The sequence below is a fragment of the Procambarus clarkii genome, chromosome 2 (assembly GCF_040958095.1).
Source record: "Procambarus clarkii isolate CNS0578487 chromosome 2, FALCON_Pclarkii_2.0, whole genome shotgun sequence".
Taxonomy (NCBI): domain Eukaryota; kingdom Metazoa; phylum Arthropoda; class Malacostraca; order Decapoda; family Cambaridae; genus Procambarus; species Procambarus clarkii.
This window is the reverse complement of record NC_091151.1, coordinates 40,519,187-40,663,365: the sequence shown is the minus strand read 5'-3', so window position 1 is coordinate 40,663,365 and position 144,179 is coordinate 40,519,187. Positions and strand designations below refer to the sequence as shown.

The 144,179-nt window shown below is 38.0% G+C and overlaps 7 protein-coding genes across 12 annotated transcripts; 1 reads left to right on the top strand and 6 right to left on the bottom strand.

The window, feature by feature from the left end:
- Positions 1-19,724: 19,724 nt before the first annotated feature.
- On the bottom strand, positions 19,725-42,022 carry GCS2alpha (glucosidase 2 subunit alpha). The gene is made up of 17 exons (XM_045748657.2): positions 41,911-42,022; positions 39,490-39,576; positions 38,238-38,474; positions 36,765-36,938; positions 33,448-33,663; positions 32,982-33,144; positions 32,482-32,673; positions 29,570-29,709; positions 28,611-28,798; positions 28,369-28,463; positions 27,342-27,488; positions 25,786-26,043; positions 24,935-25,103; positions 23,702-23,928; positions 23,034-23,204; positions 21,191-21,347; positions 19,725-20,812 (listed from the first exon to the last, which is right to left on the bottom strand). Exons 1-17 carry the CDS (start codon positions 42,003-42,005, stop codon positions 20,691-20,693), a joined length of 2,838 nt encoding a protein of 945 aa, XP_045604613.2. The 5' UTR covers positions 42,006-42,022; the 3' UTR covers positions 19,725-20,690.
- Positions 42,023-45,146: 3,124 nt separating this feature from the next.
- On the bottom strand, positions 45,147-56,892 carry PCID2 (PCI domain-containing protein 2). Its single transcript, XM_045748656.2, has 9 exons — positions 56,725-56,892; positions 55,743-55,784; positions 54,113-54,234; positions 51,979-52,125; positions 51,537-51,656; positions 50,206-50,423; positions 48,664-48,764; positions 48,078-48,277; positions 45,147-47,042 (listed from the first exon to the last, which is right to left on the bottom strand). The coding sequence occupies exons 1-9, from the start codon at positions 56,758-56,760 to the stop codon at positions 46,832-46,834; spliced, it is 1,197 nt and encodes a 398-aa protein (XP_045604612.1). The 5' UTR covers positions 56,761-56,892; the 3' UTR covers positions 45,147-46,831.
- Positions 56,893-57,140: 248 nt separating this feature from the next.
- mRpL30 (mitochondrial ribosomal protein L30) lies at positions 57,141-64,894 on the top strand. The gene is made up of 5 exons (XM_045748655.2): positions 57,141-57,289; positions 60,421-60,692; positions 62,078-62,204; positions 63,979-64,119; positions 64,489-64,894. Exons 2-5 carry the CDS (start codon positions 60,421-60,423, stop codon positions 64,642-64,644), a joined length of 696 nt encoding a protein of 231 aa, XP_045604611.1. The 5' UTR covers positions 57,141-57,289; the 3' UTR covers positions 64,645-64,894.
- Positions 64,895-68,581: 3,687 nt separating this feature from the next.
- Positions 68,582-117,128, bottom strand: LOC123762255 (carbohydrate sulfotransferase 11). Of its 6 annotated transcripts, none has more exons than XM_069324720.1 (7): positions 117,073-117,128; positions 114,759-115,163; positions 79,553-79,770; positions 77,309-77,408; positions 76,275-76,400; positions 73,576-73,655; positions 68,582-73,232 (listed from the first exon to the last, which is right to left on the bottom strand). In XM_069324720.1, the coding sequence occupies exons 2-7, from the start codon at positions 114,882-114,884 to the stop codon at positions 72,575-72,577; spliced, it is 1,308 nt and encodes a 435-aa protein (XP_069180821.1). In that variant the 5' UTR covers positions 114,885-115,163; positions 117,073-117,128; the 3' UTR covers positions 68,582-72,574. The 6 variants fall into 6 exon arrangements, with proteins under 6 accessions (XP_069180821.1, XP_045604608.1, XP_045604610.1 ...); XM_045748652.2 differs by having other exon boundaries at positions 117,060-117,102; XM_045748654.2 differs by having other exon boundaries at positions 114,759-115,022; positions 117,020-117,098.
- A 1,124-nt stretch (positions 117,129-118,252) lies between these two features.
- Positions 118,253-129,410, bottom strand: LOC123762254 (uncharacterized). Its single transcript, XM_045748651.2, has 2 exons — positions 129,342-129,410; positions 118,253-120,233 (listed from the first exon to the last, which is right to left on the bottom strand). The coding sequence occupies exon 2, from the start codon at positions 120,190-120,192 to the stop codon at positions 119,041-119,043; it is 1,152 nt and encodes a 383-aa protein (XP_045604607.1). The 5' UTR covers positions 120,193-120,233; positions 129,342-129,410; the 3' UTR covers positions 118,253-119,040.
- On the bottom strand, positions 121,137-128,030 carry LOC138349480 (uncharacterized). Its single transcript, XM_069324693.1, has 2 exons — positions 127,646-128,030; positions 121,137-124,502 (listed from the first exon to the last, which is right to left on the bottom strand). The coding sequence occupies exon 2, from the start codon at positions 124,446-124,448 to the stop codon at positions 123,288-123,290; it is 1,161 nt and encodes a 386-aa protein (XP_069180794.1). The 5' UTR covers positions 124,449-124,502; positions 127,646-128,030; the 3' UTR covers positions 121,137-123,287.
- LOC123762253 (uncharacterized) lies at positions 124,446-129,335 on the bottom strand. Its single transcript, XM_045748649.2, has 2 exons — positions 129,198-129,335; positions 124,446-126,398 (listed from the first exon to the last, which is right to left on the bottom strand). The coding sequence occupies exon 2, from the start codon at positions 126,355-126,357 to the stop codon at positions 125,191-125,193; it is 1,167 nt and encodes a 388-aa protein (XP_045604605.2). The 5' UTR covers positions 126,358-126,398; positions 129,198-129,335; the 3' UTR covers positions 124,446-125,190.
- Positions 129,411-144,179: the final 14,769 nt, after the last annotated feature.

Genomic DNA, 144,179 nt, shown 5'->3' with positions numbered 1-144,179 from the left:
TATACAAAATACTTTGAGAAATTGGTTAAGCTGGAGAAGGACGACCTTTTCAAGCTGAAGGAAAATAGAATAAGAGAATAGATTCAAGTTGGAAACGTAATTGCGCCAAGAGCAAATGTGACAAATATATAGAAATATATAAACAAAAAAGAATATAAAGGAATTCTATTCACCTGGGCTAGAGGAGACTCGAACCGTAGACCCCACGCGTGTGAGCACGAAGCTCTATCGACCGAGCTATTGAGTAGCCTTAAGAAGAAAAGTTTCCAAAAGCAGCAGCCTGCTGCCAAACTGAAATTTACAACTTTCCCCTGACTGCTACCCAGAGGCATTACTGACCCACGCCCGCGTCATATACTTTGGCATCCACACTTTTGTGGAAATAAACATTTCCATTCACCTGGGATATATATATATATATATATATATATATATATATATATATATATATATATATATATATATATATATATATATATATATATATATATATATATATATATATATATATATATATATATATATATATATGCAATGTTTCTGTTAAAATCACACCACGTATATGTCTATAGGGATTGGCATGAGATTTTCTTTGCCAGGCGGGAATTTGAAAGGAGAGATCCATTTTCTTTGACAGGTGAAACAATCGTTTATCACCATGATATGACCGTTACCAGACCTTCCTCCCCCCCCCCAGCCCCCTGCCTGTCTACACCCCTGGGCTCTGGTAGAAAACAAGGATTGGTAGAGACGAAGAACTAAGAGGAGGGAGGAAAGGATGCTGAAGAGGAACGGAAGAATGGGAGAAGGCAAAAATAGAAGCCAAAAAATTAAAGACTTCATCTTTATTTTAATACATTAATGTGATGAATATGTAGTGTAGGCTTCAGTCTCGGTCCACTTGCCTAAAGGAAAAAACAAAACCGTAGAGGAAAAGCTGTGAGCCGCCAGGACAAGACAGCGTTACTGAAGATAAAATTGACCCGTGTTTCTCAAACGTTAGCCTAACATTAGGCCAACTTTTTGGCCTAATGTTAATGCCATTGACAGAAGAGGGACTTCAGAAGTTACGCAGATGCCTTCTGTGTCATCGAACACATTATTACACTTACCTAATTTTCATTTTATTAAACCTACTACTACATGTAATTTCCCAAGCTGAGTTTTGGGTCGATACAGCCACCAGGGAGCTAGCGTGCCGCTTTTAATAATACCCAAAGAACCGAATTATGTGCAATACAAGCCCGCACATTAAGGGACTCACTGTTACAGAAGTAAGTAATTAATTATCAAAAGGCAACAAGCCTTAATGTCCACATTAATGGAGGAAACCACCTTCAGGGGAGAGGGAAGGTGGGCGGTGGAGAATCCAGCACTCAATTAGTCGGAGGCGGTCGACTCTGGTTAGGGCAGTGAGCCCTTGGAGCCCTCTGTGATGTAGGTGTGGATAGCTCTTAAGTGTCAGCACCAATTTTTCTTGTTTAGGGCAAGCTGAAGGAGTGGCAGACTCGCCAATGGCTGGGCAACCGACTCAGGCTCTTATCATCCTTTAATTGCTCCACATCGTGTGTTCCAAGCCAGTTATTCCTTTGATGTTGCCGCTTTTCTTTAATTATCGTCAACTTCTCTTCTTGGCTCTTATTTACTTCGCAAGTGGGAGGGGAAGGTGAAAGTGACAGAGGGACTTATACTAGCTGTGATAACTGACGTCTGATGTCCTTGGGCCTTTTGTTATCCAAGTGTACAGTGTTATTGGATAAAGTTCTATCTCTGGGTTGTTGGCTAGTTACTCTCTCACTCTGATTTCTTCCGCTTCCTCTGACACAAGCTATGCCCACGGGTTAAATAAAGCACATTATAATAACAACACTAACCAATGTAGTTTCTTGTAAATATTTAAATAAATTATTATTTAATTAACAAATTAATTAGAGTAAATTCTTGCGTCAGAGTTCTTAAATGATGTTCTTAAATGTTCTTATCTTCTTGAGGTTATCTTGAGATGATTTCGGGGTTTTTTAGTGTCCCCGCGGCCCGGTCCTCGACCAGACCTCCATCCCCAGGAAGCAGCCCGTGACAGCTGACTAACACCCAGGTACCTATTTTACTGCTAGGTAACAGGGGCATAGGGTGAAAGAAACTCTGCCCATTGTTTCTCACCGGCGCCTGGGATCGAACCCGGGACCACAGGATCACAAGTCGAGCGTGCTGTCTGCTTGGCCGACCGGCTCCTTTGCAAGATTATGTAATATAGTAATGTATATTTTGTTGCGGATGCTGACCATATTAGCTTACTTCACAAACTAAATAAAGAAGCCTATGTACTATTTATAATTATTGTTAGACAGGCCCAAAAAAAGACAAATTAAGGTGGTGTTTGAGGTGTGGCAAGACGGAGGACTCAGTGTTCAACAGCAGGGCGTCTGGCCAGCCTAGTCAACACACCGAACAGTTTCCATGCTACATTCCTGCCTTATATAGCCTAATCCTGTCCGCTACTCTCACAAGTGCTGGGCAGTCATGCTGGCTCTCTCCACAACTTCTCCCTCTCCAATACTGCAAAAACACATTATTGCCGACAGAACCAACACACTTAGACCTAACGTTAGGCAAAATTATAATATATAATAATATTCACTTATTGTTATAGAAGATACCGTTATTCATTTTATAGTACATTAACATTGGTGAATGTGTTTCTGGGGCCGGCCGCCGCGTGAACACGTATAACCAGAGGATGGGGTGCACACACACACACACACACACACACACACACACACACACACACACACACACACACACACACACACACACACACACACACACACACATCATCGCCCCAAGAGAAGGATCATAAGAGCCATCAGCCCTGCCCAACCAGCCATACACTCTTCCCTGCCTCTATCACTTCTCCTTTACTACCTTCTCCAACTCCTCTTCTCTCCACCGGAAGTCTCTCTAAATTCCTGCTATCTGGCAGCCTCCTCAGTCTCTAGCTCTACCATGCAAGAAGATGAACTGCTCATAGGGACAATTCCTATGGCTTTCCGTGTTTGCTAGTATGCCAAGTTTCTTAAATTAACTTGTATGGGATGCACAATAAACTACCGCTCAGAGGATGGGTATGGGGTGCACAATAAACAAGTGACCCCCGCCGGCACAAGTCATATGAAACAAGAAAGGAAAGTGCGTCAACACAGAGCACATTAGCTAGTGAATAATGAAACACGACAAACAACCAAACTACGCCCTCTCATCGCCAACATCGTTGTCTCATCATCTGCGTCAACAAACAAGAACATATTTCCTTAAATCTTCTTACTCGGCGATTTGAATAAAGTTAGTCAGCGATTATAAAGAATTCAATACTTGGTATAAGAGGAGATGTAAACAAAGATGAGGGGAGGGAGAGAATGGTGGTAGGAAGGAGAGCTTGGGACTCCCCGGCAGCCATAAACACTAGGCTAAAACCAGCCGAGGTCCCCCGCAATAGCCGGGAATATGAGCTGAGCGGAGGTGAGCCCAGAGATATGGCCACCACCCGATTTTCTCTTCCACGTTTTAGGGCCTTTTTTTATACGGGATTTCTGCTCGCTGAAGGTGTGAATAACGGACAGTGGGTGGCTGGTCTCGGGCGGTGGCCCCCGATGGCTTGGTGCAGTGGGTATGATGCCCATCATGCCCTCACCCAGGTTAAACACCGTTGGGTCTGCTCGGTAATTGGTTGTCTGATCATATCAAAATATCGTTAATTTTGTTTTCTCTTGATATAAACAAATAGTGTTAATGAATTCTTTGTAGTGAGATGTCAGTGAAGGCCGAACTATATTTGTCGAATCAAAATCTATTAGACCCGGACTATTCTATTCCCGGACAGGATGAGACGTTTGGGCATGTTTACCTACACCTGATGCCTCTGTTCACCTAGTAGTAAATATGTACCCAAGAGTTAGGCAACTGTTGTGTGTTGCATCCCGGGTAAAGTCAGACTTTTCTGACGTCTGACTTTTCCATCTGACTTTTCCCGTGATGCTCCTCGGCTCATTGAGGCGAGCCTCGCTGAGTCAACCACACTTACTGACCCCGACACTGGGAGCTCCATACCGGAAGAACATAGTGTGTACTCAAGTTGTTTGTTTATACAGACACCGTTAACCGTGTCATCTGCTCTCGGAGAGAATGAAGACCATCTTAATGTGGCAAAAAATAAGAATTTCAAAAAGTTGTTTCAGTGTTAATTTACAAAGTTGAATGAGTTGAATGACTGTAAAATGACTCATCGTGACAGGGATGGAGAAGGCAGGAGGAGAGAGAGAGATGATGTTGTTGTTATAAATTCAGCTACTGGGAACAAAAAGTTCCAAGTAGCATGGGCTATGGTGAGCCCATAGTGGACTTACCTGGCACAGGACCGGAGCTGTAACTTGAGAGAGAAGAGAGACAGAGGGGGTTATATAAGCTTTGCTAATTCGGCGGTCAATTGAGTGTGTACCCATTACTACCCAGCCTGTAGTGTCAGTATAATTATCGCAGCCCATCCTCTACAAGGCAACAGTAAACAAAAAAATGTTCTATGATAATACGTCAGTCATTATTTGACCAGAATATCTAGCAACCCCCTTATTGAATTATGTTTCACACAGTGATTCAACAATCGACATGTTGTAACCCGTCCTCGACTCAAGTCCATTACATCCAGCGGTTGCTAGTTCTAGCTGGACTAGAACCGCTGGATTACCAACCCGTCCTCTTAAAAATAACGTCGTTTTTCGCTCGTTGGCGCGCTATGGCCAAAAGTTAACGTAATATACATCCAGCAGTTCCTCCGCCCTCGGCAACCAGAGCGCAACTCCATAGTCTCCCAGGACTGCAGGACGCCGACTGCTACGTGCCGAAAACAATCTTTCATCGTTTCTGAACGATGACAGAAACTAAATATGAGCCGTTCGTGAGGGAAGAGGGAGTGAATCTATAATATTAAAATCGGATTTAATTTATCAGATTTAATTTTTGTGCGCTGCCTTACCTTAAAGACATTAAGTTGGATTCATTGATGGCAAAAAAAAGTTCGCTAATGGCTGTTGAATCTTTTAACCCTTCATATCTCAGTGTAATGGGAAATCATAATCTTTAAAAAAAAAAAAAAAAAAAATATATATATATATATATATATATATATATATATATATATATATATATATACATATATATATATATATATATATATATATATTAGTCAAATATGTTTCCTTGCAGAATGTACCAATTTATACAGTAATAGGAAAATTAATTTCAAAATTCCTTTAAATGAAATGTCACTAGTTAAAATCCTCAAAGTCATATATGTCTTACTAAAGTTCAGCATTATATACGAAATTCGTCCTTTTAAAGTATCCAAACAGGGAACAACTATTCGTATTTTTCAGAATTTTTAATTGACATTAAGATACTATCCTCAAAATTCCCAGTTGAGGATCAAGTTTAGTATCCAGGAATATTCCCAAATATTGACCTCAAAGGACGTGAAGACTGCAATCTTCTCAACTCACGCTGGCAATAACAAAACATTGACAATATGATTTATTATTACTTCCTATAAAATGTCGCCTCTCGCAACCCGAATACAAAATATTGGGAACATAAATGCAAAAATATAATTAGACCATTAGTATAAATATTAAACGTGATGCAAATATACAGCCGAAGATAATAAATACTGTCACAGTTCCCACGTCATGTCTGGATTATTTGCATTACTGATGTTATGAAAAACTAGCATTAGTTTTATAGAAGAGCTCACATTAAACTTTCCATCACAAAGGCCATCTGGCTACTTCCAACTACCATAGTAAGAAACTTATTATTTTGTATTTGAATGTACTCACCTAACTGTATTAAACTTTAGCTATTTGCTTCGTTTTTTATACTCATTAGATTGTACTCTAAAAAGAGTTCTGTAGCACAGTAGTCTACCTAATCATCACAATCGAGAAAGCCGGGTTCAGTCCCCGGGCAGGACAGAAATGGTTAGACACGTTTCCATTCACTTGATGCTCCAGTTCACCTAGCAGTAAAATAGATACCTGGAGGTAAAGGTACTTTTGTCATGAAACTTCTGGGTTGTATTCTGGGAAAGGATAATCCCTAGAGGGATTTCAGTAAGCCAAAGTACTGGTTTCCTGTTCCAGCCAACGAGAATTATGAGATAAAGCTCATACTTTTGCCTTAAAACAAAATAATTGTCTATATGGGTTCTGGAATGCACTAATATGCATTCTAGATACATCCAATTGCATGAAAAACAGATATAAACCACATCATCATCATCTCCGCATAAATCCAAATCTAAAAAATATGGCTTCCACACTCAAGCCTCACTGCTGAAACAAACAACAATAATAACAGAATTGCCAAAGACCACTTCAATAACACTCCAACTCAAAGAGATAAACACAAGAAGCAATTTTCCCGAGCGAGGCTGCTCTTTCATTGGCTGAGCATGGCACATGAGGCCTGTGATTGGTCAGACAGGACATTACGTCACAGGACGGTTACAATACCAATACAATCGTCGCTCTTCTTCCCTCTATCTCTCCCTCCTAGCTCCTTTCCTCCATCTCTCCCTCCACTCTCACACCAACAATAACTTAGATTAAAAGAAAACGAAGAAGTCCCGGGCAACGACAAGATTCTCACAATGCCTTTTATACGACTAGTGGGTAATTGTGAGAAATTGTGAGAAATGCCTCCTCGCCTCCGTCGGCTGATTATGTGAGCTTCGCTTGGTCAGGAGGTGAGGGTGGGGGTGTGAGAAGAAGGGTGGGAGAAAATGAGGAGTGAGATGGAAAAAGTGAGGAGCACGATAGACAGCTTGTGAAGTAAAAGACATTTAGGAAAATAAGAATAAAGGGGGTAATTAGGAACAAGAAGGGGGAAAAGTAGATTTATTATTATTATTATTATTATTATTATTATTATTATTATTTTCTACCACAGACGTGGCCACACATTTACAATGCTAACCAGCATACATACATTTTCTTCTGTCCTCTATGGACAGGGTTAGAGATGTGTTAAACATATAGTTCAAGGGTTTATTGAACACTCAACCACAGAAGGTGAGTCGGTGCTTTTAAAACGCTAAGCTAACCTACATACGTAAATACATAGATACAGGATACATCACTAGATGATGAAACACACACACACTTAGGCTGTGTCCAATCCTTAGCCCAGAATGGTTCACAAACTAAACACCTAGCGTTGATTCCGGGGATCAAGGTACCTGAGGCCCGGTCTCTGACCAGGGGAGTAGAAACAGTCAACAAGACTTTAACAAAAATGTGATGTTTAAAATTAGAAAGGAATTCATTACTAAGCGATAACCAATCTGAATAATAAAAAAAACATTTTTCAGTACCAGCACAACAACCATTCTTCAGTACCAGCACAACAACCATTGATCGGTACCAGACAACAACCATTCTTCAGTACCAGACAACAACCATTCTTCAGTACCAGACAACCACCATTCTTCAGTACCAGACGACCACCATTCTTTAGTACCAGCACAACCACCATTGATCGGTACCAGACGACCACCATTCTTTAGTACCAGCACAACCACCATTGATCGGTACCAGACAACAACCATTCTTCAGTACCAGACAACAACCATTCTTCAGACACGACAACCACCATTCTTAAGAGCTTCTCTTGAGAAGAATTTCATAGACACTTGGTATTTGTTATGTATTTATTAGCAAATAAAGCTGCAATCCCACAACAGTTGACTAAATGCAGGTACTAAACAACAACCTGGGATTCGTTTTACAACACTGTACTAGGCAAAATCCTAGTCCTAATCTACAGGAATGATAGGGCAAATATCTTCACTTAATAATTATACCGGTAACTCCAATAACTTCTTTGTCTAAGAATTACAGGCGGCAACACTTAATTCCTACTAACATCAACTAAACATAAGACACTATCAATAATATCTTGATAGCACTTCTTAAATTTCCTGACTGTGCAACAAAACACTAATGTAAAATTCAAAGGAATACTGAAGCGTACAAGTGAAGTTGATAGCCACTGCAAGGTGCAGCCCAGTCCCCTTGATGTTGCTAAATTTAATTAACAGTCAAGTGCAACGAATTAACAATTAAACATAACATACAATTAAGCATAATCACTATCCAGTACAATTCACCCATAAAAGGAATATATATTTCTATCACAACACTTCACATAATACATAATAGTTAATTAAAAACTCAGATTACACATCTGCCCCTTTAAATGTAGTATGCAACTCAGTAGCGCCCCCCCCTTCTCCATTCTGCCTGGGAGAGTACTCACTAACCGGCTACTGTTAGTTACTCATAGGTCTCGTAGCTTCCTTCTCAACTTACGATCAGGGATCCCAGGTTTGATTTCCAGGCAAGGCAGAAATGGTTGGCCACATTTCCTTTCACTTAATGTCTGTGTTCACCTAGCAGTAAATAGATGCCTAAAGTTAGTCAATTGTTGTGGGGTTGCATCCTTCTGAAGGTCAATTATTATATCAAACAATGGCATAACCCTGACCTTTCTTAAATTATATTAATTACACTTACATGTTGATAATCAATTTATACTTCACACTTGATATGCAGATTAAACATAAGCCTAGCTATATTTTACATTTCATTTTCTGTCAAAATCTTATTCTCTCCAAAATAAGCGATCGTAATCCTGTCTTAATTTACATATTATATCATATATTACTTATTAAACAATATTATCCTATGCAAATTATGAGAACAACTAAACATACTGCTAAATATTCAAACTAAAACATTAGCCTAATCTCTGATTATACTTACATATGACACCTATCATTATTTATTTCTCTAGTTCCCATTTGCATATACAACAATGCTAAATTTGCATACAGGATGTCACCTCAGTAACGTCTTTAATCAATCACTGACTTGTATACAAATTATGTATTTAAATTACGTAATGACAATTTCTTAGGCTATTCACACTAGTGCTATGGCTGAACAATAGCATAGTCAATAACAGTATCTAAACAAAGACATCACAGTATACACTGATATCTAAACAAAGACATCACAGTGTTCACTTGATATCTAAACAAAGACATCACAGTGTACACTTGGTATCTAAACAAAGATATCAGTGTACACTGATATCTAAACAAAGACATCACAATGTATACTTGGTATCTAAACAAAGACATCACAGTGTTCACTGATATCTAAACAAAGACATCACAGTGTACACTGATATCTAAACAAAGACATCACAGTGTACACTTGGTACCTAAACAAAGACATCACAGTGTACACTGATATCTAAACAAAGACATCACAGTGTACACTTGGTACCTAAACAAAGACATCACAGTGTACACTGATATCTAAACAAAGACATCACAATAAAACAAAACAGCATAGTACCAATAAAGCGAGCAACTGTCGAATCATTTTCTCGTTCCCTTTCTCCTAATCCCAATTTTCCCCAATCGTTGACGGGTGCATATTGATTATTTCACGCGGACTTCATATCATCCACGACAACACCGATCTTTGTTTTATGTGAACATACTCCAAATACGAGTTTAATTTGCATTTTCCGTACTACATTTTTCCAGGAAACAAATTTAGGTCAATTATGCAATTAGAAGCAATTGAGTCATTAGAAGCTCCCTTTATATGGAAGTATTTTTAAAATCCAGAGTAATTTTATAATCATAGAACCCAGTTATTTGATAATGTTGCCTGAAGCTCACCAGAGAAGTTCCCTTCGTCATTGTGGAATATGAATTCACCTCGAGACATTATTTAAACGTTATTAAAGTACGTTAAAATTATGTTGTGTCCGATACAAATATTTTGTTGTGACATATTATTACGCAATAATATAGAAATTAAGAGTTCAATAGAAGTTATGGGGGATTGGCCATTTTCGGCAGTACACTGTACTGTGAGCAGTGTACTGTGCGACTAGGTGTGACAACTGTGATATAAAGGCATGAAGGAGAGAGAGAGAGAGAGAGAGAGAGAGAGAGAGAGAGAGAGAGAGAGAGAGAGAGAGAGAGAGAGAGAGAGAGAGAGAGAGAGAGAGAGAGAGAGAGAGAGAGAGAGAGAGAGAGAGAGAGAGAGAGAGAGACAGAGAGAGAGAGAGAGAGAGAGAGAGAGAGAGAGAGAGAGAGAGAGAGAGAGAGAGAGAGAGAGAGAGAGAGAGAGAGAGAGACAGAGAGAGAGAGAGAGAGAGAGAGAGAGAGAGAGAGAGAGAGAGAGAGAGAGAGAGAGAGAGAGAGAGAGAGAGAGAGAGAGAGGGGGAGAGAGAGAGAGAGAGAGAGAGAGAGAGAGAGAGAGAGAGAGAGAGAGAGAGAGAGAGAGAGAGAGAGAGAGAGAGAGAGAGAGAGAGAGAGAGAGAGAGAGAGAGAGAGAGAGAGAGAGAGAGAGAGAGAACACACTAAAAGAGCTAAGCGCTCGACCCTGCAGACACAAATATTAAATACACACCCAGACACTAACACTCATAAAGCTCTCATTCCCTCTCACTAAACTCTCACTCCCTCCTACTAAACTCTCACTCCCTCTCACTAAACTCTCATTTCCTTTCACTAAACTCTCATTTAACTCTTACTGTCTTACCAAACTGAGAAAAGTTTATTTTAGTGACGTGTGAAGTGTGGGGGGGGAGAGTGGGGGAGACAGAGAGGGAGAGTGAGGAGAGAGCAGGGCAAAATGGAAAGAGAGAATGGTAATAGGGAGAGTTGAGTGAAAGAGTGGATTGTGGAGGGCGAGAGGGGAAAGTGAGGAGAGTGGAAGGGGAGACTGAAGAGTGCAGGTAGAGAGAGAGAGAGAGAGAGAGAGAGAGAGAGAGAGAGAGAGAGAGAGAGAGAGAGAGAGAGAGAGAGAGAGAGAGAGAGAGAGAGAGAGAGAGAGAGAGAGAGACAGACAGACAGACAGACAGACAGACAGACAGACAGACGAGACAGACAGACAGACAGACAGACAGACAGACGAGACAGACAGACAGACAGACAGACAGACAGACAGACAGACAGACAGACAGACAGACAGACAGACAGACAGACAGACAGACAGACAGACAGACAGACAGACAGGGGGAAGGAGCTCGGGCACCACTCTAAAAATCTACTCACGTCCGTAGGGCCGTCAAGACCTCTGAAATCTCTCTAATAAGACGAATTTATTGTGTTTGACCCCGCAAGCTCCCGGAATAGAAATTGCTGATATTTGAAACGAGCCAACGACGAACGAACGAATGAACGAGAGAGAGAGAGAGAGAGAGAGAGAGAGAGAGAGAGAGAGAGAGAGAGAGAGAGAGAGAGAGAGAGAGAGAGAGAGAGAGAGAGAGAGAGAGAGAGAGAGAGAGAGAGAGAGAGAGAGAGAGAGAGAGAGAGAGAGAGAGAGAGAGAGAGAGAGAGAGAGTGTGTGTGTGTGTGTGTGTGTGTGTGTGTGTGTGTGTGTGTGTGTGTGTGTGTGTGTGTGTGTGTGTGTGTGTGTTGTGGCAGTGGGTGTGTAGTTTATAGGGGTGATGATTATATCATCAGTGGTGATAATAGTGCGTGTGTGTGTGTGTAGTGGCTCTGGTGGAACAGGTAGCGTGGAACAGGAAGTGTGGAGCAGGTAGCGTGGAACATTAAGTATGGAGCAAGTAGCGTGGAGCACGCAGCGTGTACTTGAGGTGCACGGACCGTTGTTTTAGCACTCTGGCGGCCATTGTTATAATACTCCATGTAACACTCACTCCATAAATCGTCTGCTACAGTGGCCGCGTTGATTAAACCTGCCCCGCATACACAGGAGCTCATATATTCATTAATATACAAACGTATACTTCGGGATATAATCCAACACGTTAACAAAAGACCTCGATAAACTTAATTTCATCCGGTGAAAACCACTCCGGCATTTGAACTACAGATCAATACAGTTTACCTAATCAAGAAAGTGACTGCGTCATTTTTCTTCTTTTTCTTCGTCTCGAGGACGATCAAAGACAACTAGGGAATGTGAGGGGCGACTGGGGCTGTCTTCTGTTAATTAAGAATCTGAGGAATTTATTTCATCACCTCCTCGATCAATGGTCCTCCCTGACTAGGCAATTTGGATCACTTAACAGTGCTTGCACCACAGAAGTAGTTTTTTTCAAATTTAATCAGTTGTTCACTCACGATAACGGTGTTTTTGATTTACATAAACGGACTACACGAGAGAATATAGCTCTATGTCAACGTTTGCGCGAATAATAGGAAATGATATTGCAGACGAAGCTGCAAAACTTGCAACTAAGAGAAGAAATGTAGACATTTACATACCACAGATTAAGAAAGTAATTAGAAACAGAGCAATGCAAAAGATGTACAGTGACCATAACACAGCAGGTGCAACATCAGGATCCTTCGGATTGGTGCAAGAATTCAACCAACTACGAACTTCTTAGTTTGATGAAAGGGAGCAGTAGAACAACAGAAGTACAGTTACATCGCATCAGGCTTGGATACACATGTGCATGGGAAATAGGCTTACAGGTTCCGGAAGATGAGAGGAAATGTCAGCACTGTGGAGAAATGCCTAACAGACCACTGGAACATTATCTAACACAGTGCACAGTTACAAACCCATTAAGATTTCAACTTAGATTCAACAGAGCAGAAGAAGTTGTTAAAAACATGGAGCAAAATCTTACTGAAGCGACCATACGAGTCATAAATACTCGTACTCCGCCCAAGTAAAACAGAAACAAGAAAAAACTTAGTGGGCCAGCCAGAGGCTTAGGGCCGGCGCAGGAATATCCCTGCAAAAAAAAAAAATAAAAAAAAAAAAAAAAGTTTTCACATAAGGTAAATTTGGTGAGAAGAATAATGAGCTGTGGTTGCAAAATACTGCGAGGCATTAACAAACTCATTTGTAGCTTCTGGAGTTGACCGTCAACAAATGGGTAAGAATGAGTAAGGAAATATGGGTACTGTAGGGGACGGGTTGTGCGCGGACCATCCATCTTTCTATATTTATTTCTATCCTATCTATCCATCTTTCCATCCATCTATCTATCAGTCTATCCATCTCTGTCTCTGTATCTATTTGTCTCTTTCTTGTAAAAAATATGATTTTCTATCATTTCTATGTGGTGGTCGTCGGTGGGGTGGGGGTGGGGGGAAGCTTAGCAGTGTGAAATATTAACAAACAGAATAGTTCCCCATTTACGCTGCGAAAGTGGTGTGGGCTTAAAAAATCACTTGAAGTTGTGGGAGGATCGTCTGTTATATACGGGTACAGTCAATTTATGGACAGCAGGAAATTTATGTTAATAGCTTTATAAATAATTGTAGCTTTAGATAATTATGTAGCTTTAGAAGTAATTATACTTACACTATAGACAGTATTTACTGTTCATAAAAACTCAAATTTCTGATTTAGGATAATAATTAATAATTAATGTGTGAGAGTTATGCTACATTATGTTAATTTGAGAGATTATGAACCACAGTATCGGACCCTAGCTTTGGTTCAGTCGTACTCTTGAAATATCAAAATTATATTTGATTATCATGTTCTCCCATGAGTTCTGTTGCAGCCCTCTGACTTTTATAGGTATAAAATCTATCGACATAAGTACCTTTTGCAAAACCCAGAGCTAAGCGAATATTTGAGTTGAATTCCATTCTGAACACCAATATGTGCTTCTTTGGGGATTAAAAGTAAACAAAACTAATAAAATAAGACTGGCTGGCTGGCCTAAACCAGTTATTTGTTTACTGGAATCAAAAGGCGGGTTGTTGTGCTAAATAGTTTTCCCGCTCTTACATTTCATTGGTAGAAACTCTGTTTATATCCAAATAACCAGCCAAGCCCATGAAGGCTACAGTAGAAATGAAAGCATTACTACCTCAATGACTTGACTCTTAATCAGCAATTGGATAGTTGTCTTGAATGTAAACATTAGATCGATCAGCCAGTTGCATGAAAAAAAAATGTTAGTTATAAAAGCTCCGCCCATTAATGACGTCATGTTGGGTGTGTTCTTTTTATGACTTGCTGTTTGAACTCATTATCAAATGACCGAAAAAACTAAAGGGTAGAAATAACGAACTTCTTGTTGATGTTGGGCGTTAAACAACTCTTACAATAAAAGCCTAATCACATCCCCAAGATGAGAGTAGGCTTTAAAGTAAGTATATTATGACCGAAGCTGCAGGCAAATGGGGAAAATTAACACGAAGCTGCTAATAAATATGTAGGCTATAGCCTACATTATTCAATAAAAACTAAGGTATACTGGGTAGTTAAGAAAATATAATAATTGACACCAAAATACAGGAAAACGTTCTTCCATTATAATGCATTATGGGATAAAATTCCTACAAGGAAAATAATATATTTCCTGCATTCCAAGAAATTTTTTTTATCCTGTTGTAAGGGCACGAGATTGAAAGCCGTACCCTACAGTACGAACTTACGAAACCGAAACCAGGAATGTGAAACCAATATGCATTTATAAACACTTCAAACACCAGAGAGACAAGGTGGAGCCGGTACCATATTTTTGCAATGGCGGGACTCAGGAAACAACCAAGAGGAAACTTAGGGAACTCAGGAAACAATGCATGGATTACATTTATTTAAACACAAGTGATAATACACTAACAATGAAAAAATCTCACTCACCAGATTAACGATTACAGTTGCAGACACTGAGATATAAAAGGAGGTCAATAACCTGACACAACGAGGCGAGTAGCTGACGAGCCCACACCACACCACCTGTGTGTGAAGAGTCTCAGCCGTCTCTCCCTCCCTCCTGCAGGGCGGGCACCCGCCTCTCACGAAAACCCGCGGGAAAACTTTTACACACAGAATTATACTCATTTACTAATACATACTCTCAAACACAAGGGAAATGGAACTATCAGCAAAAAGCGCAAAAACCATTACGACTTACAGCACTGGGAAGGGATCAGGGTAAGGATTTGGGATGAGACGGAGGGAAAGGAATGGTGCCCAACCACTTAGACGGTAGGGGATTGAACGCCGGCCTGCATGAAGCGAGACCGTTGCTCTACCGTCCAGCTCAAGTGGTTGGGTCTCTCAAACACAAATGAAACAGGATATGTTACTGGGTATGGAGCACCGACCTTCAGTAGACACGAATAGGGGTTGAAGGACGCATACCGCAATTATATTTTCTCTCAAACACAAATAAAATAAACTGGTATATTAACTAGGAGAAACATTTATATTACCAACCATAAAAGGTAAACTTTATATACTAGTCATTACACTGTACTTTAAAGGCACAACGGCGTTTTTGTTTCATAATTCTGTATCTATGCATTAATATATTATAATTATTTAATGGGAATTAATTATGTTTGAGTCTGTTAATCCTTAAAAAGCCAGGCATTTGGCTGCATCTGTCACTGACATAATGCCACTTAGAAAAGTATTCCTTAACTGCTGGAACTTATTACAATCGAGTAAATAGTGAGAGGGAATGTAAATTCACAATAACTAAACTTTCTTCTTCTGTCATGTTAATCCCTATCATCCCCGCATATGCTTAAGTCTTTAGCCGCAGTTTTGTGTCATGCAATCTTCAGCCCCTGGTGGTGTCTGTACCTGGCTGGCTGGTGCTCTGTACCCGGTAACATTTCTATACCAGGTAGCTGATGGTGTCTGTACTGAAGGCTGGTGCTCTGTACCAGGTAGCTGGTGGTGTCTGTACTGCTCTGTACCAGGTAGCACAATGACCATCTTCTTGTCATCTTAACTGGAGACTTCATCCAGCAGCACACATTGTTAAGGCTGTACAATTAAATGTTATACTAAATATATCACCAAGAGGATTTTAAAATAGCATGTGTATAAAATTCTTTATTTTTCTACATATTGTGCACTCATATACATCTGGAATGTGTGAAAAGTGGCAGACACTCACACAACAAAAATTTATTAACTGCAAGATATTTCTTAAACATAGCTTCAAATATTATATCTGAAGTTTATCCAAATAAAAAAATTATTCAAGTCTTGGTTGTCATCTGTATTGATATATACTGTACCTAGTACTTCTTCTTTATTAAATATTATTTAGATTAACTATTTAGTATAGAATAACCTGAAATCCTATACAGTATTATAAATTCTTAACCATTTGATATTCACAATATCAAGTAAAAAATATAATTGTTAATTAATAGCAGCTTATGTCATTTATTTTTCTCCTGATAACAAAAGACATGGGTGAGAACTATACATACATACATGAAAATATATTACATACATGACTGCATTTTAGAACAAATCACTTCAATTCTACCTAGCCTGTATTTTAAGATGAAACAATTTGCATACCCAACAATTTTGAAATACATTTCTTCGATATGAGAAAAATGAGCTAGTATACAGAGAATTTAGACTATGGTTTATAAATACCTTTATGGTTACAAATTTTCACTTTTCATAGAGGTTATGAAAATAACTGCACGGACAATCAATATATTCTGACAATATTTTACTCGTAAGTAATCTATACTTTATAGAAATACTAACCAAGTAATAACAAATGTCATTGTATATAATTTCTATTTAGTCTTTGCATTTCTACCCAGTTTTAGTGATTTGTAGACAATTGGTATTTATCTATTTTTGTATTTGTTAAGCTGTGCTATATACCTTTCACAGCTCATTGGATATTGATGGGTAACAAAAATTAAGCTACTTCAGCTATTGCCTTGCCTACATTGAGTTCCTTTTGTATTATTGTACAGTACTTTGAAACTTTACATTAGAAACCACTCTCCTGAAAACCCTAAGTTGATGACTAAATGAAATATTAACTGTGGAACTCCAAGAAACAAAAAAAAACTACTTTTCAAAAAAAATTAACTTCCTATAAAATTTTAATTTATATTTTCTTTCAAAATCTGGGTAATAAATATTTTCCTATCTAGTTAAACATATTTAAATACCCTACAAACCAACATTCTTTTAAATTCTTTGAAAAACTTTGAATAATCACATTTTAAGTACAAATTCATTTGTATATATATATATCTATATAAATGTAAGATAATAAGCAACATAAACCAACTACACTTCAGTAAGCACTCTAAACGTTACAATTGTTACATAGATAAATATAACTTACCCTAACACATACAGTACACCTATGAGACGTAAACAAATCCCGTACCCTTTGAACAAAAATGAATAGTGTATAATTTTTCTAAACTAAATTAAGATGGTTTTATGATTAAAGAACAAAAGTTGTCCAACAGAGCATGTAAAAAACGTTACTAGATGAACGCTATTTTATCAAAGAATCTAGTTTAATTCCTACCTCAATACTCTCTTACACATTACTGAAGTATGTTGGTAGGGAATGTAATAAACATTCATGAAAAACTTGTATAGGAGAGAGAACTTATGCAAAAAGAGGTGGAAAATAATTCTACAGAGCTGCTACTTTAATTCCTAATAATATTAACAATGAAAGCCAGAATTTTGGCTCAACACAGGCTGTTGCAGCCAAGTAACAAGCATTGTCCCCAGTAATGCTGGCGTAAATACCTGGGGGCCCTCACTTCTCAACATGTCTCTTTACAGTCCCTGCTGAATTAAGTGTGAAACTGCAACATAAATTAAGTTCAAGGATATGTTATTACATGCAATTGCAATAAGTATGCCTTTCTCATTATGCAAGTCCCAATACTTTACTGGATGACAATTTTTACAAAATATTCCAAGCTGCAGGGGGTGCATCATCATTTTCAAAGTTCATGACAGACAACTCAGTTAAGTGGCATACCTATCAGTGTCAATAAGTACAATACAGAATTACAGATATCTGGCCTTGCACTTCACCTCTTGGATATTTATTCCTCCCAAAGTGTTAATCTAGTACTCCATTATACTTCATGTTAAAACTTATGTTCCCAGTGAAAATCATTGTTTACAACCAGAACTTTATACAAATACTACTTTATAATTCAAATAAGAGGAGAAAGAGTCAGTGGAAATGGAAACGTGTTGGATGAGCATAGGGAGGCAAAAGAAAAGTATGGACTGATGGTCAAAATGTCTAAAGGTGGAAAGAAGCCTTCACTTCTGGATTTGACGTAGTGGTGTGCATGATTATGATGTTACCCAAAACTTTTTCCAAAGACAACAGTGTACAGGCAAGGGGCTCTATACATGCCGCAAGGACTGCACTGGGCAGTGCCACTTCTATGAGGGAAAATGAGGTATCAGAAAAGAATAGGTAGCAACAGATTAAGTTTTACAACTATGCATGTGGACATAGTCAGGAAGCAGATACCACAGAAGAGTACGGGGTGGGGGCTTTACTGAAGATCCAGGAATGTCAACATTAGGTCACAAAGAGAACATCCTCCAAACATATTTATTAAATTTCTTTAGTCATGAAAGCACTAGTATGAAAATTGTAAAGGAGTAAAGGAGCTAGCAATTATATGAATTGCCCACTATGACCTCTGGGTTTACCTACACTGCACTCTACTAGTGGTCTGCTCTTTATTTTGTTTACCTCTACTTGTGCCTTTCCATCTTTTTTTGCATATCGCCTTAAGCATCTTTCACTTGTGTTTAAAGTGCTCATTCTTTACACACATTCTCAATTTCCAGTGTAAGCAAGTAGCAACTACTTCTCTTTGAAAATAATAAAAATCATGTTAAATTCTTTCACTATATTTCAGGTGTTTCTCAGAAGTCTTTTTAACAAATGAAGGTCTTCAAAATACCAAGAGAGGATTATATGTAACTATCGCCTTAAAGAATAGACAGCTTCCAGATGGAACAAGGTGCTTAAAATATAGCACGGATCGATCACTTTTACGTTTCAATGCTTCAATTTTAATTGAAGACTGTTTATAACTTTATTGGTGCTTTATGCCATTAAGCACCAATAACTCGAGATCTCGATTTACCATTTGACAATTTATACTGAAAAATAATTTAATATACAAACTTATCCAAAAACAATTAGGAAAAAACAATTGTAGCTTTTGTTACAGCACCAAAAATGTAAACATTTGTAAAATGACAAAAATTTGCATAGGACATTATATGAAACCTATTGTTTAAGTCTATTGTTTAATAACCAATGAGAAACTATATTTTATGCAAATGGATATCTAAATATACAGTATTATGCCACACCAAGACTTGACCCATTTGGGTATTCACTAGATCACATTACCAAAATAGTACTTCCAAGTAGAATACTAATGAAGTGCATTTTTAATTAATATATCAATTATATGATTTCTGCTAGATAGTCTTTCATTAAATTGTCTCCAAATCTACTTTACTAGAATAAATTAGTAAAATTTCATCTTGAAGAAATATAATTAAAGGAATAGAAACAAACTGATTATGTATCCACCAAGCATAGTTGAAATTCTAACTCCACAGAAGAATAAAAAAAAATCCCAAATGATGTAACCAAAAAGCCATTCATAACCTAAACAACTGACTGTAGGAAACCTGGAGGCCCATAAAAGCTATGTTGAGCATGATAAATTTTCTCGTCTTTTCAAGTGAAACTGCTCACTCTAAATCAATAAAAGAATTCAATATTAACACCTTGAAAATAAAGCAGCCACCATGTATAATCTCCATTTTTGAGAAAGGTTTAAACACAAAAGACAGCACTTCAAATTACATTTTTATGAAGGCCCACATCACATAGCTAAAGAAAATTAATAAAAATGTAGTTTAAAAACATTATCTTAGTGTTCAGTGCACATGAACCTACAACAGGTAAGATAAATGTGTAACCTATTCAGAAAATTTCACAACAGAGCACAGACCCAATTGAGTTTCAGTCCCTTATTACAGGCAATTCTCACCCCGGGTGAGTTCTCACAAGACTAAATGATGTACATGATTAAACATAATCATGGGAAAATGAGAAATTATTGGAGGAATATCTTCAAACAAATTAGGACCACATTCTTCAAAATAAATGTGACTATTTAAATATTAATATATAATAACAGTTGCCATACAGGTGTTTCAGTTTTGCAGTTACTAAAATTTTAAATAAAATTAGAATATCTATTCTTCATCTTCCAGGTTTTGTTATATATTGCAATTTTGTGAAACAAATGCATATATACATTAATCTAATTAATACGTCTTGTTTGTGTACGCAAACTTTCTTCCCTTTCAAAGCTTATACAGTATAATTAATAATTATGCAGATACAACCCATATATGAATATATAACATATACCATTAACCTTCATGTGCAGATTTATTCAGCTATATTATAGAAGCTACATTTATACACCTCACAATTGTTACAAAAAATGTATTTTTTAACGAGTAAAAATGGTCTCCCACACATCCAACATGCACACAGTGAAGGGGAGGGAACTGTTCAACGATACATTTCACATGTACCACCACATCACTAAACACCTCACTGCAAATACAATTATGATAATAAATAATAAATATTATTTATTATCCATTTGATAATAAATACAATTATTTACTCTTTGCACCCTTGCATTAGATCCTTAACTACTTTACAAAGCAAATTTCAAGATGAGTGTCTTAACCCCTCCACAATCAACAACACAAGTAGCACTATATTGTCTAATAAAATCTCTCTCAATGGATGGTGACAGTGAATGCCTCATTCATGCTAACTCCTGGCTTACGTATGGTGAAATGACTAGCATGGGTGCCTGTACCACTTTCAAAGAAGCTCTCCAAATCACGCGTACCTAGAGCTGTGGAATAAACAAGGCAAAATTATTATTTGGGTAGGAGCATTAAATACTGTATTAAGTATTATATTCATGACACTATAACAATTGAATATAAGACATTTTAAACTTATCAATGTTTATATTATAAAAACAATGTTAAGGTTGTATACAACCAAATCACCAAGTTTCTTATCTACATACTCTACATACCATTACAGATATTGCAGTTACAAATTTTCTTTCCTTAAATTAATTCATATAAAAAAAATGCTGAGCTTTTTTCTATAGTATTATTTTTCTAACAGAAGTACCTATTAATTTTATCAGAGGTAATGCAATACACAAAATTTGTTATTAATGAATTACGACTCAGGTATGTACTATAAAGACCAGACTTACAGGCACTCTGTATAGTAACTTTGGATGGGCGTTTCTTAAGTCCAATTACAACAACTCGCTCCAGCCAAGATCCAGTCTCGTAAGTTCCAAAAGGATCTATCTTCTTTGAGGTCAATACTCCATTTTCATATGACAGAGCCAAATACAGGAACTTTCCCTAAGGAAAATTAAATTTAATGTTAAATAGGATAAACCATAAAATATATGTAGTCATCATTACATAGGTCTTTTGCTTTTCACAGAGTGGCACTAACTTGGAAATATTCATAGATGCCCATTCTTTTACAATGTCCTTCTTGGAAAACTATTTCAACCACATGCTAATAAAGTATCTAAACATGGCACCACTGCTGCTTCATAAACTATGTATCAAGTACTGTTCTGTACTGCATATAAATGTTTTCAACATTATGTTAGTCATTCATTCCCTTCCTATTCCACTTGGCTCAAGTCACTGTCATAACTTGTGCAATATTGATATACATATTACTTTTTCTTACTGTCACAATCTGCTCACCTTTACATTCTTCCAACTTCCAAATTTATTAAAAAAAAATTCTTAATCTTCACAATATCATATTGTTCATTCCTCAGCCATAAAGGTCACAGACTTTAGAACATAACAACATTCTTTTTCTTTACATAATAATTAAATCAATCAATCAATACATGCTTCACAGATTACCAATAATATACTGACTAAATTTTTCATGGCCATGATACATCAATATTTCACTTCCATATTTTAAGACAGACTATAAATTCAATACACATCTTCTAATTATGTCCCCCTTCTTATCACAATATTCCTATCTTGGACTTTAATTGAACCAGCCATTTGTATTCCTTGACATATTGTACCCCCTAACTTAGGTTCAAATTTCTCTGACACACTTCTCTATTTGCCCCTAATTTAAACATGGTAACCAGTACCATATTCACTACACCACCATTAATTTACTTAAATTCAGCTAACTTCTGGCAGTCATCTTGCATTTAAATCAACAACACTTTTAACTTACCAGTATATATCTCTACCATTTACTGCTAGAAGAACGACAAGCATACACCAATTCTGATATTATGGATTACATTTATTTAAATCTCTCCCACTAAACCATCAAACCAATGATGTTCACATTAGCACCTCACCTAACACCATCAAACCAGTCATGTTCACATCAGCGCCTCTTTTACTACTTCCACCCATTTGACTTTTGATGTATGCTCTACTTGTTTCTAATCATCTCTTTTTGTAGAGCTCAAGTAATGGACAAGTGAAATATTATAAACTTAAAGTTTTCCCAGGACAGTGGAAATCGGTGTCACAATCTGCTCACCTTTACATTCTCAAGTAATGGAGAAGTGGCATTTTATGGCAAACAGACAGTGGCATTTTTCTCAGGTCACATGTGATGCCTAGGATAATGATGGAGGGAGGGAGGGGAAGGGGGAGTTAATGATTAATGTCTCAAGATAGTGCTGACAAGCCTCAACCTGTTAACTGAAGATTGAATTAAGATCAGAGATTCACTGAAGGCTGCAAGCTGTATATAATTGAAGTGAGTGCAAACTAATGTTATCAGCTTAAGAATAAATTGCATTAGATGCCTGAGAAGATCACTGATGAAAAATTAGAAAAATTATGTGATATACACAGTGTGAAACATCATAGTTAATGGAGGAGGAGGAGGAGGTAGCTAATATTATAGAAGATGAAAAAGAGAAATCATTAAAAGCCAACTTCAACTTTTAAATACCATAAGGTGATTATCAGTAAAAAAAAAAGTAATTTTGTCAATTCCATGACTATGGTGTTGTTTATTACCACACTTTTCCTTACCTGTCTATAGTCATATGTATGCTCATCATCCATGTAAAGAGTTCCCTGAGCTTTTCCATTTGAGTCCAAAGCTACTGATAAAGTATAGGGGTCATCACGCATTAGTGAAGATGCACGTCGGACTCGATCTTTGCGGGGTATTATACTTCCACCTCTCTGATAAACTGGAATCTGTTTAAGTCAAAAGAAGAAACAAAGGTTATTTTTCTAAATAATCAACCATTTTTTGTTATATATTATTTTCCCAAATATCCCATTGAGATTTTAAGTAATCAATAATATGAGTTTGATGATGAACGGCATCACAGAATAGGGAATCAGGGTAAAAGACAAATCATACCTGCAATAGTACAAATACATTAACAAAACATCAGGGTCAAGTGTACAGTAGTTTTCAACTAGCTTCTAACAACTAATCCTTTAGTAGTCATTACAACTCAACTTGGGGACCAACACTACTGGTGCAACCAGACCCCTATTTATCTATTAAATTAGATAAATTTATTTATTTAGCAAATTTATCTATTTGCTCAAACCTTTTATACAAAAAATTCATGCCAAGCACTCCAGTGCTTGAAATTTTGAATATCTAAAAAAAAAAAAAAAAAAAAAAAAAAAAAAGCAAGATGGGAAAGGTTAAGAAATTAAAAAGGATATTAGCAACATACCTTGTCTCTGGGTGCAGACACGGTGGTGCTGCTGGGGCCGCTGAAAGCAGTTAAATCTAGTACATCATACCAAATTCCTGGTGGGAAATACACAAATGCTGTGGTTGCTCCTTCATCCACAACAGGTCTAACAAGAAGTGCTGAGCCAATCATGTGTTCATAATCAATTGCAAATGAAGCTTCATCTTCTGGGAAATCTACCCAAATAGGCCTCATTGGTGGAGCACCTGAAAAAAGTTCAGTCAATTTTAGTACAAAGCAGATGCTTACATTATAACAAACATTAGCCCTTTAGAGGCACAGAACTGCTCACCTTGGTGGTAATAATAATAATAATAATAATAATAATAAATAATAATAAAAAAAAAAAAATGACCCATTCATTCATCAAGTTTCTCTCATTCACTAGTATCAGGGGAATCGATCACCAATACATTCCAGCAAATTATCTATAAGCACCACTACCTCACTTCATAAAGACTAAGAGCCACATTAACCATACATTATGGTAAGACCACCAGGTGACAAGATTTGTTCTTGTATATATATTTTTTTATTATTTAACTTTACAAATATTTCACTACACTACTCTACTGGTAAAGCAAGTAAGTAATTATCAAAAGAAGGCACCAAGGTAAGGCAAGTAACAAAACCCTGTACTATATATGCAGTGCAGTAAATATGGGCCCTCTCAACATTATTTTCTATTTTTTTACCTGGGGTGTTGAAAGAGATCTAACAGGTCAAATAAAATTCCTTATGCAGCAAATCGGCTTTGCCTCACACTGTTCAATGAAGAAAATTAACACTGTATTCCCAACTTTAATTGAAATTTTATTTACTTATCTGAGCATTTCATATACACTTTTCTCCCTTCTTCTTACTTTGAATCCACATAACCCACTCCTCATTTCATCATTCTCTTGCCACTTCATTCTACCACAAGCTTACTCATTCTAATATCTGCATCATCACACGTGTGTTTGTTGCTCTAAACCAACTTTTATTTGCATCCATCCTCATCTCTAAGCTTCAACTCTTAACAGTGTTTTATTTCAAGATCACTACAAACTCTTGTTCTGTACTCAACTCCTGTACTCCAAACCTATAGGCTTTTCTTTGACTTCCTGAATCTTTTAGAGAACAGCATCATCCAACGTTATCTTACAAAGCACTATCACGCAGTCACTTATGTAAAACTGTATATGGAAACATCACAACTAGCTAATTTACCTGTAAGCTCATTTTCATAGAAGAGGGTATACCATAGGGGAAGATACTGATAACGCTGACGAAGAACATTTCTAATAATGCGAAGAGTTTCAGCATCAAACAACCAGGGCTCACGGCGCTTGGTGTCTTGATGAGCATGAGCTCTGAAGAAGGGTTGGAATGCTGCAGCCTGTAGGCAAAACCAGGAATTTGTTTTTAATAGTGAAATAAAAACTCATCACAACTTCATGCACAGGTCCAGTAATTATACTGTATAAAAGATTATTTTCCTGATATAAATATTACAAAATAATAAAAATATACAGTAACAACATTTCTTGCATGCAACATGCACTCAACAATGCACTCACTCATGCACTCATTCACTGCACACAAACTCCCTCACATAAAACCTAAACAGGCAACAAAAATTACAGATTTACTTCAAATACAATCACTAAATTTCAACCAAACTCTCATATGTAAAATGTTGTTTGTAATAAATACTCGTTAGCTGCTTCTACCCAAAGTCTAATTCCTCACTGTTTTACTTTGTACCACCAGCCATAAATGTTCTCCAGTTTCCACGAAATTCCTTCAATAACTTGCCTGTCCTTCACTGTATTACCTTTAACTTACTTCATTCACAAGTGTACATACAAGTTCTCACAAATATCAATATTCATGCTCGTTCATATTTTTTTCCCTATTGATGCTAAACTTAAAGAACTTGCTTGGCTATCAATATATTTTTGTTAATTTTGATAACCTCACACGCACCATTTGTTTTTATTAACTATGTACAACTATTTAATAGAAATTATTATTATCTATATATTAATGAAGCCATTAAAATAAAAAATTGAACATACTTGGTACCATCGAGATAAAAGATGAGAATCTGGATTTCCAAAAAATCCGCCAACATCAGCACCCACTTGCGTGATACCAGTTACAGAGAGAGAGAGCAGCATGGGCTCCGATATACGCAGGTGACCCCAGTCTGCAGTGTTGTCCCCAGTCCACACAGATGAAGTACGTTGGGTGCCAGCATAGTGAGCACGGGTCAAGATGAAAGGCCTTAACCGACCATCTGATCGACGCAATAGTCCTTCAAAAGTACCTTGATGCTGTGGAAACCATTTAAAATTTAAAAAAATTTAAATAATGAAGAAAACCTTACACATAATTAATATTTATAACTAACAAATTTATTACCTTTGGCTCAAAACATGAACAAACATGCATCTCATTTTTTCTGTGGGGGTTTTACATTCATAATAATAATGTGTAAATTATGCTCTTGGCTGCATTCTCCGACATCACAGTGACTTCCAGAAATCAACCAGCTAATTTCAATGCAAAAAAACGCAGCTGTTACAATACATCAAATACACAAATGTAGAGAACAAATATAGATTATGCAGGTCAAAAGGAATGTACCCGAAAACCAACTGTATTATCTTTTCAGAAGGAACCATTACTGCAGCCAGTATGCACATTTATTAATAACATTTCCCTGAGGATTTTCATTGCTATACATACTGCATTATAACCAGAACTGTTATTAACTACTGTACATAAATGAAAATATGAAAATATAAAAATAATGAAAATATGAAAATAATGAAAATATGAAAATAAATGTATGACAAAGGGACGAGCTTGTAAATGATGTTAATCCATTAATATATTTTAAAATATTTCAGCCAAATGAAAGCCCCAAACTCTGAAGAGACAGTCAGACACAACATGGCAATAATGCGTCAAACTATTTGATTCTCCCCTCAGCCTTGTGCCACACTAATCTATAACATTGACATATTTGTAAAGATAAAATTTGGACCCTCCTTGACATCTAGATTATTGTTGTGTTATTAGTTTTTAGCTTACCGAGTCAGGAGGATCAGTGGCTAAAATGACTAATTTATTCAGCAATTAAATTTTTTACACAATGTCTTTTTCTCTAATTCAAGTTTACAAACATTTATCAAAATTATCCTTTAACAGTTTAAATTCAAATGTCCAGATAATTTTCTTAAAGGTTACATGATTAGAAATGAGTTAGAGTACCTTTAGTGTACATTACTTGAGAATTAATACCTTAACCGAGTACGTACTTATTATTTAAACTTTGGTACAGTATTCTACATATTACCTTTGTGCAGTATTAAACTTACCAATGTAATGTGATTATTTCTTAAATTAATGCCTTAGTGTCTGGATAAAAATTTAGACTAATATATGTATGTTACCCAAAATGCTTACAGTTACTGCAATTAATTGGATTCTTCCTTTTAAACAGATACAGTATACAGAAAGAATATGTTACCCCACAAATTCTTTAGTTAGAACTTAGCTAGTTAATGAAGAAATGTGAACTTCAGCAATATACCAAAAATCACAAAAATACACCAAATCAACTTACAAAGAGCATGCCATAGACATTATGAATCTCCCGATGCTCAACACCTAGACCAGGATGAATGTTATCCTTCTGCATTGTGACTTCGGGACCATTAAACACTGATGGCTCATTCATGTCATTCCAGATGAAGGTATCTAAGGTTGAGCCCTGAAATAAATTAACAATGAAACTAGTCAATGGTTAATGCCTGGACTGTGACATTACTTTACACATCACCTCATGGTAATACAAAAAAATTGTTAGTGAAAGTCATACAGCAAAAAATGGAAAAAAACAATTACAAAACTTATCCTTCACATAGTGTTTGGTAAGTTAAAACATTGTGCTTGGAAACAAATTTTAATGCCACTGCCTGCATGTATACTGCAGCCTTAAAGATGCAAGTGAGAAACTAAGAAAATTCCCATACGATTCCATACAGGTAGTGATAAACATGGCTTACAATTTTCACACATACAAAATTCAGCAGAAAACCTTGAACCTTCAGGCCAAAGGATTAAAGTACTGACAGTAGAAACTGTACAGTAAACTTTACTAATATTACAAAGATAGACCAATACAAACACACTTTAAATATCTGTACTTTCACCCCCTCTGCAAAAAAAAAAAAAAATACTCCCACACAATTTTATTCAAACAAATTTGTTAATCTAATCAATGTGTCATATCATGGTGGTAAAAACATCTGGGCATGACTGCACCCCACCTGTCAACAACTGAATACAGTACACTGTAGTTACCATGGCAGCTGGCCAAGCAGGAATCCAGTATATAAACCTAGGTTTTAAGGCAATATTGTATATTATTCCTAATTTATTAAAAAAGATTTCCTCCATTGTTAAATTAGTAACAGTTTATAAAATAACATATTACAGAAGTATTTCTAAAATGATCAACTGCTCCCCTTACCTTCACCATTCTTGTCCCCACCGTACCATCCCACATCCTTATCCTAAACCCTTCCAAGCGCTATATAGTCGTAATGGCTTGCTGCTTTCCCTGATACTTCCCTTCCCCTTCCCCTTACCTTGTAACGGTCCAACATGTACGTGTCACTGTAGTGGTTACGGGTCTCCGGGTTAGTTAAGTCAAGGTATGACGACGAGCCAGGCCAGCACCAACCTTATATATAAATATTTAATCATGTCATTTCTGAACCATCTACTCAGTATTGTAAAAAAAAAAATTATAAATATTGAGAAATGATTTTATATCATAAAAGAAAGTCTTAAATATTGGTAGATACTGTCAAGCTAAATATTTTCTTACCATCATATTCGTTTCCCTCTTTTGTATGGACAAAGAGGTCACGGTCATGGTTTTCCTTGTAAAAGAAATAATTACTATCACGCTTGATGTGAACATCAACAATAGTGACCAGCTTACGGCCCCGAGCAGTCAGGTTGGCTGTCATCTCCAGAGGGTGTGGAAACTTGTTTTGATCCCAGGTGAAGTACCTAACAAATATTCAAATGTACATGTAAATATTTTCTCATAACTGGAACAGACAGTTCTTTTTACATTTCAGATATTCAAATCATCCATAGTTGATGTATATGAAATTCTATATTGAAAATGTTTACCATTAAGCAATTTCTACTATGGTTCATCTACAAACTACCAAACACATGATTTTCCTGTGTTATTTAATAAAGGTTACCAACATTTTAAAAGGACAACTGCAATGGAAGAAAAACTGACGATTCCTTAATTATTACCTTTTTGTTATGCCCCATTCATTCAAAATCACTTTTTTTGCAAGTCCTACTTGCAATTACTGTACATGGTAGACTTGGGTGTCTAGAAACAATTCAAAAGAGTATTTTACATTTATTCTATTGGTCTAATTTTATACCTATTCAATTGATTCTCTGAAATACTGCTGTGACTGTGTTGCTAAATTGCCCTAGTAATAACTTACCACGATGCCACCAAGTGTGGGAGACCCAACAACATTGTTTAACTATCACTAAATATCATTAACACTCTTAGTTCTATTTACCAGCCTTTACTGTAAAATATCTCTAACACTCACCCTTTCTCACCTCCCACATAATGAAAGAAAGAAAATGTAATTATGGAATACACACATGTATAAAGGAAAACTACATAAACAACTCAATGGAGAGAAACTAGAAAAGTCCCTCATTTTTTTTTTCTATATGTTAGTAACAGGAGTAAAATCCTTCTCAAAATCCTACATGCAATAATTACCTTAACTAACATACCTTTTCCCATCAGTGTGTTCAATATCAAGCCAAAGCACATCCATTGGCAAGTCATGGTTGTCAAAGTTTTCATTAACTTGTTGAACATCTTCTTCGTCATTATAGTTCCAGCGACATTGATGATATCCAAGGCTGAACATCTGAAGGTAAAGATTTCAATCTTAATTCTCGTTAAACTTATTCATATAATCAATGTCTGCATTACATTTTCTATAAAAGCCTCCTCTTGATATTTTATTATAGGCCACTGCAAATGCAATGATGGCTATTTAACAATGCATAACATTGGAAATTGATTAATATTAGTTAGTCCTGAATAAAGTTCCACAGACAGTTCTTGAATAATTGAAGCTCAATGATACATGGATGGTAGCCCATTCCACAAAACAGCTGTGCAATTTAACAAATATTGTTCACATTTTGAAATACCTCCCCCTACTCCTGCTCTAAATCTGATTTACTGTATCTGCCTAACACATTTTAAATTCACAAGTGATAATTTTCTTTTAAATGAATGAATGTGAATCCATTCATATTATTCCCCTTTTTCCCAACCAGTGAAGACCAGAGGTGCCATAGGCACACTCAGAGAACACTGTATAAACATCAGAGGTCCACGGTTGTTCAACACCCTACCAGCGAGCATAAGAAATATTGCAGGAACAATGGTGGACATCTTCAGGAGGAAACTAGATTGTTTCCTCCAAGGAGTGCCGGATCAACCGGGCTGTGGTGGGTATGTGGGCTTGTGGGCCGCTCCAAGCAACAGCCTAGTGGACCAAATTCTCACAGGTCAAGCCTGCTAGGCCGGGCTTGGAGAGTATAAGAACTCCCAGAACCCCATCAGCCAGGTATCAACCAGGTTCCCCAGGGTGATACCTACCCACCACAAGAAAGTAGGAAGGAGGTGATGGTAATGTATATATAAATAAAATCCAATACTGTATAGAATACACTATAGGATATTTAGCTCTATTACAAACATCCTAAGGTATTGTTAACAACTGATGCTATTAAGATTATCTCCTAGCTTTAAGTCAGGTACAAATGTTTTTCTGGAGTAGTCGAACAGTTGCTCTCTATAGATATCTGCACTGACATAGCTCCTCAGTTAACATCAGCCCTTGGAGGCCTTAATTGTGTATTGGACAAAAGAGGCAATTACCTGTCCCCTCAAAGAGTTTTGTGCAGGGAACAGGTGATTTTTAAGAGCAGCCTTACTCAAGAAACACACTGAAAGGAAGCAAACAAAACAGACAAATGCAAGGTTTACAAAGAAAAAGAAATGAAACATCAAAAGACTACACAAATGATCCACCCAATAATTAAGAGCAAACCCAGACCTAGTTAAAGATGACCACTGCCAGGTGGCAGAACCATTGGGAGCTGCAAAATCCTTCAACAATCCTCAGTTCTTCACCTTATATCCAATAGTTTGAATGGCTGCTTGAGTCGCCAGCCTTTAGGGTTGCCAACTATTTTCTCAGTAAGCGTTGCCCATCTTTTGTCTATTCTAGCAGCCTTCTTCTAAGCAAGATGCTTATCAGGTAACTGCCGCTTTATGGGTTTGCTTCTCCCGCATTTTTTGTTGTTTGTGACTTCGAGCTTGCATGGATATCCTGCAGTTGGCCCCTATGGTGTATAGGGATTAGGAGCTGAAGTATCTGGTGAACTCTACCTGTTCAAAGTTAGCCCCTCCTCCTTCCCTAGTTCCCTCTGCTGTGATACACCAGGTCCTTTGTCACACTCTACCCCTTTTACACCAGGCTTCGAAACATCTGAAGGTTTCAGAGTCTGGGCAGGGTTTAGCTGTGGGTGTAGCATGACTGCCTCCAGGGTTTTCCACTTCTATATCGACAGCTGAGCTGTCCTATTCTGCTGTGGCTTCGAAGCCTCCTATTTCACAAACAGTGTATTTAACTACAATCCTTTAGTTTTGGATGACGTCTCCCTGTCTGATCAAGTGCTGAACATACCTCTACTCCCAAGTCTTCATTTCTGACTTCCAAGGTTGGTGGAGGAGTCCGAGTTGGGTCCCTGGGTGCTCTTCAACCTTTCTTTTTCTTTTGTTCTATATATGGTAGGTTGGACTGCGGGCAGAGGATTTTACCCATCTTCTGTCCTCGTTTGAGCATGATTTCAAGTTGGCTCCTCCTCAGGTTCACTTCCCAGTACTTTTCAAATCCACAGATGCATTGTATTTGCAGAGGTTTTCATCATCCAACCTTTTGCCACATAAACTTGGAAACCAGCATGAATGTGCTTGGACTAGCACAAGTGAGGTATTGTTGATGAATACACAAACAGTGTTCTTTCATGCAGCTCCAGTTGGGTTTGATGATGTTAAAGTTGATTAGTATGCTGTACCAATGACAACAAGTTTCTGATGGTACACTGAGAAAACTGTTGTACATCAAATTAAGTTTAATCACTAGCAAATATTCACAATGTTGATTAAAAATATGATTTCAATTCCTCAATACTTGTTTCAACAATAACCTATAAATAATTACTTCAATTACTCTCACTGACTGGACAACAGCAAAATAGAAAGTTCATTCTCTACATCTTATTTCACCTCAGTCATGGTTTTCAATATGGTAATAATAAAAGAACTTGAATACTCAATTAATAAATATTTAAAGTAAATTAGTAGTGTTTACTCCCACTTGACCAATACAAGAAACCACTAGCTCCATTTCTTGTATCCATATATGGACTCAAATACACAAGAATGTACCCAGATCACGTTTCTTCAAGATAGTGTAGAAGATCTTCTCCACACTTTATGGAGACACTGATAAAATAGAAATCTGAATAATCGTGACTCATGTAATAATTCCCACTAAAAATATCCTGGATCATTCAGATTAAATTTGTAAACATGAAACAAATACAGGTATAATAATTACCGGGGGAAGATTGGTGTATCCAGTAAGAGCTCCATACTGCCTGAACACATCCATGGGACGAGGACCCAGCATGATAAACAGGTCTATAATACCAGACTCTGAGAACCAATGTGTAGAGACTTGAGGAGGGTCAGAGTCACCACCAGAGAAGAAACCAGCAATAGAAGAAACAACATTGCTGTCTGGTAATTTCTGTCAAGAAATGGGAGGAAACCTCAGAATACTGGACATGCACCTTAAGGATATGTACATAATGCTCCCACAAAATGAAATGAAATGCATTAATTCAGCATTCTGGATATAAAGTTGTGTGTATCAGACACTCAACTGTACAATTACAGTAACAAAATATTTGCATATTTTATTACACATCTTTATTAACAATACTCAATTCTGTGGCAAAAATCTGGCTACAAAATTCCTCAATTTATATGAAATACTCCCTTACCAATTTCTCAAATTATTATCCCTAACAATAAAAAAAAATACTTTCCCAGTACCTTAATGTCAACCCAGGTCTCTGCAACATTGTGCCAAAACACTGCAGCACTCTGTCTAGGAGTATGCGATATCATCACAGGGACCGAGCCATACAGAGCCATTGGATTATCCAATTCATATTCAAAAACATCCAGGTTATAGAGGCGGTATGGCTCCGTTGATCTGAAACAATATGTGTCTTTGTTAATAATTGTGTAGATGCCTCAGGATCGTAATCAACTAACCAAACTATCTATCATAAACAAGCTGTTATCAGTCAAAATTGTTAATGCAAAGCATATTAAGAGCCAAAAATTACACCAGCTACTGCACTGTACTTACTGTATTGTACACAAACTACTTGTACTGCCCTAGATATTTAGTATTTGAAATGCTTTTTTTAAGTTCTTATTTTATATATAAAATATATTTAAACATTGTTAGTTAAATTGGTATGGTATTTCAAGTGAATCCTTTATTACTCACGTAGTTTCTTTTAAGGAGAAAGAATCGGCATGTTCCGGGATCCCATATACATGCTTTGAGTTGATGAAGGAAATATCCATGCCCACAGAGGAAGGCCCATGAGGCTTGGAGTCTGTGTGGCCCTTAAAACTCTCCTCCCAAAGACCATTAGTGTCCTCTTCCTCACCAAGTGGTAAGGCATTTCCATGCTCTTCTCCTTCAGCAGGTTGGACATCGCTTGAAATATTTAATTATCTCTAATTAAAAGATCTTCCAATTGGAAACTTCAGATATACAAGAACTGTACAGTGGACCCTAAGCAAATGCATACTAATTGGTCCCTGCAATGTTCCAAATTTGTAAATACTTCACTTCGTTAATATTTTTTTGTGAAATAGTTTTTATTCTATATTATTGAACAATAAAGTATAGGATAAGAACATAAGAATGAAGGTAAATGCAGAAGGCCTATTGGTCCATACGAGGCAGCTCCTATTTATATCCACCCAATCTCATTCATAACCTACACTTGAAACAATCATGGGATCCTACTTCTATTATGTTAAGCAGTAATTGGTTCCACAAATCAACAGCCCTGTTACCAAACCAGAATTTACCTAGGTCTTTCCTAAATATAAACTTACGCAATTTATACCCATTGTTTTGTGTTATATTTTGTGTCGATACTTTTAATACTCTATTAATATCCCCTTTGTTATGCCCATTCATCCACTTGTACATCTCTATCATGTCACTCCTAATTCTTCGCCTTTCTAGAATTGTAAATTATGTTTCGTCAATCTCTCTTCACATGACAGGTTTCTAATTTGAGGGGTTAACTTTGTCATCCTACGCAGGATGCGTTCTAATGCATTTACATCCATTCTAAAGAATGGTAACCAAAATTGAACAGCATAATCTAAATGAGGCCTAACAAGAGCAAGCTATAGCTGAAGAACACCACCAAGTGTTTTATTACTAATGCTTCGAGAAATAAATCCCAGTGTCCTATTTGCCTTAGCACAAACATTTATGCATTGATATTTTGGTATTAAATTCTTACTAATCATAACTCCCACATCCCTTTTACAATCTGACTTTGCAATCTCAACAACATCTAGCTTGCATCTTGTAACTATCATCACAGTTTTACCTAGCCTCAAAACCTTACATTTGTCAGCATTAAACTGCATCTGCTAATCTTTTGACAAATTTCAAAACCCAATTTAGACTGTCTCGAAGTGATAGCGAGTCTTCTACCGTGTTTATTTCCCTCCCGATTTTCGTATCTTCGGCAAATTTGCAAATATTGCTACTCAAACCCTGAATCTAAATCATTTAAATATATATTATGAATAACAAGCCTTGGGGCACTCGACTCACAACATTTTCCGACTCCGGCTTAACTCCATTTATACTAACTCGGTTTCCTTTGGTGTAGTCATGCCCTAATCCAAACTTAATATAGCACCCCCATACCATGAGCATCTATCTTTTGAATCAATCTTTCATGTGGCACTGTATTAAAAGCTTTGCTAAAGTCAAGGTACACAATGCCACAAACCTTACCACTATCAAGTGCCTCAACTATGCTGGAATAAAAGATAGCAAATTTTTTATAGCAAACATGAACGGCCATTAGTAAAACCAAGTTGTTAATCATTTATTAATCTTCGTCAGGCCTAAAAGATAGCAAATTTTTTTATAGCAAACATGAACGGCCATTAGTAAAACCAAGTTGTTAATCATTTATTAATCTTTGTCAGGCCCTGGGGATTTGTTTGGCTAGAGTTTCACCATTTGTTTAATAACATCCTCCCTGGTAACTGGTCAACCTGTCCTCTTCCCCACCAATATAGACTTGTTGGCTGAAGACATGTTACGTTGCTCTTCAGTAAATGCAAAGATAAAATATGTATTTAAAACATTACTCATCTCTTCGGCATTATCATTTATGTTATCTAACCTGTCTTAGTTTTTAATGGACCTATCCTTTCCCTAATCTTTGTTCAATATAACTGAAAAACCTTTGGGATTTGTCTTTGCTTGCCCTGCTATACGAACTTCGTAAGTTTCTTTTTGCCCTCCTTATCTCTCCTTTTGTTAAAAGATTTCTAACCAGTTGGACGATTTCTAGTTCTAAACTGACTTCCCCATTCTTAATCTTTTTTGTATCAAGCTCTCTTTCTACCTATAAGGTTCATCAAATCCTTAGTTATCCATTTTGGGTCATTATTATTCGATCTATTCAATTTGTATGGTATTCTATGTTCCTATGCTTTGCTTAGAATAGTTTCAAATAAGTTTTATTTTGAATCTACATCAAAATCCTTTCTTATGTTACCCATCGCTAGGTTCACGTCTCGCTCTAAGACCGGCCCACCCCATGCCCAGGACTTTCCAATCTATTAAACCAAAAAGACTCTTAAGAGATATCTATACTGTATTACAGAACTACAGTAATTTGAGAAAGATATTTTAAACATTTAACATTCATCTACAGCATAATCTAGAACTACAGCATAATTTATAATCTAGAGCAAGATCTCCATTAATTAGAGCACATCACCTCCTGAAGCAATGAAGAAGAAAACCCTGAATCAGGTTAACAACAGGTAGTCTGACCAGACCAAAGAACGAGCCCAGAAGGGCATGAGACTACAAAACGGTAAGGGACTACTTGCAGGAAATCCCAAGAGAAAACGAGTAAGAGGTTAACGTAGCTTGGCCTACATTACCTGCAAAGGTGAAGGGTGGAGGTAGACATGATTGAAGTCTTCAAGTGGATGAACGGTATCAACAGGGAAGATACGAGTAATGTCTTGAAACTATCAAACCAGGTCAGAATCCATAACATTAAGCTGGAGAAGTTCAGATTCAGAAAGGATATGGGGAAGTACTGGTTGAGCAACAGAGTGTTCAAGAGTGAAACAGACAGATAACCAACATCATAAAGGCAGATGATATAACTAGCTTTAAAAATATGCTGATAGATACATGCTGAAAGGGGTTGATCTAAATAGACACTGTCTGGCCGACAGACCAGTTGCAATGATTCCTACTTCTTATGTTCTATACATGTACAATAGTCAAGTCTTTAGTTTCCAGAACTGTATCTGGTAAATCCTTATTGTGATGTATTTTTGGACAAAATTTTTTTTTGAGGGAGGGATGGTTCACGCTTAAAAAACAAATGGGCTTTTTTAACTGCATTTGGGCCCAAGTTTATCGAAAAGCAGAACTAAGAGTGCATATATATATAAAGTAAAAAGTAGTTGCATACTAAAGAAAAATAATAGTGTACATCAAACTATCATAGAAATCGCTTGAATTCTTACCTCTCTGGTTTGTTGCGGTACTGTTCAAATTTAAGAAGACCACGAGCATTAGTGCTTACAACAAGCTCATTTCCATTATAAACATCAATCTTTAATGGCTTAGCCTTCACAATAGCTCGATTTGTTCCAAATTTCACTATAAATCCATCCGAGGATCGGTCAATTACTTCAAATCTGTTCAATAAATACAAAAAAATTTATCTGATTAGCATAAGACATACAACTGATGAAATAAGTGTAATTAGCACCTTTTTGTTTATCATATATCGGTCACTAAAAAGTGAAGAATGGTTCTTCTATAATGCAATTCAGAAAAACTATACTGTAAATGTAAAAGTAATGTAGATATAAATAATTTATGATTTATGTGGAAACCCAGAAAATATTAATTCATTATATTTTAATCTTTAATTGAATTTAACCAGATCAGAAATTACCCAACAAAATTTTTATATTTACGGTTTAACAAATTATGCTCTTCATATGTTGCTCAGATAATTTTTGTCTCCTCAAGATGAAAATCCTAATCAAAGCAACCTGCTTTAAGGATTTCCTTTTCTATTCTATAACTTGTGACTTTTCATATTCAAAGCCCTCAATTGTCACATAACTGTACACACGGGTCAGCATTACCACTCCTTCAGGCAGCCATTTGGCCTCATCTATTCTAATCTTTTTCCTAACAAAGAATTTCATTACACCAGGCTCTTTTTCTTTTGATTCACCCTAATTTTAATTTCAACTGCCCAAATTCTTCTCATCAATCACACATTCCAGATATTTTAAATGATTGACCACCATTAGAACATCACCATTAACATTTGTTTCACAGAATTTTATTCACTTTTCACTACCATAGCATTACTTTGTTCACATTTACTTTAAAGCTTCCCTCACCCCCAACTTCTTACATTTGTATATCTTAATTTTCATTTTTTTGAGTCACAGCACTATCTTAATCCTCTGGCACCATACCATTGCCAAAGGATTACCATTTATTCACTTTTCACTACCATAACATTACTTTGTTCACATTTACTTTAAAGCTTCCCTCACCCCCAACTTCTTACACTTGTATATCTTAATTTTCATTTTTTTGAGTCACAGCACTATCTTAATCCTCTGGCACCATACCATTATTTGAAGCAAAATTTTCACTCACTCAATTCTTTTTGCCTTACTACATTTAATAATTCCTACATACACCTCAGCTTCACCTGCAGCTTTCTCACCTACTGCTAAACATATACAGTAGATAAAATGTTATAATTATTAATGTTTGCACAAGTTGAAAAACATGTACAGTATATGACAGCATAATTTTTCATTTATTTCCACTGTCTTCCAACAACTATTATTATTCCTTCCATCTTTAAGGGATCACCCCTTAATGACAAATCAATGACACCCATATCATTCATCATAAGGGCTGACATTTCGAAAGAAAACAAAGGCCATTATACCAGTACTTACGTTTCAGATTGACCATCACCAGTCAAAGCATAAGGATCTTCAAAACGCTGTTTAATTGGATTCTTCTCATTAATCTTGATACGAAGAGTATTATCTTTAAGAGGGTATATTTCAAGGGTGAAAAATACTCTGTTTTTCTCGTTCAATACATCTCCAAATATTCCCTCATCTGTTACACTCAATGTATTAGTAAGAAGAATGTATGGACTTTCTCCAGGCTTTATAGCACGGTGACGTCTGAAGAATAAACACAGACCATTAGAATACCATCATTTTAAATATAATTTATAAACATTCTGCATGATGTAAAATCAAGTAAACTACTGTGTATGCACAATACTGTATATTCAATTTATCTTATTACAACACACTGGAAAATGGAGTATTGCTTTAGGTTCTATTTATGTTTTTTAAACGAATCTTAAACTGAACATAATTTTTGGATGAATCTTCATAAGGGTAAAGGAATGAGGCATGCCACTGAAATCAAAATCACCAGCAAGTGGTAACGTGGAATATGAACAGGTTTTCTCTGTGTATGTGTGGTGCTTACCTCGTACAGGGTACAAGAATACTTTTTTTTACAAATGTTTTCTTATATTTATGTGTCAATGCCTGTCACACGAATTACAGATTTCATTATATGCTAAATTTGTGGATAGAAAATGGAAGGAAAATAAAATATTGAAATAATGTTTTATCCGAGTGAAAAGTAGAAAAAAGTGGACTTTTGTTAAGTCTCTGGAACCTAACTCTACTTTCCAATACAGTATTGTATACCATTAAGTTTGATTTGTGCATTTTGCAAGAGTAGGACAGCACAAATAAAGTGCTGCCTATATTCACAAAAGCATAAACAATATCTAATATACTCAAATCATCTTTATCCAGATTATTTATTCTAAAACATTAAGTCACCTTTGCCACCAGATGATCTTAATTAACACTTTCGCTCGTTAACGACGCAGTATGGTGTCAAAAATGAACAAATTTGGCCTGCTTTCGCACTTGGCTGCGGTAGGAAGGCGCGCTGCGGTTTTGGACATTACAGTATATGCATATACTCCCATAGGGAATTTCATTGTGAATACATTGATACCAAAATGAAAGACCTAGGATGAGATTTGAGGTAACAAAGTTGAAAAGAGTATACACATTTTATTGCTCTTGATGAGCGCTCACATAGGATTATCAAACATTGATTTATGTAAAATGAATGACAAAAAGACTCATAGATGACTACTGTACTTACTTGCAGAAACTGCTTTGCTGGCATGTTTTAAAATTACTCCTGTCAACTGCGCTGACCAGCGTCAACAACACTGCCGCAGCCGTTAGCCTGAAGAGAAAAACAATGTTCTAAATAAGTCTCTCACTACTCTATTTCCCCTTATTTTTAACAATTAGAATTTATTTTACTTATGATCCCTATTAACCCATAGATGACAGCTTGAGTTGCAAGATATTTTTTTCACTAAAGAAATGTTTGGAAACTAGATTTTGTTCATAAATCTCTATAATTATAAGATATGATATATCTTTGGATATTATTACCTAATAAAATGATAAGCCTTTTTGTTATAAATAAAAAATAATTTACATTAATATTATGGAACATGAGGCACCATCGTGCCCAAAAATATGTTAAAAGTTTAAGTTTGAGACTATTGCTAGTATTAATTTTTTTCATTTATCCATATTTCATGCATTTCCTGAATTTTACAACAAAATGTAAAATTAGGGTTTAACTACATAATTTTCAGATTTATTTAATACTACCAGTATTATAAATTAAATTCCAATTTTGTATACCAATTCCCAGACCTTTTGCATTTAAATTTTGTAATTTCAAGAATCAAAAAGTAGATTAGAAATGGACAGATATGTTTCCTTTCATCTGATGCATATTTTCACCTAGCAGTAAAATAGGTACCTGGAAGTTAGGTAATTGTCATCAGTTGCATCCTGGGAAAGGTCAGTAGTTGGCGTAGGGGAGGGAGTGAGCTAGATAAGGCAAACACTGTCTGTTCCCAACAAATGAGAATTATTACCTTGACTCAGATCCCTACATTAAACTGCATATGTCAATCATTCATGAATTTTAAAAAGCAAGGCCACCATTGTACTGTCTAGTCTAAGTGGATGAATTAATCAGTAAGAATCAAGAACAAAGTACACATGACAATATTCTGTGGTTGAGGTTTACCTTTAGACTTTATTATTTCTAGTCACTAATAATGCTGAATGTTGAAGGCAAATCTTAAGGTTAAAAGAAGTACTGTAATTATCAAAAGAAGGTGCCAAGCTGAGATGATGATGTAGCACCACTTATATTTAAAAATAAGGGAAAAAGATAATTAACAATAATATTTCAATAAAATAATATTACTTGAAGCTGTCAATTCTTTCTTACTCATCCTACCCATACAAGAAAATGTTCCACAGGTCGATGGTTCCCCACTCACTTTCGGCATTGTTAGGTTGGAGATTAATCCCCCCTTTCCCCCCCGTTACCCTGCTCCTCTTCCTTGTGTCTACTGTCTTGATTCTCTTGGACCTTATCATGTCCCTCTGAAGGAATACCTTTTCATAATCCACTACATTTTGCTCTTTTTTGCTAGAATTTTCTGATTATAGCCTCATTCATGAACACTTTTTATCAAGAATTCTATCTGAACTTTTCAAGAATGTTAGCCCCCAAGATAAAATCGTGCAGTACTTAACTCATTACATTTTTCTGGTCATTAACTATTCTAGTATGTTATCATTTATAGAGGTTCCAGTAGAACAGTTGGGTTTGTTCTTAACTCTCAATCGAGGATGGTGCGGTTCAAATTCCTCGCAGGACAAATGGTTGAGCACATTTCCTATTATCTATTATTATAGAATGAGGGGTGGCTACAGCAATGGGCAGTGTACACCCCATCAAACACCTATCACCTAATGGGGCTGTTCATTTAGCAGTAGGTACCTCAGCTTGTTGAGGGGTTTCATCTTGGGGAAGGTCAATAGTTTGACAGTTTGACCTGTGGGGAAGGGGATGCCTTAATACAAGCCTAACATGTATATACACACTGGCTGCCTGTACCCCAACAAAATTAATTACTGTATTGTTATTCCATGTGTTTGTAATTTCTCTGCCAGTCCATCATGTGATACCTTAAATGTTTTAGGTACCACATGATACCTAAGGTCCATGTATACTAGAAGTCCTTTGTCTAAATAGCTGGTTACCGTTTCCAGAATTATGAGCAGGTTAGTAAGGCAAGATTTATTTTGAATAAAACCATGTTGACTTGATTTTACTAGATTATGTACAATCAGATGGTGAACGATACCCTTCCTAAGGATTGTTCCCATAGATGTTACACTAACACCATGAAGACAGCTTAACACCCATCTCTCAACACGTCAAAGGAAATGATATAGCACAACACCAATCTAGTGCAGTCAAAGTGCCCTCTACACGTAAGCTGTCTATCCTAGAAGTAGAACTTTCTGACACCGGTAAAACATCCCAATAATGTTATATTTAGGCCCCAACATAGTAGGTTTGTCACGGTTTTTGTTGCAAAACACTCGAAAGACGTAGACAGGTATGAAAGGAATCAAAATGGATGTAAAGCGAAGGAGAGAGAGGAGATATAAAGGGGGAAAACGTCATGTCACCCACCTCCAGAGCGTGGCCATGTTGTTGTTATTTGGAAGAAGGTGATTGGTCGCCAGCCCGCCCGGCTGCCTCGTCAAACGAGCACCTCTACTCGTCATACATGTTTTCCTCTCATTAATTTATCTTTAATCGTAAACATTATTAGTCGACTAAACTAAAATTTAAAATAAAATTTATTTCACATTTTGCAATAACAAAGGTAATGAAGATTATTCTTTATGGTTAGCATGAAGGGTTCTCTGCAAGTTGTCAACAGGATAAATTCTGCAATATTTACAAATTTACCTGAGTAACTCGTCGACACCAACCTGGTGACGTCTATTTCCATAACAAGCTAAATGATTGAATGTTTTAACAAACGGCAAAATTCCTTGGAATAGTGCAATATTTATATGATCATTTTAAATAAGTATCCCGCAATTTTTTTTTCCTACCCTAGTCTATATGAAAGATTATTTAGTGTAGATAAAAAACCAGCTATAAGTTCATCTAATATTCCCATCTCACAGTATACTTGTGTAAAGGAAGAAATGTATATGTTTATCTCTCAGAATGTTTGGTAATATGTTTATTGTTTGTGATGTGTCTATGTATGTATTAACACGATGTACTGAACGGGGTGAGAATAGCTTGAGCTACCTCATCCCTTTGTGTATTTTACCTCAATAAACTTATTTCAATTTCAATTTCAATCTCAATCTCACAGGTTGGTTAGTCATATATGGAATCAGGGGAGAAAATACCAGCCTCAATACAAAACCAGTTTAACCTTTTTTTTATGGAGGTCTATACAGCATGTGATTTTTATTATTGTTTTTATTAAATGTTTAGGTACAGAGCAGTGTGATACTGTACTATCATATTCGATATGACGGATTACAGAGCGAGAGTCGTGAAGCACAGCAGTCTATAGGATAAACTATATTGTCGGCTCAAAACCTTGGGTCCCCGGTTCGATTCCCACAGCAGGACAGAGACGATTGGACACGTTACAAATCATATCAAATCTAATTTAAAATTTAAGATGTAATGCAAACAAGGAACAAGGGTTTCAAGCTCAACCCACCACAACGCGGGACAGAAAACAGGCGATGTTTTCTCACTCATGGGGTTATAATCCCATGGAACTGCCTACCCTCTGAAGATATACATGACAAAACTATGTTCAAATTCAAAATTCAGCACAATAAAATCACGACAAATGGTGGGGCCATTAACAACCTGCTAGCTTCCTGTCCTAGAGAGATAGTGTCCTTAAGGTAAGGTAAACTCATACTGTTAAGGGATCAAGAACTGGACTCAAAGCCTCTTTAATAGCACAAAGAAATTAAAGAACATTAAACTACTGTATTTACATATGGTTCTTACCTGTACTGTATACCACTCACTCCACACCCACATAGATAATGTTTTTATGGGGATTGAACTTCAGCTCTTGGCTCTATATCACAAGAATGTGATGAAACTAAGAAAATATCGGAGCTGTACCTTAGAATTGAATGAGGCGTTCAAGGATGTGGGGGTTCGATCCAATGGTATGGCTTCAATCCATTTTCTTCAACTCTAGGGGTTTCACCTTGCAAACCTACTGAGGTGTCTTTTCTGCATTTGAAGCTATGCATCCCATTGTTAACTATTGATACCAGTAAATTTGTCTAGTGTCTCTCTTTGCTTTATGTAGGTCTATGACCTTTGCCTAAACAGTCTGTCCATTATCATCGCAACACCACAAAACAAATTTAAAATAATTTGACTGAAACTTTATGAAAGGCTTACAAAACAATTTGAAAAATATTTGTCTATTATAGCATGAAGGGGCAAATTATTTTTACATCACCTCATGCATATAAATTGCCTGCCTTGCTAGTATATAAAATGGCCCAAGGTCTCATTGGGAAAATTCTTATAACATTGTCCCCACCCTTATTTTAATTAGCCCAAGAATTGTGTTGTGCTGAAAAATACATGAATAAAAAGTAATACAACAAGTAGAGTTTAATATTGGAATAATCAGGTCTCAAAACAACCTGCTTGGTGAAAGCATTTGCTGCAGACTGAGGCACTGGTTGCTCCTCACTCCTCTTCTCCGCCACAAATTCATCTGCATGAGAGGCCGAGTTTTTCCTTTAAGGCACTTTTATCTAAATCAATGTGGGACAAGCATTTCTCCTGGGAGGGAATAGCTGTGATTCAAGATACCTCTAGGGCTCAAACTGCTTCCCACCAGTTGTAATGAGTGATCTTCATTTCTACAGTGACCACAATTGAAGATACTTGCCCTCAGAACAATCAAGGCCAAGACATTTTAGGACAACAGCAAAAATCAGTGTTTAGAGTTAACCAACAGCTATTTATCAAGATTATGCACTCCAGAATCAAATTCAATTACTTCTGATGCTGCTGCCAGGCACACAGCTCATTTATTGTTTAGAAACGTGTAGTCACCTAATTGTGTTTGCGGGGGTTGAGCTCTTGCTCTTTCGGCCCCCTCTCAACTGTCAATCATTTTTTTTTTCACACACACACCCCCCCAGGAAGCAGCCTGTATCAGCTGCCTAACTCCCAGGTCATAAAGGTACCTATTAACTGGTAGGTGAATAGGGCATCAGGGTGAAAGAAACTGACCATTTGTTTCCGCCTTCGCCGGGGATCGATTCCCAGACCCTAGGAGTAAGAATCCAGAGCACTGTCCACAGCAGTCAGGCCCCACCACTCAGCTGTCAGGCCTTTTAGTTTAAGGATGTATGTTATCCTTAAATTTTGAATAGTTGATCAGCTGAAAAAGTTAAACTAGTCAGGTGTTGATCCTGTCCCACCATTACTAGGCTATTGATTCGGGAAGTGCCACCAAGCTATTGTCCCCATCATCTATACCAGCCAGCCCGACAGCGCACTCCACATATATGCTACACACCACCTGTTATCGCTCCACTCATGGCTGACTTTCACCAGTAGCCTTTCCACTTACTTCCAATGGCCCTCAACCTCACGGAATAAATTCTTAAGTCGATCTTATAGTTCCCCATAGTCTTTCCTAGAGGTTAATTCAAGGTACAAGCCCACAAAATGTTTTAACACTTTTGGCTTCAATTCAATCGTATGAAAAAGCCTTTGGTAATTCACCTTAATCTCCATTTTCAGATCATGATAAAATCTTGTAGGTGCAGTTGAATAATAACAGAATTCACGTATCGCTACATAAAATTAAATGATAATTTGCCTCTTAATGATACTCCAAATTTACAAAATATTTTTATTTTTTCACTTGTGAAGATATGCACTAATTTCTTAAATTTGAATACAATAGTAAAGATTGAAATGAAAAAAGTGGAAAGTTGGTCTGGAATTAAGTCACATATTCAAGCACTGTCCACAGCAGTCAGGCCCCACCACTCAGCTGTCAGGCCTTTTAGTTTAAGGATGTATGTTATCCTTAAATTTTGAATAGTTGATCAGCTGAAAAAGTTAAACTAGTCAGGTGTTGATCCTGTCCCACCATTACTAGGCTATTGATTCGGGAAGTGCCACCAAGCTATTGTCCCCATCATCTATACCAGCCAGCCCGACAGCGCACTCCACATATATGCTACACACCACCTGTTATCGCTCCACTCATGGCTGACTTTCACCAGTAGCCTTTCCACTTACTTCCAATGGCCCTCAACCTCACGGAATAAATTCTTAAGTCGATCTTATAGTTCCCCATAGTCTTTCCTAGAGGTTAATTCAAGGTACAAGCCCACAAAATGTTTTAACACTTTTGGCTTCAATTCAATCGTATGAAAAAGCCTTTGGTAATTCACCTTAATCTCCATTTTCAGATCATGATAAAATCTTGTAGGTGCAGTTGAATAATAACAGAATTCACGTATCGCTACATAAAATTAAATGATAATTTGCCTCTTAATGATACTCCAAATTTACAAAATATTTTTATTTTTTCACTTGTGAAGATATGCACTAATTTCTTAAATTTGAATACAATAGTAAAGATTGAAATGAAAAAAGTGGAAAGTTGGTCTGGAATTAAGTCACATATTCAAGCACTGTCCACAGCAGTCAGGCCCCACCACTCAGCTGTCAGGCCTTTTAGTTTAAGGATGTATGTTATCCTTAAATTTTGAATAGTTGATCAGCTGAAAAAGTTAAACTAGTCAGGTGTTGATCCTGTCCCACCATTACTAGGCTATTGATTCGGGAAGTGCCACCAAGCTATTGTCCCCATCATCTATACCAGCCAGCCCGACAGCGCACTCCACATATATGCTACACACCACCTGTTATCGCTCCACTCATGGCTGACTTTCACCAGTAGCCTTTCCACTTACTTCCAATGGCCCTCAACCTCACGGAATAAATTCTTAAGTCGATCTTATAGTTCCCCATAGTCTTTCCTAGAGGTTAATTCAAGGTACAAGCCCACAAAATGTTTTAACACTTTTGGCTTCAATTCAATCGTATGAAAAAGCCTTTGGTAATTCACCTTAATCTCCATTTTCAGATCATGATAAAATCTTGTAGGTGCAGTTGAATAATAACAGAATTCACGTATCGCTACATAAAATTAAATGATAATTTGCCTCTTAATGATACTCCAAATTTACAAAATATTTTTATTTTTTCACTTGTGAAGATATGCACTAATTTCTTAAATTTGAATACAATAGTAAAGATTGAAATGAAAAAAGTGGAAAGTTGGTCTGGAATTAAGTCACATATTCAAGCTTGTCTGTTCTTGGAAATGTTTAAATTAGCACTTTGGCATACTTTTTACTGCTGGACTCGAATCAAAACCGGCTTTGAGTCAATCAAACCTGCTTTGGTTCAATCAAAACCTGAAATGAGTCTCCCTGTATTACAAGGAAAATACTTTGAGCCCTAGTGATTTAATGTTCAGCCTTATTTGCAAATTTTGCCATCGGAATCAGCAAGCTGTTAGAGGAGGGAAAGCATCTTTTTTGCTGACAACAACTTTACGGTGAGCATGGGAGATGTATCCTTTCATGCGGCCATCATTGATCATGTTGGCCAACAGGCACTCTGTTTCATCCAGGTCAACATCTTCTACACACATCCACTTCAGAGATTGCAAGAAGAGGGTAACCTCAATTTGATGAGTACCAGTGACGAGGAAACTGTTGATAAAATAAAAGGAAAGTTAACTGTAACCTTAAAGCATTTCCACTGATTAAACACATTTTCAATAAAACATTGTTAAAAGGCATTACAAAGTTATTGATAGTTTTTAACTCTTAAATGCATACAAATTAATGTAATACTCTTGCCTATCTACAACTCCAATTGAACAGAAAGGCAGCTACCATGTTTGACATACCCTGCTACTTTGTAACAGAAATCTAAATCTCTCTTCCAACTTCATTTTTGTAGATATACATACCACATTCACCTTTGTTTATATTTCACTGTTTGCATCACTAATTGGTAAGGAACACTATTAGGATAGAAACAGTTTGTGAGGAGCACTGGACACCTAGTCTTATGAAGGGAAATCGTGGTGAGCAGACGGATATCATTCACTTTCACTCTGCTCCATATTGCATTTTATGCGTAATTCATAAATGCTAGTTTATTACATAATTGAAGCAGTCACCACTTGGATGCAGAGAGGCAAGAATATGCTTAAAGAATGAGGATTGCCCTGACATATATTCAGTTGGGAAAGTAGAGGACACATAAGAAATAGACACCAATTAAAGACAATGACAATGTTGAGAGCAATAGATCACAAAATTAAGAATCATTAATAGAGAAATGGATGCATCTTCCATCATGGCTTTGTTCTCAACTCAGTCAGGAATCCTGGTTTCAATTCCAGGGCTGGACAGAAATGGTTGGTCATATTTCCTTTCACTTAATGCCTCCATACAGGCTTCCTGTCTCCAACAAAATTAATTATGGTAGTGCTACCAAGGGTTGCTGAAATTCATCCATACTTGTTTTGTTAGAATGGGGTTAACATTCATCTCTACACTTTTGGACAAATACTAAGTAATTCAACAATTTATAGCTTGCTGAAACTTATTTTTATTTCCTTTTATAAGGTACTTACTCTTATAGTGAAGCATCAAGTTTCATAAAAAAAAGTTCTCAAATAAATATTGTGTGCTTTAGAACAGTTACCATCTCAAGAAAATACCAATATTACTTACACTTTCTTGAAGAGATTTCTGAATGCCAAAATTTTCAGCTTCTCAAGAATCAGGTAAATCCCAGCTCCTATGAAGAAGCTCTCATGTTTTACCAAAGTTTCAGACAGGAGTCGTACATTCCCTTGGCGAACAGATATTACCACTTCTCGGAACTCTGGTAGGTTGAATCTTTCCAACACAGACTCCTTGGGTAAGTATCCCTGAAATCCAAGTAAATACAAATAGAGTATGGCTCTACTGTATATATATTGAGCAAACTATATATGTTCTCAATAAATAATACTCAAAACAGATTTTTAGTATCACCCTGCCAACTTATATTGAATTTTGTAACTAGCTCATCAAGATTGTAACTTGCTTAGCTAAATGAATTGTGGGGTTCAGTCCCTGAGCCCATTATGTGCCTCTGTAACCCTTTCCACTACCGCCCACAAGATGGGTATGGGGTGCATAATAAATGAACTAAACTAACCCTGCCCTGAACCTAATAAAAAGTGAGGATAAATAAAAATTATTGAGATCTGCTGAACTATTGAGAAACCAGCACACAATAGGCATTTCTACTTTAACTTCTTAAGAGACTTACCCGCAGCATTTTCACAGGAATCAAATAGATAAGAATGCGTCTCTTATTTTTCCGACTGCCAGCATGACATCTCTGGAAAGCGAATGACAATGTCGCATCAGCTGAAAATAAGGTAAGGAAAGGCATTATGATATCTTAATTTGCTGATCATATTAGCTTTGACAATAACTACTGTCAATGTTGTAGAAAACAACATGTGGGGACAGGAACTTATTGTAGATTATGTTTTGTTCACATGACCTGACTAAGATCAGATCTGCAAAAGCTCTTCTGGGAGAATCATCATCCACAAGAACTTGAAAAAGTTACAAGGTTTAAAAACCTTTATCGCATAAAAAAGAAAAAGAAAAAAAAAAAAAATATATAATAAAATGATAATACCAGTACTGTACTGTATAAAAAAAACTCAGCAGTTTTGTTGCACATCAGTTTTGCTTTTTTCATAAAAGCATTTCAATACATTTCATTCCTCCCACACTGTACGTGTTCATTGCATTTGCTAGCTTCGTAAATCATGCACACTCCTGAGAACTTTCTCAAATGTCATCTCCTTTCGTTGTTTTGCTACAAATATGATTCACGTAACCCTTTCCACCGCAGATTTCACCATGTCTCATATAAAAGTTTTGTAGTTATTTTCTGTACATTTACTCACTGTCCTGTTATATACTAAACCTATAACACTTAACGAGACTAATGCCAATAGCTTTTACATGCACAATAGGTAATCATACTTGATTTTGTAGCACAACAATCATTGCTCTATGAATCAATATGCAAGTCTTCTGGAAAATAATTCACAGCCATTTCATTTTCTTCTCTACACTATACTTAATATTTCCTATAAATATAAATATTTCACTAACTTTCTTACCCTCTTCTGATATTTCTTTTGTTGCTTTCTCTCTGTAACAGCAGTCAATCAAATCACATTTGCACTCATTTCATGAATTCCACTTATCACTTTTAAATTGCTCTCCACATCTACTTCTATTTTCTTCCTCTTCCATGCTTTTCCTAAAAAAATGACATCACAACCCATATCCTTGCACTCCTTTTAAACCTCAAATATTTTGAAACTCATTCTGTACCACAACATGCCAAGTGGCTTTTACGGGCTAGGCTCTCGACAAGAAAAAACTAGCCAAATTCAAAGTGCAAGGCCTGGAAAGTGTTCATGTGTTAGCGTGTTATTGGGTATGAAGTCATTACCACAACAAAAGATTGGAAGATATCTCCCCCTTATTAGGCTACATTCTTTTAAACAAGATGGATTTTGACAACTAAAGTTAACTGGTAACTGATAAGGAAAGTATGAATTAAGTCTTAGAAAGTGGATGAATAAGATATCTAACTGGGTTCTAAGACAGACACTGCAATAATACTGTACTAAATTAATTTTCTTTACACTTTTTAAAAGAGGATTTTATTAAATTACTAAATAATGATCTTAAATCACTATGTAAAAACTTATATCTAACTGCCATACATACAAAATCTAGAAATACTGTATTGTATATTCTAAACCCTATTGTATATTACCTGATTTAAAATCTGAATCAAACATGTCCTTCCTGCCTGTATAATATTTGTACGTAATGAGCTGAGACAGAGAGAAACGATCTTTGAAGGCCAAAGACTCAATAGCACGTATCATTGGTTTACACAGGTTGAGTTTATTGATCTTGAAATATATCTTGAAAAACTGATTAACCAAGTAGAGGAGGCCCCATCGCTTTGTACAGTCTTCCCCAGTTCGTCTGTAAATAAGGGCTTCATTACAAACACAAATTAAAAAAATACTGTACTGTTACTAAATGGATAATCAGCTCATGGATATTTGATACAGAATATCTAATTTCTATGACAGCAATGGCACAAATAATATGCCAGATATACAATTAAAAGTGGCAAAATATCAAATATTTTCCACCAATAATTTCACCAACAGGCGAGACATTTTCCAAGTATGCCACCAAAAACATAATTTGGCGAGTCACTCATGAGTAGCCTTGCTACACGCTTGCAGGGTAGCTCGGTATCATTTTCATATATATCATAGGTAATTCAAGGACCTCAACTCCTTGGCTAGAATTTAAAAAAATACAAAATATATCTTTAATTTTGACTAATAACTGTGTTAATGTGTTGTAAGAGGCATTGACAAATGGCTATAATAAGAGGAAACACAATGTTTACTATTGAACAGAAAAACATTTCTATTACTTAAAAGCCTGTATACAAGACCATAAACTAAAGGCTTATGGCTAACGACTGATCAGCTGCCAGGTACACTTGTGGAGCAGATATTTCCTCTGCATCAACCTACCCAAGCTATATATTATTACAGTATTACTAATGAAAAAACAGATCAAACATATAATACTATAATAATTTATTTTGGGAAAACTAAATATTTGTATGATTATGTCAGATATTCTTTGTGTAACACTTTGCAAAGAAAGGAAAAGGAAAAGAATTGCCTATGTTTATGCCTTGATAAAATCTCAATCTTCATCTCAGAAGGATACCTAATATGATTTCTCCATTTATCAAATACAATACTGTATTGTATATCTAGCCCATCCTCTCAAATTTTCATGTCACGAAAAGATACTAAATTGCCCAAACCTAACCTGACCTTGAACCTATGACTAAAAACATAACAGCCCATCAATTAAATGAGCCACTGTGATTTAGAGTACAGTACTGTACTTCACATTTTGATGTTAGGGATCTTTACATCAAAATACAATGTATTATTTGAGAGGCCAAGTTGCTCTATCAGCTTTCATATTATTTTAAACAAAGTGAGAATTCCCATAAATAGTCTCAAAGGCATTTAAAACAAACTAATTAAAGCAAAGACTTACGTATCTGCAGCACAAACACGGAAGCAACTCATGAGGGCCTCTGCTGCTTTCTCCAAGGTCTCCCCTGCTTTGCATGTTCCTGAGCGTGTCAACTCACTGTCTGCAGCCAATGCAAATAGCCTATTGTTGAGTCAGGGTTGTTAGTTGCAGTTCAGTGCAGTGAGATTAATATTTAATGTAATTATTTGCAACTATAATGCTTATTTCATATTTAAAGGTCCTCTTACACTGTTTGAGAAGTAGGAGCTAGTTTGCAAAACATAAAAACATTATACATAGGATTTTTGTCACTGTTCACTACTGGTGTTGCATAAATTAAAGGTTCATTTACCATATAAGTACAAACAAGTTATCAAATTTATTGCATTTGCAAAATCCCCTGTAATGTCTGTCCAAACCTTAAACATGAAAAACAATCCATGATAAACTAAATAATCAATACCTTAAATCAAGACAAGCACTATACATGATTGGCAGCATCCAATTCTCTTCTTTTAACTCTTGCATGAAGCGAGAAACTGCTTGCACTACCACCATCTGGGTTTTCCAGGCATCTACACAATCTCCAGACCCTGCCGCCCACACTGCCCTACAGAAAAACACATGTGGATTAAACATTCTGCATAACCAAAATATCTGTAGGAATAATCATAGAGCAAATTATTTCAGGTTCATCATTAGTGATGCTACAGTGTAATCCCAAGAATCCAAATCTACAGGTACTGTACCAGCATATTCATCAGTTAACTATTTGTTTAATCAATTATTCAATAATACAGATGCATAAACAATGTCCCAGATAAGAACTCCCAAAAAGGAAAATATTTGCAACTGTGCTCAGGTATTTCATTCATTACATGAACTAGTTTTAGTGGGAACTATCTGAATGTGCTGAGGCTATTTGTATTTTACTGGCTTGGCAGCATGAGTATTTCAGGATCCTTGGAATTAATTTTGAAAAATATGAAACATATCTTCAATATTTTAGATAACATTACAGTGCTCTCTTAAAAATCTGGACCTTCATGCTACGGTTCAAATTCACACATCAGATTTGCCCTCCAAAGTTGGTATTTCTTTAAAATAAATCTAGATTCTGTAATGTAGTGAAATCTGGATTGTTGATTAATCGTATAATTTTCATATCCTGTATTTTTTACTGTATTAGAGATAATCTTGCTTATTTATTTGTAAATATTATTTAGTTTAATGCATTTATATTTTATCAATATTTCAGTAAGCATGTACTATACTATAAATTATGCAAATGATTTTGCTTATGTGATCTTATTTTTAAGGCAGCCAGACCTATTGTGAGGCCACACATACAGAACAGGTATTTTCCTTGTGTATGAGTGGTCTGTCCTCTTCTTACTCAAGCATTTTCAGTGGCATTTCTTCCAATGCACCAAGCAAGAGTACGAAGAACTTGCCAGCCTAACCCTTTCATGGATGTCGACTATAATGGTTTGGATTCACTTCTGACAAGTGAGACAGGAAGACGCATCTCTTTCATTTAGATAGATATTTGTAAACCAGCTTTTACATGTTTTTACATGAAGGCAGTGTGGGTATTATTATATTTTGCAAATAAGTTTAAATGAAAATTAAAACACTTTCTCATTGCCTATCAGTATTGCAAATCATCGATTTTTTGCCCAGAACAATAACCTGTAGTGCTATAGTCATGTTTCCTTACACTTGATGCCTCTTGTTCAACTAGTAGCAGACAGGTACCTGGGAGTTATTCAACTGTTGTGGGTTGCATCCTGGAAAAGGTCAACAAGGGGCCCAATAAGTCTATCAGGCTTATTGTTTCCAGTAACAGGCTTATTGGCTTAGTAACAGGTTTATTATCCAGGCTTATTGTCTCCAATAAGAGGAAATCAAAACACTTTTTAACTCAGATATTAGGATACCGAGAAGTGTTCGTAGTTTGAGGGGCAAATTTAAATGCCAAGTACAGTACCATCATAGTACTTAAAATACAGTAAGTGAAGAGAGGGAGTCGGCAAATGTAGGTAGTGCAGAGTAATAAAGGCATTATTTAGAACCTGAAACATTTTAAAAGACAATTTACCAGCATTATCTGTGAACATGAATGTTCCACTGAGAAATTCCACAAAAAATTCACAATATGAACAGCCTTATGGAATATAGCTTTGGCATGAGTAAAGTACACAGCCAAATCTTGAACGTCTGGAAAAAATTTATCAAATCCCATTTCTGTTTTATTCTTCAAGATGATATTCGGTATACATTAGAATCATCTAAGCTGTTTACAAGCCTATAATCATCCAGATTTTTATTCATTTCTTTATTCCTTATTGACCAAGCTGCATGACAGAGTTGCAAGCTTAAGTCGCATTCAAAACCCATGGTTATTATCTTGATGCTACTGGCCTGTAGCTAAGGTGACATTCAGGATTTTTTTTCAATATGGTGCCTGCTTACTGGAGGCCTGAGGAATTGTTTTAAATGTTGCGCAGTACCTAATTAACATCTCAGGGGATGAAATTGTCTCTCTCTCTCTCTCTTCATAAGCATCCTTGCCCAAAGAATATTAAAGTAAAAACCTTAGGTGTCCTGCGATGACCTCGCAAAGTGATACGTCAACACACCGCTCAACATCTCGTTCAGGTTTCTCCAGCATCAAGCGTGAGCTCATAACATGTGGGTCCCGAAAGGAGATGAGTTCCTGGTAAGCAAGAGTTAATAATTAGTTTAAGTTAAAATAGCATCTAAAGTCTTCAAAATAACATGCATGATTAACAGAAAAGGACTTTGGGGTGTATGTAACAGAAAAGGATTTTGGACTTTGTGCACGTATGGAATTGGTAGAGTGCTGTTAAATGCCATGAAAGTTTCTTTGTAGGAAGCAGTGCGTGTGTGTGTAAGGAATTAATGCTGTAATGAGCAACTAGTGACATGGTTGACCAAACCACACACTAGAAAGTGAAGGGACGCTGACGTTTCGGTCCGTCCTGGACCATTCTCAAGTCGATTGTGAGAATGACACAATCGACTTGAGAATGGTCCAGGATGAACCGAAATGTTGTCGTCTCTTCACTTTCTAGTGTGTGGTTTGGTCAACATATTTCAGCCACGTTATTGTGACTCCTTGTCTGCAACTAGTGATATTAACATAGGTGTATATCAGTGTTGTCTGATGTCACCCCTGGCAGTTAATTTATACTGTGCAGTACACAGGGTCATGAGGTTGGTCAAGGTAAGAATGTTAGAGAATGGTGTACATCAGGTATACATGTCTATTATGAATATTCTATATCAAAGATGATTTATGCACAAGTTTTTTTTTTTTTACCAAGGTGAAAATGCTATTGCAACTAAAATCTATTGAGGTGTATGAAAGAAGACTTAAAAGAGAATGGACAAAAGCACAGTTATGGTGATGTTGGTACAGTAGAGAAAAGGAAATTGTGTGAAAAATAAATGTGAATTATGAAGTACTGTACTGGGTGGGTTAAATATAAATTAAAAAAAAATATGTGATAACTAAAAGAGGTACAGCATTTGTGCAATTTAAGTTGAGAATAGGGTCATTCAAGGGAGGAATGTGGCTGATGCAATGAAAGCTCTAGTGAAGAAAAACATGATAGGAATAGATGCAGCCCAAAGTCTACATGAAGTAGTGGAGGTGCCAATAATTATTCAATCATGAATAAATGCCAACAATTATTCATGTATATATATGTGCTATACTAGGCTTATGGAATTTTACATTTGGTTGTTGTTGTCTTTCTCGTGCCTTCCACAAACCTAATAGTACAAAATGGATTCCTTTTTGGGCAAAACATTCCATTTTTGTACATTGGTTCATTAGTTGCTACAAGTACTAGACATGCTATCTTTTATGGATGACAGGTGGAAAGATGGTGACACTTAGGATTAACAAACAAAATACAATATAGGAAATATAAAAATTTGGAAATAAGATCCAGACAAAACCTCAGAATGCAACTTGATGTAATGTAACTTTATTAATAATTCACAATCATATCTTTTATATCTACTAATCTAACTGACAGAACTAGTCTTTTTCATAAACATTAACCTTCAATAAAATCTATAGTTTGTACCTTAACTGAAAATGAATGAGACACTGTACCCAGAGTTCATTACATGAGGTACAGGCTGCTAGTCATACAAACACTAAAAGGGAGTTTCAAGACAAATAATACATACCCCAAGGACTTCTCCATTTTGATTATATAAAGCATTCTGAACCTGTTGATACAAAAATTAAAATATTGTATTCAAATAATATAGTTTACATAACTTGTAAATATAATACAATCCTAATATTTTTGTTAAGAAATTTAGGTTTAAGTACAGTATGTGGAACTTGTAAAATACTACCCAACAAATTTCATCCACTTTTCTTTAGAAAAATTAAGTAGAAGAGGTAGGCTAACTTCACATGAACAAAAAGGGTTAATTTATATAAGAATGTGATCATGGTTAGGCAGTGAGGGTGTTGGCAGTGAAGAATACTCCCAATAAAAATATCTTGAGACCAAATTTTTTGAGGATCAAATTTCAATGAGTTTTATCAATCAGGTCATAAGTACATTTTCAAAACTATATGATTCAAAGGGCAACTTTTTCAGTTTCTTTATAATACTCCATACAGTTGAATAATTTTCTTTATGGTAAAAAATATCGCTAAATTATTTTTTACCATAAAAGAATATTACTCTATGCTGTATTTTAATTACAAAGAAAGAGAGAGTTGCTCTCTGAATCACAACAGATTGATCACACTGATTGAAATTTGATCCTCTGGTTTATAACAGAGGATTTAAATATACCAGAGGATATTACTTGGTTTATACCATGTAGTCTAACAGCTTATATATAGCCTGCATATAATTTTTTATTATATATTCATAAGTAATTTGACTATACACAATTGTTTTAATATTGATATGGTCAAATCATATAGATTAAGTTTGGATATATATATGGATATTTCTATAGTTAAAAACTGTATATATCATTAGGTTAGGTTAATTTTATTACAACAATATCTGTTAGCAAAGCGTCGTATGTAAACAATTATATGTAGCTTGTTGGAACATACTGTTGTAACTATATATTATACTGTGATAAAAGCAGCCTCCTTGTAGGCAAGTCTGTTGGAAGACAACACACACACAATCCTCACCCTCTGCAGGTAGTCATTTAAGGTCATCCCCGCCATGGTGACAACACTGATCAATTGGTGTTGATTTTGAGTAAAAAACACCAGCGTCGTGTTGTTGTTGTAGGAGTAGGGGCAGCGACAGCACGCCGACGTCTGCCTTCCCCTCACGCTCTGTGTACTACATTCAACAATGCCAAAAATACCATTGTTAAATATTTTACCAGCAGTGTTGAATTCCCATATTTGATCTTTCATTAAAAATATACTTATCTCACTGTCTCCCAATTTAGGAAAAATATTTCCGAGAACAACATTTGTGTTTAATTATGTAATATTTTATTTCATTACAAATGTTTCCCTGTGCGTTAACGACCCTAAATAAATTTGTTCCATATTACATATTTACAATAAAGTCAGGACACATATCACTAAACTCAAAGTCACGTATAAACGTTGAAAATTTGTCGTCGAATCCTATTTAGCGGCATAACATATTGATAAAATAACATGGTTAGTTTCTAGGCCCGTCCCCTCCACGGCAACAACAGGCTGGAGCCGTGTTGCCGGCAAACTACTGATAGACAAGGTAATTAAACCCCCTTTTGAGCTAAATCTGCCACGATATTCAGAGAGAGCAGTAATGATATTTGGAGGGACCGATAAGAGGGGAGATAAGTAAGGTTTAACCAGACTATTCATGGTTACAGGCAGAAAGTTCAGCCTTAGATGGTTATAGGTAGTCAGAAAGCAAGGAGGGTCTATGCTTGTATCATACACTCGAGTGTTACAACACACTTAACCCATTTTTGTTGTTAAAGCTATATATATCATTAGGTTATGGAAGTTATTTATTTTATTAATACATTACATTGGGTTGCATCAGTACAGATTTTACTGATTTAATGATATATTCTTACCAAGCCACTGAATTTATAAGTTTATATTTATAACCAAATATATAGTTACCATAAATCACTTTCTCATCTGGCTTAGTAATATTTAGCTGAAGGCCACTATATCTCTAGTAGCCTCAACAGGCATAGGGTTGTCAAAGGTCCTCCTATTGTTCCTGGGGATTTCTTTCCAACTGGAATATGAATTCACGTAATAATTGCCTTAGTTATTAGATGAGAGCTATGCTTGTAGTGTCTTGCCTTAGAAGAACCAGAACAAGAACCTTACACACTAGAGATGCTATAACAATGATGATACTTATCAAAACGCTAGTGCTCTCTAGAGTGGAATTCTGTTGCACAGTGACAGCCTCTTTCAAAGCTGAAGAAATTGCTGACCTGGAGAGCGTGCAGAGATCCTTTACTGCTAGAATACACTCAGTAACATCTAAACTACTGGGACCAACTAAAATGCCTAAATCTGTATTCTCTTGAGGCACGTGGGAGAGATACATAATAATTTACACGTGGAAAATAGTAGAGGGGGCTGGTCCCAAACCTGCACACAGAAATAACACCACATGAGACCAGAAGGCATGTCAGGAGGAGCAGAATGCGCCGTTGAAGAGTAAAGGTGCAATAGGCACTCTGAAAGAGAGAACTCTATCAACATCAGAGGCCCAAGACTGTTCAACATGCTTCCACTACACATAAGGGGCATAACTGGCCGACCCCTCACAGTATTCAAGAGAGCACTTGATAAGCACCTGCAAAGAATACTTGATCAACCAGGCTGTGACTCATACATCAGGCTGTGAGCAGCTGCATCCAACAGCCTGGTTGATCATTCCAGCAACGAGGAGGCGTGGTCGAGGACAGGGCCATGGGGACACTAAGCCCCGAAACCATCTTAAGGTAACCTCAAGGTAACCCAAAAATCTCTAAATTTTATCAGATTTCTTTAAAATGGTTTCACATAATTTATAGGTAGTGTGCAGCCTAATGTCTCCTATTCTAAATTCCATAACATGGCATGTATTCACATTAAATTCTATTTCCACATTGTTGCTTAATACACTTATTTTATCCAGGTCTTCTTGACGGTCATGATAATTATTTAAGCTTCTTATCTTCCCTATTAACCTAGCATCATCAGCAAACATGTTCATATAATTCTGTATTCCATCTGGTAGATCGTTTATGTAGACAATGAACATTACCGATGCAAGAACTGTATACCTGTGGTAGCCCACTCAAGACATTTTTTCCAGTTTGATACATTGTCTCTGATTACTGCACTCACTTTTCTGTCAATATTTTTTTTATCCATGTTAGAAGCTTACCTGTTACTCATTCAGTATGTTCCAGTTTCCAGAACAGCCTCTTATGTGAAACTCTGTCGAAAGCCTTTTCTAGGTCCAGATATATGCAGTCAATCCAACCATCTCTTTTGTGTAAAATCGCCATTGCTCGATCATAGAAACTGAGTAAATTTGTAACACAGTATCTTTCAGATCGAAAACCATACTGTCTGTTGGTATATAGTTTTTCTCCATATGTTCTACCCATTTAGTTTTAATTATTTTTTCCAATATTTTGACTATTACACTTGTCAATGATACAGGCCTATAATTGAGAAGTCTTCCCTGCTGCCACTTTTGTAGATTGGAACTATGTTAGCCTTTTTCCACACATATGCTAGAAATATTTCCACACACAACTCACCTAGTTGTGCTTGCGAGGGTTGAACTCTGACTCTTTGGTCCTGAGGACCAACCTTTACACAGGGATGCCTGAAAAATCAGTTGAACTGGAATGCTGAGCTCAGGTGCACGTTCTCTCAGAACCCATGATGAAACTCTATCTAGGCCAACTGCTTTGTTCTTATTTAGCTCCTTGAGCATTTTTTTAAACTTTGTCTCAACATACAGTACCTCTATGTGCTCTATGTTGTTCTTTGGAATTCTTATTGTGTCTGGTTCTCTGAAGATTTCATTTTGTACGAACACACTTTGGAACTTTTCATTTAGTGTTTCACACATTTCATTTTCATTTCCCGATAATCTGTTTCCCATTTTCAACCTCTGAATATTACCCTTTACCTGCAATTTGTTGTTGATGATTCTATAGAATATTCCTGGTTCTGTTTTACATTTGTCCTCTATCCCTTTCTCAAAATTTCTTTCTGTCTCTCTCCTCACTGATGTGTAGTTGTTTCTCGCATCTTTGTATCACTGGTATGTTTGGAGGTTTAGCCTTTTCCTATACTGATTCCATTTTTGTGTCTTTTGGTCTCTGGCCCTCTCGCAAACTGTGTACATCGGACGATGCTGCATTTTAGATTATGTATAAAATCTCAGATGTGAATACTGTATATAAGCTGTGTTGAGGGTACAGGGACCATAACTTTTCAAACTTCTACCAGTAAAATTAGGGTACTGTATATAGCAGGAACAAATGTTGAAGGTCTCTAGGGGGAATTAGACATGTTCCAGCAGGAAGTGTCAGATGTGATGCATAGGTGGGCTAGTTGGTCACTGCTAGCAACACATTTGCCTATCAAGTTTTCACCAAGATATTGTAGCTACTGACTAGTTACAGGAGTAGAAGAATTGGGTTCAATAAGTGTACAGTATTTCAGACTCGGGTATGCATATTCTTGGTGTGCTCTAGTGTGTGTATGTGTTTCAAGTTTGCTGTAGTGTGTTTGAACCCAGTTCAAACTGGGTTCGTAAGGTATATTTTATTTTGTGTATTTCCTGAATTTTTTATGAGTGCTGAATTTTTAAATCATGCTTAATACAGTAATGTTGTTCTACAAAAGATGCTGCGGTATGTTGCCCGACAAACGACTTGGATGAATGCTGCTACTGGGGTGCGTTTTAAGTCTTCCAAAACCAAACATTCGCTACAAGTTGACTATAGTGGACGAGTGCACACTGGAAAAACAATGGTGTCAAAATCACCAATCGCTTGGTCGTCAGGGGAAGTAACACACCCAGCTCCATTAGACTGCCCCATTGGGAACAAAGACGTGTATCCTAAAGACCAACCTGATGGTGGTCGGCAATATTTTGGATTTGTGTATTATCCAAGGTACAGTGCTGGTTCAAATTTTTACATTTTATTTGTCACTATACCCATTGCTTGTTAGCATAAGATTTTATAAACTGAATAATAAATTTTGTGACTTGCTGTTTCTTCTGACATTATGTTACTGATAAGTTATTGCAGTGCATGACACACTTCAGTAGAAGTACAGTAAAAAAAAGTAGTAAAATAAATCATTAACCTTGAGCAGTATCTAAAAAAAAAAAAAACGTAACTGCTATAAAACTTCTACACACATGTCCTGGATGCCATGGAATAATCACAGATGTCTCGGTTACAAATGATACCCTAGAAAGTTTTACAATAAAGTAGATACATTTGTATGTACTTTTTTTTTGTAATGTGAATATCTTGGAACCATTCCATCCAAGGGTTCTTAAACTGGGGTATGTATACCCTAAGGTTGCTCTAGTTTACATATGTTCCAAGGTAGCTTTATTGATTAGAGCATCCTTCGAATATGTACATATACACTACTAGAGTAGCCTTAGAACATGTATACATATTAAGAGTAACCTTGGAACACATACATATTGGTGAGGTGAGGCGAGGCCAAAGAGCCAAAGCTCAACCCCCACAAGCACAACTAGGTGAGTACATACACTAGAACACCCTTTGAACACACACATGAGCAATCTTGGAACACACACACACACACACAAGCAACCTTGGAACACATGCGCACACACACGAGCAACCTTGGAACACACGCGCACACGAGCAACCTTGGAACACACGCACACACGAGCAACCTTGGAACACACGCACACACGAGCAACCTTGGAACACACGCACACACGAGCAACCTTGGAACACACACACGAGCAACCTTGAAACACACACACACACACACACACACACACACACACACACACACACACAAGCAACCTTGGGGGACACACACACGAGCAACTTTGGGGGACACACACATACTCACACAAGCAACCTTGGAACACACGCACACACGAGTAACTTTGGAACACACGCACCCACGAGCAACCTTGGGGGACACGCACACACGAGCAACCTTGGGACATGCACACACGAGCAACCTTGGGACATGCACACACGAGCAACCTTGGGACACACACACACACTCACATGAGTAACCTTGGAACACACACACGCAAGTAACCTTGGGACACACACACACACACACGAGCAACCTTGGGACACACGCACACACGAGCAATCTTGGCACACGCTCACACGAGCAACCTTGGGACACACATACGAGCAACCTTGGACCACACACACGCGCAACCTTGGAACACACACACACGCGAGTTGATAGAGTTAAAACAGTTATTCTTATGATGTTTATTGTGTAATTAAACTTGATATATGAGCTCACTGAAGACTTGTCATAGGTTTCCAGGAGAGGTGGATCCTCCCTATGATCCTGCACCGCTGCATCTCGTCACCCGAGTGAGAACTCTCTATAAAAGGCCATGGTGGGACAAAGACATCATGAAAAGACTGGGCCTTCATGAGAAGGTAAGTTAAAGGAGAGTACTGAATAAACCAGCCATAATTGCATGGAACTTGATGCACACTTCCATGATGATACAGAGTTGAAAGATTTGATTTTCTCAATATAGTAATTAGATGACAGATCAGGGTTAGCACACAGTTTATTGCCTAAATTTTTTTTAGGAATTAAGTAAAAACAAGACATTCTTGGATCCAACAGTTCACATAAGCACATGAAACTCGTTATATCCAATCGTTGACTGTAAAACTCGTCTCAGTTTATTAAGTTTACAGTAGCCTACATTATATCTTCCCATGCAGGACAAGAATTAACTAATTGACCATTTTCATACCTATGTAATTGATAACTTATGTAATAAGTTATAGTACTGGTGGTATTATATTATGGTGGATATTATTTCATTGCATATTACAGTATATGGAATTGAAAATGTATTTACTATTTTTCAGTGGTAGTCTTTATTTCTGGGAGGGTGCCCTCAGTAGTTGCCTGCAGCTATACCCTGGGACTGGCAACAGGGAGACAGGACCAAAAGCTGGCTCTTTCCATGAGGCAGAAGTCAACCCAAAACTGAGAAAAAGCTTACACGGTATAAGAGTATCAAAGTAAGCAATTTCTTGAAGAAAATTAGTAACCCCTGAGGATAACAAGACAAATTATCATTGCTGCAGTGTAATCACCCCGGTCATGATGAGGCTGACCTCTAGGTGGCAGTCCAGGTCACCTAAGATCCTTGCCAGCCAGCCACCTCATTCACTTGCCTGTTGCAGCCAGGGCTGCATGTCTCTGATGGGCTCACATTCAGCTTTATGCTGCAATTGGGCCATTGCTATCTTATTATTTCATTTCCTGACTAACATAACTATTTTGTGCAACCTGTCTTGTGAGTGCCCTCGATTTGTATTTCCCTTCAGCTGCACATCAAGGTTGTCATCTTTGGCAGCCAGCTTGTATCTCTTGCCCATTGAGTTCTCGTTTTGAGGAGTTGGATTTTCCTCTCCACGAGTTGATTTCTTTTGAGTTATCTCACCTACAGATAGTCCAGATGACCAGTATCTCTCTCCCAGAAAAAGGAGAGAGGGGAAGAAGAGGTATTAGATCCAAGAGATATAACTTATTATTATTATCATAGCTTATTGCTATGGCTGCCAAACCTTCCTGATGCAGTCTTCTGAAGTGAGATTCAATTCAGTGTCCTTGGACCTCAGTAGTTACTCTTGTTGCCTTTGTTACTCTACCTTATGGGTTCAGAAGTTTTTCACCCTCGGGTGTGTGCCGTTTTCCAGTGTTGGCCTTCTGTACTGGCCAAGCCATCGTCTCTGATGATTGCTTATTACACTATGGGATCATGTTTTGTGGTTCCAGGTTTTACAGCTCTGGCCAAATTAGATGATGTGGTTGCTGGTCTCCCGTTGTAAGGAGGATGTCAAAGTTGTTTTGGATAACCTGTGTTGAATTTATGCTGGTCTCCTCTACCTAGTTGCATGATGCTTATATTTTTTGGTGGACTTTTTTTTTGGCTTTGGGTTGATCTCTGATCTATAATCTCTTCACAAATCAGAGAGCCACTTTCTGGTCCTGGTTCTTGTTAAGCTCAAGTGCATCTCGAGAGGCCTGGTGCAGAGTCCTAATACTGTAATGAACTTAGCAGCCCCAATGCTCCTAGGAACTACAGAGTCGCCCACCAGGAAAAGACCATTTCATTCAAAGCTTGATTTTTATTGCATATTGACATGTGCATTTTTTAAGATTACTTATCCTGCCATATTTTTCTAGAGAAGTAAGGTTGCAATTGTCAAGAACAATCCTGAAAACAATGCGATGCTGTGGAAAGTGAAATACTTGGTCAAGGTCACACCTTTGAGAGTACCTGCAGACCTTCCAGATGATGTTGACCCCAGATGTTGTTTCTTGAAGGTAAACTGTAGGAGATGTCACCCATCTCTTTGCTTTTATTCCAAAATTTGCTCCAACAATTATTGGAATATTTACATTATATATTCCGGTAGATAATAAAGGCATATTACAGTATCCAGTGTAGAACTATTATTTTTAGATTTTTCAACAAATACCCTATACTTTTCCACAATGAAATAAAAAAAAGAGGTATCAGAGAAAATATTGAGGCTGTATGATCCCATTGTATTGCATCAATATTGTCTTACTACCATAACATTCTTTACTTCTGTGGTATTATGCACACAGACTAATCCTCATTTTTAAAGCAATATACTGTATATCCAATGTATTATGGTATTAATGGGTAAAATTCTTTGTATATTTCAGGAGACAGGAGAATTTTCTTATTCTAAAAGTGTGCTGGTGAAGGATAGTGATATGCAAGAACCTCCAGAGATTACTGCCACTAAATGGAATGGATATTTTATTGAAAAGCATACGCGAAAACTCTGGGATTATCCATGGCAGCTAAAACTATGCTAAGCCTGCACAATAAACAGAACACACTTAAGGTGATATTTTTTTTTTTCATTACAGTGCAAACACTTGTCCTTTGTATTCCTTTCAAATTCATTGGCATCAATTCATAATAAGATTGTAATATGGGAATGAAGTATAAAAAATAAACTGGTAAATATGTATATGGTACATAGTTCACATTTATATGGTTATGTACGACTTAACAGTATAATGCTGTATCTAGTTCTAGTAAATAAATATTCATATTAATTTGCTTGGTTATTTTTTTCAGTGGTTTTCAATAATCTATAGAAGTGCTTTATGCCATGTGAACAAGATATTTTAATGTTTAACCTTCATAGGTTTGCTTATCTTTGATAACGTGCCAATATTGAGGAACTTCATAGTGCAGTTGTACTCATTTTAATTGCCATCATAACTCAATTTTTCTGTGGAGAGCCCTTCTGGCTCCCTGGAGCTATACTGGGCTGATATGTATGTATTAGACTGTGGCATCAGTCAATTCGAATGGCATTCTAAGCCTTCCAAGGGACCACGAGCCAGAACCGGGTCCTCTCAGAGAGGCACGAGGAGCAATGACCTATAGAAACCTCCATGTGGTTGGAAGCATTCTATGTCTGCCATGTACCGAGTTAGGCGCCCAAAAAGGTAGGCATCTCAAAACAGACCAACTGGTGAAACATTGCTACTGAAAACCGAACTGCTAAGCAGAACTCCCCAATCTAAAAACAAGTAAGATATCATACCCCCCACCCCACATCTAGCCTGTCTGTGCAGCTCCCCCTCCCAGGGAAGGGGAGCCTTAGACTTGTGCCAGCTGTCCAACCTCAGTTCAGAGGCTGAATGGCGAAAAAAAAAAAAAAAAAAAAAGCAGAGAGGAGGGAAGGAGGCTTGCCGGGGAGCCTCCGGGACTTACCCAGAAAATGGCGTTTCATTACAGTCAGTGTTTTTTTTTTTTTTTTATTCACCATCTTCATACATGTGTATTTTTTGTTAATTACTCCTATTTAAGCATTATGATTAATACAGGTAATGGACAAAGAAAATGCCATTAATTTTATAGTTTTTAGAGGCCAATGAGCCTATAATATGAGATGGGTGGTAGTAAAGAAACTTTCTTAAACTATAATAAAAGGCAAGCCAAACGGTAATAATACTTACAAGAACTTTTATCTAACTTTGTTCTTGCAAATTAAACAAGGCTGCACATGTCTAATTTTAGTTGTAAATTCGCACCTAGTTTCTTAACACAAGTACTCTTATTATATTAATCCTTCTTGTAAATTAGGAAACAATTATAAAGACTACAGTACATGCATCTTTTGATATGAAAATCTAGTACAGTGATACCTATCCTTTGATAAATTAATTTGGCAACTGCAAAGAAAATAACAAGGCAGTACTTTGTCAGTCATTGAATTACATTGTATTTTGTAAAGCTCTTGATAAGAATAAACAGCACCAAGACAATTTGCAGTATGCCATACTTAGTTGCAAGTTTAAGAGTTTATTGACTAAGAGACTCTTATTTAAATTTTGGTATGAGTGACAGTTTTACTTATAAGACTGAAGCATAAAACAAAGCTTTACTCAAATCTGCACACAGTACTGAATTTAGATACTTGAATAATGTGCATTAGGCTACAGAAGTATTGCACTGGCCACCATATCCTTTGACTACTTATTAACATGTAACAGTAGACTGACAATATGCTAAGTTTTGAATAGTGTACTAAAACATTTTATTGCTTTAAAATTTAACTAAGTATTGTAATTACATTTAAAATTTAAATCAAGCAGTCGATCATCCACCTGTATGCTCATATGTGGATGTCAAGGGCCAGGATTCATCAAGCATTTACGTGTGAACTTACGAAATCTGTACATCTTTCATCAATCATGGTGGCTTTGTTTACTTATAATTTTGTAAAATGAGCTACAAGATTATTTATAGCAATAACATTTGATCAAGACGAACCTCAGTGTTTCAAAGCTCGTAAAATGTTTAATAAATACAGGCTAATCTGCTATAATTAACACTTTCACCCAACGATGACGAAGTGTGGAGTCAAAATTTTAGTACCTTATTTCCACTGATGACGAAGTATGGCGTCAAAAATATAAAAAAATTTGGCCCGCTTTCGGCTTGGATGCAGGAGAGGCGTGCTGCGGTTTTGGATATTATATGCATGTACTCCTGTAGGGAATTTCATTGCAAATACATTGATACCAAAATGAAAGACCTAGGACGAGAATTGAGGTAACGAAGTTAAAAAGAGAAAACCCATTTTATTGCTCTTGATGAGCATTCATGGAGGTAACGCGCTGTCACTTTCTCTGTTTGCTGTGGGTGATACGCCGGACTTTTGGACTTTATGTATGCATATAATTCTGTAGGGAATTCTATTGCGAACACAATGATACAAAAATGAAAGACCAAAGTGAAATGAGAGTCCTCGTTTCATTGCTCTTTAGCGCTCCCGGGTAACTTTGTCACTTTCTCTGTTTTGTGCGGGTGGTATGCTGGGCTTTCGGACTTCATATGCATTTAATCATGTAGAGAATTCTATTGCTAACACATTGATATCAAATTGGAAAACCTAGGATGAGAATTGAGATGACAAAGTTGAAAAGAGTATACACTTTTCAGTATTACCGCGCTCTAATGGAAGGCCCGGCACTCCTCCCTGCTCTCATCACGTTTGCGGGTGGAGCTCGCCACAGTTTTTGACATTATATGCATATACTCCTGTTGGGAATTTTATTGCGAACGCATTGATACCAAAATGAAAGACCTAAGACGACAATTGAGGTGACCAAAGTGAAAAAGAGTGTACACTTTATCGCTCTTGCGAGCTCCCGGGTAACTTTCTCTCACATTCTCCATTTGCTGCGGGTCATAAGCCGGGCTTTTGGAGTGTACATGCTTTTAGCCATGTAGAACATTCTATTGCAAACAAATTGATACAAAATTGAAAATCCTAGGACGAGAATTAAGGTGACGAAAGTTGAAAAGAGTATACACTTCTCAGTATTACCACGCACTCCCGCGGAATGCCCAAAACCACTTGGACAGGTCGAGTGATCGACGTTGGCCTGCGAAAGTGTTAAGAAAAGATATATGTACAAATTTTGTAATTGACCCTATAAATACCTTATGAATACTATACAACCACTTATGGCAGTTGTATAGTATTCAAGTACACAAAGACAGTTAGCCGTAAAATAAACTTTTTTATTTTATTTGCTACCTCTACTGTATGATCTACAAAATTCTCCCGTATTGCACAACCTTTGCTTCTATTTCTTAATCGTTATATCTTGCCATCATTTTTTAAGTTCTCCCATTATCTCATTACTTTAATGGTTGCAATTTGTTCATTACTTTGAGATGCTCTAGGCATTAGCCCTGGAAACACAAACCGAAACTGTCTCTATTTTCCGCTTGTAACAACTTATAATAAAGTTGCTACATCTTGGCTTAACGTGCTTATGACGTATTAGAACGTTGTTACAACTTGCTATATCGATTGTTATAACTGGCTAGGAGGTGTTAAAACTTGTTGGAACATTGTACCAACGTCGTAGTTTCGGTGTGTGTTTGGCGGGAGGTTTATTTCATCATAATTTAGACCAAGAGAATACCTAGGAGTACTACTGTATTTCAAATAGGACTTTAAAAACCTCTGAAGTACAAAATGTCATCTATAATATAAAATCATCTTTACCTGGAGATTATGATAATCATTGTAAGCACTTTATGCTCTATTCAACCACCAAGAAAATGTATACTGAAACACCGTGCAGAAGGTGACAAGCCCAAAATACAGTGGTTTTTTACAATGTTGTATGGGAATAGTAGACAAAAATGTTTTGGAACCAACACTCCAGTATAGGGCTTTGGATTGGTGAAAAAGTTAAGGATTTCCACAAGCACATGAACAATAATGAGGAATTTATGTAAAACTTATACAATACAGTATAAATGTTTAATAAATATTATGGCATGTGTTTTGATCAATAGGCAGAGGCAATTGACCGATGCAAATTTATAATTCAGACGAGACTGGTTTGTGATGACATGTTCACATCCATTTCAGCTCTCTATGAAGAAATTGACACTGGGTGGGTTACAAGCAACACAGAGGTGGTTATTGTGCAGCTGGGTTATAGAAGTGCAAATTGTTACAAATTTGTAAAAACAAGCATCCAAGAACATTCAAAAACACAAAGTATATCCCTTTTAAAATCACCAATTTGTTCTAGAGGTGAAGGCATTTTAGAAATAGCTTATGGCTGGATAACAGCTTAGCTCATCTGCACAATGATGAATTTATACAGTTGAAGTTTCTAAATTAACTGTTTGCTTCTTAATACCACTTCTTTAACCCAACCCATGGATCAAAAAATATAATTCAGATTATTAAATACTGCAAAATTACTATCAGCTCTGACTGCAAGAGTTCCTTGAAGACATTTAATTGAGAGCTGATAAAACAACCTACCTAAAAAGATTCATGGAGTAAAATTTTACCCACATCAGTTTCCTTCAAATAATGATATTGAAGGTCTAAAATAAATGGAGTGGGGGGGGGAGATTTCTTAGGTTAGGATTACAAAAGGTCAGACACCGAGGATGGCATACACTAGTAGATTTCCCAGAATATATATGGATGGATATTTAAGGCTCGAGGCCCAGCAATAGAACATTGTAAATTTTATGAAAGCCAGAACTGCATACAATATAGTACTTGGCAGATGATCTAGAGTGGTAGGTGGAGTGGATAACAGCAAATGCAGGGTGGTAGGTGGAGTGGATAACAACAGATACAGGGTAGTTGGTGGAGTGGATAACAACAGATACAGGGTACAGTAGTTGGTGGAGTGGATAACAACACATAGGGTGGTAGTTGGAATGGATAACAAGGATTAAAACACACCATTCTGTTATACAGATTTGAAGTACACAAAGTCAAGGTCACCCCGTGAAGCTATGCAAAAGAGAGCAGACTAGAATAGTGTTTACATAAGGCTGCCTGAAGGCTTGTCTGCCACCTTTTGAGAGCAAGATTGAGTCATACACCATTTGCAAAATTATGTAAATATTTGGTGGGACCAAAGAGCCAAAGCTCAACCCCCACAAGCACAACTAGGTGAGTACAACCAATTATTTAAATAATATAAAATACAATAGATTCATCATCATATTCATATACACAACGAATAGTCACTAATCTATTATCTATGTCAAGGGGGCTCCAAAAATTCAACTAGATATGGAAATTAGTTTTCAGGTCACAATCAGATAAATTCATTGGTTAATTGACTACTGTACTGATGAAAACAATGCAAAAGTTATGAATATTTCATGTTGATTTAAATTATATGTATTTTTATCTAACCTCAATCAATTTGGTGTGTTCTGGTATATCCTAGAGGTCATATTCTGTATGAGGAACATTATCTACATCCTTTTACATCCTGGCTGTAAAAGTCATTTGACTCAAATACCTGATCCATGGGTAATAGATCAGTGACTATAATGCTCATTAATGTACAAAATTAATACCTGTAGGCTCTCAGGCCAATCATTAAAATTACCAGTGTTTAGGCACAACATACAGTATACAACTTAAATACTTAAAATTGAGCTTAAAAAGTAGTTATGGAATAAACAGCACAGCACCAGTATATATTAACCATCTGCATATTGCAGGCATTACATGAAGCCAAATCATTAAATCCTCATAAGCTGTTCGATATCACTTGATTCCTGGGCTATTCTCATATGTCTATAAAATTGACAGTTGAGAGGCGGGACCAAAGAGCCAAAGCTCAACCCCTGCAAGCACAACTACGTGAGTACAAAACACTTAATTTAATCATTCAAAAATGTTTACTGTTGAATGCATACCTCACAAAATTTATTTAATCTAAAAAAAATATTTGTAAGTACTGTACTGTATTCAAATGTGTATAGAAATGTAGTACTGTACTTTACTGTGCACTGTTTTGAATTTTTGTGAAATCTTGAAATGGGCTAGCAGATAAAATATGGCAATCTACCCTTGCAAAATTATGTAAATATTTGACTTCAAAACATTTTATTTATCATCTGCAATCATACTAGACAAATTTAGCCCTGGAAGGGTAATCAGGTTTTAGAAACACAGTTTGCAGAGGGTTAAACATGTTTGATGCTGCTCTGGTTCTGTATCATTAATAACATATCACAGACTACAATGCTCTTGCCAGTGAAAGCCCACACCACACAAACTGTGGCTAAACAATAAAAAATTCTCTATATCTAGTAATTAAATCTATAAACTTCTTATGCTGTAATAAGCACCTCTATGTCCCTTACATTTAGTTAAAACATCACTTTTATATCTTATGAAGTGATGCCATTTTTGGTGTTCCTAACATTATATCATCATACTTATAGTAATGACTGTCCATGCCCTTAACATAATTTTTGTAATGATGATTGTCTAGGTGTCCCCCTAACACTGAACTTAAAAATAATTTCATAGCATTTTGATTAGTGATGATATTCCTGTGCCATACAAAATCACATCTCAAACAGCAATTATTGTCTTAAGTAGAACAATGTGTCATCAGTAAATAATACCCCAATTATTACTTATATGCAGCACTAATATAAATTAATTTATCTCAGTAACAATATTCAAATCTAGTTAACAACAGATATGATTTAATCCAACCACTCCTCTGAAAATGGTACTACTTTAGCAACTATGGATGGAATGGACAAAATGTGGACTTAGAAAAAAAAAAGTCCTCATTTTGTAGTGTGTGAATTTTAAAGTGCATAAAAGAAAAGACCTAATTACGACCTAGCCTGTCCTAGGCTTAAAACACAATTTGATCTGTTCTTGACTCACAATCTGGAATCTCGGGTTCGAATCCAGGCAGGACAGAAATGGTTGGGCATGTATCCTTATACCTAATGCCTCTGTTAACAAGCATTAAATAGGTACCAGCAATCGGTCAACTACTGTGAGGTTGCATTCTGGGGAAAGTTAGTCATTTGACCTTGAGGCCAAGTCAAGCTGCACACCCGTGTGTTCCATCCCCTCTCATGTGATACCACAGTGCCACACTGTTTTTGAAAGGTTTTGTTTCGATAGAAACTGCTAATTTTTTTTTACTAAGAATATGTCCTGTAGCAGCCACAATTGACGTAGAGGTGTTAAGAGGAAGCAAGTTACGCTATCCAAAGAAGTTATACGTGATTAAACTTTGTGAAAATTTTTGCTCTGCTGTAAGTGTTGTCCATGATTATGGTCTAGAGTGCGAATACCATCTCTGATATGTATAAAGAAAAAGTCTTACACCAGCAAAACCTCCCCAGATTGGCAAGGGTCTTCACTCAATGAGGCCTTAGCACCTGGCAGTTAAAAACTGACCTTGCAAAGCTCATGTACAGTAATTTTAATGTTGTATTGTGTTAGGTTGGGTAAATGAACAATATTAAAGCCCTTCGTTGAGCAAGCTGACGAACTAATAAGGCAAGTTGAAATTTGTTATCGATAAATTATTTTGAATACTGTACTTACTGTAAATATATAAAGAATCTTCCCTAACCAGGTAAATTTATGTTTATTGCATGTCAAAATACAAATAATGTTGGTTACAATACAACAAATTAAAATATGTTCATTTTTGGACTTTCCCAGGAAACAATTTGGCTAACTTGTATGGGGTGGACCCCATATGATTTAGATCAACAAAAGTAGACAGTACTATCATTTTCATAGGATGGGTTGGACTTTACACATTGTTTTTTAGGCAATAGCACTAAAAAGTGTGGATATAATCTTTGATATGAATGGATATAGTCACAGCCTAACCATGATTCTGAGATCTAGAAATCCTTATCCACTTCTCTCCCAAGTAAAGACTCTCCTAGCTACACGTCATTATTAGCTGTTCCATTTTCAAGTGTGTCTGCACCCGTCTCTTCCGCTGCCTGATTCTCATATTCATTTTCATATTCATTTTCTTTGGCATCAACTACTTCTTCCACATCATCTTCATCTTGTTCCTCTTCATTATCATCTTCATTATAATATTCACTTTCTTCATCTTCATCTACACTAAGTGAATTATTTATTGGAGATGCAGTCAGTTTCATATAAGGCTCCAGCTCATATTCAAACATCAAGAAGTCTATGATATATTTATAGTAAAGCTGCTTTACTTCACTTGAAGTCAACTGGGAAAAATATGTCTTGGCAACATCAGAGGTTCTCTTTGTTTGGTCTGTTTTGTGAGACCACTCCATGTGCACAGCACTGGAAAGGCCACGGTGGTAGAGGATAAACTCTGCATCGTTTGAAAGAGTTTCCATTTTAGCAATGATATCATAACGTATGTGGCATGGAGTACACAAGAGGGAGATTGGTCTCCAGTGCTCATCATATTCTTCTACATCTGTGTCAAGAAGATACTGGATGAATTCCCGGAACGTGGGTTCCTTTCTGGTATAACTGTGATCATCACTCGAGCTGGACTTACGGTAGGCTTTGACGATTCTTTTTCCATAGATCGCATAATAATATCCGCCCCTGAAAGATACAGAATAGAAAAGTATTAAAAAAATGCTTGCCTATAAAGTAATGCATAAAAATAAAATAATTAGGTTATTAACTTAGCTGGAATTATATTACAGTAGCTTTACTGATAATATTGTACTTTAAAAACAACAAATTTGGCATTTAATATCAAATCCCTTGCATCAAATTATAGTACAGTACTTGTTGTTTTCAAATTTTTAAGATTTGTTGCACATCATAAATACTTTAACAATTATGATTTGAAACAGTTAAAAAGCATGTAACAATTCTTGTCCAATGTTAACAAGTTTTCAGCAGTTATCTTAGGAACCATTTTTATAACTTTTGTCTTTACCTGTCCTTTAAATCTCGTTTATAATCTTCCAGTTTGTCTCGATATGCTGATAAAACACGCTCGAATGGATGACGAACCACCTAAACAAAAAACATAACATCATGAGATGGAAAATTATAAAGCTATCTTTGAATTAAATTAAAAGTTGACTACAATACAGTAATAATGCTGTTGAGAAAATCAATTGGAGCAATGAGGTGACTCGAGCCAGTGATGAGCTGTGCACTTTACCTCTGTAACACGATATTGTACAAGTTATATTAGCTTCAGTAGAGCCCTCCAGACTTCTCAAGGATTCAGTGGAATCCCAAGTTGTGTAACCTTTGGTTGACTCTTGCAGTGTCAACATGGCTCTGGAGTCATGTAATCCTATGAATCCTGTGGTAGTCAAAAATCCAATATTGACTATTTCTTATCACTAACAGACTTAAAACTCGCTGGCACTTAATGGAACACCGCCCTCCTCTTTGTTGCCCAACTGCATTGTTCCTTTTACAGTTTTGCATATTCTTATAGAATGTCCCGATTTTCAGGATGTTCACGTGTCTTTCTTTGCAAATGTCTTGTGGTCATTTGTCCCTCGATAGAATCCTTTGCGAATCTGATACCTCCGATATTGCTTTTCCTATGCACTTTTGTTTTAGTATTGGCATCTTGTGAATTTTGGTGCCTTTTGAATATCCAACAACACTGATGGTGCTATATAGTCTCCCAGGCTTGGTGTCATTTTTTTATATTTACTTACTTGCCATAAAGTGGGATACAAAACAAGATCTAAGCCATGGACAAATCATGTCCTCCACTCCTGACTGCAGTACAAAGAAGCCTGTTGTATTCATCTAGTATTCACCTAGTTGTGTTTGCGGGGTTTGAGCTTTGCTCTTTCGGCCCGCCTCTCAACTGTCAATCAACTGTTTACTAACTACTATTTTTTTCCACACACACACACACACACAACCCAGGAAGCAGCCCATGACAGCTGACTAACTCCCAGGTACCTGTTTACTGCTAGGTAACAAGAGCATTCAGGGTGAAAGAAACTTTGCCCATTTGTTTCTGCCTCGTGCGGGAATCGAACCCACGCCACAGAATTACGAGTCCTGCGCGCTATCCACTAGGCTACGAGGCCTCCTCATAGCTACGATGTTGTGCCAAGATACAAATGGCTGGCAATCACTAATCAAACTGTCAAATCGTCAAAGAAATGAGAGATGCTTGTGACACTAGAATATACACAAATAATACATTTTTCTGCCAGCTACTCAGCTGGCAGAAAAAATGTATTATTTGTGTATATTCTCGTGTCACAAGCATCCTCAGAACAATGTGCTCACATGGACAAGTGAAGTAATGGCTGAATGCACCCAGTGAGCAGCAAACAAATGCCTACATACCTGTCTGATGTTGCAGTGGACAGTAAATAATAAAGAAGTAAAATCTGAGAAGTTAATCCACTGTTTTGCACCAAGGAACATACAAGCCCTGAACAAAGTAAATTACAGTCAAGAAATACTTCAGGGGCCACTCAAAGACCTGTAAACACACTCCAAGGCCTGGTCTGTTAACAGGTTATTAAACACAAGATTAAAAAGTCCCAGAACAATAAAACCCACAGTTAAATCACTGAAATCCAGTTGACACCTACTAAACTGGCAGTTAAACTAACAGGTAAACTAAACTCTTTGACAGTCACCTATGATGCCAAGGAAAGATTAGGAAGGGCTTCAATATTTTTTAAATGAATATTGAATAAATGAATTTTAAATGAACTTTTCCTGATCATTTTGGATTGGAATGAGTATTCTTCAGTGACCCCACATAATCATAACCCTACAAGCACGATCTGAAAGTTTTTTACGAGGCTGGTGCCTGAATAGCATCGTGACTGACTACGGTCCTGTCCAGACAACAGATCTGATCTTAGCCTTCAAACTGTGCACCAAGTTTTAGGTCCCTTTTTAGGTGGACATAAAACAAACCAAAATTATATATATAAAAAAAAAAACTCTTTAGATCATAAAACATTTCTGATGAATGGAAATTTTTTTAATTTAGTTTACCTTAGTGAGGAAGAAATGTTTTCGTCATTCTGAATATTAATTTCATGCAAATTATTTTAATTGATTTCTCATTATCACAAATATCTTCCTGGCCCATAAAAGCTCTTGGAATTCTGCATAGCATTAATGTTTCCAAAGAGAGGCATTAGTAAATGGATGGTGCACCTGTAATGGTGGCAATTTTTTAATAATGCCCAGGAAGCTAGCTAAGGCTTTCAGGATTTTTTCCTCCAAGTTGACAAACGATTATTAAAGGTTTATAGTGTAGAGTAACACCGCAGATTATTTTGTAACTTTGAATATAATGAGGCATATTAAATCATTCACAAACGACAGGAGCACCATGGGTCTTGTTTAAAAATAACAGCAGAAGCTTACAGCTGAGAAAAAAAAATCATCAAAACATGATATACAGGAGAGAAGGCAGGTATACGTTGTTGATATTTGAATGCTTGTTTGAGGACTGCTGAGTAAATTTGTAGGAGTAAGGATTACTGTACAGTATGTCAGAAATACGGGAAAGAGCCTTCAAGTTTTCAATACATTGGTGGTATACCTGCAAAATTAAGATTTTTATCAGTACTTGTACATGTATAATGAAGCCTTGAAACAAAAATTTATTAACAGCTAAACACTAACCATAAACTTCATTGTAGTTGGTATGGTACGCTTTAACAGAGCAGTAGTCAAGAGTGGGTATCTTTCTCTTAGCAAAGCATGCTTCCCTGCCATATCCTTTGATGATATATCTTGCACTCCTGCTATCTGAAAGAACACATGTAATTAAATAAAATCCCCTTTTTACTTAAAATTTATCAAAGGTTCCCCATATACAAAGCCTGTAACTCACATGGTTCAAGTTGGTTTATCATGTGGGCTGTATGCCTTATTGAACATCAAACTTTTGTCACTCATGTGACCCAGTTCCATTTTAGGTAGATGGTTAGACCAGTCTTGTCTTATCTCCATCTTACTTTATTTTTTACGACTCACTATTCATATTTTTGTCTCCCTCATTTTAAAACTAAATTTCAGGCACATGGAAGATAATTTTCACTGCATTACCAAGCTGTGATATATTAATAATGACAATCCTTATATATAGTACTGTACTTTCAATCTTTCTTGATCTTCCTTTTGTAGCACAAGAAGACTTTGCTAGTTACTTTTTAGATCTGGTCTTAATTGAACAAAAACTTATTGCAGGAAGGCAAGTAGCTGGCCAAGGGAGACTGAAGAGCCTATAAGCAGGCTTCAGGACCCCAAAAACGGGAAACCATAGCTTCCAATGATTCTTTAATTTTCCATAGAATACACTGTCATTTTACTCTTTCTGGAAGCTTTTGGGTCAGAACAAGCAACATACATGTATGTTCTGACATACAAGCTTATGTCAGAACTCCCTCTTGTTGAGGCATCACCTACTGTGGGGCCCTCTAAGATTACTTTTTTTTAGGATCAATAAATGTACAAAACATTCTGATATTATCTATAATTACTGTCTACTCTGCCTCATAATGAATGCCATGTCAGGTGTGTTTTTCCAGATATGAATCCTAGTTGTATCAGTTACAGTATTGGGATTTTTTTTAACTCAATTCTACCATCCACCACCTTTTACTCCATGTCCCCCCCCCTTTTTTTTTCTTGTAAATCAAGGCCATTAGACTCACCTCAAGAAATGCATGAAGCCAACTAGTGCTTGCTGCCTTAGGAACCTTACACCAAGTAAGGCCATGCTGCTGATCCACAAACATCTGATGAAATGTTGACCTGCAGAATAGTTGTGCCCTGTTAGCTGAATATTTAATTCTCAGTTTCACTAGAAACAAAATCAAATTTAAAAATATGCACTTGTAGTATAATTTCAATCAATAGCAGCAAAGTGTATATTTTTCAAATAATGCATGACTGAATTAATGCATTAAGGCACAAATTTATTGTGAAAATTACAGTGGCAATTTGTATTTCATTAAAATTTGCAGCACAAATGGCCAAAATATTACTAATTTGGCATATAACAGTGAACATTTTATGACTGGTCAGATACCTGGTTTATACCTGAATGAGGATCTGGGCATTTTTGTACTCCCCAAGCCTGGCCAGGAGCCAGACTTGACTTTTGAGAGCTTAGGTGGGTCAAAATTCAACATTTACCATTTCTTATCTCCAGCAGATTTAAGACTGGTGTTAAGACAGTGTTATGCTGGGTTCCCAGTCATATTGGTGTTACCTTAAACATGCAAATAATGCCACTAAGGAGGCTATCTGCACCTGTCCTATTTCACCAAAAGGTATTCCTTATTCTGATTTTTACCCACTCATTCATTCCTCTATCCGAGACCACTGGCAGGGTCAAAATAGTAACGGGAATCGACGAAATTGATAGGGAAGAATTCATGAGACCTGGAACTTCAAGAACAAGAGGTCATAGATTTTATCAAAGCTGCAGAAGAAATATAAGAAAATTCACTTTCGCAAACAGAGTGGTAGACAGTTGGAACAAGTTAGATGAGAAGGTGGTGGAGGCCAAAACTGTCAGTAATTTCAAAGTGTTATATGACAGAGTGCTAGGAAGACGGTACGTACACCATGAATATAGCTCTCATCCTGTAACTACACTTGGTAATTATCTAAGCTAAATAAAGTTTCCTCGACTTATAGCTTAATATGACATTGTACACTGACCATCATACAATATCTAGACTAGATGATGCCAGCTATTCAGGGACAGCCAACTTGACAGGGGTCCAAAGGATTTCTCATTCTAGCTGCCCTGTTCACATCATCGTGTTGGGCCTTGTGCATATCATTCGCCTTCATCTGGACTGTGGAAACAACCGAGTTACAAACAACTCGCATATTGAACCATACCGATTCTGTATGGTTCTGAACATCCCATGATTCACAAGCCTCTGCTGAACATCCGATGTTATTAAATTCTTTGTTGCTGGTTATAGTCAAGTTCTTTTATGTATAATATTATGTATCCTGGTCATTCTGTCACTTCTGAAGTGTGTGAAACACTGGGAGATAGACTTCCCTTTCCATTATTTAACCATAGGAGGGAAGAATTACAGCATAAGGGGCAGTGTGCTCCTGCATTTATTACATAATCCTTCAATTCATTTATGCACTATGATGAGTATATATTTACCTAAGTGTAGTTACAGGATGAGAGCTACGCTCGTGGTGTCCCGTCTTCCCAGTACAGTACTCTGTCATATAACACTTTGAAACAAAGACTACTAGGAAGACAGGACACGAGTGTAGCTCTCATCCTGTAACTACAATTAATTAAATACAGTACTCATATACCCGGTAATTAAATACTCATCACAGTGCAAAAATAATGAATTGAAGGATTATGTAATACAGGCAGGAGCACACTGTGTTAACTATAAAAAGAAAGCTACAGTATTTATATTTAGGTTTTATGATCTTAATTCCAGTTAAGATCATAAAACGCGGATCAGCTGATCCGCTAATGTTGATAGTCTATGCATAGACTTGTGCCACATCATTTCTTTGAAGCAGAGTGGTTCAATTAGGTCTTGCAATAGTGTGTTGGTTTTACAGTACAGCATTGATACTGTATGTGAATATGGCTGATAAATAATAATTATATTATAGTATTTTATTTTCTATACTTCAAATTTTGTATATGGAGGAAGGGGGGTTTGGAAAGCATTTCATAGTTAATAGAAAGGTTTTAGTCCAATGCTCATTACATTCTAGCACACATGCTTGACATGTGTTACAGTGAGTGGCAGCCAGAAGCACCAGCAAAATATACACTGTCTTTTGTTCAGTATTACCCAAAATAATTTTTCCCCTCACCCTCTCTTTTCCCCTATTCTCTCTCCTCAGTGAACATGTTCCCTCTCCTGAAATACTGTAAATTAATATTTTCTCACCTTTTATTTAGCTGCCAAAGTCTCTCTAGCTGTGACTGTGAGAGATCTGTCTTGTCTCTAACTATCTCATCCTTAATCTTGTCTCCTGTGACCGTGCGGCCAGTCTTCAGAAACTTGGCCTTAGTAGAGTAAGCCCCCCATGCAGTGCACACCTCCTTAATGCGAGTCTTCCTCTGCTGGAATGCAACCATCTGGATTTCCTCACCTGCCCGCAAAGTCTGTCAACAGTGAAAATAATAAATGTGGTAAGTACAGTAATTATCAAAAGAAGGCACCAAGCCAAAATAAATGTGGTGCTTGCTATCTTGTGATCAAGTAGCTGTAATACCAAGCTCGGGAAATGTAGCAGTGGGAAACATTACTGTTTGTTTAATATCACTTCCTCTTTGTTTCTTGATTGGTGTTTTGGGGTTTTCATGTCTGATTATGTCTGTGCCTAGCTACCTGCCTGCATATATATTTTTTTTACCTGGCTTTTATAGGGCAATTGGTATAAACTACCAGTTGGACAATTACTACAGTATTGCAAATACTTAATACAATTGCCATATTTGACATGAATGATAGGGAATAGGGTGCATTTATCGTGGGCAGATTCATGTGAAAGTATTGCGAGGTTTATGCAGGTAAGTATAAGGAGAAAACACTAAGCTGGTATGACTATAATAGCACTTAGAGCACACACTACTTGCTTCTTGTACTTACGGACAAGAAGCAAGCAGTTTCAACAGAGGCCTTTTTTTATTATTTTGGAGTTTAAACTGCAATACGAGAATATAGTCACAGTACAGGTATGTGCTGGGAGAGAGGACAATTGTAAACCTGTTAAGCTTGTATAGCAGAGGAAAATATTTTGAATAATTAAACTTTAAGGAATGTAAGTAGTAATCTCAAGATGATATTAACAAAGAGATAAGCATAACCATAATCTAAATTATAAAAGGTATACAGTACTACAGTGTAGGTCTGTAAATACTGTACTGCACAGTATTGTAGCATGCAAAAAGCTGTATTCAAAGTCTGATGCTTCTGGACTCCCCCCTCTTCACATAGCTCATCATCAACCTTACCATACAGTACTAGTTTTCCCCGGAACATGACCCATCAATTGGTTACCCTCCAGTACCCTAAACTGTTCACCTCTGTTCATTCAGCAGTAATTGGGTAATACAGTAATTATTATTACCATAATTAATTATTACCCAATTATGCTGGGTGAGCAGGAGCAAACAGTTTAGGACTGGCACCCAGTCGCTCCTCAAACTCGACCCAGAGACAGGTTAGTTTTACCCTACTCTTAAGCCGTGTCATTGCAACAGCAGTCATTCAGTAAGAGAGGAATGGCAGGTCCGGATAAAGTTCTTGGTCGATCAGCCAGTGGAGCCAGGCTACGTCCATGTGATTATGCTTGAAAGGCTCTATGGCTGAACCCCGGCTGGAGAAGCAACAATATCATATACGGCTGGCATTAGGATGGTCAGAAAGTCTAAGGAGAGATACCTGCGCCTTTGCTTCAATAGGGAGTAGGGGGAGGGGAGGAACATTGAATGGACCAATGTAGGGGATACTAGGTGGAGTTACACGAATCATGCCAGCACTCCTGTCCCAAATAAGGTTAATCATTGATGTTGATGTGCTGTACCGAATCACTCCTAGACGTCTTAAATACTGGTCAAGGTTTTTAGCTGGCACATCAGCACCCTCACTGCGATCCATCTCTAAAATGTATTCTATCCATTGTTGGATAGAATGGACTTGGTCCGAGAACGGGTTGGGGTGGGACAGAAATAGTTGAGGCTCATTTCCTTTCACCTAACAGTAAATAGGTACCTGAAAGTTAGGCAACTGTTATGGGGTTGCATCCCAGTGAAGGTCAGTAGTTCTCCTTATGGGGGGACCATGATACAAACCTAAATGCTATATATATACACACAGGCTTCTTGGCCCCGACAACACGTATTATCATCATGCCCGGAACCAATAATTTTTTTTTATTAATACATCTGCATTTGTGCATCTGCTCTAGACTATATGAAGGGCAGTACAGTGTGTCAAGAACTAGCTACGTGATGTTAAACACCCTCATCACACAGGATGGTTAGTCATACAGGGCAATGTGATCAGTAGTCTGCACTGTCAAACTCTGGATGCATTATGGCTAACGCGTTCACCCGTGCATTCCCAACGTTATAAACCGTTATACTAAATTGCCCGAACCTAACCTATCCGAGGACCGACGAACAGAAAACGGGACATCACGTCAATTTTGAGAGTCGCTACCATTTAGTACATTAGATTTTGGCCTTATGAGAAATTGTACGTCACAATGCAATATACTACTCAGGAGAACGGGTTGATCGGCAATCATGATGCACGGGCACCTTCCCTTACCAATATTTCGTGATGAACACTCAAAGCCTGGACCAGGGAAAAAGATTGGCGTATATCACAAATAGTATTGTCGAAAACATGTCCCCCAGATCATTAGTGAAGAATTAGAGGAAGCCGCAGTAGCTAGAAGCGCTAGACTAACACTGGACCGGGTGAAGAAGTCGGTCATCTCTAGTGGACAGACGAGTCAATGGCAGAGGCAGCGGCTTGTGGGCCTGGTCTAACAGGCTTCCTCGAACATTGTCATTATTAAACTGCCAGACACCAGGAAGCGTACGCCGCCCCATGCCATCTGACAGCCCTAAGTTGTAGTCCATTCACGACCTCATTGTTAGTAAGATCACACATTACCACCAAGATACTTCAGATGTACAAAAGTACGGGTCAGCCTTGCCATATGTTTAAAACTATCAAAAAATAACTGCAACTTACCTTACAATTGTGAAACTTTGTGGTGTGGATGTCAGTTGTGGGGGAGGGGGTGGATGGCGATTGTGGGGAAGGGGTGGATGGCAATTGTGGGGAGGGGGGTTGATGGCAATTGTGGGGAGGGGGGTGGATGGCGAGTGTGGGGAGGGGGGATGGATGACTGTTGTGGGGCGTGGCAGTTATGGGGGGTGACGGTTATGGAGGGGTGGTTTTTAGTTAAAGTCAGGGTTGGTTATTATTTGAATATACTGTATCTAAGCCTACCCCACTGAGCAGGATATCCGTGTAATATTTGGATTTCTAAGAAAAGTTTGTGGGGAGGGGGACTAAGATACGCTATGAAAACGTTGTGAAGATATATAGCCTAAAATTACATATTTCCAAACGATTATGGAAGTGTAGGTGTGGTGGTGAGAGGCAATTGACATAAAAGAGAGGGATGATACGGGCAATTTACGGGCTCACCATAGCCCGTGCTATGGTGAGCAGCAATTATCTTTATGTTATGACCGAAACGCTCTGCATATTGTGGCTTCATATAGTGTAAATTACCTACAAATTATCCACTCAAATTTCGCGAAGAGTAGGTGCATCTTAGGCACAGTCAGACAACATTGTATGAACATACGTGGCTCTTCAACCTCCTTCCACCTATTACCGGAAATATTTCCGGAAATATTTAGGTGTTTTCAAGGGGAACTGAACAAATTCGTGCTGAATCAGCCAGATTATGATGGACATGAGTCTGTGGGCTGACACAAGCAATAGCCTGATTGATCACGTTATCACCAGAAAAGCTTAGCCCTGGTAATGCGAGTAAAACTCTTGAAAACGTCTACGGGGAACACACATCATTCAAATCAGGGACAGAGAAGGTAAGAGGGGTGAAGGGCAGGGAGTGTGGGGAGGTGCAGGAAAGGTTATGCTAGGGTAGTAGATGGGATGAGGCGAGGCAGCGGGTTATGGTGGAGTCGAATGCAGTGGAAGACGAAGGTGTTGAAGGAGGTCAAGGTACATCCGCAACGCCTCGGGCTCATGACTATTCGGGAGGCGTCATTCTAGTCGTGTTTCCAGTTCCTGGCTAGAGCCTCTCATGCCGTTTCTCTCTACATGGAACTCACTATATTTTCCTATGCTGCTCAGTATCGTCGCGACCATTTAAATATTGATTTTGTTTACTTAACATCTCTAAAACATGAGATGCGAGTCTAATCTACTTACCCCACACTAGCAAATTTTGGGTGGAGTACTAGAATATCTTCCAATATCCGTGAGTGTATGAAGTAGGTACCGAGTTCAGAGTATCTTATGCCATTTGGTCTACAATGGTAACTGTTGATGAGAGAGTTCCCTAGATCTTGTTCGCAGAGATGACAAATAGAGTGTTCAGTGTTAGGGGATTCATCACCTCCAACTACCTGCCTAAGTATCCATATCCCAGCATAATGATGGCAATTGCAACGTCACAATGGAATGTCTTATGTAAGTGCTCCAGTAGCGTGCTGGAAGTTCACTCTTGGGTCTTTGACCTTCTCGTCAGTGTCGCGTCGCCTGCGAACATTGTTATGTACTATACGATACTACCACTTCCCAGAGGTTGTTTATATCACGCATTGTAGTGGTAAAACACTTCTCTTCCCCCACCCTATCCAGAAGCTGTATTTATTACCAGCTAGTAATAATATACATTCACACTCGTTCGCATTAATTCACACCTTAAAATTAAGGGACTACACAGCAAATCAATAAGAATAGCTTAAAAGCAAAATAAATATAATGAAATAGGAGAGAAAAAGAAAAGGCATACTTCTCTACTCATCAGGTTCACACTAAATATTAAACAACCCTGATTTTTACATTGATTTACCTGAGGGCCATTAATACTAGTGTCCTCGACGAGGACAGGAAGCCGGCGGCTAGGGTAATCATGATAGCCTAGCCTTCAACAGCTTAGGCTGTCCCCGCGCCTTCAACAGCTTAGGCTGCCATCACACCTCAACAGGTGGATGGCGCCGTTACGTTGACCACAACACGACACAAAGATCCAAAGATAACATTGTTTGAGGCAGATTGTCAACATACAGCAGCATCATGCAAGTTAACTAACGCAGATCACAAGGGAATATTGCGGTCGTTTGCACGGGTTTCACAAAAATTAGATTACCAATATCGTAAAAGCAAATAGATTATGAAGAACATCCCCACCCCCAACATCCTGCAAGGACCAACCCGACCGTCTGCTTCTCTCATTATTTTACATCAAATGCACGCCACCCCACCACCATTATCTTCCTCCAGTGTGCACCATGCACGTCCCCGTCTTCTGTATTTGTTCTCAACCCAATTAAAACATCAAATTCCAGCAGCACGGCAGAAAATGTTATTAGATAAGATGACACAGCGTCAGGCAGCAGACGAAGAGACAATACACGATACTAAAGCCAGTTTACCGGAGGATAGATAAGAGCGCCAACTAACGGTCTGGCCCAACACCGGCCCCATCTCATGACCATGATATATACATGTATAAAGCTTTAACAGGGCATCGTTGTCAGGTCTGGTGGACGTTGTCACATTTTAAGATTTTTTTGGCAAATCCACCCTAATGGCTACAGTGACATCATCCCTAGTACACAGTATACATGTAAATTCAACAGATACCAATTCAATAATAACTTAAGATTCGTAATTAAAACTTACAGGAAGCAACATAACCAGAAACTGGCAGTTACCAAACTACTACCTGCTGGAAGTAGGTGTTTTTATTCGTCTTGTTTCTGTGCTGTACGTTTGCACTGGTGTTTTAATTATTACTTTACATGTTGTTTATTATTTTGTTTTGTTTTTGTTGTGTATTGTGCTTGTCCTGTTTATGTTTTCTGTTATGCATCTTGATGTTTGTTTTGTTTATGATTTGTTTTGCGATGTTAATGTGCTTGCTTGTTTGACAATTGTTTTCTATTTTGTGTCTTGATGTCTGTGTTTTTCACTGCATTTATCGTGTTTGTATTTTGTTGTACTGAGCTGTCGGCCCTTCTGGCCGGTGGTCTATTGTTTTGTTTTGTTTTGTTATGTTTTCTGTGTTTTTTCTCGTTTTTATTGTATTTAAATTGCATGGTTTGCATGTATATATATATATATATATATATATATATATATATATATATATATATATATATATATATATATATATATATATATAAAAACCTGCTGGAAGCAACGTAACCATCAGTAATCAGTACAGTATCCCAATATGCATTATTCATAACGGAGGGTCGGCTGCAGCAAACTATACATGGCAATAATTACGAAATCACAGCAACGTTAAAATTTACCTCGATCATTTCCAATCCGCACACTAGTAACTTATACTAGGAATTTTCCTCAGACTCTGAAAGGGAAATGTTATTTCTCATACGTAAGTCTGAAGCAGGCATTCAAGTATTCCTTGCGAGCAGTATATTCAGCCCGTTCCCACGGTTTTACAGTTGTCCAATTTGAAGTGGTTTAACCTAACCAAAAGTGTTCGAACCTACGGTAACTCACCTATCCTATCGAGGATTAGGAAGTGTCCTAGGAAGTCTCAAATTTACAGTTTTATTATTTTTTACCAAAGTACCGTGATTAGTGATGCTGTGGAGGATAGAGTAAATTAAACCTCTTAATAAGGTATAAGGGCAGTTCTAATGATAAAAGCGACCTCACCTTGTGTCCTACCCAAGCGTATCACACCTACTTACACTGTAACATTATTATGCAACCTTCTGGAGGTCCGTCACCACACGCGCCAACAATTTTCATGGATTTCTGTAGTGTTACCTTCATGACGGCTCCAGGCCAAAATTGGTAAAATTTATATTTTAACAAAACCAGCTCTGGTTTAGCAATTGTTCTCTAGCTCGAATAAACAAAATATTAATCGGTTAAAATTGTCGGTTCAACTTTGCAATTGGCTTGTTATACTCTTCACAGTGTATAGACCAGAGATAAATACCCACTCTTTAAATTATTACCTCGTTTGGGAAGGGGATCAACTAAAACACAAACTCTTAACTTTCTTACCTTTCATCCTATTCTTACCTTTCATCCTATCCTTACCTTTCATCCTATTCTTACCTTTCATCCTATTCTTACCTTTCATCCTATTCTTACCTTTCATCCTATTCTTACCTTTCATCTCTTCGCATTCTGTTACATGCTCCTCACCATGCATCTCATTTCTTGCCTTATTTATTCGTCCCTTCCATTCTCTTTTCTCACCATCTGGTCACCATTTGGTCCGGGAGACATCTCCCGTCACGCTGGGTGCAGTCGCACCTCCACAGATCTCCAGTATCATTTATTGATACTGGTGATGGCTCAAAAGGGCCACCACTTACGGGCTATTCATGCCCGTGCCACCTTTTGGGTGGCTTAATCTTCATCAATCAATCTCTTTTCTGACGGGAGACATCTCCCGTCACGCAGGGTGCAGTAGCACATCCACAGATCTCCAGTATCATCTATTGATACTGGTAATGGCTCCAAAGGGTTACCACTTACGGGCTATTCATGCCCGTGCCACCTTTTGGGTGGCTTAATCTTCATCAATCAATCATCAATCAATCTCTTTCCTCCCAGCCCCTCTCCTGTGCCAGGTAAGTCCAGTACGGGTTCACCATAGCCTGTGCTACTTGGAACTTTTTGTTCCAGGTGGCGAATCTTAAACATCAGCTCTCTTTCCATTTACGGGCTATTCATGCCAGTGCCACCTCTTGGGGTGGCTTAATCTTCATCAATCAACCCTCTCTCTCCCACGGGAGACATATCTCCCGTCACGCAGGGTGCAGTAGCACCTCCACAGATCTCCAGTATCAGCTCTTGATACTGGTAATGGCTCAAAAAGGACAACACGTGCCACCTTTTGGGTGGCTTAATCTTCATCAATCAATCTCTCTTTCCATACAAATACGACACCTACTCGGTACAAGACCTCATCATGGAGGCCACATCTCCAAACTCCAACGACAGCACGGCCATGTCAACTTGCAGCAAGTCTCGCCCAAAGAAAAAAACGGAAGACCTAGAGGTTTATTAAACAAATCCACAAGGGTTCGTAGGTTCGAAAGCTCATCACGGCCCTTGTGGATTTGTTCATTTGATGCATCACGCTATTGTGATTTCTGTGTGTAACCTAGAGGTCTACACTAACCCCACCCGCTCCATAATTGGTACAGCAAGCCCTCCGAAGAAGGGCTGAAGATCACCATGAAGACCCCCATCCATCCACAGATCTCTAGTATCAGCTACTGGTACTGGCAATGGTTCAAAAAGAGCCTCCAAATACGTTCTATTCATGCCTATGCCACTTTTAGGGTGGCTTAATCTTTATCAATCCATCAATCTCTTTCCATCATTTTTACGAGCTATTCATGCCCGTGCCAGCTCTTGGGGGCTTAATCTTCATCAATCAATCTCTTTCTATATATACAGCCCCGCTCCTGTGCCAGATAAGTCCACTACGGGCTCACCATAGTCCGTGCTACTTGGAACTTTTTGTTCAGAATGGCTGAATGTAAGAACAACAACTCTCTTTCCATTGTCCAACTTGATAATGGTCCTGGACGGTCCGAAACGTCGTAGTTTCTTCTTTTTCTGAGGTGTGGTTTGGTCATCACATCTTCAACCACATTATTATGAGTCTGACTCCTCATCTGCTTAATTTCCTCATTACAACAGATATTTTCTGATTAATAACATACCTTTCAACACATCACAGAGGTAGGAAGCAAAGTCCTAGTTAATTAATATTACATGACTACCCGAATGGTAAAATATATATATTTACAACGTTACAATGAAAGGACTCGGTATTGGTGACGACATATTTTTATCTGGTAGTGATACAGCAACGGTCTTGAGCAACGGGATCCGTCACAGCGCGTGTATCTATCAGTGACCACGGGGAGTGAGGCCTTGCAATTTATACCCTGCCTACTGGCCTCCTTGTGCATGTTGCTTTATTATTTAACTATCCTGTTGCGTATGACTGCTTCGTTAGACTCTTCTGGGGTAAAGCTTCGGCTCCTGGTTCCCGCCACCAAGCTTCCAGCTGACCTTTCCATTAGTGCCTTATTGTGTTTTAGATGACAATTAACATTGTCATCAAGTGTGATCATTATATGCAGTGCACTCCACGTACATGGAGCCTCAGCGCACACCGTAAGGCGCTATATTGACCTCTCATACATGTCGACAGTCTAAGTAGGGCGTGAGGGCGTGTACATTCACCTCTCGTAAAATGAAAGCCTGAGGCAGGGCAGGAACACGTCAGGCCCAACTTACCGCCGACATTCAACACATTTCCAATGTTACATATTCTCGAGGTTTTAGATATTTCTGAATGTCTTAGATTACAACAGATTAGTCTTAAGAAGAACACTATCAATGGGAATCTATTAATTAAAAGGGAATCGCTATTTTTAAGGGATCGCTCGTTATATTAAGACTACGGCCGTCACTACTAGTCCGCAAAGTTGTTCCTAATTCTAGGAGACCGCAACCAGCCTAGAAGTCCAACGGTACAACCCACAAGTAGTTAACCAAGACTCTAGACTTGAATTTCAAACCAACTAGCTACGCCTAGTACCCAACCACTAATGTTATTTCTTTGCCAACGATCTGCCTGCTTGGTAACTCAAGTGTTCCTTGCGTCTTCACGAGATTACCTCAGATTCTAGCTCCTGGGGGCCGCCTGACAACGCCCTCAGAGATAACACACAGATCCCACGGTTCTCCCTGCCTTGACAGTTCAACATAAGGACTGCTGCTGCGAATTATAGTGATACGCCTGCATCTCTGAATCGTTTGAAATAAATGCTGAGACTATTCCTCCTAAAACTTTAACACTTAGTTGACTATAGTCTCTTGCAGAGTCAATTAGTCTAACACAGAGTGCTTAGGGAATTTAAACCATCTTTTTATATACTTACTGGGTGAATGGGATTCCTTCTACACTTTCTTCGTGAATTACAAGGGAAAAATATATGTACTCATAAAATGCTCAAAGGATCACAGGTAATGTCCAAACAATTCAAGATCTGTCTCAAAATTAATCATGGGAAAGAATATATAAAATACACAGGAGATAATTAACAGTAACTATTTAATAATGTCAATTACTTACCCTAAATTGTAGTAACATCCTATTCCTTCAGAGGCATGGTATATGGAATACAAACTGTACAGGGAAACTCAACAGAAGTTTACCTTGTCCACTGCCTCTCAGCCGGTGTTGTGGCCTGCTGATTGATCCTCCCCCCCCCAAAAAAAAAATGCACTCCCAGTTCACACTAAAAAAAATATTCTCTCCATCCTTCGAGGTGACGTTTCTGCTCTACCCATAAAAGCTCTTGCCCTAGAAACTTCACCCCTTTTCTAGGTCTACACCCAATCAATTTGAACCAGGTCTAGGGTCTGGCTAAACCTTGGCTCTTGTCCAATGAAGAAACTTTAAAACACCAGAAGGCGGAGTTTTCCCACAAAACTGGATACTACTGACAAAGCCCACAGAGGAGAGAACAATTAAAACTATATCACTTTTAACCATGTAGAGAAGGGGCGGAGAAGGGAGAAGCGAAGAAGGAAGATAAGGGGGAAGAGGGGAGAAGAGAAGAAGGAAGGGAGAGGGGAGGAGGAAGAGTGTGCAGAGGCCTAACATGGAGAGGTCTGGCCATTACATCACAATGTGTAGTGGGTGAAGGTCCTATCACCTTCGTCTGCCTGTGATCCTATTACATATTTATATTTCAAATATCAAAATTATGCAAAAACGTCTTGACCAACACATACAAATTAGAAAGACACTGGGAGTCTCCAGTACTGTAAGAGCACTGAATTGAGGGAAACAATACATAACATGGTACTGAGAGTCATCGTAAGAGGGGCTACATCAGTGGTCAATGGGGGCAGGCACGAACACCATGGCTTACCAGTAGTATCCATAACGAGGGACCACTGCTACCTCTTCCACGACCTTGAACAAGAATTGGTAATGACATGCCTGCCTGCCACTATAATTAAGCACCCTTTTCAGCGCCTTAATTACAACCCCACTCCTGTGCCTGGTAAGTCCACTTCGGGCTCACCATAGCCCGTGTTACTTGGAACTTGTTCCGAGTAGCTGAATCTATAACAACAACATAGGACAGTTTCTTTACGTTGGGAACGCTCGCGAGAATGGGCTGCACCACGAGCGTAGCTCTCATCCTGTAACTATACACTTGAGTAACTACCTCCCCGCACGTTCTCCATTTGTCACCGTTAAAAATGCAACTGTTTCACTGTTATTATGTTGTAGTTTTAGTTTCAGCTACTCGGAAAAAAATTCCAAGTAGCACGGGCTATGGTGAGCCCGTAGCGGACTTATCTTTCACTGTTAAAAATGCAAGCGTTTTATTTGACCAGAAACGTAAGAGCCCGACCAACCCGCCTAACCTATCTAAGCTGATGTAAACAAATATATATTTACTATTTCTGCCTGCAAGATCGAGCTGTTAGCTCGTGGACCCCGCCTTTCTAACCGTCGGTTGTCTAAGGTGGCCGGTGGCTGAGCAGACAGAACACTGGATGCGTGATCCTGTGGTTCCGGGTTCGATCCCGGGCGCCGGCGAGAGACAATGGGCAGACTTTCTTTCACCCTGATGCCCCTGTTACCTAGCAGTAAATAGGTACCTGGGAGATAGTAAGCTGTCAAGGGCTGCTTCCTGGGGGTTGAGGCCTGGTCGAGGACCGGGCCGCGGGGACACTAAGCCCCGAAATTCTCTCAAGATAACCTCAAGGTATTAATTAACTCCCGACTTATTTTGGTCTATCATACCTGCTTCATATATGTTTCTCTAATACGCACACATCCCCAGGATGCAGTCCGTAGCAGCTGTGTAACTCCCAAGTACCTAATTACTGGTAGGTGAACAGGTGCATTAGGCGAGAGAAACTCTACCACTTGTTTCAGCTTCGGTCAGAAATCAAACCGGGACCCTTTGTGTGTGTGTGTGTGTTTGTTTGGACAGGAACATACATCAGCAGTGACAAGGCTCACGAACCAGTCATCGCCTGGACCGGCCGGGTCGTGGCCACGTGGTGCACGGTGCAGCTTTCCTTCCCCCCCTTTCCACACGACTCTTCACTCCTTCCCGGTACCTAACCCCTCCCCATAAACTATTCTTTACACTATTCCATCTACACATTACACTATTCCATCTACACTTTACACTATTCCATCTACACTTTACACTATTCCATCTATTCATCATCCTATTATGCAGGGAGTGGCGCACATCTATGGGCCATCCAATACAGTCAGCAGACTTCTAGACGTTACTGCTGCTAGGATTAGGCTTGGCTTCAAATACCTTGGGAAGCTTGCGCCACCTGCTGAAGCAGATCTCACCTAAAGTAACAAATCCACAAGGGCCGTGACGAGGATTCGAACCTACGTCCGGGAGTATTTGTTCATTTGATGCATCAGGCTATTGTGATTTCGTTGTGTTCTGACCTTATTTTGAATTTTGTAGCTAGCTCATCAAGATTGTAACTTGCTTAGCTAAATGAATTGTGGGATTCAGTCCCTGAGCCCATTATGTGCCTCTGTAACCCTTTCCACTACCGCCCACAAGATGGGTATGGGGAGCATAATAAATGAACTAAACTAACCTATTTGGTATATTTTAGAGATTGTTCCATTTCAAATGTTTAAGAAATGTGTATTTGTAAAATGATGTACTACTAGAAATCTTGGCCAAATATCCTAACTGCAAGTATATGACTGCAAACTTCCAACCGCCGCCCATTAGGAGCGTGTAATGGTGAATGCCTATTAAACTATATATAACTGGCTCGCCACATGCATAAATTGCTCAACTTAATGACTTGTGGTCCAGTTCTTGAACAAATTATGATATAAAAGACTACCGATATATACATTAAACTGTATAACTAGCTTCTTAAGATTGTAATTTAGTTAAGTGATTTTTGTGGTTCAGATCCTGAGCCCATTATGTAACCTTTTCCACCACCGCCCACGTGATGTGTATGAGATGCACAACAAATGAACTAAATACAAACATCCCCTCACCGCCCCCCCCACACCACCCCTAACCTAAACCCCTTCCACAACTTACCCCAACTTCACACCCCACCAACGGTAACATGACCCTCCCCCCCCCACACCCAGTACAAACCACCACAACCACAAAACTAACCAATCCCGTTTACTCATCTTTTACGTCAAACTCTGAAGCAAGGTTTCCAATCCGGGTCAAGTTACGATTAATTAGCGTTCTTATCCATGTGCACCACATGTACACACACCTGAGTGTACTGGGAGAGGAAGCGTGAGGGGGGGGGGGGGGGGCGGGTGTTCCGTTACACAAGTCAAGGCTCGACCCTTCACCAAAATGAACAAGAATCTGCACAATCGAAAAAGTTAAGGGAATAGAAAACATTTTACAGAAGGCATAAAAGGTTTTAATCTGATTTACGCACCTTATAATTTCTTAATATATTTTCATTTTAATTTCTTCATATATTTTAATTAATGTGCTAAAAGCACATTGTACACATGTACCGGGACACTCAAAGGGCCCCGGTAGTACAGTCGGCTTCGTTCTCGACGCACTATCGAGAATTCCGGGTTCGAATCTAGGCGGGAGAGAAATGTTTGGGCACATTTCCTTTCACCTAATGCCTCTGTTCACCCAGCAGTGGGTAGGTATCCAGGAGTTAGCCAGCTTGTTGTGGGGTTGCATCCTGTGCGAGGTTAATTTGACCCTATGAGAGGGGGGGCCTTGATAAAAGCCATACATGTGTATGAATACTCTCTGGCTTCCTGTCCCATGACAGTGAATTATTGAATTATATAGTTCTAGAATTATGAATAAATTCCAATTTATAAATAACGTGACAAAGTGATAAGACATTTCAAGCAACGACAGTTTAAACGGTTCAATTTCCACACAGTCAAACATTACTATAACATTACAACAATCATGTAATGTTATAGTGTGTCATTGACTTTGTCCACACACTATACATTATATGTGATGCTGACTCCCATACACACTGAACTGCCAGAGGTACCTGTAGGCAAGTCTTAGTCCAGCTGTGACATCCACTGATTTTGTTGCTTGCGCAATATAAATGTTTTATGTGATACATTGTCACACAATGCATCCGATAACAAGAACATAAGAACAAAGGTAACTGCATGACCCATACGAGGCAGCTCCGATTTATAAGCACCCAATCCCACTCATATACATGTCCAACCCACGTTTGAAACAATCGAGAGACCCCACCTCCACCACGTTACGCGGTAATTGGTTCCACAAATCAACAACCCTGTTACCGAACCAGTATTTACCCAAGTCTTTCCTAAATCTAAACTTGTCCAATTTATACCCATTGTTATATGGGTATATAATATATTTGGTTTTGTGAGAAGAGGACATATTTGTTATATTATATTATATTTATAGCTTATAAAAAATGTAAAAAACTATGGAAAACCAACAATCGACTTTAGAATGGTCCAGGACGGACTGAAACGTCGTCGTCCCTTCACTTTCTAGTGTGTGGTCTGGTCAATATACTTCAGCCACGTTATTGTGACTCATCGCCTGTATATGGAAAACCAAGCCACAACTTTAGACTTCAAAGAGATGCTGGGAGTAGCAATAGAAGCCGATTCTTCTTGTGGGATGAGTTGGGGTCGACTCTGAGCTGCCTATGACGGTATCATACCACAGATATGTCAGCCTGAAAAGTTGAGTGAGGCTAGCCCCAAGTGTCTGGCCTCCAACCTTGGGAAGACAAATGGCCATATACTCTTTTATATATAGATATTTCAACAATATCACGATTCGTTGGAACTAAACACAAAGACGTCAAAATTTAGGAGTTTCTGTAACATTAAATTCTTCAATTATCAACAAACATTTAATCCCTTTTTCAATTATCACCACCTTCCAACACCCCTATGATCCCCTCTTCGACACTAAATAGCGTTGAGCAGATATGACTTTCCCCAAGCTTACCATAGTGAACCTGAAAATTGCATTTAATTATGTCTTACTCACTCCTCGAAGCCTTTTATGCATTCATTCCTTGCTCTCCGTTGCCGTTTATACATTCATTCCCCCTCCCACCGAGCCTTGAATGGCACAGCGCTCAAGTTCCACACAGTGCTTGTGACCTGCTTAGTCCATTCTGAGATCATGTCAGCCAGTACCTCCCTGCTGTCGCCGCACGAGGCTTCAGGCGGGGCACCGATGCCTCACCCAGCTAATACATCTCTGGGGAGGGATCTGCATGCCGAGAAGTGGGTGATGTGCGGAGGAAGTTACAATGGGATGTATTCACCTAGTGTTGCTTGCGGGAGTTGGGCTCTAGCTCTTTGGTCCAGCCTCTCAACTGTCGATCAACTGGTGTACAGATTCCTGAGCCTGCTGGGCTCTATCATATCTACATTTGAAACTATGGAGTCTCCCTCCACCACATCACTGTCTAATGTGTAGTGGTATACAAGGTTCTGAATGATTCTTTACACACGTTTCTAAAGGCAGTTCTTATGGTGGCCAATTTAGAATATGCTGCTGCTGATATCCTTTTCTTGTGGGCCTCTGGGGACAGGTTCGGTGTGATATCAATACCCAGATCTTTCTCTCTACTTGACTCTTACAGGATTTCTCCTCCCAGATGGTACCTTGTGTTCGGCCTCCTGCTCCCTTCACCTAATTTCATAACTTTGCACTTATCCGAGTTAAACTTTTGTAGCCATTTTCAAGACCATTCCTCCAGTTTGTCAAGATCGCCATGTCGATGATTAAAGGTGGCTCATCCATTTACAATCATGGACGACTGAAAATTTCCCATAAGAATTAATAGCTTCCTTACATACCGAAATCTTAATCTCTTATTTGCAAACCTTATTAAAACGTTACTTAGAGCTTATTAAACGAGCCTGAGCCCTATATTATAGAGGGCTACGTTTCTGAGGCCCTTGTTTCTGACCAACAATAAATTTAATTCGCATGTCATTTAGGATTTTTTTTTAATTTGATCTAAGTGATCAACACAAAATATTTGCTTTCCAAAATGTTTGCACAACACTTGTAAATGTGCTCTAAAGTAGGTTCAAAGGTAAAGCTTGTCCAGTTCCTTTCCAATTGACGGGATAAACGGAGCTCGGGGTAAGAGAGGGGATAAGCGTAGCTCAGAGGGAAAGAAATGGAGTTTGAAAAGAGGAAAAAACTCCCTCCCCCTAAAAATGTAGTATTACGAAGAACTGAAAAAATGCTAGAAACTACGGAAAACACATCACTGATTTCAGATCATTAAAATCATAGGAAACGCTATCAGTGTCGATATATCTTAAAAGATGGTACTGGGGTTGATTCCAATAGCTATGATACATAACACATGAGGGGGGGAGGGGGAGGGTATCTTGGAAAGTTGGGAAAGGCTAGACCTAAGCACCTACTTCGGACAAATATTGTTTTATCGATACAGATATGTACAAAACGTGGGAGAGGGTGGTGAGGTATATGAGAGGGAGGGAGGAAGAGGGAACATTGTGGGACGGATAACTGGGAGGCTTAAGTAAAGCAGGTTGTGGGAAGGGAGGGGGGCGGATCAGTTGGACTAGGTCTAGATGGTGGGAAAGGATGAATGTGTGGAGTAGCGGGGTGGAGACAGAGAGCGCCAGAGGAAGAAAAGGAAGAGGTGGAGATGCAAGAGGAGTAGCGGCATTGGGACAGAATCAGGCGTCGAGGAGGGAGAAAGGCGGAGAAGTAAAGGTGGATGTAATGGGATTTTTTATTTTATTTATATATACAAGAGTTATTACATTTTTGTACAGCCACTTGTACGCGTAGCGTTTCAGACAAGTTTCCTATGTTCCCCGGAATACGACCCCGCGAAGAATCTTAACCAGGTACCCATTTTACTGTTGAGTTAAACAGAGGCTACAGTTAATGATTTGCGCCCAGTAAATCCTCCCCGGACAGGATACGAACCCAGGACAAAGGGCTCACGGAACGCCAGGCGAGCGTCTTACCACTACACCACGGAGACTGCAAAAAAAAAAAGGCTGCATATGGAGCCTGGGAGACAATAGGAAAAGAATTGTGATCGGAGGATATGCACGAGGCATCTCGACCTGCACCGGTCTAGACCAGAGGAGGAGGAGGGGGAGGGGAGGTAAGAGAGAGCCGGAGGGAGGGAAGGATGCACAGTAATACACAATTCCGTATGCGACTCTTGGATGGCCTGTCCTCCATCCTATCTGCTGCGTCTACAGAGTACAATGACCACCACTGCCCCCTCCTCTCTAGCCTAGACTCCTGCTGGTTCCAACTATCCTCTCACTGATCTTTTCAATATTTTAGACATGTGACCTTACTTTTATGCACAATGGCATGACAAGATCGTGAGTTATCCATGAGAAAAAAAGGAAGCCATACAATGGGATCAAACCCGCGTGTGATCAAATTTCTATGGTAGTGTTAATTTCTATGTTTGTATGGGGTGCACAATAAAGTACTGTACTCCAAGACTCATTGTACTGTAAAGTACTGTACTCATTGTTTATATAAACGACCTACCACAATGAATATAAAATTATATGCAAAGCGTTTCGGGCAGTCCTGCCCGAAACGCTTTGCGTAATAGTGGCTTTAGGCATTGTATGTACTAGCTCTATCTATAAAGCCAACAAACTTTGTAAAATCTCTTTATGTATGTACCTTACCTAAATAAAAATTATTATTATTATTATTATTATTATTATTATTATACAATTGTCATGAACTTCAAGAAAACCTAAACAAAAGTACGAAGCAACACTTGGCAAATGGAATTTAATGTGAATAAATGCCTCATTATGGTATGTGGAATAGGAGATAATAGGTCTCACACAACCTATAAATTACGAACTGTCACCTGAGGGCCACATAAAGAACATTGTGTTAGGCCACATTAACTCTGGGCACAATCAAAAATTATTATTGTGCGAGGAGCGTATGCTGGGTTTTCTAACTTTAGACACTCCTTTAAATGCACGGATGGCGATATATTAAAAAAAAAATTGATATATTTTGTCCTTTGCCAGACCAAAACTGGAAAATGCTATTGGTGTATGGTGCGCAAATGTCAAGCAGCACATCAATAAATTGGAAATATGCAAAGACATTCAACTAAATGGTTTCCGGAAATAAATAAAAAGGAGTTACGAAGAGAGACTGGAGGTGTTAAAAGTTACCAAAGCTAAAGGATAAAAGAAAATGAGACAATATTATCACTATGCAGAAAATACCAACCGGGAATCGACAAAATTGACAAAGAATAATTAAAAACAGCTGCAACTTTAAGAACAAGAAGCCAATTTCAAAGTAAGGACACAAGTCTGTCGAAAAACATTAGAAAATTTACTTTTATAAACAGTGTGGTAGACGGCTGGAACAGGTTAAATGAGGTGGTGGTGGAGGCCAAAACCGCCAGTAATTTCAAAGCGCTATATGACAAAGAGTGCTGGGAAGACAGAACACCACGAGCGTAGCTCTCATCCTGTAACTACACTTAGGTAATTACATGCACTAACAGGCGCGCGCGTCGGTATCCACACGTAGGTGCACACGCAGGCAAGCGCACATGTGTGCAAAAAAATATCCACACCTTCATCAAGTAACCTGGAGCGCCGAGGGTGGGCATACCTGCCCAACTTCCTTATCTGTTCAAAGCAATATTTACCTCACGCAGAGGACAAATTGTGCTAGAATACAAAGGTGGCGCAAGCACGGGTTATTGGATGTCATCAGCCCCACAATAAAAATTTGCCTCTATAACACGTAAAATTTATATATTTTATATATATTATAATACATATATATTTTATATATATTATAATACATATATATATTATATATATTATATTATATATTTTATATATATATATATATATATATATATATATATATATATATATATATATATATATATATATATATATATATAATGGCCAGTAGTTAACAGAAGTATTTAATAGAATCAGTAAATATAAGTAGTTTATAGGCCTAGCAGCAGTTAATAGGTGTAGAAAAAGTTTGAGTAGCAGTAGCCAAGTGAGGTACCATAACAGTGGTTACCTGCGATAGTTGCAGCTAGTTAGCATAACAATTCAAGGAACCACAGTTTCATCCCGGGTTAGAGCGACAGTCTTGTTTCAAATTCGGCATAAATTAGTTCCCAGGGAATAGGCTAAACATGTCTGTTGCGTGGTGTCGCAAATGTCCAGCCGCGTGAGGGCGTACACACAACTGTCTCACTGTCTGCCATGCTGACTCCTGCTACACGACTCTCAAATACTTACCGTCCCAGCACTGGGAACACTATCATCAGAAGCAGTGCTACGGTCAGCAGTAGCACATGACACAGCAGCAGACACAGTCCAGCCTCACATGACATTAGCAATAGTAGTAGCTCATGACAGTTTAGCCTCACGTGATAAAGATAGCAAGCAGCAGGGTGCGAGAGATCTCCTTTACCGGTTTACTAAACCTGACCTGGTAGGTGACGAGTCATTCTCTTAACCTCATCTTGTTAAACCAGCTTGCCAAGGCACCTACCTACCTGCTCAAGGGCTAAGGTACAACCTCTTTGTCGGACCTGCTTGCTAAGCCACCTGCTCAAGGGCTAAGGTACAACCTCGTTGTTCGGCCTGCTAGCCAGAGAACCTGCTCAAGGGCTACGGTACCTACCTCCGTGCCTTGCGTGCTTGCCAAGGCAACTGCTTGCAAAAGGATCGACTCATTCTGCTTGCTATGGCCCTTGCTTATTCTCTGAATTACAAGGATATACAGTTGGTGGCGCCATCAGTACGGCGAACACAATCACATGTTGCTTGATCATGCCTTTAAAATTCTGCTCTTGTGGAGGTTTATATGCTGGGATACAAGTGGAGGTTTGTACGTACTGCTTCACTGCCTTCTGACCGTGTTCACACAATTTCTCCTATTTGTCTAATTTTTCTGACTCAAAATATTCCAGCCCGCTCTCCAATATGAATGTATTTATAATATAATTAGACAAAATGAAATAATAAACTTCTACACATCAAGCAATCTATATTCTTGGCAAAATACTGGTAAACACTCACAGGTAAAAAGTATTGCGCAAAGCCCTAACCAAAACCTAATATACAACACTTATGGAGTATACGTTCCTGTACTAGGCTTCGATTAAATTAGATTTAGCTCGTTATCTTCACCGAAGCGAGGTGGTGGTAATTTGTCTTTCGTCCATCGAACAAAATGCATAATTTTTAATGTGTGAAAGTTCATATTGTGTCCATATACCCTCTATTGTTATTATTATATATATATATATATATATATATATATATATATATATATATATATATATATATATATATATATATATATATATATATACATATATATATATGTGTGTATATCACGAAAATAAACACGTGATTATATATATATATTGTGTCTTACTGGTAAATGGGCTGAAATATTTTCTACGGGGGGTAATTATGAGGAGAAAGTGCCGGTGTATGACTATATACCTCTTGAAAGACATGCGAGGAAAAGGTGCTGGGATATTATCTTGAGGTTATCTTGAGAGGATTTCGAGGCTTAGCGTCCCCGCGGCCCGGTCCTCGATCAGGCCTCCTTTTTTGTTACACACAGGAGCAGCTGTCTACACATAGCAGCTGTCTAACTCCCAGTTACCTATTTACTACTAGGTGAAAAGGTGCATCAGGGTGAAGGAAACTGCCCATTTGTTTCCGCCTCCGCCGGGAATCGAACCCCGGCCATTAGGACTACGACCTCCTGGCGCTATTCACTCAGCCTCGAGGCCCCACGTGTATTCACCTAGTTGTGCTTGCGGGGGTTGAGCTCTGCTCTTTCGGCCCGCCTCAACTGTTACTACTATTTTTTTTTCTCCTACACCACATTCACACACACCAGGAAGCAGCTCGTGACAGCTGACTAACTCCCAGGTACCTATTTATTGCTAGGTAACAGGGGCATCAGGGTGAAAGAAACTCTGCCCACTGTTTCTCGCCAGCGGCGGGAATCGAGCCCGCGACCACAGGATCACGTGTACAGTGTCCAGTGTGCTGTCCAGTCAGCCACCGGTCCACCCCACACACACCGGTGTACTCACCTAGTTGTACTCGCCTAGTTGTGTTTGCGGGGGTTGAGCTCTGGCTCTTTGGTCCCGCCTCTCAACCGTCAATCAACAGGTGTACAGATTCCTGAACCTATTGGGCTCTATCATATCTACCCTTGAAACTGTGTATGGAGTCAGCCTCCACCACATCACTGCCTAATGCATTCCATTTGTCAACCACTCTGACACTAAAAAAATTCTTTCTAATATCTCTGTGGCTCATTTTGGGCACTCAATTTCCACCTGTGTCCCCTTGTGCGTGTTCCCCTTGTGTTAAATAGCCTGTCTTTATAGACCCTGTCAATTTCTCTGAGAATCTTGTACGTGGTGATCATGTCCCCCCCTAACTCTTCTGTCTTCCAGCGACGTGAGGTTTAATTCTTATAGTCTCTCCTCGTAGGTCATACCTCTCAGCCCGGGTACTAGTCTGGTGACAAACCTTTGAACCTTTTCCAGTTTAATCTTATGCTTGACTTGATATGGACTCCACCGGGGCTGCATACTCCAGGATTGGTCTGACATAGGTGGTATACAAAGTTCTGAATGATTCCTTATACAAGTGTCTAAATGCCGTTCTTATGTTTGCCAACCTGGCATATGCTGCTGATGTTATCCTCTTGATATGGGCTTCAGGGGACAGGTCTGGCGTGATATCAACCCCCAGGTCTCTCTCTTTCTCTGACTCTTGAAGAATTTCCTCTCCCAAATGATACCTTATAACTGGCCTCCTGTTCCCTACACATATCTTCCTTGCATTACATTTGCTTGGGTTAAACTCTAACAACCATTTGTTCGACCATTCCTTCATTTTGTCTAGGTCTTCTTGAAGCCTCATGCAGTCCTTCTCTTTCCTAATCCTTCTCATAATTTTGGCATCGTCAGCAAACATTGAGAGGAACGAGTCTATGCCCTCCGGGAGATCATTTACGTATATCAGAAACAGGATAGGACCAAGTACAGAGCCCTGTGGGATTCCACTGATGACATCACGCCAATCTAAGGTCTCACCCCTCACTGTAACTCTTTGCTTCCTATTGCTTAGGTATTCCCTTATCCACTAGAGCACTTTACCAGTTACTCCTGCCTGTCTCTCCAGCTTATATACCAGCCTCTTATGGGGGACTGTGTCAAAGGCTTTCCGACAGTCCAAAAAAAAAAAAAAATGCAGTCCGCTCAGCCTTCTCTTTCTTGCTAAATCTTTGTCACCTGGTCGTAGAATTCTATTAAGCCAGTAAGGCAAGATTTACCCTCCCTGAACCCATGTTGGCGATTTGTCACGAAGTCCTTTCTCTCCAGATGTGTTACTATATTTTTTCTCGCAATCTTCATCCCCTTGCATGGTATACAAGTTAAGGACACTGGCCTGTAGTTTAGTGCCTCTTGTCTGTCACCCTTTTTGTGTATTGGGACCACATTAGCAGTCTTCCATATTTCTGGTAGGTCTCCCGTCTCCAGTGACCTACTATACACTATGACGAGTGGCAAGCAGAGTGCCTCTGCACACTCTTTCAATACTCATGATGAGATCCCGTCTGGACCAACAGCCTTTCTCACATATAGATCCAACAGGTGTCTCTTGACCTCATCTCTCGTAATTTCGAACCCTTCCAAGGCCGCCTGGTTTACTGCCCCCTCTCCTAGCGCAGTGACCTCACCTTGTTCTATTGTGAAGACCTCCTGGAACCTCTTGTCGAGTTCTTCACACACCTCTTTCATTCTCTGTATACCTGTTCTCGCCTGTTCTAAGTTTCATTACCTGTTCTTTCACTGTTTTCCTCCTGATGTGGCTGTGGAGTACCTTTGGTTCGGTTTTGGCTTTGCTTGTTATATCATTTTCATAATTTTTCTCTGCTTCTCTTCTCACACTAATATACTCATTCCTGGTTCTCTGGTATCTATCTCTGCTTTCTGCTGTTCTGTTATTTCGGAAGTTCCTTCACGCCCTTTTGTTCAGATCCTTTGCTTCCATACATGCCCTATTAAACCATGGATTCTTCTTTTGCTTCTCTGATTTTTCCTTTTGGGCTGGGATAAATCTGTTTACTGCCTCCTGACACTGTACTGTGTGTGTGTGTACTCACCTATTTGTACTCACCTATTTGTGCTTGCAGGATCGAGCATTAACTCTTGGATCCCGCCTTTCTAGCTATCGGTTGTTTACAGCAATGACTCCTGTCCCATTTCCCTATCATACCTAGTTTTAAAAGTATGAATAGTATTTGCTTCCACAACCTGTGTGTGTGTGTGTGTGTGTGTGTGTGTGTGTGTGTGTGTGTGTGTATTTTCCTGTGCTACCATAATGTGCGTGCCACAACCTGTGTGTGTGTGTGTGTGTGTGTGTGTGTGTGTGTGTGTGTGTGTGTGTAATTACCTAAGTGTAATTACCTAAGTGTAGTTACAGGATGAGAGCTACGCTCGTGGTGTCCCGTCTTCCCAGCACTCTTTGTCATATAACGCTTTGAAACTACTGACGGTCTTGGCCTCCACCACCTTCTCACTTAACTTGTTCCAACCGTCTACCACTCTATTTGCATGAAAGAAACTTTGCCCATTTGCTTCTGCCTCGTGCGGGAATCGAACCCGCGCCACAGAATTACGAGTCCTGCTCGATATCCACCAGGCTACGAGGCCCCGAGCAAAATAACTTTTCAGACACTCAACCCACCAGGGGACTCGAACACTGGCCAACAAGGTGGCAGTTGCATGCTGTATCCACTACACTATACTTCAAAGCCATAAAGTGTGTGTGTGTGTGTGTGTGTGTGTGTGTGTGTTTTCCTGTGCTACCATAATGTGCGTGCGCTCTCGTCCGATTCCTGCTTGACTGAACCTTTTCGTTTTTATGCGAGCCGACGACTCTTCAGTCCTCTGGATCGCCGCCTCTTCCCTGTGGGCCGCCGCTTCCTCGATTGTGTCAGAGATCATTGACCTCCCGCCATCTGGCCTTCGGAGACTCCCGTTTAGAGTGGGTGTGCTTTCTCTTTTAGCCGTCTATACAAGCTCTGGTTTTCATCAGGAATCTGCTTTGTCATGAGCGGGCTGCAGGCCCCGTACGTCGGTGCTCGGAGGTGTGACTGACCCGTGCGCCCAGGACCTGATGGGCCGCGATTGTTGACACTGTGGTAGTGGCGAATGTAGATGTGGCGTTGTGGTGTCGTAGGTGGCTGTGGTGACGTGACGTTGGTGTTTGTAGTATAGGTTGCAATTATGGTAGTACTGAATCTGCCGGCTTGGCATACAAGTATGGAATAGGGCACCACTGCCTAATAAAACAATATACCGATTATGATTAGAAAAATAGTTTAACAATGCTTACTAATATAGAATTACCGGACATTGGTTGTGACGCCAAGTACCAGGGTGGCGAGGTTGTTACGAGGGTTAGGGTGTTTAAACCCGGTGAAACTAGTCTGCCATTCGAACTTAAGAACAAAACACGACTAATGAAACTAGTTTCTGTGATACAGGTATCATTGAAACAGCGCGCCACAAGGGCGCTCACCAGTCCACCTGTCCTCTTACTGAACACTACATTTTTTACGCTATCGACCCCAACGTAAAAATGGCTGTAAATTACAGGCATTAAAATAACCGCAATATTGACGCATCTTGAGACTAACGAGTATCGGCTCCGATAGGCTTGGTGGGTCGCCTACGTTTTGACGCTTTTGGTTAGGCACAACCGCTGCATTTTTTATGGAGTGGTAATGTAGTTCACTAGCTGCCACCTTTGCGGCTCTTGTCGGAAGCCACAACACTGAGCTCCGCTGACCTTCTAGATGGCGGAATGTGGCCAACCATATTACAGAAGCTGGGTATTGCCTAATACTAGAAGCTGGTGATGGGTATTGTCTAGTGCTAACTTGAAGAAGAGGTAGTGTACAGGGTTTGGTAACGAAAGATGGGAAGAAATGGAAAGATAGGAAATAGAAAATAAGGGGAGAAAGGAATGGAAAACGATGCGAAAGCAGGAGGTATGGAGAGTTCAAAGGAAGAGGGGGGATTAATGAAATAGGGAAAAGAAAAAGACAGATATAACAAGCTCGACAAACAAGGCGGGAGGATTTTAAGAGGAAACAAGCGTGGGCAAAAAATGTGAAATGTAACGAGAAGGAAGAAGAAGAGATAAAGTGACGAGCTTGAACAAAAGGTAAAAAAAAAAGAGAAGAATAATTAACGGAAATAAAACAAACATTAAATCTTAAAGCGAGATATGAAAGATATATCAACAGAGGATAACAAAATAACGGTAATACAATTGGTAACAATAGACAAAGTTGACAATAATAAAATTAGACAAAAGATAGGAGTACAATACTGCATTTTTTGTATAGAAATCTGAAGAAAAAACACACTAAGAGAATGTTTGTTTGCCTGCCTGTCTGAAGTGGAAGGAAAGAATGGTTGGGGTTACCCTTACCCAAATTTGTAGGGTCAATGGTCTGAGGTACGGGACGGGGTAGGCCAGCCTATATCCGTCAAGTGTAAAATATTGATGGAGATGCCCGAAGCGTTTTCCATCAGAAAAAATTATTTCCTTAAACTCATACATTCGTGTTCAATACTCCCTATTATATTTTAGGACTGGAAAGATTGGCTAAGCGAAGTGGGGAGGGAGGACACCCGGGCACCGCCGGGTGCTAGACGTCAATACGGAAGACAATAGGGGGGGGGGGGGTTGTGCATGTTAGTGTGGGTAGGAGGCCAATGATCATTCCGACCAGCTTCACCCTGATACGTTGTTAACGGTCAACTTGCCGTGGAATGTCGTATGTAATTCTTGAATAAATCGTTCCCATTTTCTACAATTTTCAATTGATGCCGTCTCCCGCCAACAGTAAATATATCAAGATGTAGTTACATTAATGCACAATTGCACGAGTTATATTCACTTACAAATAAATAATTTAAAAATCATCAATCTCAAATATTAGAAATATATAATTAAGTCTTAATAGACACTCCACCCATACATATAAAAATAAAGGTGACCACGACATTTCGGTCCCTCCTGGACCATTATTACGTTTGTATAGTTTTAAGCGTTACTAGAAATTGGAAGAAAGCCGTCTGTTAACTGTACATCAAGCAAACCTGTCTATCAAGACCGGCAGAGATGATGCCGTCCAGTTTCTTTTCTTTTTTGTTTTGTTTTATAATATGGCTTCAAATGCTATTTTGTGTGATGAATCTAATTCAAAAGGTAAAATGATCGCCTTTGTGCATTCTTGAAACGTGTCACTCAAAAGCACTTTACACCATGGAATATTCGTCGAAAACGATGCATCGCATATATTATCGGTATTCATATTATAAACAGTGCTGATGGGCACGATTATATATTAACACAGGCAGGAAAATATACAAAAAAAAATTGTTTCAAGTTATTTTTATCCAAATTTGGCAATAGGTAGAAAATTGGAGCGAGTGTGGCAAGAACAGGGGAGGCGCCTAGTGCCTCATTACGAAATATTCCGCACGCTTCCCTCACAGGCTGACTACAAAGGCTCTCATGTGTGATGATTGCTCCATCTATGTGCGAGTTACCACTTCCAAATGCATAATTCCTAGTAGGATAATCGCTTGCAAGTCCAATGATGTGTGTGACATTTTAAGTTTTAGAGCATCAGCCCGTCAAAAATCCCCATCCTGGCGTGAATCTGTGGGAGTAAGCTGAAACTAATCGAGTTTATTTTTTTTTTACATGCAAGCATACTTATAAGTACAATAAAAGGAAACAAATACAACATAGAACAGAACAAAATGACAAAGCACAAACGTGCAAAAACAGAAAGGAACAAATGCACTAAACACAAAAACGTCAATACTGGCAATATTTGTGGCCGGCCGGAAGGGCCGACCACAACAACAAGTTGCAACCCATCCTCCGAATTGACGGTACGATTTAATACTAAGTGTAATAAGTACACTTTCTTACCGTCATAAACAGTGCATAATTGCACTTACGGGGCTGTTACATTTACCCAACCCCCTCCCCGATTTAATTCTCCTCGTTTTCTGTTAAGACACTCAGAATTTTAGGTTGAAGTTTTCAACTTCAATTTGCAATTCACGAGTTTTAAATACTTGTATCAGGAATTTCTTTTTCAGGTTTATTAAACAATATATATTTTATACAAAATTTTAAAATATTCTGAGTTACTTTACAATTTATTGATATATTTTAGTTTTGTTTTATTAATTTTATAAAACTAATATCAATATAGCTATAGGTTAAGTACTAATTGTAATTAAGAAGCAATAAAATTATTATCTTCAAAAACTAAGACGGTTAGGTGAGGTTGTGGTTTTCTATTCAGTTTTTCAGGTAAACTCAAATATTCACAATATATTTGACAGTACGATTTAATACTAAGTGAAAATAAGTACAATTCCTAACTGCTATGAATAGTACATAATTGCACTTATTTGTCTTACATTTACCACCCCCATTTTTGGAGGACGGGCTGCAATAATTACAAACAAAACACAACAATTAAGTTAAACACAGCGGAATACAATACAGAAATAACACACCAAAACAATGAATATACAGAACAAGGCTACCAGCACCGCAAACATACACGGAGAGGCACCAACACAAAACGAAAATAATAATAATAATAATAATAACAAGAAAGGAATACAAGTATACAACAAACAAAAAAGAAAAGCACAATGGCAAAACACGACAAAAAGCATAAACCCAGACAGGGTCACGCCAACAGCCTGAAGGGCACTCAACACTACACAAACAAGTGCACAAACAGCATCATAAAAACATAGAACCACAAAGCATAACATAAGAACATGACATCCACAACCAGATACACAACACACACAAACCAAACACCGGACCGCACAGGAACCGGACACTCACACACAAGCCACACAAATAAACCCACTAATCGAGTTAGTGTTAACGCGGAGATAACATTATAATAGATTAATTACAGATAACGTTTTGTATGCAAGGGCTCTATAATGTAATTATCAAAAAAAGAGCTCAATGGGGGTTCTATAAAACTGAAGAGAGAGAAACTGGTTATAATGGAAGTGTTGGGGTCTTTAAGGTGAAGGAGAGACATGAAGAATTATGCACTTTGTGCCCTGCACTATTAATCACGCTAGGCTAGGTATAACGTTTGAAGGCGTAGGTCCGTTGTCTACATCGTTTCAAATCGTTAAATATGCAGAACTATACCACTTAACAGATTTAATGATAAAAGTAAATTCTTAAAGCATATACATTTGTTGCTGATTTTAGTATGTAGTTATCCTGTCTTATTCAATTGCCATATTAGATATCTTAGATATTTTAACATACTTATGGCATAGGCACATCTTTGTAGTAATAACAAAAATAAAGCATTACATACATTTGAATTTCAAGTTGAGAACTAAGCCAATCAGCGGGCGTTTAATCTGGCTAGCAATTAACTCATCTGACGAAACAAGAATTAATTATCCGTTCATTGACAATTATCCAACAAACTACTTTATCTGACCAAAATACTTTGTGCCCTTTAACTATAGCCTGGAGTGTGACATGGTTACAACCTGAGAAGAGGTAGTAACCTGAGAATCATGTGGGGATGGGTGGGGACGTAATAATTTTTTAGTGTGTGGTTTGCACGACTAATATTTAAATTCACATCACTCCATGTGTAAATTCTGTGAACATAACATTATCGAATGTCTAGTCGTTAGATCCTCCAGACTTTCTGACACGAGATCTCTAGAGCTTCTCAAATTAAGAAAATCATCAAAACCATCCGAAGTTGGTAGTCACTAACAGATTGCAGGCTCTTGAATGACAAACTATACTGTGAGACGGGGATTTCTGTATCACACAGCCAGCTCTTGATATACTAAGCCTTTAACATAGTTTAGGATAGTGCCTACTGCCTCATAACTGCGATGTACCCAAGAATGCAACCCGTCCTCGACTCAAGTCTATTACATCCAGCGGTCGACCCCACAGACTCATTCATAAATTTTGACATGCTGTTCGTTCAAAACGGGTTCTTAAATATAAATTAATATTATAATATATTAGCATATAGTGCATATATAGGCATAACTTAGGTTCTGTTGGCGATTATTTGCATTTGTAGTACGTGGGTGAAGCATTTACCGCGTTATGGTTCGAATAAAATTTGTCAGTGAAGCACTGGTTCCGGAAGTGTTCGAGTGAAATCAGCTGCGAGTCGTGTGTAAATCTTTTTTCATTCATAAACAGGGGGTTTGGCGGGTGCATGGAATCACTTTTGGGTCTGTTTGGAAGACGGGCTGACATTGGTCCGTTCCTGGAATGGGAACCCGGAATCGAGAATTCCGGGTTCGTTTTCCGGACGGCACAGAAATCAGCCCGTCCTCCAAAGACCCAAAAGTGATTCCGTGCACCCGCCAAACCTCCTGTTTATGAATGAAATACTGTTTACACACGACTCAGCCGATTTCGTTGGAACACTTCCGGAACAAATGCTTCACTGACGAATTTTGTTCGAATCACAACACTGTAAATGCTTCACCAACGTAGTACAAATACAAATAATCGCCAACAGAACCTAAACACCTAACCTAACCTATGCCTACATATGCACAATATGCTAATATATTATAATATTAATTTATATTTGAGAAAATTCCAGCTTTGAATGAACAGTATGTTAAAATTTATGAATGCGTCTATGGGGTCGACCGCTGGATGGAATAGACTTGATCTGGGACCTCGATATAAGCCTTAATTAAAATGTACTGTATGTTTACAAACTGGCTGCCTGTCCCAAGATAAATTATTATACATTTATGTTTAAAGTTAACGCCAAACAATGAAACAACAAACTATTTATGTTAGGCATCAGTCAAACATAATCCAATAATAAAAAATCACATGTTAACTTACATTACATTATTATTATAACATTATTATATAATTATATCAATTTATAGGAGTAAAATGTAACCACAAAGGAGACCAGCGACGTACAATCGTGCAGAGCCCCAGGAGCGAGGTGGTCCCCCCCTTCCCCAGCTTCCTTGGTCTGCTTGTGGAGAAGAGGGCGGAGTTCACTCCAGATTCCCCAGCAGATAACACACCCGCACCCAGTAAAACAGGAAGCCTTCAACCGGCAGAGGACCCCAAAAAAAGATCACAAGTAGGTGGCCAGGCAGAGGCCACAGGCCATCCACCGCAACCCGCGTCTCCATTTCTCCAGCTCCTAGTTCCTTAGTAACGGCAGGATATTTATTGTTTTGAGTAGGTTAGGCCATATTATTTATATAATATGCGTTTGAGTAAATTTATGTTTTTTTTTCATTCAGCTTTAAAAGTTCTAATGGAATGATTCCCAACTCGTGGTATCAATTGATGTCTGAAATTTCCGTCAGCTGGTATTTTAGTGCGTAATAAATCGAACTTTGTCCAACTATACCATACATCATAACATTTTAATACAGAATTTTATATTATAATAATTACGGGTGGTGTAACGTCTCGCAAGCACAACTTTAAGCGCGCTAATATTAACATCCAATACAAAAAAATAAAATTTTTGCTTAATTATATCCAAAGTGTGTTGATCAATCATAAATGCTTGGCTCGTCTGCGTCCAGCTAGAAGAAATTTTGAATGTACATGTGAATCATGCCTCTAGACTTGCCTATCATTTTGTGGCTCATTACAATATATAGCAAGGCAATGCAATGCCCGACTTTATATAAAGACAAAGATCGCATGATATTTGCTTCGTCGCGACCACGCGTCTATATCTAGCCAGTCAGTCCTGCACACTTGCGAGACCAACTGTGGTCTCATTATTCTGATTAGACAAGTCCTACCCACAGTATCCCATGCTGGTAGTATAAAATGCTAATAAAATAAGACAGGCAACATTTGATAATGACGAAAACGCCACTGGCCATCGAAACAGCTTGTGCGAAGGGTACAAAAAAAAGTAGTTGGGCAAGTTCAAGGTCTGGTGTGGTTTTTGCTGTCGCGAATTGTTCAGGGCAGAGAGAGGAAGATGCCCGGGGAAAAACAGTGTACATGTGTTGCTCACAGATACCATAATAGAATATAGCGTCATTGTTAGAATTTACTGATACTGCACCACATAAACGTCAGCAGCCTATACTACTGCTGATGTGCATAGGCTGCTGCCTATACTCGTCAGTCTAGTCTATACACTATTTAAATCTATTTACTATAAACTTCCTTTTGTCGCCTGCTACACATCTTGGTACCTCACCACCGGGTAGAAGTAGTCTATGCTACTCTATCCTTTTGAGATGGATTTCATTACCTATATAAACTTGTTTGAACTTTTAACCTCACCACGGGCACTCCTGCCCTTCACCGCCACACACTCCTCACCCTGCTCCTTCATCCCTCACTTTCCAACCACACCATCACCACTCCTCGCACTGAAAGTTCCTATTCCTACCTCCATCTATTCCATCTCCATCCACCCCAGGATCCACTGTATTAACTTCCTCTCTTCTCCTCTTCTCCGTTTTACGGGCTCACTATAGATCGTGCTACATGGACATTTCGTTCTGAGTACCTAAATCTAAAACAACAACTCCCCCGCTACACAGTTTCCTCTCCTCTCCCCCCCGCTACACAGCTTCCTTTCCTCTCCCCCCGCTACACAGCTTCCTCATCTCTCCCACTTCACAGCAACCTCTCCTCTCCTCTTTCTCTCACTACACAGCTTCCGCTCATTTCTCCCGCTACACTGAGTTACGAGGAAAGGCTGCGTGAAATGCACCTCACGACGCTGGAAGACAAGAGTAAGGGGAGACATGGTCACTATCTACAAAATTCTCAGAGGAATTGACAGGGTAGACAACTATAAACTGTATAACACGGGTGGTACGCGAACAAGGGGACACAGGTGGAGACTGAGTGCCCAAATGAGCCACAGGGACGCTAGAAAGAACTTTTTCAGTGTCAGAGTATATAACAGATGTGGTGGAAATATATCTACATTTGAAACTGTGTATGGAGTCAGCCTCCACCACATCACTGCATTAGGCAGTGATGTGGTGGAGGCTGACTCCATACACAGTTTCAAATGTAGATATAATAGAGCCCAGTAGGCTCAGGAATCTGTAATCCAGTTGATTGACAGTTGAGAGGCGGGACCAAGGAGCCAGAGCTCAACCTCCGCAAGCACAACTAGATGAGCAAAGCTTTCTCTCGTTTCTCCCACTAAACAGCTTCCTCCCCTCTCCCGCTATAATAATAATTCATATTTATATGAAGTACACTTTAAATGTGACAGTCTAGTATTCGTGGTACACACACTAATTTGTATAAAACACTAATACACACAGCGTTTCGGGCATAACTTAATAACATAACTGGTTTAATAGGGTAATACTCAATACTAATCGAGGAATAAGTTAGCATATTTGAAGTGTTTAAAAAAGTTATCAAATTATTTAAAATTTTTAAGGAACGTTTAATGATGAAAGACAACTAGTAGATATAGAAAATGTGATTACCGCACCAATACAGATATAGTATTTAATGTTCACAATACTGTAACACTAAAGAAATATTAACAATTAGGGTGAGGAAATGCGAGTAAAATTGGCTACATACTATCCATTATTTCTTCGTTTCTCTTGTAAACAGATTGCGAGAAGTACAGTTTTAGATTCACCTGGGAGGTCACTCAACAGTTCAGGACCCTTAATTTGTATGGCCTTTCTTCTTTGGTTAAGTGGGACTTTCGGAATATCAGGTACTATATTCGTGTCTCGTATGGTGCCCATAACTTCCCTTACAGCCTTCTGGGAAGCATTTGAGGTCAGTATTTGTATTCCAGTCGAGTGTGATTTGATATTTAACAAGCAAGGATTTTGGTAAAGGTGTAGAATACTGTTTGATTTTGGAGTTTACTTTTGTTCTAATTTCTGATTTATGTTGAGTATGTATGGGTCGAAGGTAATATTGGGTTCTAGGTTCCTCGGCGCAGATGCCGCAAATAAGATATGTATAAATGAGTGAATAATATAATGTTATCAGGGCAAAGCGAAGTACGTAGTTTCGGCTTTGAGAGAATGCCTACTGTTTTAGAAACTTGCATTTTGTATATGGCGATTTTAATTTCAGTTTGTTGTTAAGGTAGGTCAAGAAATAAATTTACTCTTTTTTTTTGTAAAGAGCCGAATCATGTGATTTTTTTTTTTTGGGGGGGGGGATCTTAAGCCATATTGACTTAAGCATACTAAGTATATTCAAATTTAGAACTAATTATATTAAATTAAGCTAGATAGGAATAAAGCTGTTATACATTACCTTTTCATATATTGTATTTCAACTCTATCCTCCTGTTTAGAAAGTACTTTTTGTAACTGTGGACCATCGTACATACACGTAATGGTCAATTAGATAACAGAATTTAGTACTATTCGCTTTACAAGAGTCTGAAAAAATAAATCTAAGACCTAAACTTAAATATTCCTTGGCCTTGTATAGCACATATATGTACTATATTAGGCCTCAGGGTGTATTAGGCCTAGGAAAGGTAGGTTAGGTTAAATTTTCTTTGCAACATAATACAAAAACATTCCAAGTTTGTTCAAATTCAAACAGTACCGATGTCTGCTTTTCTAATTGCCTTTTACGTCAATATATGTACGATGGTCCTCATCGTTACTACAAGTACTACCTAAACAGGGCTGAATATTTGGACTTGGTAGGCTGGATTAATATTGGTCTGAAATTTGATGATTTTAGCAAAAATTGTTATGGACTAGGATTACTCCAACTTTTTTTGTAAGAATATCAGAGATAACTCAGAGTTAAAGTGATTTATTGTATAGTAATGCTATGGACCCTAAATACAATAAAAAAAAGCCTCAAGAGTTGTAAAATAATTATGAAGAGAAAACTAAGTCAGTATGGCTATACTGTATAGTACTTGGAGGGATATAAGGGCAAGGAGCTAAGATAGGATGAAGGGAAGGAATGGTGCCCAACCAGTGACCACTGGGGATTGAACGCCGACCTGCAAAAAGCGAGACCTCCGCGTTACCGACGAGACTAAGTCGATAGACAATTAAGGTTGGTATCTCAAAAAGTTAACTTGTATAGTTTTAAGCGAGATATAGACTCTGAATAGCTGCCCAAGAGGGAGTCACGTTAATTTGGGATGCTGGTATCTCATTTGAGAGAGATGTACCGATTGATGAGAAGAAATTATTGAATTTAGAAGCAATGCCAGTGGCTGATACCATTCCACGGTCATCTGCTAGAAACTTTTTTTATTGGAGTTCTTTGACCCCCAATATCTGGGAAACAGTGTTCCATGTTTTTAGTTGCCCTTTATTAAATTAAATTTATTTTCTAAGTACAGTAGCTTGTTTTGGCTCTTTATTATCTTAGCACTGAAGAGTACCGCTTAAAGACGATTCTTTGGATTTAGATTTATGCCGCCGGAGGCGGCTTGTTTATTGTGCATACCATACCAATCCTGTGAGAGGTAGCGCAAAAAAAAAGATTACAGACGGCACAAAATGTCTATCAGACCTCAACGGAGATTAGTACACTAACAAGAACATCTATCTATCCTGCACACCTTATAATTATACTGTCAGCTAATAGCAGAGATTGTTACATTTCAATAACTATGTATTTACAGTTTATACTTAGTTTATTTACAGTTGTATTTACTATGTATAACAGTTAATCGTTATACATAATTGGTAGGTCTTTTCGTTAACACAATTGTTTGACCTATGGCGATTTTACAGGGTCACTGGAAAGCTGTTTGTTATTATTAGTTGTCACAGTACACTACACTGACCCCTAATCTGGATTTCTTCTCGTGTTTATGATTTTTTTGTAGCGATTCAAGTAGGCCTTTAGTAAGCCATTGGGTGTTATTTTGTTTTGATTGGTTTAGTGAGCATTATAGAGGGCCCCCTCTCCTCTTCCCCGTCCCCCCCCCCCCCATAGCTCCCTCTCCGCTCTGCCCCCCTAGCTCCCTTTTCTCTCCCCCCTAAAGCTCAATAAAATACCTACACTAATAATTAATGTCAATCTTTTTCCAGTTTTCAATATACAAGTTACTGTGATGTGTTCAGGGCATTCCTACTCTCTGGTTACAAACAAGCAGGACAAAATCACACTCACCAGTTTCTCGAGCCTGAATATGCTATGTTTAGGCTCCATGTGGTCGAAGACGTTGGTGCTGAGGGCGATGATGGAGTAGACGGCGAACGCCCCCAGAAGCACCTGTCTCTGGGAGTGCCTGCCCATCGCTCCCTCACCGCCGCTTCCTCTGCTCCTAGGTTACTTTGCCAGCCGGTTCCCAGGTGAAATTTAGTAGAAAATGGACGTTAGCCAGGGTGGAGCTCGTAGGCGGGTGCGAAGAGGGCGTAGGGTAGAACGGGTTGCCTGACGTTAGGTGAAATGGGCAGGAGCAGGTAGTCACTTGCGTACATTCGAGATGGTTTTACGGAATAATCAAATTTGGGGGTATAGTCTTGTCCTACACTACACGTTAATTACAGTTGTTATGCAAATATCAGTAGAAACCTGAAACATATTTATCCTATTATGAATAGCCTTTGGATATATAATTTTTTTAAGCAATACTCCAACTCTCGCATTATACTAAAATTAGATAATCGAGAACCATTTCACTGCGAGGTTGTCTCGCCGGATAAGGCTACTAACGAATAAAAAATGCTTCATTTTCTAAATTACGCTCAATCCTCCACTCCCTACGAAGGAATGGCCAGCACGAAAATGGACACTATCCAGTGCTGAAAACGAATGTAAATTTGATACTCCTCTCACACGAGAAGTAAAAAAAAAAAAATATAAGCAATACAAATGTTTAGTAAAAACAGGAAAGCCGATGCTTTTAAGATTATACATTACAAAAACGGATTTAACTAACATCGCAACCAAAAATATATCCAAAACAATAGCTATATGATACTGTACAAAATAACATATTGCCCTATACTCCGCTCTTCTCCCAATGTATTACTAATACTAAGGGTATCCCACCTTGGAGTTCAACCACGGCAAAGTAGACTATCTCAAACCCATCACCACCCATAATCAGTTACCAAAACCGTAACAAGTTCCATCTTTACACAACACGTGTGTTTGCGTGCCAAAATATGTTGAACAGACAATCTATTGTGCTCTTTTATATCTACAAAGCCATTTACTCCAATACTTGCCCTGAATTTAAACTTCCTAAGGGATGTATGAACATCCCAAATTTATTTGTTGATATTCCCAGAATCTGACGCATTCTATGTAGATAAATTAACCTAAACTATATAACTTTAATTGAAAAAATAATCAGAAATAACAAAGGAGCATCAAACTTCTTGATAAAATTTCGACTTTAAGTCGAAATAATAAGTTATTAAATACGACAGTACTTAAGGAAATTCCTGTTTCATTTATATATGTATAAATAAATATATAGCAACTATGTATTTTTTAAATTTAATTAAAACAATTATTTTGTTACCTCGCATTTAATAAAATTATGCTCTTATGCAGCCAGTTATCACCCCGTCATCAACAAATAGTAGCTATTGCTACTGCGGACGGCAATTTAAAATATGGATTTGCATTGAAAAAAGCCCTGTTTTGTATTTTTTAATTTTTGTTTTGTTTTGAGGGCTCAAGACAACCAACCAAATCTGACTCTTCTTAGGTTTTATTACACAAGTAATAAATTAGGCCTAAGATTGTATGTTAGGCCTAGGATTCCTTATTTTGGCCTCGGACAGGTAGTGTTTAATTTTGCTATAACCTTTAGAATTCCAACAGTACAAAACCAACTACATTTTGGTACAACAATCCATATTCTGTACATTCCATCTATTGTAGCTTTAAACATTTTTTGAAGATGTGTACTACTAGAGGGAATCACGCGGTATATCTACCACATATGCAATATGTGCAAATAATATCGTTATCTAGCGTTAGAAAACTCAAGCTCAAGGGGTAGGCTTTAAGTACATCACTCGCAAAGGCCTCTATATTGGACAGGGCCAACGGCAATTGTCGAGGACTGTAAAAAGGACAAACTTCGTCATAATTGTTGGTAGGCCTAATATGCCATTAAAACAAGCAACTGCACAAACTTAGATTGCATGCAAACCTGAAAATCTGTGAATTATTTGGTTTGGATTTAAGCTCAAGACCTATAAATGTCTATGAGGTTATTTAGGCTACCACGACAACTTTCTCATTAACTAGCAACTAATATATTAGTCTTGTTCGTTTAGAAGTAATTAAACTTTAAATATAAAAGCAGAGTACACCTCTCGGTGTATATATATATATATATTTTTTTTTTTCAATAGTTTCTCACTCGTAGCGGTTTCATAATGGAGTCATTAAATGTTACATAACCAAACCTTTTGCTAGCAACGTTAGAGTAATCACAACGACAACCACCTCTACAGCCCACCCGAACTGCACGAGCGTCTACCGCAGACTAACCGCCCAGACGTCTCTCGACCTTATTAATTAACCGGCAACTGTGGGACAAGTTGCCGGTGAAATGTGAATAAAAAACTAATATTGATTTATTATACGAGGTATTTAATCTAATTTTTTGCTATTCCATCAGTCATACACTTATTTTTATTATTTGAAGTTATAACAAAATGAAAACCATATATTTCTGTCCTTGCATTCATTGTTGCCGCCGGAGGCCCCTTTGCATGGTATTTACTGCCGTGTCTGCAGAATCGAGCTATTAGCTCTTTGACCCCGCCTTTCTAACCAGTTTATTTTTCCTCTATTATTACTACTACATATATATTTTTTATCTACACTGTGTAATCTTTCCTATAGAATAGGGTAGCAGCACATTGCTGTGTATACTTAAGCTTGTTAATAAAAAAAATGTCGCCAGAGATTAAATACATGGACATTTTCCATTAACAATGTTAAAATCTGACTAACTCTATAGCAGTGGGCCAGATATGCACGAATAGCGTTAATTGAATTGAAATTGAAATAAGTTTATTGAGGTAAAATACACACAAAGGGATGAGGTAGCTCAAGCTATTCTCACCCCGTTCAGTACATCGTGTTAATACATACATACACACACATCACAAACAATAAACATACTACCGACCATTCTGAGAGATAAACATATGCATTCCTCCTTAACACAAGTAGTATGGTATCAAACGTACACACAAATACTTTTATGACCTAGGTAGCGTTAATTGAATGTTGAATTCAAGTTACTCGTGCATATTTTGCCAAGTAGGAAGAAAGACGAGGTTACTGTAGTGGCAATGAAATGATACAAACTCCTTTCATGTATGAAATCATATATCTGAGCAAAAAAAGGATCTTGATACTACGGAGAAGACAAATAAGACAATCCTCTCAAAATAAAATAAAATATTTTCATTATTATTACTATTATTATACATTGCTTCTAAAACATATTAAAGACAAAAGTACAAGTGTCAGTATTGTACTGTCGTCTATTGTTAATAAAAAATACAGTAAATTGCACTCAATAATTACATGAGTATATAAATGAAACACAGCGTGTATACTTTAAACTATGTAACACTTCAAAATTGCTTCTTAATTATAATTATAGGATGGTGAAATACCAAACAAATTGTTTACAACTTTATTGAGACCAAAATTGGAAAATATATTGGCCTATAACAAATGTTCCAAAGATGCGTAAATATTTCATTCAAAATGATCTGCTACCAGAAATTTTAGCCAAATATCCCCAGTTTGCTAACTGTAGGTAGTAACTAAGTGATTATAACCTATCCACCACTGCCCACTGGATGGGGGGGGGAAGGGTGCAGGACAAACATATAAATTATGACACTAGCTCTCCACATATGTCAGTTGTTTAATTTAGAAACTACTTTTGGTCGATCTCGAACCCATTGATAATGCAGACGAGGAGTCACAATAACGTGACTGAAAACTGTTGACCATCACAATTGATAATGTGACGACGTATATTGAATTTTGTATCTAGCTCATCAAGATTGTAACTTGCTTAGCTAAATGAATTGTGGGATTCAAGTCCCTGAGCCCATTATGTGCCTCTGTAACCCTTTCCACAAGGGTTACAGAGGCACACTCACAAGATGGGTATGGGGTGCATAATAAATGAACTAAACTAAATTAAGGTACGGTGCCCATATCTCAAGAATATTCTTGAGATATGGGCACCATTCTGGACAAACACGTGTTAGACTTAAAAATTAAAATTAATTAGCAAACAACATGAATAACAAAAGTGAAAGAAATATGGCCATTGCCTTTAATATCACATTTTATATATTCTTTATCTGAATAACATAAGTTTCTAACACATTAAAATGCTTTATATAAAAACGCCGTAAGTTGTTTTGAATTTGTATAATCTGCCTGTTAAAAATCAATGTTCAAACTCTTCCAAGAACTTTTTAAAAACGCCCTTTTTTTCCAAGAAGCGTAAAGCTCCATCAACCCTGTAGTCAGAGATGCTGTCCCCATTCAGGAAATCCATAATGCTGACTGCCAGGAACATAAAGCCATACATCCACATCTCTTCCACATTGGCTGAAAGCTCCTCCAAACTCACCTCAACACTTGCTCCTCCTGCTGTGACAACTTTGTAAAAAGTGCACCAGTAGTTCTCCAGGACTTCTCCCAGATTCTCCTTCAAAATTTTGGGATCACTACTCATAAAAAGCATGGACATGATGTCGCTAACAGGAGTGCCAATGTGACAAAACTGCCAATCAATTATGCTCACTGTACTTTCATCATCAGAGAAAAGAAGTTGGCCAGCCCACAAGTCCCCATGAACAATAGTATACAATAAGGGATATCTCTGAGGAGTTGAGTGGATATGTTTAACCAAGGGAATAAGGGAGGAAAAGGTGTCAGCTAATGAAGATTCTTTAAACATTCTTGCAAGAACTTTCAGATTAGAAATGAATAACTCGTCACAGAAGTTGGTCTTAAATTCAGTTGCTAAGTATGACAGGGCATTATCTTTGCCATTTTGCTGCAAGTAGAGAACTCCAGCAGCATGAAGGACTGCAACAGCTTGAAGGGCTGTCTTGGTCTGGGCCAGAGTGCTGCCATCTTTCACAATTACACTTTTATATTTGTCTACACTAAGATCACGCAAAACAATAGTTACAGCATCCTCCTTGTAACCAGTATAATAGACTTCAGGTATAGGAAGAACTAGTCCACATTTCTGTAACATTTCTTGAAAACTTGGACTGATGGCAAACTGGTAAAACTCAACTTCACGCCTTGCTAAGCCTCCATTTGCTAAATATCTCATCAGGTCTGCATCCTGTGGCAGAAACTTGAACACCAACTGTGTTTCACACTCGTTGCTGCCTTTAGCTGTGTACTTTACATTTACAAATGCAATTTCACTTAAGAAACCCTCTCGTTTTTCTGGCAAAGTTGATGACCAGGAGTGAACATAAATACTGCAACCAAATTTTTTTGAGAGCATTAGCTTTAGCCATTGTTGGTCTATCTCCTTATAACTCTGTAGGGGCTGTAATTCCAAATTTGTTGCCATCTTCTCTTGATGATGATCCACAGAGTTGCATTCAAAACACTCTGAAAGAGGAAACAGACTGCAACATTCTCATATCAATCTATAGTCTTGTAATATTCAGTGTTTTGAGAGTACATGTATAGTATTGTATATACAAACTTTAAGCATGCATTTGTTATTGCAACAATTTTATTCTATCTTTTCATAAATGAATGTGCTGAATACCTCTGTCCAGATACTGTATCACAGCTCTGTATTTTATTGTCTCTTCATGTCTTTTGTAAATATTGTCTTATAGTTTTCCATTGTTGGGTACAGGAAGCCTTTAATACTTATTTGGGTCATCTTAGGCTAAATACTGATCTTTCCCAAGATGCCTCCAACAACAGTTGATTAACTTCCAGGTACCTATTTACTGCTAGGTGAACAGAGGCATCTCTGTATACATATACATATGGACTTACTGTATTTGTACACTGCAGTAACATCCAAAATTTGAAGTGCTGGTGTCTGTGAGGGTGGGGGGGCAGGGAGGGGGGGCAAGTTTTGACTGGTCCCTAGTAGGGGTAGGATTTGACCCACTTGCATGGAGCAATCTCAGTGAGACAGCTTCAGGGAGCCAATGGGGCTCACAAAAAAAATTATAGTACTGTCAGCATTCGCTAACCCCACACCCTTGTTATAACACTAAATTGGTTTGTTTACAATCATTCGTTCATATAGTAATTGTTGTATGTTACAGGTATTTTGTTTTAAATGTAAATATTTACGAAGGATTGCACTGAAATTTGTTATTACCATGATGAAATTGAAACTAACCTTGCTTGTATAGCAGTAAGGTACCGCAGTAAATCTTTGAAATTTTATAGCAGTTTTGTTTGTAGTTCTTAATTGTTGTATGCATTTTTTACATGCAAAACTGGGCCAAATTGATCACGCTATTGTTAGATTAAAAAAAATAAGACTAAAAAAATCCATTTTTTATTTTATTTTGCTGCTGCATAATAGCATTATAAACAATATTCAATATACATTTAAAACACCATATATCACCACAAACATATGCGAAGGTACACAAGGCAATATCCATACAAGTCCTGCAAGGTATTAGGAAGTGTGAACTGCCAAAAAAAAGGCTTGAAAAGCTTCACCCGCACATACGATGCAAGATTTGTACAGTTGGCTACGTTCTTAACTCACCATCAAGGACATAAATGGTTGGATGCTATCCTTTCACCTAATGCGCTGTTCACCTAGCAGTAAATAGGTACCCAAGAGTTAAACAACTGTTGTGAGTTGCTTAAAGCAGAATGTCAGTAGTTCAACCTAGCAGGACCTTGATGCAAGAACAGGCTTTCTGTTTTCGACAACAGAAATTATATACACCAACAATTTATAGTAAAGTAAAATTTATGACTCAATATGACACACTGCATAATTACAAACCAACTGTTAATATGGACTGTGCTCTAAATATTTAAGATTTAAAAATGCAGTTGTCTTTCAATTGCTTCTAGTCAAACACAAAACAAAGCTAGAAAAGGTTTAGAGGTATGCCACCAGGCTAGTCCCCAAGCTGAGAGGTATGAGCTACGATATGATACGATACAATACGATATGAGCTACGATACCTATGAGGAATGATTGCTGGAACTAAACCTCACGACACTGGAAGACAGAAGAGTTAGGAGAGACATAATCACTACCTATAAAATTCTCAATGAAATTGACAGGGCAGATAAAGATAAGCTGTTTAGCACGGGTGGGATGCAAACAAGGGGACACAAGTGGAAACTTAGTACTGTACAGTACCTAAATGAGCCAGAGAGACGTTAGAAATAATTTTTTCAGGAATGTATAGGGCAGTGAAGTGGTGGAGGCAGACTCTATACACAGTTTCAAATGAGCCCAGTAGATTCAGGAATCTGTACACCAGTTGATTGACAGTCTAGAGGCGGGACGAAAGCTCACCCCCCCCCTCCCCCGCAAGCACAACTAGGCGAGTACTGCTTGGTTTTGAGTTTGATTCACAGGCAGAGGAAATTTTTGGGCAGGTTTAAAATGTACATTATCAAGTCATGTTTGAAAGACTACACCACATTTCAAGGAATATAAACCTAAACAATAAAAATGATGTGGATAGTGCATAATAGTGCAGTACAATGATGCCTAACTCTGACAGACAAATAGGGACTACTTTTTTAATTTTACCAAGGATGGTAGTCCACCAAGAGTGTCATCATTTGTCACAATTTACTGCAAAATTCTTAGTTTCTTTATATAGTTCACTTTATGGTTTCCCATAGCCAGGGACAGGAACTTCATTAGACTTATTCAGTTGCCTAACTCCAGGGTATCTATTTACTGTTAAATAAACATAAGCGTCAAATGAAATAAAACGTGCCCAACCATCTGTTCAGCATGGGGAGCAAACCTGGAAAACTCTGTTGTAAGCTGAGGATGCAACCCCACATCACTAGACTGCTGTACCCAGGACCATATCACCATTGTATCATCAATAATATAATACAATACAGTATTATACACAAAAATATTGTAATATATGGCAAGTTTCAAGCATTGTTCTATACAGTACTTTAATTAACCTCCTACCCAGTGAGACTTTATATTGCAGGCAGTGCAGTAAAATGTAACAACAACAGTAAAGGAAAACTTCTTTTATCTGGCAAAATAAAGGCAGAGACCTTGTTAGATATAGTTATTGTAGTTTAGTGCGAAATTGCTTAAACTGATTGTAATGGACCAGAACCCATGGTGTGCCTTGAAGAATTAGTTAACAGACAAACTCTTTGCAAATTGAAATACAGTATGGTGTCCAATTGCTGAAAACAAATCTAAATGCATGAAGATGTGCTAATAGGGTCAGAGAAATAGTCCTGATATCATCCTACACTATATTTGTATGGTGATTTAATGCTTTTTCATGCATTCTGTCTGAAGTAACTGATGGTAATATCATTATAAGCTCTGGTGCATAGCAATTCAATATTAAAATATTGTACAGGTACCACATTTCCATTCAGAATTATTGTAAATACTTGACTTTTGCAATATGCTATAGGATATAACCTGGTCATGAGAAATTAAATAACAGATCATAATTTATGGCAGCTTAACTCATCTATGAGTTTTGTAAACATTCCTCTATTTTCCAAAAACTTAATTGCTGCTCTCAATCGTTCATCAGTTAAGTTCCCAGCAGGAATGAAATCATGAATGCTTGCTACAAGGATAATAAAACCAGACACCCAAAGATCTTCTACATTAGTCATTAGTTGGTCAAAGGTAATATTAATTTCTGTTCCATTAGCCTTGATAACTTTGGTGAATGTGGACCAGTAGTCATTCATCACCTCTTCTAAATGATTTTCTAAAACATTTATATCACTGCTCATAAAAAACATAGCCATGATATCACATACTGGGTTACCAATGTAAAAAAATTGCCAATCTATAATTATGGCTTTAGTCTCATCATCAGAAAACAGAAGCTGTCCTGCCCAATAATCCCCGTGTAGAAATGTGTTGAAAAGTGGATATTTAAGTGGATAATTATGAAGTGATGTAGTAAAGGGTATTAGCATTTTTATGGTATCAGCAGTTGGAGTACCTTCATACATTTTTGCAAGAGTTTGTAAGTTTGGAATGAATAACTGGTCAAGAATATCTGAACTCACTGGCTGAGCAATTGTGCCTAGGTTTCCTGCACCTTTGTATTGTGCCAAATACAAGTACCCAATGGCATGTATAACAGCAATAGCCCTTAAAGCTGTTTTAGTTTGAGCTACTGTGCTGCCCTCTTTTACAATCAAAGTTTTGTAATTTTCAGTGTTCAGATCTTGCATCACAATAGTTATACAGTCCTCAGTATAACCAGCAAAGTAGCATTCAGGAACTGGCAAGACTATTCCACTTTTGTGGCAAATTTCCCGACATACTGGATTCCTGGTAATCTTATAAAACTCTGCCTCACGTTCTGCAAGACCTCCATCCAATACAAATTGCTTTTTTACATCATCTTGAGGAAGAAATTTAAAAACTAGTTGGCTTTCAGTTTCTTTTATATCTTGGCTTGTATACCTAACTTTCACAAAGGCAATATCACTTAAAAACCCTTCACGATCACTAGGGGTAACACAATGCCATGAAAGAACAGTCACAAGAGAGCCAAGTTTTTTTAAGAAAAGTTTTTCCAGCCACTGTTGTTGCAATTCCTTCTCGCTATGGAGAGGTTCCAACACTGAATTGTTCTCCATTTTCCTATGGGTGTTATCTGAATCTCTATGATGTCGAATAATGGCTCAAACAGTCTGTAATAAATAATAAAACTATCAATCGTTAACCAAACTTTAACACACTTTTAAATAATTTAACTTAAATAAAATAAAACCAAGGAGAATTATAGGATAATAGTTGCCTATACTAGACCATTAGTACAGACACCACCCGTGTCTATAAAGCTGTAGCACCCACAGTGTTGACTTGAAACAAAACAGGTCCTTTTCAAAAATTTTGTTCAAAGTGGAATTAAAAAATATAAATGAAGTCTATGTCACTGGAAAAACCTATGGTATGACTTGATAGCCGAGAAGTTTATTTATAAAATAACACCATTATCTAATCTTTAGATGTAATACCTACAGGGATGATAATCAAATACTGTACCATAGTGTGGTTAGAATTATGTTGCTTGCAGGTACAATATCAGGCCATTGTGGTATTGATTCTGGCCAAAGAGCTATATAGTACAGTATCACTTGGTAAAGGAGTATCATGAGTAGTATGTTCACAATATAAATATGACTATGGGCTTTAACACAGTAAAGGCCAACATTGACTACTGATAACTGCCTCTCATAGATCTGAACATTATAGCTTACTGAATTCTGTTTGCTATGAAGATTTATTATTAAATATAGTAGTTTATTATAACTAAAAAATAATATTACACTAGTTTCAGTATACAATATTTGGTATTTGTGATTCATGAAATAAATGCTATTGGCATGACTTGAGAAATTTGTCAAACACATTCTTCTTCTTCAAGAAGAAAATAATACTCTGCAACCTCCCTTCACTCATCTTCGAGGTATCCATCAAGTCATGAAGTGCTGCTGACAAGAACATAAAGCCAAATATCCACATGCTTTCTACATTCTTAACTAGATCTTGAAAGGAAATATTGACTGATATTTCAGTTTTCTTCAAAGCCTGCTCAAAATTTTCCCAGTAAAACTCTAGAACTTCATTCAAGTGTTCATTATACACAGAAGGATTGGCACTCAAAAGAAGAAAACATATAATGTCACACACTGGGTTACCAATTGAGACAAACTGCCAGTCGATAATATAGGCCAATTTATTGTCATTAGAAAACATAATGTTGCCAGCCCAGAGATCTCCATGTATAATGGTATTAACAAAGTGATACCTTTGGGACACAGTGATCAACTCTGCTGATAAAGGAAGAAGTGATTTTAAGATATCTGCTGTAGGTGTTCTATCAAAAATTTGTATTTGCTTTTCAATGCCTTCTTTAACACATGGTTCTATAAAATTATAGCTCCAAGGAATATTAAGAGAGTGCTCACCATGCTTCCCAATGGTAGCAATACCCAAGGCATGAATTACAGAGATGGACTGGAAGATACATTTTACCTGATTTACAGAATTTCCTTCAGCAGGTGCCAATACTTTGTAGCCATAAATATTTAAATCAGGCAAAACAATTGTTAGCACATTTCCTTTTATATCTGCCCAATATACATCTGGAACTGGGTTAATTAAGCCACATTTCTGGAAGAATACTCTAAAATCCTTAGAGTGAGTATATTTATAAAACTCCACTTCTCTCTTACCCAGGTTGCCACTATTCATGAACTCCACTACCTTCCTATCTTGCGGCATAAACTTAACTACAAGGGCTCTTTCTTCAAGAATTTTTCTTGAGGTTAAGTAGGAAACCCTAACAAAACAGATTTCACTAGAAAAGCCCTCTCTTCTCTCTGGTGATTTAACAGTCCATGACTGAATGCTAACACCTGTGTCCAACTTGTGGCTTAACACTTTCTCCAGCCACATCTGGTTAATATTCCTTTGGGATGGAAGTGGTGCTAGTGAAAACGTTTCTTCCAGTCTGATCCGTTTGACTGACTGTGTAGACATGACTAATGTACTTGATGTCAGGATGTGGAACTTCCAATTTCCTGTCATGAAGAACCAATATCATAGTACAGTATATATTACAGTAGAAACAACTGAGAAAACCTGTGTGTCTGCTACCAGTCTGTTAAATTATCTCACTAGTATTACAGTACTTTCATGGATGGAGGATGATGTGGATAAAATGTGTATCAAAAGATACACATTTTAGTAATCAAGTCTTGAATTTCCAATGTGTATTTGTGCTTAACATAAAAATGAACACAAAAATTGGTACATGATAAGTAGATAATATTATACCTTCAATGTAAAGCCTTTGGATCAGCATTATATTGCTATTGTGTTATTAGATATTCGTATATACAATATAGGTAAATGTTAATAATAAAGGATTTATCATATACAATAATTTGTCTATTATAAGTAGATGTTAATAGTAAAGCATTCATCACAATGTATCTAATATGGGTATATGTTAATAATGCAACCACACAATGTATCCAAGATGCAGTTAATAATAAGGTATTCATAACATTGCATTTAATATGAGTAGATGATGATAAACCATTTATCACAATAAGCAACTCTACTGTATTAAGAGTAATATAGCTGCTCCAAATTCTCATAAGTTCTATTACCTGTACAAGCAATTAAAAGTTTCCATTAATCCCACATGACATCCACAAACCTATTTACCTACCACTAATGATATATGTAACATATCCCTAAGAATTTTACACATACAGAAATCTCACATATCACTGGTAGCAGTTACTCAAATTACCCCGCAAGAATTCTATGAACTGGTAAACAAGCTTTTAGTCAGCCAAGTTAGAAACAAAACTGGGTTCAACACAGTCAGGTGTTGGACCTGCAGCATCTTCAGTCTAACTCCACCAGTGGTTCAGTGACAAACATTCTGATATACCTTGGACTATCTACAACACTAATTATAGACCTGTATCATTGACATGCATGGTAGTCAAAACACTAGGCAGTTGGAACAAGTTAAGTAAGAAGGTTGTGGAGGCCAAAACTGTCAGTAGTTTCAAAGTGTTATATGACAGCGCTAGGAAGATGGGACACCACGAGTGTAGCTCTCATCCTGTAACTACACTTTGGTAATTACTAGAAAAATTATAAAACCAAATGGGTAAAACACCTGAAGATAAAGGACACTAACAGACAAACAGTATGGCTTTCAAACAGGAAAATTAAGTGTAACAAATCTACTTAATTTTTATTAGTTTTAATTTTTATTAAGAGCCACAGAGATTTTACAGGAGCATACCTGGAGAGCGGTTTTGGAGTTCTACTCCCCGAGCCCGACCTGGGGCCAGGCTTGACCAGGCCAGGCTTGAGGAGAGACGGTTAGGCTAACTGCATTTATCTGGTCTTGAAATAGGCTTACAAAAGAGTATCACAGAAGTGGTTGTTCTGGAAACTGGAACTTACTGGAAGACGTAACAGGGAGACTTCTGACATGGAAGAAAAATTTTCTAACAAAAATAAGGGCAGTAATCAGAAGCAATGTATCAGACTAGAGAAGTGTTACCACATGGTTCAGTTCTAGCACCAGTAATGTACAATCAACCAGAAGGAATGCACAATTATACTGATGATACCAAGCTTCTAGGGAAGATAAACTTATGATGACTGTCATGCCCTTAAAGAAGATCTGAGCAAAATAAGTGTATGGAGCAACACTTGGCAAATGTATGTGAATAAATGCCACATTGTGGAATTTGGAATTAAAGAAAATAAACCCCACACAACCTACAAATTTTGTGAAAAAGATTTTAAAGAATTTAGAATTGCTTTTAAATACACAAATGGTGAAATATTTAAAAAAATTATGCACAACCATACACAACCCATTGTTGATGTGACAACTTATATTGAATTTTGTAACTAGCTCATCAAGATTGTAACTTGCTTAGCTAAATGAACTGTGGGGTTCAGTCCCTGAGCCCATTATATGCCTCTGCAACCCTTTCCACTACCGCCCAAATTGGGTATGGGGTGCATAATAAATGAACTAAACTAACTAACCTTTGGGAGACCCAAGTTGGAATATGCAGTGGTTGTATAGTGCCCATATCTTAAGAAGGACATCATTAAACTAGAAGAAATGCAAAGACATACAACTAAATGGCTTCTGGAACAGAAAAATGGGAGCTACTGTACAAGGCAAATATACCAAAGCTAGTAGAAGAAAAAAAAAAAGAGGCGATATGATCACTACATACAAAACAGTAACAGGAATTGACAAAATTTACAAAAATAAATAAATTGCAACTTCAGCAACACGAGGGCATAGGTTTAAATTAAGGAAACAAAGCTGGCAAAAAAAACCTTAGAACCTATGACAAGGAGTACAGGGAAAACGAGATACCATGAGAAACAGGATGGGATAGCTCCCATCCTGTAACTACACTTTAATATAATTACAGAATGGAGACGTTAGTTTAGTTCATTTATTATGCACCCCATACCCATTTTGTGGGCGGTAGTGGAAAGGGTTACAGAGACACATAATGGGCTCTGGGACTGAACCTCACAGTTCATTTAGCTAAGCAAGTCACACGTATGGGAAAGTTTCCTTTCACCTAATTGCTTTGACCACCTAGCATTAAACAGGACTCTGAGTTTAGCAACCACTGTGAGTTACATCCTAGGAAACGCCGGTTATTGGCTTAGAACCTCAATAAGTCTATTATCATGCTTTTTTCTGTCTTTGACAATGAGAAACCATTATCACATTCTACTTTTTTCAGTGACATTGTTTCAATTAGGCTATACAGTACGTAACTCTATGATTCAAGCGAGATTATATCACTTACATGTGTGTGAGAGGAGGCAGTTGGGCAGTACTGACGGGTTGTACAAGGTGTTATCAGGGACGATAACCACCTTCAACCACGATAACCACTCACTAGTGGTACGTGAGGTAAGTACTCGCCTCTCACCATAATGTAAGTACTTACCTGCGATAACATTGCTGCTGCTGTTGTTGTTGTTGGAGGTTGTGATAGGGGCAGCTGCAGCACAGAGCGGTCGGGGTTGACCCAAATTGACCTGAAGTTTGAAAAATACGATGCATATTGTAAATATTACTCTTGACTGTTATTTCTTCAGCGTAATTGCATATATTTGAAGTTTTCAATTACGCCTTTTTTATATCCGAAATAATGACCATGAGAGAAAACGGAGGTAGTTTAGTTCATTTATTATGCACCCCATACCCATCTTGTGGGTGGTAGTGGAAAGGGTTACAAAGAAAACTGACATTTATGATATATTGCCCATATTTACACGCAGTTTCAAAACTACGATGGCTATTTCAACTCTGATGCTCGAGTGCTATTTTTGAGCGTAATTGGAAGTGATTACACATCTTTTGAAGTGTTAAATTGAGTTATTTGAATATAAAATCTGAGTCATGGTAGGTTAGGGGGGGTGAGGTGAGGTTATTAATATAGTAAGATAAGATAAGATGTTTATTCGGGTAAAGGTACATACATTGAAAATGGGTTACAAACATAATGTTGGATTTCTAGATAGAGCTAGCTAGTTCATACAATGCCTGACACCACTAATACACACACAGTTTCGGACAAGGTGTAGGAAAAACAGACTAAATCTCAATACTAATTGAGATCACAAGCATAAATTGAATTGAAAAAAGAAAAAAAAAGAAAAAGAGAATGATAATAATTACATGATGGATGGAACAGCAGAAGAATTTTAACTAAATAAACAGAAGACTACAATTTTCTTTAAGTTTATACATGGTGGGTATCAGCATACCCCATCATGTTTAAGCAGTTTAACAAGTTGGTCAATAATCAATATTGTTTGAAAATAGGCAGACATAGGTTGACATTTAGGGGGTAAAGTAGGTTACATGCATGGAGTTTATTATGTAGTACTTAGTTTTATCTTAAACTTGTTGAGAGAGGTACAGCCTTTGACGTGATTGGGAAGGTCATTCCACATTCTGGGTCCCTTGATTTGTAGGGCATTTCTAATTTGGTTAAGTCGCACTCTTGGAATATCAAATAGATATTTGTTTCTGGTGTGGTGCCCATGGATTCTGTTATAACCTTCTAGAAAGTGTTTAAGGCGAGGATTGGCATTACAGTTATATATATATAGAGTGCAATTGAGAGGCTGTGCAGTGAGTTAATATCTAATATATTCAAGAATTTTAGTAAGGGGGCCGAGTGCTGTCTGGGGCCAGAGTTTGTTATTGTTCTAATAGTAGATTTGTGTTGGATAATTAGAGGACGTAGATGATTTTGGGTAGTAGAACCCCAAGCACAGATACCATAATTGAGATAAGGATGGATGAGAGAGTAATAGAGCGTTACAAGGACAGGGCGAGGCACATAATATCTGATCTTATAAAGAATGCCAACAGTTTTATATAAAAAAAATTGCTATATGTTGAATGTGGCTCTGGAAATTAAACTTGTTATCAATGAGAACACTAAGGAATTTACCATCTTTTTGTTACTTTTTCTAATTTGGATATTGTTAATTCTTAGATTAATTTGATCTGAGGATTTATTACCAAACAAAATATAGAAAGCATTGTCAATGTTAAGGGTGAGTTTGTTAGCAGTTAGCCAAAGATAGACTTTATTTAGTTCAATATTCATTGTATCATTCAGAATAAGAAGGTTAGGGCCGGAGAAAATGATGGTTGTGTCATCAGCAAATAAAATTGGCTTAGGGTGTTGAGAGACATTTGGAAGGTCATTACTGTAGATAAGAAAGAGGAGAGGGGCCAAGTATGCTGCCCTGTGGAACACCAATGAGAGTGAGAGAAATGAGAGAGATTGGGTGAGAGAAATGTAATCATTCACAAAACATACTGGAGCCTGTCACTAAGATAAGACTGAAGGTATTGGAGGGAGTGACCTCTGACTCCATAATGATGTAATTGAAGAAGAAGGTTGTGTTGGTTGACAGTGTCAAAAGCCTTTCGTAGGTCAACAAAAACCCAACAGGGAACTCATTTTTATCAAGAGCTGTATGAATCAAGTTAATCATACTAATCAGTGCATCATTGGTGCTTTGTTGGGGTCTAAAGCCATATTGGCAAGAGCTAAGTATATTGAGTTTGGCTAGATTAGAGTAGAGTAGAGTTTTTTTTTTTTAAAGCTGCTTGTAGATTAGCTTTTCAAATATTTTTGACAAGGTTGGCAGAATTTATATAGGTCTGAAATTGCTGACTTCAGTGAGATCACCATATTTATGGACTGGTACACTTACACCACATTTATGGACTGGTAATGTAGTTTCCAACCTTAAGGCTTCAATCCTTAACTGTAGCTCTATTTACCCAACAGTAAAAGGGGTACCTGATTGTTAAACGATTTGGAGGGTCTTATTCCAGGACACATTAGGATTAAGGACTTGCCTGAAACGCTATGCGTGGCTGGTTGGGCCATAGCGCGCATACGAGCCAAAAGCGACGTTATTTTTAAGAGGACGGGTTGGTAAAAACTCTTGTATATATACTGTATATAAAAAAAATATATATATGTTATCTGAACCTACCTTAAAAATAATGGCACGTTGAGGAGGTAGGGATGTCGCTCGTGGAAATTTATTATTTATTGAGATGCATAAGAAAAGTTTCTTTGCTTACATGCTAATAGGGAGACTGTCTCTATTAACCGAATGGTGTATTATGGGAAGAGTGGGGTGGCTTTGTATGATATTGTTATGTGCAAGTTTTGGTTTTGTGTGAGAGCGGATTTTGTAATGTAAAGCCTTTAAACGTGAGGGTTATTCGCTGAAAGAACATACTGTGCATATACTGTACAGTGTCTATGATCGCGTTTTGGTATTGTTAAAAAATAAAATAGTCAGGGAATTATTGGGTTCGCTTTCTCTTATGGAGGGTAGCAGAGAGAAAACGTCTCTTATGGTTATAAGTGGTTAGATTGTGGGTGGGTTGGAGGGAGGGATCTGTCACTTAATTCGTAATTGAGCCTTCAAATGGTGGAGTTACCTTCGGAAACATGACGACTTTAGGTTTATCTAATTGATTTAAACGTTGGTTGCATCAATTTACCTGTAATAACGACGAAATTAAAGGGTAAAAAGAGTTGTTGTTGTTCAACAAGCCACAATGTAGGACTAGGAACAAGAGTTACTTTATCATCTACAGGGTTATAAACCCATGGAACGGCCTACCCGCCGAATCCGTACGTACCAAAACTGTGCTAAGCTTTAAAATCTTCATGGAAAGGATCCTCAAGACAAATGGGAGGACCTTCGATAAGCCGATTTGGATTAGGAGAGTCGTATTTAAGGGAAAATAAAGATTAAAAACTTGGCCGAAATGCTATGCGTGTTAGTGGCTTTACAAGAATATATAAACTTGTATCTATAAATATAATACAAATAAAAGAATATATCGAGTGTTGTAATAGAGTGACCTCGATTTTTTTAGATGATTTTCGATTTTCACTGTAATTTCCTTGCCAGTCTTTCATGTGGTACCATATCGAAAGCTTTAGCAAAATCCATGTCTACTACATCCACCGGAAGGCCTTTGAGAAGCCGTTTCCAAAAATGTGAACAAGTTTGTAAGGCAGTATCTGTTTTTAACAAATCCATTTGTGTCGATTGTGCAAGGTTGTTCACTGAAAGATGATGAATGATTATCACATAAGCTAATTAATTCTCATTAACTTATGTGCAGATATTTTTTGCAGGGATATTCCTGCAATGAGATGGGTCTATTAATTCTACTGGGTCCACTAATTACAATTAATACCTCTTCCCAAGTATTAACACCGTTAAAACCTCTTTCCAAATCTGCTAGAGGATGGTCAGGTGAGGTATGAATTGGAAATATAACTAATCGAGAGCGAATCATCACCTATAGCCCGTGCTACATCGTCATTTCTTCCTGAGTAGCTAAATCTAAAACAACAACATCATCATCACGTCCACCAGACTCTTCAAGATGTTACACGACCAGAGAAGACAGCAGTACCGCTCCTGTGCCAGGTAAGTTCACTACGGGCTCACCATAGCCCGTGCTACTTGCCCCGCTCCTGTGCTAGGTAAGTTATGGGCTCACCATAACCCATGCTACTTGCCCCGCTCCTGTGCCAGGTAAGTTATGGGCTCACCATAGCCCATGCTACTTGCCCCGCTCCTGTGCCAGGTAAGTTACGGGCTCACTATAGCCCGTGTTACTTGGAACTTATTCCGAGTAGCTGAATCTATAACAACAACTACGTTATACGACCAAACATCTACCACCTACAGGCTATTCATGCCCGTGCCACCTCATGTGGTAGCTTAATAAGATAAGATAATGTTTATTCAGGTAAAAGTACATATATTCAAAATGAGTTACAAACATAATGTTGGAAGTCTAGACAGAGCTAGTACATACTATGTCTAGCCACTAATACGCACAGCGTTTCAGGCAAATCTTCAACTACAAATCATCAGTCAAACTCCAAGTGAGGCTCAGTACAGATGCTTAAGAGATATCGTTTAGTATATCGCACATTAATTTATTTATTTATTTAGAAGAAGGTACATTGGGGGTTAAGAGAGTACATTGCAATAATGATTTTACATTCTTGTAAAGCCACTAGCACGCATAGCGTTGATCTAACAGATAATTTTAAGTCGGTAATTTCCAGCAAAATTAAAAAAAATGTTTACAGTTACATTGTAAGAAAATTTGACACAATACACAAAAATTAGATTAATACACAATAATGACATACACAATATGACAATACACAATAATGACAATACACAATAATGACAAAGATTAGTAGGTACATTAGGGTAAAATTGAGGGTTATCAACTGGTTCATTGTAGCACAATTTGCTACAATGAGGATCATTTCATGGAATAATGCAGTAAAATATGCACTCAATATAACAATCATGATATACGGTGATAGCAATGATGACAAAGGTAAAGATTGTATGGCTTAAGTACATATATTGGGGGATTGGGTTGCACTAGATACAGTCCTCGATCTCGAACCCATTGATGATGTGACGACTTATACTGAATTTTGTAACTAGCTCATCAAGATTGTAACTTGATTAGCTAAATGAATTGTGGGGTTCAGTCCCTGAACCCATTATGTGCGTCTGTAACGCCTACAAGATGGGTATGGGGTACATAATAAATGAACTAAACTAAAAATACTAAACTAGATACAGTACGAGTATAAAGTACTAGGTAGGAAACTATGAAGATGAAATTAGGTAGTTTTTGGTTTTATTTTTGAATAAGGCAAAAGTTGGACAGTTTTTCAATTTGTTAGGGAGTGAGTTCCATAGACAAGGTCCCTTTATTTGCATAGTGTTTATATAGATTAAGTTTGACTTTGGGGATATCAAAGATATATTTATTTCTAGCATGGTGATTATGGGTTCTATTACATGTGTCCAGGAAAAGTTTTAGAACAGGGTTTGCATTTAGGTTTTTAGAACATTTAGGTTTTTACATCAGGGTTTTAGAACAGGGTTTTATAAATGTAAATGGCACAAGAGTTAATGTGCGGAGTGAGTTTATGTTTAGCATGCTAAGGATTTAAACGGGTGGGCTGAGTGTTGTCTGAAAGCAGAGTTTGCTATCATTCTGATAGCAGATTTTTGCTGGATGATGATGGGCTTGAGGTAGTTTGCAGTGGTTGAACCCATGCACAGATACCATATGTAAGATAGGGATAGATTAGCTCATACTACAGTGAGAGGAGTTGCCCTGAAACAAAATATCATCGGCATGTATAATCGGAGTTACCCCATTTGAGTATCTCTCAGATGCTATCCTATTCATTAGTATATTAAACAGGGTGGGACTCAACACTCCTCCCTGAGGTGTGTCGAGTTCAAAAGATCTCACACCTGACATACAACCTTGATACCACACCTGAGCCTTCCTTTCACGAAGATAATCCCCTATCCAGCGCAATAATCTGCCTTTAATACCAAGACCAGGTAGTTCATATAAGATAACCTCTTTGTTAGCTTTATCAAAGGCTCCTCGTAAATCAATACCAAATCTATAGTAATCGTTATCATTAGCTAGACATTTAATTATACAGTCAGAGGTATTTTTTCCTCTGAGGACCCGAACAAATTACTAGACAGCTGATCTCCTATTATATATAAAAGTCTATTTAAAATAATCCTCTCCATCATTTTACAAAAACAAAGGACACAGGTCTGTACTCTCCATTGGCTTTAGGGATAGGGATAATCATAGCTTTTTTTCTATTTACTAGGAATACTGCCCTCTTTATAACTAATATTAAAGAGGTCTAACAGTGGGCTTTTCTCCATAATGGCCAGTTCATTATTTCATAAGTTACTCCATCCTCCCCAGGGGCGGTAGATTTCCTAACTTCAATCGCCATTATTAGTTCGTCTCTGGTAATACCTGTGCAAGTGACATCATCACTGTTACCTGCTGTAAATATTAAAGTCCTTTCTTAGATCTTTCCAAGAATCTAATGACTCTCTCGTTATAGCGGGCAATAAACTAAGTTCGGCAGATTCCGCCCATTTACCTACGAGACCGTTCACAATTCCTTGCGGGTCAGGATGTTAGTTTAGTTCATTTATTATGCACCCCATACCCATCTTGTGGGCGGTAGTGGAAAGGGTTACAGAGGCACATAATGGGCTCAGGGACTGAACCCCACAATTCATTTAGCTAATCAAGTTATAATCTTGATGAGCTAGTTACAAAATTCAGTATAAATCGTCACATCATCAATGGGTTCGAGATCGACTACAAGTACAGTTTCTAAATTAAGCAACTGACGTATGTGGAGAGCTAGTGTCACAACTGATATGTTTGTCCTGCACACCGCCCCCCATCCAGTGGGCAGCGGTGGATAGGTTACAGTCACTTAGTTACTACCTACAGTTAGCAAACTGGGGATATTTGGCTAAAATGTCTGGTAGCAGATCATTTTGAATGAAATATTTACACATCGTTGGTACATTGGTTATAGAATTGTCTCTGAATTTACGTATCTTTTCGCACTCCATCACAGTGACGAAGGGTGTGCCAATAATTTTGTAGACACAGTTTGTAATGCAAAATGATCACTTGGCATTTCATCCACAGTAAGACAATTCCCCTCTATGCCCCCAACATTTATCAAACAAGCATAATCTAATCTCCCTCCCGGAGATGAGCAGAAGGTTCGCCCACCAGTTGTACATCTTCATGTTCCTGCAAAAGCTGGTACCATCTGCAACAATTACCATTCACTTTACCCCTTGATCCTAAAGCTGGATGTCTCGCATTGAACTTTCCTACCACAAGCGTATCTTCAGAAAAGAGGGAATCTGACATCTTAAATCAAAGGGGTTATCATAGATGTATAGGTTAATTAAATTTAACTCTTGGTCTTGTAATTGTATCCGCAAACTAATACTTTCAATACCTCCATATCTCTCAGGTATCTCAGCAGGTATGATATTTTTTGACATGACACGAGACTCCCCTAATTCCTCCACCAGCACATGAGTGAAAACTTTTATAGCCATTTAACCTCAGAATGCTACCATTCCTATCCCCAGTTTCCTGGAATGCTATTATGTCAATATTCACTCTAATAGGATAATAGTGTACATTCACCGCTCAAGTTTTTAACCCAATAACGTTCCAAGATAGTATCCTCACTCTAGGAAATGTAGATGTTTATCTCTCAGAATGTTTGGTAATATGTTTATTGTTTGTGATGTGTTTATATGTATGTATTAACACGATGTACTGAACGGGGTGAGAATAGCTTGAGCTACCTCATCCCTTTGTGTGTATTTTACCTCAATAAACTTATTTCAATTTCAATTTCAATCCTCACTCTACTTTCCTCCATGATGAATATTAATAAAACTACCTTTTGACATGACTTTTTGCTTTCTCCTCACTTGTACAACAACTAACAACATCAAAGGTGATGTTAAAAATAGATACATTAGAAAAAATGGGTATAAAGTAAGATTCATGTGGATCCCTTTACATGTGGCAATATTGTTGAATGAGGCAATTGATGGGAGCGAAGAGAGGGAGGGAATTTTCAGGAGAAAACGCCAAGCCATACAGTACTTGGAAGGGATCAGGATAAGGATTTGGGATGGGACGGTGGTGGTGGGGGGATGAATGGTGCCCAACCATTTGGACCGTCAGGGATTGAACACCGACCTGCATGAAGCGAGACCGTCGCTGTACCGTCCAGCCCAAGTGGCTTGATCAAGTATATAATGTCTGGCTGAGGGTTCCACCAAAAGGAACCGTTACACATTATATAATTAAAGGCACACCCAAAAATGTGTCCTTGGTCAAAGCTAAAATTGAAGAGGGAGCGAAGAGAGCTTCGGAAAAAACTTGTCGATGTTGTAAGAAAATTTTGAAATAAAGACAAGACTCAAGATGATCCAAGAGGATGAACAAAACAGTTAAGAGAACGGCAATAATGGACATCAGTAACACACTTAAGCATTACGCAATAATAAATACAAATTCGTCCTTCACTTACAGAAGAGGAAAGTCTACTTGGAAGGATTCAATTTACATGAGATTAAGAATAGGATACAAATATTTATGGCAGTACGGTGTTGATGTCAGTGAACAGATAAGGAGTGTAAATTATGTAGTATGCCGTACGCCCACACCTTAGATCATTATGTATTAAAGTGTCAACTTATTGATAACTATAGTAATAAGGAAATAAGTAGTGTTCGTACCACATCAAATTGTTTGGATGCGTGATAATGGTATGATAGACAGAATACTTACGAGCTACACGCACTTTGCCCCAAGAGAGTATCTTATATGCTATGTTTACTATATTAACCTGTAATGTAAAATGTGATTCTTGTACTGTGATTTGTGGAATAGTACACACTGGATTTATGTGCCCCTTGAGGGACTTGAATTAGAGGAGGGTAGAAATAGCCTAAGCTACTCTATCCCTTTGAGATGTATTTTATTGTCTCAATAAACGTACTTGAACTGCTCCAGGCTTCGTCTCAACGTCTTCCACACTTCACTTTTTTATATTTTGAATAAATATAAAATCATACTAAATTCATTGTGTCTAATCGATCAGATACGTACATGTAAATATACGTTACGTATTTCGAACGTATAAATATACGTTCATATTTCCCGCATAAAGACATAGTTTAAAACTTCAAATATGTGCAATTACCCTGAATTACGCAAACAAAATAAAGATCATGAGTAATATTTCCACCATGCGTCGTATTTTTTAACACTGTAGGTTAATTTGGGTAAAATGTAAGATATCTCCGTTTTCTATTATGGTCCATTTTCTATCTGGACCTGTCAAGCCCGCTGGCTTCCTGTCCCCGTCAAGACCACTATGGAGCAGTGTTGCCAGACTGGGCTACAAATAACAAATTGGGCTACTTTTGAGAGCCCCGCGCTCCCAAATTTTTAATTTCGCTACTTGCTACTTTTTGGGCTAATTTAAAAGCAAGATGTGCTAATTTGGGCTATTAATGTTAAGAATGTACGATTGCGAGTTACATGAAAGTAACTAAGCTATAAATAATTGTAATTAATAATAATTGTAAATATTAATAAATACTAAATAATATTATTTAATAAATTAGTCCCAATTCAATGCAGAGTTTTCTTCCAAGCACAGAAATATAAATAGATCTATCTATTATCTTGTAAATATAAATACAAGATAATAGATAGATCGATAAATAAATAGACAACTTTCAAATATTGCACCAAGTAATGGCGATAGGAATAAACTAAACAGTATACATTACATTTGAAATTAATAATGGATGAATGGTAATAAATTGGTGTATGTTTGTATGAATACCAGACAAAGTCCATTTAATGGCAGAATTTAGCCATTTTGTGTAAAAACTTTTATATCTCATATTATTAATTATAACAGTAATCGAAAAAAGTCATAGTTTGTATATACAAGAAATGACACAGAGAGCCATGAGCTTGAGCGATGTGCTGAGTCCATAAGGAGGCCGAGCTTCCGGAAATACCTTCCTGTGATTGGCTGTTGCGGGGAATACAACACTCTTTTATGAATAAAATTTAAACTAAGAAATAGGTCCTTATGCACAACAACAAGGTTGTTGTGAAAAAGAACAACAGTTTCTGTTTTGCACCTGACAGAAATCTCCATCTAACTGAATAATTTACTCGAATAAGAGGGCAGAGCAGTGTTGTGTTGATTTAGGGGCGACGACGATCGTGGGATCGGATGCGCCCAAGGGCAGAGCAGTGTATCATTATTTGTGTCAAGGCAACCCCCACTGATGACGTCACAAGTTAGGTAGCCAGCCCATGTTTCTGTAACACCCGTTACATCCTGCAGTATTTAATTATCACTATATTAATATTTTTAAATACTTAACATTTCACTTTTTAGACAGATTAAAGTTGAAGCAGAATGTCATAAGCAAGGATGGTGTGTTGAATAAAGATGATTTATTAAGTGGATGGAGCCTTTAGCTGATCCCTTCCTGTGATTGGCTATGGTGAATGTCAACAAAGAATATCTACCAATGATACGCCATTTATTATGCACCCCATATCATCTTGTGGGCGGAGCTTGGAACCTCCTACCCGAGCACAACAACCCGCCTTATGGGTTGCTGTTTGGCTATTTATAGTGCGTTGGAAAAAAAACAGATGGCGCTAGTTGTATTTTGTAGGGTAATTTGTTATAAGTGTAATCTGATGTCAACAGATGGCGTAAGCTGTATCTTATGGCCACTGTTGACCAGCCAGTTGATAGTGTTCTTGCTGCCTTCGGACCATTGCAGGAAGCTGATATGAAGCTGTTCTTTCTGCAAATTGGAGAGCAAGTCTCTCAGCCTCCTGCAATGGTCCGAAGGCAGCAAGAACACTTAAAACAAGAGAGGATGACAGTCATTCATGAGGGCATAGCTATAAATGACGAATGTGACTGTCCCTTCACCGAACAGGAACTAGAGCAGAGCCAAAAAAGGTGGTAAGGACACTGCACCATGTGCTGATAACATTACATACTCAATGATCGCACATGCAGGTCCTGCTGGAGACCGAGGGATATTGGACGTCATCAATGCGTCTTGGCAGCAAGGCAAACTACCGCCCTCTTGGAAGAAAGCAGACATCATCCCGATTCCTAAGCCGAATGAACCTGGCAATTACAGACCCATTTCATTAACATCATGCGTTAGTAAAACTGCAGAACGGATGGTCTTAAATAGGCTACTGTGGAAGACTGGAGACCTTCATAAACACATATTTGGCTTCACTAGAGGTGTAGGTACTGCCAACTGCATAGCAACATTACTAGGAACAGTTAACTCGGGTCCAGCTATAGTGGTCTTCCTTGATCTGGAAAAAGCGTTTGAACTTGCAAGCCCGCCAGCAATACTACACACCTTAGTTAAAAAAGGTGTGAGGGGGAAAATGCTAGCATGGATTCAAGATTACCTAAGTCACAGGTATGCCAGAGTAAAGTTGCAAGGACAAGTGTCGGACTACCACTTGCACGAGAATGGGACTCCACAAGGAGGAGTCCTCAGTCCTAGTCTTTTTAACATCCTTATGGAAAACCTTGTTACCATGTCCTTTACAGAAGGGGTTACATTGCTAAGCTATGCTGATGATCTAGCATTAGTCATTACGGGTCCTTCACTTCTAAATAAAGCTCAAGGTGCTTTAGATCAAGTGGCTTCTGAATGCAGTGTTTTAGGGCTAAAAATATCTGCACAGAAGTCTAAGGCGATGAGACTAGGTGGCAAGGCTCCAGACAGGCACCTACGCATTCAGGACATTAACCTTCAGTGGGTTACGCAATATCGATATCTCGGAGTGTGGATTGATTTTAAAATGACATTCCATAAGCAAATTCAATATCTAAAGGAGAAAGCGAAGTCACGAATAAATATAATGAGAGCAATCACAGGGCCCCGTCTAGGAGCGGGACACAGAGTGTTGAGAATGTTTTACATACGCGCCGTTCGTTCCCTGGTTGATTATGCAGCGCCTGCCTTACTCACTCTTTCTCCTGGTCAGTGGGCAAACGTTGAGGTTCTTCAAAATGATGCATTGCGAGTCATAACCGGTGCTCCCAGATGGACTAAAATCCTGAACCTAAGACTAGAGACAAAGCTAACGTCGATTGAAATAAGGGTAAAGGGGATTGCTGCGTGCATGCTGACCAAGATATTGACTAGACCTAGAATCAGTTCACTTAAAGATATGATCACTGGAGCACTAACTCTGGACAGAAGAGCCTCCAATGGCAACAGGTGGACCCATTGTGCGATAAACGCCATCGATACATTCGATATGGCAAACACAGTCACTGAGAGGGGTGTCGACGACATACATGCAGACTTTGTTATACAAGCCCCTTGGGAATCTCTGCCAGCAGACTTTCAGATTATGGCTCTTGACGGGAAGAAGAACCAGACACATCCTCATCTGCTCCGTCACTTTGCACAGATGCATATAGAAGCAAACATGGCATCCGACAGCTTCACTTACTTCACGGATGGGACAGTAGACCAGCAGGGACAAGAAACCGGAACTGCAGTTAAAGCAGGAAACTCTGTATATAGTTGGAGGCTCTCAAATGGGTGTTCGACTTTACAGACTGAGATGCTAGCCATTCAAAAGGCTTTGGAACATGCTCTTGTTGAACACCGACAACATGTTATCATCCATACAGATTCGAGAACCGCCATTGAAACCTTGCAACAGGAACACATATGTGATAACATCCATCTGATCACCAATGTCTTATCATTCATGCACACACTCAAACGACAAGGCCGACGGGTACTTATCAACTGGGTGCCAAGTCATGTGGGACTATTAGGTAATGACATTGCAGACGAAGCTGCAAAACTTGCTACTAAGAGGAGGAATGTAGACATTTACATACCACAGAGTCTCTCCCAGATGAAGAAAGTGATTCGAAACAGAGCAATGCGAAAGATGTACAGTGACCACACCACAGCAGTTGCAACATCAGGATCTGCGGGTTGGTACAAGAATTCAACCAACTACGAACCACTTAGTTTGATGAAAGGGGGCAGTAGAACAACAGAAGTGCACTTACATCGCATCAGGCTTGGATACCCATGTGCATGGGAAATAGGCTTACGGGTTCCGGAAGGTGAGAGGAAATGTCAACACTGTGGAGAAATGCCCGACAGACCACTGGAACATTATCTAACACAGTGCACAGTTACAAACCCGTTAAGATTTCACCTTCGATTCAACAGAGCAGAGGAAGTTGTTAAACACATATGGCAAAATCTTACTGAAGCAACCATACGAGTCATACATACTCATCCTCCGCCCAGGTAAACCGGAAACAAGCATCACTTAGTGGGCCAGCCAGAGGCTTAGGGCCCGCGCAGGATTATCCCTGCTAAAAAGAAAGAAAAAAAAAAAAAAGTTGATAGTGTTCTCTTCTGCCGACAGATGGCATCAGCTGTATTATTATTATTGTAATAATATTATTACATTAATAATAATGTATTATTATTACTTTAAACACTGATCTATACGTCTGGTAGCTTATAATAAGGTTTTATACCATGAAACCATGTATTAGGGAACTAGAATTCTGCAATTACTTTTTTTTTATCTACTGTTGAGGATATGTAAGACAAATGTAAGGTTTTGAGGCAAAGTAACGAAGATAGTTACAAGATACGAGCCAGTTGGTGTTGAGATTGCAAAAGGGATTATGATAAGAACTTAAGCCAAAAAATCAATGCATAAATGTTCGCAAATATGAGACTGGGATTTATTTCTCGAAAAGTTAGCAATAAAATACGCTTTCTAGTTCTTTATTTTTAAAATTAAGACCAGGGATTCTGTCTAACGAAGCTGCAAACTAAAACACTGTTATCCTATAATGTTCATCTGTAGCTTGACCCTAAATACTCGTTTATTAAACGAATTTATTGTTAGAGTTTATTAGGAATCAACTTGTTGAAGGCAGAGTTTCCAACAAATACCTTCCTGTGATTGGTTGTTGCGGGGAATGCCAACGCGTATATGAATAAAATGCAAAATAAGAAATACGTCCTTTTGCTCAATAACCTTGTTGTTGTACAAAAGAACAACAATTTTTGTTTTATACAAGACAAATTTCCATCTAACTGAATAATGTAGACCAATAAGAGGACGGAAGCATTGTATCGCCGATATTATTTGCGTGAGACAACCCCCACTGATGACGTCACAAGTTAGGTAGCCAGCCCATATTTCTGTAACACTCGTTTCATCCTGCAGTATTTAATTATCACTATATTAATACTTTTAAATACTTAACATTTCACTTTTTAGGTAGATTAAAATTGAAGCAGAATGTCATAAGCAAGGATGGTGTGTTGAATAAAGATGATTTATTAAGTGGATGGAGCCTTTAGCTGATCCCTTCTTGTGATTGGCTGTGGTGAATGTCAACAAAGAATATCTACCAATGATATGTCATTTATTATGCACCCCATATCATCTTGTGGGAGGAGCTTGGAACCTCATACCCGAGCACAACAACCCGCCTTATGGGTTACTGTTTGGCTATTTATAGTGCGTTGGAAAAAAAAGAGATGGCGTTAGTTGTATTTTGCAGGGTAATTTGTTATAAGTGTAATCTGATGTCAACAGATGGCGTAAGCTGTATCTTATGGCCACTGTTGACCAGCCAGTTGATAGTGTTCTCTTCTGCCGACAGATGGCATCAGCTGTGTTATTATTACTTCCGAATTCCCTTTAAACACTGATCTAC

Bases quoted from the DNA above. Each gene is read 5' to 3' on its own strand.
- GCS2alpha (XM_045748657.2), bottom strand. From the start codon at position 42,005: ATGACGAGTAGAGGTGCTCGTTTGACGAGGCAGCCGGGCGGGCTGGCG. The intron at 29,710-32,481 runs GTAATTATTATA...CTTTACCTTCAG, and splicing joins GATACACCAATCTTCCCCCG to ATGTTCAGCCTTGGATATCA. The intron at 27,489-28,368 runs GTAAGGGGAAGG...AATTTATTTCAG, and splicing joins ACATGTTGGACCGTTACAAG to GGCTCAACCTTAGATACCTT.
- PCID2 (XM_045748656.2), bottom strand. From the start codon at position 56,760: ATGGCGGGGATGACCTTAAATGACTACCTGCAGAGG. The intron at 51,657-51,978 runs GTATTGATTATT...ACTCAACAATAG, and splicing joins AGTGCTTGTCTTGATTTAAG to GCTATTTGCATTGGCTGCAG. The intron at 50,424-51,536 runs GTAAGTCTTTGC...CCTTATTTACAG, and splicing joins CGTGTTTGTGCTGCAGATAC to ACGAACTGGGGAAGACTGTA.
- mRpL30 (XM_045748655.2), top strand. From the start codon at position 60,421: ATGCTGCGGTATGTTGCCCGACAAACGACTTGGATGAATGCTGCTACT. The intron at 60,693-62,077 runs GTACAGTGCTGG...GACTTGTCATAG, and splicing joins GGATTTGTGTATTATCCAAG to GTTTCCAGGAGAGGTGGATC. The intron at 62,205-63,978 runs GTAAGTTAAAGG...ATATTTTTCTAG, and splicing joins GACTGGGCCTTCATGAGAAG to AGAAGTAAGGTTGCAATTGT.
- LOC123762255 (XM_069324720.1), bottom strand. From the start codon at position 114,884: ATGGGCAGGCACTCCCAGAGACAGGTGCTTCTGGGGGCGTTCGCCGTC. The intron at 76,401-77,308 runs GTGAGTCTAATG...GTGTTCTTTCAG, and splicing joins GGCTTCATGCATTTCTTGAG to ATAGCAGGAGTGCAAGATAT. The intron at 73,233-73,575 runs GTAAAGACAAAA...TGTATCTTTCAG, and splicing joins AAACGAGATTTAAAGGACAG to GGGCGGATATTATTATGCGA.
- LOC123762254 (XM_045748651.2), bottom strand. From the start codon at position 120,192: ATGGCAACAAATTTGGAATTACAGCCCCTACAGAGTTATAAGGAGATA.
- LOC138349480 (XM_069324693.1), bottom strand. From the start codon at position 124,448: ATGGAGAACAATTCAGTGTTGGAACCTCTCCATAGCGAGAAGGAATTG.
- LOC123762253 (XM_045748649.2), bottom strand. From the start codon at position 126,357: ATGTCTACACAGTCAGTCAAACGGATCAGACTGGAAGAAACGTTTTCA.